Here is a 137,104-nt window from a genome sequence, read left to right on the forward strand (position 1 = left end):
CCTGACCTTTCCCCTAGTGACTCTGACTCCCCCCAAAGCCCTCAGTCACACCTAGACCTCATCTCAGTAGCCTTGCCCTTTGCAGAATCTCAGTTTCCCGTATTTTGATCTCTGCCTGTGACCAGTCTTCTCAGTCCATTCTCCTCCGAGGCTCACCTCCAAGGAGGAGCTGGCTTGTCACCTTGCCGCTGGTGCCCCTCCACCCCTCGGCCCCTCGGCCCCTCTCCTCCATACTCGGCTGGCAGAACCTTGATCGTTGTAGACTCTAAGGCTCCACCTACTACTTGTCTGCATTTGTGCAGCTGAATGGATGGAGAAAATTGGGCCACGGTTTTTAACTGGCCTCGCCTTAAATCCCGCTTACTCGCTTTGAGTGGACCCACAATGCTGCCCATTGACTTTGCCCTATGTCGCTGGTCACCGACTTTGGAGGTATGACCTAGCCTACCTTCTCCTCCAACCTCCACCTGCTTCTTCCCCATCCTCACTACCTGGCAGTGACCTTCTTCCTGCTTCCTGCCAACCTCCAACCACATCCGATCCCCTTACATTTTCACCTGCTCACCGGTGTCAGGCCAGCAGCCATGTTCCTGTCTACTGGGGTTCCACAATCAACACGCATATGGTCTCATTTTTCTCTTCCATCATTCAAGAAATTGGTCCTCTACCGATTCAGGGTCCCAGGAGAGAAATGTGTGCTGGTCCTGAAAGCAGAAATAGCCTGGCTTCCTCCTCCATCTCTTCCTGTTCCCCTTCCTCCATTTCCTCCTCCTCTGCTTCCTTCATCATTTTCTTCCACTTCACCTCTTCAGTCTCCCCAGAGAAATAGGTTCAAGGTCCATCAGGCCTCAGACTGAAAACTCAACTGGCACAGTGGCATGCGCCTGTGGGTCCAGTGGCTCGGGAGGCTGAGGCAGGAGGATCGTGAGTGCAAAGCCAGCCTCAGCAATTTAGCGAGACCCTGTCTCAAAATAAAATATAAAAAAGGGCTGGAGATGTGGCTCAATGGTTGAGTACTCCTGAGTTCCATCCCCAGTACCAATAAATAAGTAAATAATAAATGTATGATTTGGGTTTGGGGGTTCAGCTCAGTGGTAGCGGACTTCCCTAGCCTGTATGGGTTCTGTCCCCAGCACTACAATAAATTAACTAGTTAATTAAAGTATACAATTTGAGGCGTTTTGACATATACACCTGCTGCCACAATCCAGATGACCAGAAAATAATGAAGCTATCCATCACCCTAGAAGTTTCCTCTAGCTCCGTTGTATACCCTCTGTCCCTCACCCCTTGATAGACCCATACGTCCCCAGATGTCTGCTCAGCTGCTTTCTGTCCCCCAGGTTAGTTCCAGAATATTTTCCAGCATGAAGTTATACAGTATGTACTCCATGTCTGAGTTTCTTCATTCAACATAATCATTTTGAAATTCATAAGTGTGGAGGTCTATAAATAATCTGTTCCCTTTACTTCCAGGTACTGGTTCGTTACATGGATATACCACAATTTTTCAAGTCAACTGAATTTTCTGTTGTAGTTGTTTGCTTTTTTGTGTTTTAGTACCTGGGATTGAACCCCAGAGGTGCTTTACCACTGAGCCACACCCTGGCCCTTTTTATTTTTTTGAGACAGGGTCTTGCTAAGTTGCTGAGGGTCTTGCTAAGTTGCCCTGGGCTGGCCTTGAACTTGTGATCCTCCTGCCTCAACCTCCCAAATAGCTGAATGATCACGGGTGTGCACCCTGAAGTTTTAAATTTTGATGATGTCCAATTTATTTTTCTTTCGTTGCCTATTCTGATAATCTTAGCCAAGAAATTATGGTCAAAGTCAAAGTCGTGAAGCTTTCTCCCTGTGTTTTTCTGAACAAACATTTCTCCTACTCCCACACGATTCATTTAACCCTTGTGACACCAACCCGGCAACCGATACCAACTGGGCGTCCTATAATTGAACTCAATTCTGACACTATCTACCTCGAGAGAGCATCAGATCCCACTGGTTTAGGCTCAGTCCTACAAGACAGCGCCCGCTTTAGATGCCAATCGTGAGTCCCAGGTTGTCACTTGTACTTCTGACCAACCAGATGTGATGAATTTGCTAGGGTGGCTCACGGAACTGAGGGAAACAACTTACCAATTTTTTATACAGACAGTCCCCAAGTGAATGTGAACACTACCATTGAGATACAACCTCAACCTGATTTTTTGATCTTACAATGGTGCAAAAGCCATGTGCGTTCAGTAGAAACCATACTTTAAATCTTGAATTTTGGATTAGCCACGTGCAGTAAGATGCAACCAATGGCAGAGAGCCATAGTTCTGAGCTGGCCCCAGGACACCATTGATTATACCACTAAGCCACACCCCCAGCCCTTTTTTCTATTTTGAGATAGGGTCTTGCTAAGTTGCTCAGGCTGGCTTTGAACATGCAGATCCTCCTGTCTCAGCCTCCCAAGTAGCTGGCATGTGCCACTGTGCCCTGCTACCCTCAAGCTTTTTAGCTCTCAAAAATGATTGCAAGGCTGGACGTGGTAGCGCACATCTATAATCCCAGTGGCTTGGGAGGTTGAGGCAGGAGGATCACAGGTTTGAGGCCAGCCCAGCCTCAGCAATTTAACAAAGTCCTAAGCAACTCAGAGGATCCTGTCTCAAAATAAAATACAAAAAAGGGCGGGGACTTGGCAGTGGTTAAGCACACCTGGTTCAATCTCTGGTATCGTAAAAAAAAAAAAAAAAAAAAAATGATTGCAGGAGCTGTAAATGTCACTGAGCAATAAAGTGTTTTGCTTGCCTAACATGCATGAGACCCTGGGTTCAATGCTGGTGAAATATAAAAGAAAGTTGTGAAAGACTTTATCTCCTGGTGTATCTTTTTTAGTTGACATCTGAAATTACAGGATTTTAATCATTGTAAAATGTAAAATTCTAATTTTCTAAAAACTTTTTATGTGACATAATAATTATACATATATATAGGGTACAGTGTACTATTATAATATGTGTATATAATGTGCAATGATCTGATCAGATAATTGGCATATCTATGAGCTCAAACATTTGTCATTTCTTTGTGTTGGGAATATTGAAAATCCACTAGCTATTTTGAAATATGTAATTAATCGTTGTCAATCATAGTTTGCAGGTGTGCTACAGAACTTTAGAAGTGACTCCTCCTGTCCAGTTATCACCAGTCTCTCTCCATCTCTCCTCCCTCCATCAACTGTAAAACCTAAGTGACAGTGTGTTTCTTGGTCAGATGAACTGAGAGGGCTTTTCTTATTTTTCAGGTCAATTCCTGTGTCTGTGGATGAATGTCCTTGTTGCTAAAATGAAGACCGAGTTAAGCCTCAGTTGGACTCCTGTTTTTCTTTTGTATATGCTATTAATTTTCGATAACCATTATTACAAATGAGTACAGTCTTGGTGACTTAACACAGTAGATGTAGTGGGGTGCAGTGGTGCACACCTGTAATCCAGCAGCTAGGGAGGCTGAGGCAGGAGGATGGCAAGTTCAAAGCCAGCCTCAGCAACTTAGCCAGTCCCTAAGCAACTCAGTGAGACCCTGTTTCTAAATAAAATACAAAATAGGACTGGAGATGTGACTCAGTGGCTGCATGCCCCTGAGTTCAATCCCTGGTACCTCCCCGGCCCCAAAAAAGAAACAGTAGACGTAGGCTGAGCACGTTGGCCCATGCCTGTAATCCCAGCGGCTCTGGAGGCCGAGGCAGGAGAATTGTAAGTTCAAAACCAGCCTCTGCAACTTAGTGAGGCCTAAGCAACTCAGCAAGACCCTGTCTCTAAATAAAACATAAACAAGGGCTGGGGATGTGGCTCAGTGGGTTAAGTGCCCTGGTTTCAATTCCCGGATTAAAAAACAACAGTAGACATTTATTTGCGCATGGTTCAGGAGGCCAGAAGGCTGAAATCAGCACCTCTGAACCAGAAGTCTGGTGTCAGCAGGGCTGCATTCTCTCTGGAGGTGCTAGAGGTGCCTCTTTCAGCTTCTGGTGGCCACAGCATTCCCCGGCTTCTGGGATCATTCCAGACTTCAAAGCCAGCATCTTTGAACTGCTTTCTGCTCTGCCTTTACACCGCCCTTTCCTGTTTGTGTCAGATCTTCTTCTGCCTCCCTCTTACATGGTTGTGTTTGGAGACTACTAGACAGTCCGAGATGTCCCCCCATTTTAAGGTCCTTAACATCACCAGGCACAGTGGTGCATGACCAGCAGCTTGGGAGGCTAAGGCAGGAGGATCACACATTTGAGGCCAGCCTCAGCAACTCAGCAGGGTCCTAAGCAACTCAGTGAGACCTGCCTCTACATAAAATATAAAAAGAGCTGGGGTTGTGGCTCAGTGGTTGGGTCCCCTTGGGTTTAATCCCCAGTACCCACCCAAAAAAATCCTTAACAGCTACCAATATACTCCCCCCCACACACACACACACAAATAAGGTAACATTCATGGATTGCAGAGAATAGGACATGGATATCTTTTGGGAAACTATCAGCCTATTACAGAAATCTTGTTTGTTGATTCATTCATCAAGTACTTATTGAACATTTACTGTGTGCCAGGCACTGGTCTAGGCACTGAGGATACGGCTATAAATAAAAGTGAGCCCCAGCTCCTGGAGCTGACATTCTAAGCCTGTGCAATCCTAAAGGTAGCTACAAACCACGTGTAGGTATTGAGCACTGGAAAAGTAACTAGTCCAAGTTGAGATGTGCAGAAGTGTAAAATACACAGTGGAGTTCAAAGAGTGGCACATGCCCACAAAATGCATTTTGTTTGTTTATTTTTTTTAATTTGGTATCCAGAATTGAACCCAGGGGTGCTCAACCACTGAGCCATATCCCCAGCCCTTTTCTATATCTTATTAAGAGACAGATTTTGCTGAGTTGCTTAGGGCCCACTAAGTTGCTGAGGATGGCTTTGAATTCATGACCCTGCTGAGTCATGAATCCCAAGTTGCTGGGATTATAGGCGTATGCCACTTAGTCCAGCTCAAAGTGAGTTTTATATAGCTCAACAATTTAAAGAATATTGATTATATGTTGAATGATGATATTTGGGATATATTGTGTTAAATCAAATATTACTACAGTTAATATCATTGTTTTTAGTTTTATCTTTTCTTTTCTTTTGTTGCTGGGAATGGAGCCCAGGGTCTCATCCATGCCGAGAAAGCACTCTACCACTGAGCCACACCCCAGGTTTCTTTTTAATTTTTATTAATGTAGTTAATAGAAAATTTAGAATTACATTCATGGTTTACGTTGTATTTTTTCCATAGTGCTATTCTAAGGGGACAAAAGACTATGGACAACACAATAAGTATATTGCATTACATGGAATGCCTTTTTCTTTTAAATTGGGGAATTAACCCAGCAGCACTTAACCACCAAGCCACATCCCCAGCCCTTTTAAAAATATTTTCTTTAGAGACAGGGTCTGGCTAAGTAGCTGAGGCTGGCTTTGAGCTCACCATCCTCCTGCCTGCGCCTCCTGAGCCACTGGGATCTCAGTGGGTGCTACTGTGCTTGGCTTATATGGTATGTCTTGAGAGAAAAATGAAGATCAGGATAAAGGAAGGTTTTCCTTTTTCATCAATGCTATAACAAATCACCACAATCTCAGTGACTTAAACCAATTTATTGTTTTCCAGTTCTCTAGGTCAGAAATCCAGAATGGGCTTTCAGATCAAAAACTGAGTTCCTTCCGGAGGCCTCAGGGGACGTCCATGCCTTGTCTTCTTCACCTTCTAGTGGGTCTGCGTTGATGGCTCTTGGCCACATCACTGGTTTCTATCCGCATCATCTCTCCTCTGACCCACCCAAACCTTTTTTTTTTTTTTTTTTTTTTTGTGAACTGGGGCCTGGCAACATTGTCCAGGCTGGCCTTGAACTCCAAGCAGCTAGGACTAAAGGCTCATGCCATGACACCCTTGCCACCCGCCCTCTTCTAAGGATCCCTGGGACAGCACACAGCTCACCAGGATCCTGGATAACCTCCCCACCTCTGTCCTTGTTGTGACCATATCTGCAAAGTTCCTTTTAATGTGTCAGGTGGCACATTCACAGAGTTGTGGGTGAGGTTGGGACATCCTTGCCAGGTGTCATTATTTTTCCTACCATCGAGAGTCAGGTGGGAGTAGATACGGTTCTAGAGAGGGGTGTCAGGTAGAGCCTCACTGAGGTGACATGTGCATAAGGACCTGGAGGGGAGAGAAGGCACATTCCAGGAAGCAGAAGAGCCCTGTGAAGGCCCAGAGGTGGGATGTTCCCTTTTCCTGGGAACCATCCCTACGCCACCTGCTTCCCAGCTGCCTCTGCATCTTGCTTGGGGAGTGGTGGGGTTTGAGACCCCTAATCATCAGTGGCCCCTGGCACAGCTGCTACTGCCCACGGCTCCTCAAACGGCAGGTTGGCCTGTTGGGGGTGGGGGAGCCTGAGTCAGAGGAAAACAGGTCCCACTCCCTCCTCCACCTGCATCCCAGAGGGGCAGTCACCTGGGCTTCAGGTGGGTTCTGTCCATGCAGCGTGCGCCTGCGGTGCCACTGGCGAAGGGAGTCACGAGCCTCGGAGCTGAGCCCCTGGGGTGCGCGGCCTGCATCAGGTTGGTAGTGGGCGATGTGGTGCAGCGCCCCAAACCACGTGGTCAGGTAGTACCCGGCTGGGGGCGAGAAGGGGTGTTCAGCGCAGCTCTCTGGGCTTCCCTGGTCGCCTGCCCGCCTTTCCTTCTGCAGCATGAGGAGGATGCTTGGGCCTTGATATTCCGGAGAGGGGGACTCACCCTCTCCCCGGAGCTCCTCCGGATCCAAGAGCTCCATGAGAAACTCCACGTCCAGCTGTGTCTCTCCGATGTGCGGACTCCAGATCAGCTCCTCGGTCAAGGCTGGCAGGAAGGCGTCGGCTCCCAGGGGCTCTGGGGAAGCCAGAGGACAGGTTCTGAGGTGGCTGGGGGTGTGGAGACATCTGCCATCCGATTCCTAGGACAGCGAGACCTGGCTGCCTCCCCACTTTGTCCAGTATGCAAACGCCTCCGACCAGAATCTCAGGACCACCATCATCTTCTTCGACGTGCGCACAGGTGCATCCTACCTGGCTCCCCAGCTCAAGCCACTCGGCACCCAGGTCCACGCCCACCGCTCCTTTACCTTGGTTGTCGCCGCGGGCCAGGCCCGCGTAGACGTCACTGCACACCGCCAGCAGGAGCGCCACCTTGCGGCGCGGCGCGCACGCGGCGTGCAGGTGCTCCAGGCGCGCGTGGATGCGGCTCCGCAGGGCGGGGGCGGGGCTTTGCCCCTCAAGCCCCGCCCCCTGAGCGCCTGGAGGCCCGGCTCCCACCCGCAGGGCTATTTGTCGCCGCCTCAGTCGCCGCAGTTCCTGGGCGCGGAGCGTGCGGAGTCGCGTCCACAGGGCCGGCTTCAGGGGCTCCAGCACAGCCCGGCATACGGCCGCCTCCACTGCGGGACCTGCGGGTCGCGGGGCGAGTGAGGGCAGGGCCACCCAGTTGACCCGCTTGGCAGACCATTACCCCTCCCCAGCTTCTGGTCACCCACAGGGTAGACGCGGGTGTGCACACGCGCCTGGGACAGGAAGTACGGCTGTCAACGCACGTGCGTGCGGCGAACAAGTTCTTAGACGTAGGAAGGGGCTCGCGAGCGGAAAGGAAACAGGTGCGCAACGATCGGGAGAAAGAAGCTGGATGCGAGCACATAGTAGGGCCGAGTGTATGCACACCTGAGGCCATGGGGGTTCCCTTCCAGTCTTCCCCGTTACCAAGATCCTCGTCCTTCTGGGGGAACCTCGGGCCCCTGCTCCCAAAGACAGCTCTGACGTCGGGGTCCTTCGACAAGTAATCCTGGAGGTCAGTAAGGAGGTGCCGCACATCCTGCAGCAGCTCAGTGGCAGGGTCTCCAGGCCTGTGGGAACCCGTGCAATCCGAGGTGAGGCGTGCCCGGAGGACCCGGTACTGCCTGGCCACGTAGCTGCTCCGCGCCCTGGCCAGAGCTCGGACGTGCACGGTGAGCACATCCTCCGGCTCTTCCACTTGGTCATTGTAGGTGTCATTGTCTTCCTCCTCCTCCTCTTTCTCCTCCACCAGGCTGGCCAGAGCCGGTACAGGGTGGTGCTGTACCTCTGGACTGAGCGGGCCTTCCACCCAGGAGACCTGGTGCGGGACGGGGTTCCTGGGGGCTGGATGTGAGGAGCGGGTTGGGCCCCACAGAGCAACCAGAGCCGCTGGCTCCGCTCTCCCAGGGCTCCACCCCGCTAACCTGGAGCGAGCCTTGGGTCGGTCTCTGGCTCCACCGCTTGGGGGGTCTGCTCCATTCCCCAGCCTCCATGGGTCTCCAGGTAGAGCTGGTTCTCCACAGAGAGCACTCTCCCTGAGGGCTCACCTTGTACCCTGCCAACCTGCAGGGACTCTGGAGACCAGCACAAGTAAGATGTGCTTGGTGTCCTGGGGCCAGCCCTGGTCCCTTTAGAGCACCAGGACACCAAGTTCCCAGCCTTCCTCACTCCGCCAGGAACTGAAGGCCGCGGGCTCCCTCCTCCTTCATGGCTCTCCTCTAGCAGTCTAGGCTCCCATTCCCTCCTCCTAAAGGATCCCAAAAGCTAAGCCTCCAGCTCTCCCCCCCCCCCCATTATCCTCCCTCAAACCCAGCACTCTGGTCCCTCAAGTGGAATCCCTGTGGCGGAGGAGGCCAGCAAGCCCCCACCCTTCTTTACCTTTGTGTCTGCCTCCAGGCACAGGGGTGGGAGGGGGCAAGAGCAGTGTTTGGGGCAAAACGTCCCTGAGAGAAGAGAAGGGAACCACAATGTGCATCGTAGGGACAGTCCCCCGGGCCCCTTTGATGAGTGACCTATACCTGCTGGCTGATAAGAAGGCCAGGAGATGGGGCAGGTCTGGCATGCAGAGGTTGGAGGACTCCAGGGACACACCTGGGGGGAGGAAGCAAGTAGGGATGAGAAAAAAGAACAAAACTTGAGGGTGGCAGATTCCTCTCTCCTGGGACACTCTACCTCCATTCCTGCAATCCAGCCCGCCCCATACCTGCAGAACAGAGACATTTCCATCCCTTGGAGTCCCTATCTTTTCCTTGGTCTTGACTCTGGCATCCCGCTTATGCCACCAAATAGGATTCATTCATCAGACACATATTTATTGGAGCACCTAATTATTTCCAGGCTCTGGGGAAACCACTGTCAAGAAGGAGGCAAATTCCCTGGCCTCCTGGAGCCTGTAGTGTGTCTTGAGGGCTATGAATGAAGTGACTGGGGCCGTCTGAGCTCTGGTGGTCCACGAAGTTTGCATCTGCCTGGAGGCCCAAAGGATGGGAACTAAGTCAGCCACTCCAGGAAGAACAAAAGCAAGTAAAGGCCCTGCAAAGGGAACACTCAGCATGCTCAAGGGACAGGGCCTGGCTGGGACAGAGTGAAGGAGGGGCAGTAAACCAAGAGGTTTATGTCACACAGCATGTTACAGGCCAGGATGCGGAGCTTAAATTGGTATTGCAATATATTGCATGGTATTTGCAGGGTTCGAGGAAGGGGTGTACAACACGTGACTGATGTGTGAAAAGACCACCCGAGTTGCTGTGCTCAGTGTGGATTGCAGGAGGACCAGAGAGGAGGCTACTGCCATGATATGGGCAAGAGGTGACGGGCACTCAGACTTAGGTGGTGGAGGCCCACAGGATTGGGCAGATTAAGGAGACATTTTGGAAAGGAAGCTGACAGTTCTCGGTGATATATTTGCTATTGACTGGAAACCTAAAGGAGGTGCCTTACCTCCAGGCACCTTCTGGATCTGGTAGGTGTTGACTTCTCTTGGTGAAAGTCCTGTCTTCAATACCAGGACTTGGCTGGGGTCATGTCCTGTGACCAGGAAACTCTGCGGAGATGGAGGCGAAGGTCAACATGAGAAACCTGCATGCAGATGTAAACTGCCCCCTACTCTGAGTCCCATGTGGGTGAGATTGATTCCCCCAAGCCCAGGACGTGGATCATGACCTGACCTAGCCAATAGGGTGACTGCTCTCTGCCTACTTTTTGGTTCAGCAATGAGCATGTGACCAAGCTTAGCCAATGGACATCTTCCACAGGAATTTTGCTGGAACTCTTTGGAAAAAGCTTTCTCTCCTTTCTCTTTCTCTCTCTTTCGATGCTGGGGATAGAACCCAGGACCTTGCACATGTTAGGTAGGCAGCTACCACTGAAACACATCCCTAGCTCAAAAGCTCTCTTTTTGCACTGGGGTTGCTGAGTTGGTGGGATAGAGTCCTAACCTCGGGACAGCCATCTTTGCCTCCACAAAGACCATGTCCTCCTGAGGAGGAAACTGGTAGACCCTATAAGTTGTCCTCTCCAAATCCATTCAATATTCTGTGCAGAATTCCTCGTCCAATGCATTACTAAGCTGAGCAACAAGAGAGGGCTGATGATTTGGGTGGGCAGTCATTCTTCGCTCTGATTCTCTAACTCCCAGTTGAAATGATGATGATGATGATGATTTGCATGCTGGAGACTGAACCCAGGGCCTCGTGCATGCTAGGCAAGTGCCCGAAGTGCTCCACCTCTGAGCTACATTCCCGGTCCTCTAGGTGAGCTTCTATTTATTTATTTATTTTGGTACCAGGGATTGAACCCAGGGGTGCTTTACTACTGAGCCACATCCCCAGCCCTTTTTATTTTTTATTTTTGAGTCAGGGCCTCGCTAAGTTGCGGAGGCTGGCTTTGTACTTGCGATCTTCCTGCCTCAGCCTCCTGAGCTGCTGGGATTACAGGCATGTGCCACTATACCTGGCCAGGTGAGCTTTTAAAATATTGCCATCTGGACCTCAACCAGGTATTCTGCCTTTGCTTATTCTGGTCTAAAAAAGAAAAGATACAGCTGGGACCTCCTTTCTTCGTGCCTGGAATACACGTGGGCTGGCCCTGGGGCAGTCACTGGGAAACCACAGGGGAAGTCCTAAAGAATTGTAGAGCAGCTGGCCTTGATGTCACTGTGCTGCTGAACTAGAGCCGGCAGCTGCCTTTCTGGTGATGTTAGGAGGATGAATGTCTGTTTGTCGAAGCCACTATAGAATGAGCATTTGTTACATCCAGAGTTCCCCACAGTCGAAAGCCAAGCCAAGAAATAGGATAAACAGAAAATCTTAAGTTGTCTGAAACTCAGAATCCAGACCTTCCAGAAACTACTTTTACCTCTGTTTTTCCATCTCTTGAATCAACACAATTTTTTTGGTTTGCCCCGTTTGTACTGTGCTGGTCACTCGCAACCAACAGGGTCCTGGCTGGTTCCAGGTGTCGCGGGGAAGGTCCACAGCTTGAGTACTCACCCCTAGTGGCCACAGCTTCACAAGGGCCTCTGCCTCCTTGGCATCCAACTCTGGGACCTGCCACACACCCCATGTCCTCTTCAGACGAAGAAGTGGCTCTGGGGTGCTGAGGACCCCTAGAGGGGTCTTGCCTGCTCCATTTGCCTGTGGTGGGCCCGGCCTGTGATGTGCAGGGTCCAGGAGGTCAGGGGTCAGAAGTAGGCAGTTTGACATGGAGGTGAGGTCAAAGGTGCAGGGAGGGGCAGCCTAGGGACAAAGGGTCAGAGACAGGGCTCAGGGTCTCACGGGTGTAGGTGAAGGACAGAAGGGATTTATGGATTCAGGGGCAGGAGATGGAGACTTTGGCCCTGGCAGCCCTCACCTCTCCCCCTCGGTGGGAGCCGCAGAGGCCATGTTGTCTGGCTGGACCATCCTCTGGGTGTGGGAAGCCAGTCAGCCATGGTCTGGCCTCTGACAGGGAGGAAAATAAGACTCAAGGCTGCTCCCACAGGGTGATATTCAAAATATTCACAACCGGGATAGCAGGGGCTCTGACCAATCAGAATGGACCCCAGTGGCCCTGAGCTATGCCCTAGTTATTCTTTTTTTTTTTTTTAAATAACTTTTACTTGTTTACTTATTTATTTACTTATGTGGTGCTGAGGCCCATAGTGGGCCGGCATCTGTCCAAAGTGATACAACGTGTCCTCTTCTCCCTTCTCAGACTAGGAGGGGCCCTGCGATATTTTCTCTGATTATATTTTTTTTTCCTTTTGGTATCAGGGACTGAACCCAGGGACACTTAACCACTGAGTCACATCCCCAGCCTCTTTAAAAAAATATTTTTAGTTTTGATGGACCTTTAATTAATATATGGTGCTGAGAATCGAACCCAGTGCCTCACACATGCCAGGCAAGCGCTCTACCTCTGAGCCACAGCCCCAGGGCCCCCAGCCCTTTTTTGCATCTGATTTAGAGACAGGTCCTCCTGAGTTGCTGAGGCTGGCTTTGAACCTGTGATCCTCCTGCCTCAGTCTCCCAAGCCACTTGGATTATAGGTGTGCGCCACCGTGCCTGGCTGGACATTTTCTTGTAAAAATGTTCAAAGCTACAGAAAAGCTCAAGGAATTTTCTAGTGAACATCTGAATACCCGCTGCAGGGGATTGTACCATGAACATGTTACTCCTACTTGCTTTCTCACACATCTGCTTCTCTAGCCATCCATCCATGCATGCACGCATCCATCCGTCCATCCATCCATCCATGCATCCGACCCCAGCGTTTTCTTCCCTTCAGTCCTGGGCATTGAACCGAGGGGGTGCTCTATCACTGAGCTACATCCTGGGCCCCTTTAATTTTGAGACAGGGTCTCACTAAGTTGCTGAGGCTGGTCTCAAACTTGTGATCCTCCTGCCTCAGCCTCCCCAGAGGCTGGGATTACAAGCAGATGTCACTGCGCCCAGCTACACTCCAAAGGAGTTCTCACCAAGAAGGAGCACTTTTGAATATTTCCCTGTAGCAGTCCCAGGAACAGGAAACCTGGGTCTACCTCCGGCCTAGAATTAGGTGCAGTGCCCCGGGGGGGGGGGGGGAGTGATGAACAGGGCGAGGCCCCCACTGAAGATTTCCCTTCCCGTTTGAGGGGGTGTATGCTACAGATGATTAATAGCTAAGCAAATGAGTCATCCCACTGACGCGGAGCCCAGGGTTCGGAAGGGCAGGTGTGTAGTCCAGGGGACAGCAGAAAGGAGAGGGTAAGGCCAGGAGGCAGCGGTCCCCTGGGATCCCTGCGAGGGGGAGGAGGATGTGGGTGGCAGTGGCTAGGGTTGGCGGGGCAGCTGCCTGGTACAGAGGGAGGCAGCACGGTGTGCAGATGCCAGATGCTGGGTCCCTGGGGGCCCTACCTGTTTCCGACGGGATGCCTGGGGTAGCAGGAAGTGAAAGTGTCCTCTAGAGAGGAAGCTGGGCAGGCAGGGGGAAGAGGCGGGGCTGGGGGTATCCGAAATAAACCTTCCCCCCTCTTTCCGGGGGCTCAGGTCTTAGGGGAACGGGCTTTGAAGGAAGGGACTCTGGCAGGTTTTGAGCCCAGCGCTAAAAGCCGTGAGGTCCCGTCCATCCTTGGAGTCCCTTCCCGGCACCCCTCGCTGCTTCTCTTAAGAGCCTGGAGACATTCTTGTGTCCTTAGTGGCTCAGGGTCTCACCCCACCACCAGCTGCTCTGGGGACCCACAGAAAGGAACACAGACACGAGACAGCGAAGGTTAGTTGGTTTTGTTTTTGTTTTTAATTTGTCTCCAAATAAGCAACATCTTGTGCTCAGCCCCATGAGGGAAGTGGGTCCCAGGGAAGGGGGCCCAGCACCTACTTCGGAGTTGGAGGCGGAGGCCCAGGAGCCCCAGCAGGCTGGGAACCCACCCCCACACAGGTCCCTGAAGTGGTAGAGAGAATGAGGCCCTCAGCCCCCTCTGGTGACAGAAGTTTGGGGCACCCCTGGACTCCTGGGAGCAGTTAAAGATTAGGGGAGGCTGCTCCTTCCCCCCAGAGTGGTTAGAGATCGTGGGCTGTTAGAGCAGGCTGCGCAGGCCTTGGCCTGAAGGAGAGGTTAGAGATTTGTGGGGATAAGGTGGGGGTGGCTGGGACCCATTTTAGGAGGGAGTGGTTAGGAGACTGAGGGGGTATCCTGATCTCCCCAGAAAAGAGCTGTGAGTTAGAGGGGCCAGTGCTGGTTGGGGCTCTGCTGTCCCAGAGGATCTGGCCGTCCTGCCTGGGAGATGGGGCTGTCACTGGGACTTCTCCCGCTCTGCGGTCCTGGCCTCCTCCTTGGCAGGAGGTGGGGACTTCCTGGGGGAAGCTACGGTGTTGGGGTTGGGGCTCCCCGACCCAGACTGGGCGTCTATGCTGGCATGCTCCTTCCGAACAAGGTCCTCCAGCTCCTTCTGCAGGGAAGAGTTCACAGAAATCAGAGGTCACCGAATAGCAGAGGGTCAGAGCACCCACGGGTTGGGGTGGGGTCCAAGGACTGGGATCAGGGCAGGCTGGGGTCCCTCAGCCTCTCACCTTCCATCCAAGGAGGTCAGCAAGGGCCAGGCAGCCCTGGTCACAGTCACCCAGCCAGGCCACGTCCCTGTAGCGCGGGCAGGAGAGTCAGTTCTGGCCCAGGCCTCTGCGGGTCCTGGGTCCATGGCCTCTGCCCTCCCTCCCACCTTGGCAGTCGCTGGTGGGCTCGCAGCCCAGCTGGCCTCACCTGTAGGCCTTCTTGGAGTCGAAGTCCATGCCTCCGCCCAGGCCTGTGATCATTCCCAGGAACGGGTCCGTCTGCAGGGGAGGGGGAACTGAGGGCACCGGCGGGGCCGATGGCCGGGCTGTGAATCCAGCTCCCTGATTTTGGTCAAGGGCCTGGGCCTCTCTGGACCTTATCTGCATGATGGGGACAGCCCTGGCGCCCCGTGGGGCTGCAGCGCCACCCCCCACCACGCCACAGGCGCTGCATCTGAGGATTCAACTGCCTGGGCCGGAAAGGGATCTTTAAAACAGGGCGCCTCCACTAGGGTTTCCTTGTCAGGCTTCCCTACAGGGTACGCGATGGCAGCGACACCTGGGGAGGCTGGCACAGGACTCGGGGCGCAGCTTTGGTGCCGAGCCTTCGCCACTCTGCACCGGGACTCGAGCCTCCCTGGATTCTTGTACCCAGGGTGCTAGGGACACCTGTTCCCAGAATGCCATGTGCCCGGCAGCTGCGTCTCCCTCCGTCAGGCCCCAGCAGGGATCCCCCAAGAAAGCAGCTGTCCGGGAGCGAGGCCACCCCAGGAAGCAGCCAAGAGGAGGGCTGCCCTCCTGCACTTTCACTGTGGCCACTGGAGAGGCCCCGGGCTGGCCCTTGGGTCCCAGGACTCACCTGGCCCGTCTTCTCCTTGTTGATGAGCAGGCGCGGGGTAGAGAGGGGGGCCCTGGGGTGGAGAGCTGGGTGGTCAGGGCCGCCTGGCCCCTTCCCGCCATTCCCCACCCACCCGGCCCGACCTACTTGCTGATGAGGGATGCGAAGGGCTGCACCTGCAGGGAGGTGCCCATGACGATGAGGAGGTCCACCTTCAGGAAGTCCTGTGGTGGAGCAGCCGGTGAGGACCCGGGCCTGGCTCAGGCTAGGAGCACCCCCCCCCCCGCGGCCCACCCCAGCGTCGCTGGGGAAGGCACTTACCGACTGCATGCACGAGAAGAAGCGCGCTGGGAGGTTCTCGCCAAAAAAAATGATGTCTGAGGGGGAGACAGATGGACGGACACAGAGACAGGAGACAGTGACACAGGAGACAAAGATAGGCAGGGGTGGAGGCAGACCTGAGGCTGGGGCAGGAGTTGGGGAGTGGTGGGGACTGGCAGGGGACAGAACCCCCTCTTCCCAGGACGGCTGGGGGCACTGGCTAGGGAGCAGAGGTGGCCGGAGGTGGGGCAGGGGCACCGTGTTTGGAGCGGGCAGCAGGGGCTCACCAGGCTTCACCACGCTCTGACATTTCTCACACCGGGGAGTGGCCTCGGAGAAGAGCTTCTCTGGCAGGAGAGACGGGAGGAGAAGGACATGAGACCCTGGCAGGGCCCCCGCCCCTCCTCCACTGTCAACATACACACCCCAGTCGCTGGGGCCCCTCCTGGGATGGCTGCCCCGCTCAGAAAAGACCCCCCTTCTCAGAGAACTGTCCCCTCCTCCCCAGGCCTAGGGGCAGCTCTCAGTAACCCCGTCCACAGCTACTGAAGGAAAAATGGACACAGGAGCAGAACCCGTGCCTGACAGGTGCATGGGGCCCTCCGAGCCCCCGACCGGGAACAGGGGTGGCCTGCTTCCAGGGAGCCTCAGAGGGCAGCCCTACTTCCCCTGGGGTCACAGGGACCTGATGACTCCCAAGCCTGAGTCAGCAGCAGAGAGAGGGAAGGACATGCAAATGATCCAGGAGGGACAGAACCTCAGGGTCAGCTGCTTTCCATCCTTGGGCTCTGTGACAGACCCCAGCCCGTCCTTGTAACAATCACCCTTTTTGCTGACTATGTATTAGGGAACTGGAAAGCATCCCTGTCACTTGCGATCCATGCAATTGGAACGCGTTTGTCCAACTATTCACTCGTTCATTCAATAAAAACATTCAGAGACGGTCTTGACGGGCGTCACTGGGGACATTTCTGCACCGGCCACGTGCTCTGCTGTGGGTGGTGCGAGAGCTCCTGCCGTGAGACATAATGGGGCGCTGTGCATTGTGTGTCGCCAGCTGCAGGCCCGGGTGGTCGACTGGCATTTGGTCAGAAAGGTCACCCCCAGGGGTGCTAGTGCCAGCGCACAGCTGTCCTGACGTTCTGTGGACACCAGAGGCTCTGTTAAGTCAGCATAAAGAGTATCAGAAATGGCTCTCCATGGGCGAGATGGTGGCTTCTCTCGGCACAGTGATGTCAGACGTAGGCTTGCCCTGGCCTTCGAGCCGTGTGCACTGCTGGCTGTTACCCTGGAAGCTGTCCTTACGTGAACGGGGACGACAGCTCCAGCAAGCCTTGAGGCCTGTATTCCTTGCATCAGCCCCAGCCCCTCCCTTGACCAGGCCTGCAGCCAGCCTTGTGCGCCATGGGTTCTGCTCACACTGTCCGATATGGCAGTCGAAGAAAGCCACATGGGACCTGTGCAATTTAAATTGATAAAAATTTTAACAAAATTAAAAATTCAAAGCTGAGTGTGGTGGCACATGCCTGAAATCTCAGCAACCTGGGAGGCTGGGGCAGGAGGATCGTAAGTTTGAGGCTGGCCTGGATGGCTTCATGAGAGCCCTATCTCAAGATAAAAATGAAAGGGCTGGGGAGGCGGCCCAGTGGCAAAGCACCCGGGTTCAAACCCTACTACTCGCCCCTGCAAAAATTCAACTCCTCTGTTGACCTAGTCACATTTCCGGTGCTCAGCAGCCATGTGGCAAGTGGCCATCCTCGTAGTGCAGTTGTGGCAGTTTCTCTCCTCTCAGGACGTCCTGCGGGACAGTGCTGTGCTCAGGATGCAGCTGGATCTGCCTCCGTGGGCCTTTCGGTAAGACGGGGTCAGCATTTAAAAGGACACAGAGCTAGGGTCTGGGGACTGCACAGGAGAGGCCACGTGACCGTTTAGGGACTGTCTCCGTGTGACTGATCCTGCTCTGGAGCCGAGCACCACGGCCTGGTTGTGCAGCTGCCGCCACCTACCCCCGGGGGCTGGGAGCCCAGGAGCTGAGCAGGACGCGCAGCTGCCCGCTACGTGGAGACCCGTTCCTGGTGCCTGGCCTCCCGGCTCACCTTTCATCCAGCTCAGCGAGTACTCGCGCCTGCACAGGGGACTGATGCAGTGCGACGTGTAGAAGGTGCCATGGGCTTCCACCAGGTCCTCAGGCTCCAGCCCTGCCACTCGCTCCAGTGTGTCTATGTTCTGGGAAGAGAGATGGAGGGGATCCGGTCAGGAGGACGGGCTGGGGCTGGGGCTGAGGGGCAGAGCGCCGGCCTGGCCCAGGTGAGGCCTGGGTTCCCTCCTCAGCACCACACACAAGTAAAGACATAAAATAAAGGCACTGTGTCCATCTACAGCTAAAAATATATTTAAAAAAGAAAAAAAGAGGAGGGAGCTGAGGCCAGGAGAAGCAAGTGGGCCCAGAGGGAGGAGGGGGAGAAGCCAGTGGCAGGTGTGTCTGGAATGGGGCCACCAAAGGGTCAACAGTCAGGGTTACAAGCCAGGCGTGGGTCACTCAGGAGGCTGAGGCAGGAGGATCACAAGTTTGAGGCCAGCCTGGGCAACCTAATGAGACCACATCTCAAAAACAAAAAACAGACAAACAAAAAAAACATTCAAAACAGCCAGGGTTGCTTAAAGACTGGGGCCCAAACTCAAATGTCTACAAGGCCAGGCCCACGGCTACCACCAGCTCATGTGACATTTTTCTGCAGGCCACTTTGCTTCTGTTTTTCAGAAAAATAATTTTGTTAAGAGAGCCAGGCACTTACTACCACTTGCCAGAAGTTTGTTGAAATAAATGTGCGAATCTCTAATGTTTGTTGTGAATGGAGCCGGCTCGGATGTGGCATCCTTGGGCAGTACCCAACCTGCACAGCCACCCATGGCAGTCCTGGACATACACTGACATAAACAAATGATTCAGGAGGGCTGATTTGGTTTTAAACACAATGATTTTCTACTTAGCAGGCGTTACTGTCTGTTTCACAGATGACACATTAACCTATATTCTTTTTAAGACATTTTTTGTATGAAACTGGCCAGAATATCCTCTCAATTTTCTGGAAGTGCCCAGTCCCAATGGAGCAGCTCTTGTTCCCAATGACAACTGCTGCTGAGGCAGGTGGTGATGAAGACCCTTGGCAGATGTGACACAGAGGTGGCCTGTCACACGCAGCCTGCAGCTGAACTTACAAGGTCTCTGAGAGACTCTGCAAACAATGGGAAGGGTTTCCTCTCATGGGCAGATGGCCCTGGCTCCGATTGCCCTCTCAGCACCCTGCCAGTGATCAGCTTATCCCCAAAACACGCAGACAAGAGGCACTGTTCCCAGACCCCTCACATGTCCCCGCCCTGATAGAAATCCTGCTTTTGCCTTTGGTAGTCGACCCAGTCTGCTATTTCCATCCCTTGCAAGTGAGTACACTGTGTTCTTCCAAATAACTAAATGATGTGTCCAAGAACTACAGCAGCCCCCATTATCCATGGGGGATGTGTTCCCAGACCCCCCAAAATGACTGCAATTTTGGGTAGTGTCAAATCCTGTGTATACAGATGCTTTCAGCCTTATGATGGGGTTGTGTCCTGATAAGCTGTCACAAGGTGAAAACAGCCTAAGTGCAGAGGCACTGTGTACCCTGCGAGGTGTCACAGCTTAGTGCCCAAGGCACTGTAGAGTGTTAGTTGTCTCCTCTGTGAGCATGAGGCTGAAGAGGAGTGCGGCTTGCTGTGGCCACCCAGCATCACATCAATAGTCTCAGGAAAGATAAAAGTTCAAAATTCAGCCAATTGTGGTGGCACATGCCTATAATCCCAGTGACTCAGGAGGCTGAGGCTGGAGGATGACAGTTTGAGGCCAGCCTCAAAACTTAGCGAGGGCGTAAGCAACTTAGTGAGACTCTGTCTCCATATGAAAAATAAAAAGGGCTGGGGAAGTGGCTCAGCAGTTAAGTCCCTCTGGGTTCAATCCCTGGTACAAAACAAAACAAAACAAAACAAAACAAAACAAAATAAACAACAACAAAAAATAAGTTCAAAATCCAAAATATGGCCAGGCATGGTGGCGCATGCCTATAATCCCAGTGGCTCTGGAGGCTAAGACAGGAGGATCACAAGTTCAAAGCCAGCCTCAGCAAAAGCAAGGTGCCAAGCAACTCAGGGAGACCCTGTCTCTATATGAAATACAAAAAAGGGCTGCAAGGTGGCTCAGTGGCCAAGTACCCACCCAACTACTTCAAAATATGGTCTTTGCAGAATGCCCTTTTACCATGTAGAGTTGAAAAATCACAAGTTGAAGCATCTGAATCAGGAATTATCTGTACTGTTCTTTTCCTAACAACTGCAACCTGCAGAGTTGTAACCTGCAACTCTGCCATGCGGAACCAGAATTAGTATGTCCTGGCCTTCTACGCTTTATGTCCTTATGTCCTTGTGTCTCTCTGCATCACTACTCTTGCGTTTTGGGAACATAATTAAATAAGGGCTAGATGGACATCAGCCCTGGGGCACCATGACAGTCAATCTGATAATCAAGATGGCTACTAAGTGACAGACAGGTGGAGCATGTCTGGCCTGGAAATGCTGCAAGAAACGTAGATGAATATTTTGGGTGGGATGGAGCAGCACAGCCTAAGATCTCATTACGCTACTCAGCTGAAAACTTGTGGACTGTTTATTTCTGGAAATTTCCATTTCATATTTTGGGGCTGAAGTTGATGGCAGGGAACCTAAACCTGAACAGAAAGCGAAGCTGAAAGCAGGGAGGACGATGTACTTCGGAGTCCCTGTGCTACCTGTGGCCTCGCTTTCGACGGAGAGACAACAATAAAAGAGAGTAAGGCCACGTGTGCCGACAGGAGACGGTCTCTCCGCCATGCCACGCAGGACGGAGAACATAAGCCGGGCCTGCCGGAGGGGAAAAAGCCCAACCTCGTGCCCCTTGAGGACGGAACAGGTTTTGAGAGATGCGTTGCTAAGCAATTCCTCACTGTCACCACAGTGTGAACTAGGGCAGCTGGAATGTCACTAAGGCCCTATGACCTTTCGGGGAGCGCTGCTGGGGACTGAGCCCGGGCTTCACGCTCTACCCCTGAGCTACGACCCCAGCTCTTTTTCTTTTCTTTCTTTCCTTCCTCCTTCCTTCCTTTCTTTTTTAGGGTCTTGCTGTGTGGCCAGAGCTGATCTTGAACTCCTGGGTTCAAGGGATCCTAAGTTTCCACAATATCCAGGATCACAGGCATGCGCCATTGTACCCAGCCAGGCAATATAACTTTTTTTTAAGGTTACAAATTTATTGAGATAAAGTTTGTAAGCTTAAAATACGTATTTTGGGTGGACATGTTTTTGGTATGTACACACATGGATTATTATTTTTCTTTTTGGCAGTACTGGGATTGAACCCAGGGCCTCTTGCATGCTGGGCAGGCATGCCACCACTGAGCTATGTCCCCAGCCCGTGGGCATTTCTTCTTAAAACCACTATCGCAATCAAAATGCCAAAAATCTCACCAGAATTTAACCACACATTTAACATAAAATGAACTGAACTAAGAAATCAAATATTTTAGAGTTTTATATTCTACATAGAATAAGATAATGAGTATCTCCACCGCGAACATAAAGTGATGTTGGTAAGTTAATGTACCTACTGCCACCTTGAATCCAACTTTTCAAATCAGGCAATATAATCTTAAGGGGCCACTGTCCCACGTGTCCTCTACAGCTAGCCTACATACTGTCAGGCAGTGTGTTCCTGTGTATGAGCTTGTGTGCCCACATCTTTTGGCCTGGGCATGGAACAGCTCCACAGGAGACACAGAAAATAAGTCACAGCAGCGACCTCGAGGGAGGGGAGCAGGTCAGGGGAGGAATGTGGCACAGGAAGTGGTTTTCTCTTCAAGAAAATCAAGGCTCCTGACACTTGGTCTCAGCGTCCTGCAGGAAATAGGGCATAGTAGGGAGGGGCCTGCACAGACAGAGGGCAGTTTTTAGAGAGCTCAGGGGTCTCTTAACTCCACCTGAAAAGGTGTGTAAGATGCAGACAGGTCTGATTGGAGAAGCCTGAAGTCTGGACTTTCCTGTGACAGCTCCTGATTTTGAAGCCATGACTCATTTTTTGGTCTCAAAATTCTGTTACCCATCAAAACACTGTCCTGGCAGAGTGGCCCCGGCTCATGTGCTGTGCTGGTGCAAATGGAAAAAGATCTCAGTTCCTCTGGGTGGATGGGTGGTCCTCTGTTGAGGGGCAGCTCAGTCCCTGAGCCCGGGCAGGGGCCTTGCCCTGGCATGCAGCCAGCACCCTCGGTGGCAGAGTCTCATATGGAGCATCCTGCCTGTGAGCTGCCATTGCCACCTTGTTCTCCTGACGTATTTGAAGATACGCCTTCTCCTCAGTGATGCTCTCTTCCCGCCCCAGCACCGAACTAAGTTTAGGTCAAGGAGGGTGAAAGGGCAGGGGCTGGGGCTCTCCCCAACTGACCTTTGTATTGAAATCTGAAAATAGAGAGGAGTGCTTGCAGAAGAGGGAGACTCAGGCTGGGGATATGGCTCAAGTGTCTGCCGACATGACCCTACCCCACGGCACACTACCACACCTGCTGCAAACACGGTGTGCGTGCGTGCGTGTGTGGTGCTGGGGAATGAACCCGGGGACATCTACTACTGAACTACATCCCCAGCCCTTAAAAAAAAATTTTTTTTTTTTGAGACAGGGTCTTGCTAAATTGTCAAAGTTCACCTCAAACTTACAATCCTGTCTCAGCCTCCCAGGTAGCTAGGAGGACAGGCATGCGCCACCAGCTTGGTCTTTCAACGAAACTATTTAGACCATTTGTGCTTAATTACTGATATGATTATAGTTATCACATTGCTATTATACGTATTCTATATAGCTCATTTTTATTTCCTTTTTCCTCATTTTCTGCCTTTTTTTTGGAAGGGTAGTTTTTTGTTATTCCATTTTATTTCTTTTGCTGGCTTATTAGTTATTGTTCTGTTTTGTTATTTTAGCGGTTGCTTTAAGGTGGGGTTGGCAAATGGTGGCCTCCTGCCAGAATCCAGCCAGCCACCCCCTTTTGTCAGGTACTGAGCTGAGAATGGCCTTTATATTTTTTAATGGTTTTTAAAAATCAAGATAATAATAGTACATGACAAGTGAAAATTATAAGAAACTCAATTCCAGGCTCCATAAATGAAGCTGTGCTGGGATACAGTGAGGCTCGCTCATTCCCTTGTTGTCTGTGGCTGCTTTTACCCTATAACAGCAGAGTTAAAAGAAACCATCATATTTTGAGACAAGGTCTTGCTAAGATGGCCAAGCTGACCTTGAGCTTGTGATCCTTCCTACCTCAGCCTCCTGAGTAGCTAAGAAGCAGCTTTTAAAAAGCATGGGGGGGCTGGGGAGGTAGCTCAGTTGGTAGAGTGCTTGCCTTGCAAGCACAAGGTCCTGGGTTCCATCCCCAGCACCGTTTAAAAAAAAAAAAAAAAAGCATGAGACTGCTCTGCGGGTGTGGACACAGAAGGTTCTTCCAGACATGAGGCCAAATGAAGAAAAAACCAAATACAAGCGTAGTGTGAACACCATATATATGATTTATAAGGCCTCAAAGCTGTGGGCTGTGGAGATCACAGAGCCTTGAATGAAGGCGACAACTGTCTGGATGTGTGAATCGGCACTTGGGTCTTGAGCCAATAGCAGCATTGCATGTAGCTTCAAAAGTGCTGCATCATCACAATTTGGAAAGAGTGAAAGATGGTGTGTTCCAGAAAACTAGGTCAGTGACTCAAAAAGGGACTGAGATGACAGGAGAGGATGAGATGAACCATTTCATGAAGCATGAGAGTGGAACATTTTTTTCTGCCTTGATATATTTTATATAATGAACTATTTAAAATCCACACGTGGAGTTAGATCCATGCTTTACATATCTCAGGTAGGAAGCTGGGCACAGTGGCGGTACCTGTAGTCACAGCTACTAGGGAGGCTGAGGCAGGAGGATGGGTTAGCCTAGGAGTTGGAGTCCAGTCTGGGCAACACAGCAGGACCCCATGTCAAATAAATAAATAAACAAACTAATTAAATAATTGATTAAATTTTAAATCGCAGGGAGCGGGCAGATGCCGCGTACTTCACACTGACCCAAACGTACTTCTGTTGGTTTTCTGGTGAACAGAATGCATGGCTGGGCTGTCCCGCTGGGGCTGGGGTGTCTGCCTTCCACAGGGCCATCAGGGAAAACGCTGAGCAGCCCCTCGCTGCTTCTCTAGCTGGGAACTTTCTGCTCCAACCCAGGCTCCGCTGTCCACTGTCTCACACCTCTCGTGCCTGCAGCCAAAGCCTCGGCTACCGCCCTGCCTTTGCCCCCAGTCTCAGGAAGAGGCGGCAGGTGCTCAGCTCAGAACTCTGGGGTCCTCCTTGACCCTCTTCTTCCTCTCTCGGCACAGCCAATCCAGGAAGCAGGTTCTGGGGCTCCGCCTTCCCCACAGCTTCAAAACCTGTCCACTCTTGGCCTCCATGCACCCCGCCCCCTAGCACCTGGGATGGACTCGTTCTCTCTGGTGGGGCCTGGTCTCTGCAGCCCCTCTGCCTCCCCCAACCCTAGTCTGTCCCAGGTGCAGCCAGAGGCATGCCATTCCCTGCCCAAACCCCTCCTCTCAGGAAAGGCTGCAGCTCTCCCTGTGACCCGCGGAGCCTGTATGACCTGCCCTTGTCACCTCCCTGACTCTCTCCTCCACCTCTCCTCAGTGCTCACTCAGGTCTGGCTTCTTGGCATTCTTTGAACGTGCCAAACACAGCCCTGCCTGGGGACCTGACTGCTCCCCAGGACCCCAAGGCTCCTTCCTGGCCTCTTGCAGATTTTGCTTAAATGTCCCCTTCTCCTGGAGGCCTGTTCACAACAGCACTCCCACCACCAACCTCCTGATCCTTCTCCCTGCGTGACTGTGCTCCAGAGACCTGTCACCATCTGACGTACTAGATCTGCAACTTCTCCATCTTGACCTTGTGACCTCCCCGCCAACATGAAGGTATCAGTTCCAGAAGGGCAGACATTTCTGCTCAGTTTGCTGGGACTGGGTTGGCACTCAGTGAACATCCTTAGAAAGCCCGTGGCTTATGCTACGTGTGGTGGCACATGCCTATAATCCCAGTGACTAGGGAGGCTGAGGCAGGAGGATTGCAAGTTCCAGTCAGTCTCAACAACTTAGGCTCTGTCTCAAAATAAAAAAATAAAAAGGGCTGGGGACGTGGTAAAGCCAGTGGTAAAGCAACTTTGGGTTCAATCCCCAGCACCAAAAAAAAAAAAAAAAAAAAAAAGAGAGAGAGAAAGAAAAGAAAAAAAGAAAAAGAAAAAGAAAGCAAACACTTGGCTTTAAGTCAGTTCTTACTATCACCTCATACCCTGTGAGTAGAGCTGACTGAGCCAGGTCTGTCCTGGGCTTGGGCAACCCCTGAAGGAGGAAGTTGCCCCCTCTCCTGCGGCCACCACAGCCCACTACAACTCCATTTGAGAAATTTGGACGCAGCTTTTAAGCATTCGTCCTCCCCCTGGTGGCAATTTCTAAAACTGCAGGTGCCAAACAGTGCAGAAAGGATTTTTATTTTTATTTTTAAAGTATTTATGTATTTATTTTGTAGTACTGGGGATCAAACCCAGGACCTGGCATATGCTGAGCAAGTGTTCTCACACTGAGCTTTATATCTCCATCCCTCTTTAAAATAAAAAAAAATTTTTTTTGAGACAGGGTCTTGCTAAATTTTTGAGGCTGACCTTCCTCCTGCCTGAGCCTCCCAAGTTGTTGGGATTACAGACCAGCCCACCATGCCTGGCTACGACACCTACTTATATTCCAGTTTTATTTGGCGTTCTGAGGTCAGGTTTATCGCATGAGTGGATGCTGCCGTAGCACATCATGTAATTTCAAAACATATTGATAAAACAAAGATAGAGGCACGGACTTCTTTTACCATGTGAGACTCTACAAGTCCTGCTGAGTAAACTAGAAGCAGCAATGTGAGCTGTCCTTGCCTGAGTTCCCTGGGCACAGCCAGTGCCATAGTTATAATCATGCAAATGAACACAAAGTTCTGTGTCCCTTCCTTAAGATAAAATGTCCACCTGGAAACTGTCACAGTGATTTTGTAGCTCCAATCACTTTGGTGTCATCTGCTAGAAAGCTCTCAAAACAAATAGAAAATCTGGGCCATTGTGGTGTCCATATAAAAGCCTCGGACGGGCCCTTTGGCGACTGAGAGGAGTTCACTGCCGCCTGTCCACACACCGAGTGGGTGAAGCATTCTGGAGCCTGGTTACTGCAAGGGAAACTGAGGCTGAGAGGAAGCGACTCACGTAGGTCACATCTGGCGAGTGTCCCCAAGCCCTGAGCACACCACTCCTGCCCACCTTCCCACCTACCTGTGTATAGCAGCGCAGGAGCAGCCCCTTCTCCTTCAGCAGGCGGATGAAGTAGTGACAGACGGTCGGCTGGAGGGGAGTAGGGACAGCTGCAATGTCCGCAGCCACTGCCCCACGCGGGAAACCGTCCAGCACTCGGCCTGCCCTGGAACGGTGGCCTCACGAGGGAGCCCAGCGCCAGCCCATTTCACAGAGGAGGAAATGGACATCAGGTGGTGGGTGGGTGGCAGACACCGCGGGTGGGGGCAGAGGCTGCCCGGAATCCCTGTGCTTGAGGACTATGGAGTATTTGGCCGCAAGGCCTGGAGAGGGCTTCTCCAGGTCTGCTCCCCCCGCCTCCCTACGGGAAAAAATCTCACCTTGAACTGCCCAGGATAGAGTTCCTTGGCAAGGGCAAAGAAAGGTTCCGGGTGCTTCTGTGGGAGAGACAGGTGGAGCGCCAGATGCCCCAGGTGAGGTGAGGCTGGAGCCAGGCAACCTTCCCCTCCCTCCCTCGGGACAGAGGTATACCTTGAAGTAGCCAATCTCAAAGATGGCCTCAGGGTAGGGAAGATGGTATTTCTCCAGGTTGGCGTAGAGGCCAGTAGATGGAGAGCGGAAGTCGGGGATGCCGGCGGCTGGCAGAGAGGGGCAGGGAGCGATATATCAGGGGTACCGGTCCCTGCATACCACCCCCAGGAAGGTCTCAGAGGGCCCTGCCAAGCCCCCAGGAGGTGCTCTGCCATTTCTGGGGCGCCTGCTGGGGGGAGGGGACACTTACCAGTGGAGATTCCGGCTCCCACCAAACAGATCACCCTGCGACCTGGAGGAGAGGTGAACGTCATTTGACAAGCTTTGCTCAGCCTTTACAATAACATCACCCATTCTGGCCCTGACACTGCATCCCCCAGGTCAGGAAGGTGTTTCAGATGCATGATGGTCGTCCCAACCATCTCCAGGGGAATGGTGTTACACCACCATGTTAGAATCAAGGAAGCCAAGGCTCAGATTGGGGAATACAGTTGCCCAGAAGAGTCAGCAAGGGGCCAAAGAATGCACAGTTTGAAATGATACCAATTTAGGAAGAATCCAGAAGGAGTCTCTTGAGTAAAAGTTTAAAAATATACTAGGCCTGGGGAGAAGGCTGTGGGTGTGGTGGATGGGGGGCATTCCCTGGAAAGAGATGCAGGACCATAGGAGTCTCCCGGCCTGGGGGCGTAGCTCAGTGGCAGAGCACTTGTCTAGCATGCTTGAGGCCCTGGGTTCTATCCCCAGCAAGGCAAAACCATTATCACCACCTCTGGGCAACAGCTGGATGATCTTGTACTTCTCACGTATTATGTGAACTCTTTCATATCCTTTCCCCGTAGGCAAACACACGTCAGTCACTTCAAAGGTGGTCAGTTTCAGGGGAAGACCAGGATCTGCCACTCTCAGCCCACACCCACCAGGTAGAGGGTGGAGACAGGCTTTAAGTCATGGCTGGCCTGTCCCCTGGTGGCTGTGGGCTCTGACACTGTTTCTATTACCACCCCAGGATTCAGCTTTCTCCTCTGTAAAATCAGCATAATTACAGTACTGATCTCCAGGCTGCCGAGAGAATGAATTAATTCACGTAAAGCTTAGATCAGTGCCCGGCACCAAGCAATCACTGCATGTGTGTGACTCACATTCTTTGAGCCAATTGTACTGAAATTCTCGAGACCCACAATTTGGATACTTGTAAGCATTTTGCTCCACAATTTTTTTTTTTTAAAACCAGTTCTCATAAAAGAAGACGGGAAAGATGTGGCTGACTCTGTTCACAAGCACACAGCTGAGCAGAAACAGCGCGTGGCTGTCTCAGCTGCGGGCTGGCAGGCAGCCCTGCCACATGGAACTCAGGCATCTGCCTATTCGTTGACTGACAGACGCAAGTGTGAAGTCCCAGGAATTGGGTGCCCTGGGGTGTCCAATCCAAGGGAAGAAGAAAAGGGTAAATAGAGGTCAAGGCCTGCGACAGCCTGGGCCCTGGGCTTCGTCTCTGAGGTGCCATCAGATCAGGCCTGCCTCCAACCAGTGGGCGCTGAGACAGGGAAAGCTTGTGTTCTGGATTCAGGAGACCTGGGGTCAAATCCTGATGCTACCACTTGCCAGCCATTTGATCTTGCACCAGGTCACAGTCTTTCAGGGCCTCCTTTGTCCAGCTCACTTCTACAGTAATGACCTCACAGGTCTAATGTGAAGATCCAATGGGAGGCCCTTAAAGGTGTAATAATTATTATCAATCATTATTAATTGGCATCAGTCTCATAGGCACCTCTCTCTCAGGAGAGGCAGGCTCAGGGCAGCAGGACTGGCTGCTGGAGGGGGGAGACAGCAGCAGCTGGGGACAGCTGGGGACAGGGAAACTGGAGAAGACTTTCTCAACAAAAGGCTGTTCAGGACCCTCAAAGGATCCATTGTTCCCCTTGAGGACTGCAGAGAGTCTGATTTCTCAGACTTCGGTGACTTAACTCACTGCAAGAAAGATAAATTTCACGGTGACCCAGCCAGTAGGCACACCCCGAACAAGCTTCTTGTAATGACAGCCACAGCGAGCATTTCCACACTCCTGCTAGGTTCCAGGCCTCTGAGCAAGTCTTCAGTTTGTTCCACGCAATCCCAACCCTATGAAGTATAGTTATCACCTCATTCTAGGAAACAGGACTGGCCAATCAGAGCACTGTAATTCATTCAGCCATAGGGGTGTGACCCAGCTCTGGTCAATCGGAGACGCAGAGCTTGGTTCAGGTAGACATGTGACCCATCTTGGGTCATTGGGAGTCAATCTCTGGTGGTTTGCCTCAACCACTGGAAAAACGCATGTTCTTTGAGTAGTAGTAGCTGCTAGGCTGGTGGAATTTGCACCTGGAGCTGCCAAGAGTGATCTTATACCCCAACCAGAGAAAAACAGCACCAGAGAGTTGCGGACAAGGAAGCACCGGGATCTAGTCATACTTAAAGCTGGATTTTAGGGTCAACAGGTTTTTTTATTTTGTTTTGTTTTTGCTTATGAGTTGGGTTTCTTTTCTTTATATATATTTTTAGTTGCCGAGGGACCCTTATTTTATTTAATATTTATATGTGGTGCTGAGAATCGAACCCAGTGCCTCGCACAGGCTAGGCAAGTTACAAATAAAAGGTGTGAAGTCACTTGAGGTCAGCAATGGGGGAAGTGGCCCAGGCAGGGGACTTACAGCGCTCGCTCTGCATGTAGCGGGCCACCCCTTCCAGGGTTAGCTCATCCAGCAGGCGCTCCTTTTGGGAGCCCAGGCCCAGGGTCTGGGAGAAGAAGTTCCGCAGGAAGTCCACTGACCAAAAAGAAGAAAGACAGCAGCTGGTGGGCATTCAGCCAAGGCCTGTAGATGTCCTCAGGGCCCCTGAACAGTCCTGGGATCCCCAGTCCTCTCCGCCACTGAAGGCACGGGGCCTGGCCCAGCCAGTGGCCTCTGAGACCCTGCTCTGGTGCTGGCTCCACACGCATTGCTGCATACGCTGAAATGTCACTCCTGGTGGAGCTGCAGGGGTATTCCCAGACCCTGGTCCTGAAATTCCACACCCCAGACCCCCTCCCCGCCCTCCAGGAAGACACTTACTTTCTGCTTCTCCGCCAGCAGCTCCTCCTTCAGGGTCTGAGTCTGAGTCCTGGAAGGGTGGGGTGGGGTGCCAAGCCCAGAAGTGGGGTTAGGGAGGCAGGGGTGGGCGTGGCAGCGACACTGGGCTTGGAGGGAAGGTTCTGCCTGGGAAGGGCCCTGAGGAAGTGAGGAGGGGTAGAGGGCCAGTGCTGGGCCACCAGAGAGGCTCGGGGTTGGGCTGCTGCGGGGCAGGGGCCCTGGGCCTGCTGCTCGGTGGGCATGACCTCGTGGAGGTGGCTTTGCTTTTCTGGTCTCAGTGCTCCACAGTGGCATGGAGCCCGGGGGCTGTGGTGAGGATGGGAGGGGTTAGCACAGTGAGGCTTGCAGGTGCCCCAGAAGCGGAAGTGCTAGCTGCTGCTGTGTCGCAGGCCTGGCATCCACAGCCTGTGTCCCTGTCCTGCAGAGTTTGGGCCTGCTGCTCCTTCCCAGAAGCCTGGTGGCCCTGCTCACTGAAGTCACTCCCATGAGCAGTGCCAGCAGAAGGTCTTGGGGCTCGCCCCCAAGGCCCCCTGCATGGACCCCTCTAACTGCAGCTCTCGGGGACTCTGTCCTGGGTCCTCTTGGCTTTCCCTCCCTTCCCTGGGCGACTGTCACATCTATTCCAGTGGCCTCAGCTTAGTCACTGATGATGCCACCTCACTATCCCCAGACCTAGGGTTCCTGAGGCTTCATCCTAGGTGACCCCTAAGTCCCTCACTCTGTGTTCCAAACTGGCCTCAGCATCTCCCCCAAACCTGCTCTTCCTCCCAGGTCCCCTCTGGGTGTGTTCTCACTGTCCTTTAGTCTACCCCCCACCTTCCTCTCTTACCTTCCTGCCACAGTCCACTCAGCTTCCTGAGAGTCTCTCTACTGACCCCTCTGTCCACCTCAGGGCTCTGTCCGGTCCAGCCTGTCTTCTCTCCCAGGGTCCTGCCTGGGCCTCCTCCTAGGCTCCAGGCCTTAGTCTCTACCTCCAGCTACCCTGTGACCCTGCAGGTGATGGCCTGTCTGGGTCAGCCCATTCCTCTGCTTCAAAGGATTGCTTGGCTTTTCCAGGCTCATCATTCAAACAAACATCCACAGTCTTCCATGATGTCAGATCCAAAAGGGCCGGACTTGGTCTGTTCACCACTGAATGCCTAGTGCTGACAGTAGGTCCTCCAGAACCATCCACCACTGGACGCGGGCCTACTCTGGGCTGCACCCTGCAATGGATCTCACACATCCACAGCTCAGTCTTTACTTAAAGGCCCTCAGATAATATCTCTTCCCTCATAACTCACTATTCATGTTTCAAGCTTTTTTGAATAAGAACCTCCCTTCAAAACATATTTAAAAACAATGACAACTTTTTTTTTTTTTCCCCAGTGCTGGAGATGGAACCTGGGGTCTTGCTGGGCAAGTTCCCTACTGCCCAGCTACAGCCCCAGCCCTTTCATTGCTTTTTAAGATTTCACAAGCTTTGCAAAAACTCTGACCATTACAAAAGGCATAACTTGGGCAGTTGCCTTTTGATTTCCCTGTCCCACCCCTCTTGATACAATCGCTACTAACAGCTCAATGGTAATTGCTCCAGATGTTTTCTCTGCATATATAAACTATTTTTGCAGAAATAGGTCATATCATAGTACAATGCTGCATCTAGCATTTTTCACATCCACCTCATTCTTTCAAGCAGCTACATAGTATCACACAGTACAGATGAACCATAGTTCATTTTACACGTCTGCTGACAGCCATTTGGGCTGTTTCCAGGTTTGCCCTATTGAAGACAATGCTGCGATTGACGTCCTCACATATCTGTTGGACTGAGGATCCCTTCTTACCACGAGACCTTTTTCTCTGGCAGTGGTTGTGCTGTGGGAGCCAGGAGAGTAGATGCCAAGTGTCACACCCTCAGCTCGGCTCTGCGGTGCATTTGTGGGGTACTGAAATCCCAGTTTCTGCACTGCCTACATGTGAAGGGTGATCTCGGGGTCTGGCTGGGCTGACGTTCTTTCAGGCTGCAACAGTGAGGCTCTGTTGGGGGGACACAGGGAACTTTCCCAGCAGGAGGGCCTGAGGGGCTGGCGGGTGCCTTCGAGCCTCTGTGAGGAGGCCAGTCTGCCTCTCCTGCAGCATCTAGAGGGCAGTGTGCCCGCTGCCATGAGTTTATGGGTTTCAAATCCTTTCCAGTTTTTCTACCCAAGGGACAGAAGAGTAGCTACCTAACAGTTCTGCCTCAAGTTCCTCATCTGGAAAAAGGCCCACCATAGGGATGCTGGGAAGATTAAATGAGATGATATGGGCTGCAGATGTAGCTCAGTGATAGAGCACTTGCCCAACATATGTGAGGCCCTGGGTTCGAGCCTCAGCACCACATAAATAAATAAAATAAAGGTATTATATTCATTGTCAAAAATTTTTTAAAAATTTAAAAATGAGACGATGCATGTAAAGCACTAATCAGAGTGCCCAGCTGGAGTAAGCAGGCAATAAATGCTACCCATGGCCATTATTAGCTGACCACCCCCAGCTACCCAACTACTGACCAAACACATCACACTCTTTCCTGCTCCCAGGTCTTCCTATTAGCTGTTCCCTCTGTGTGGAACACTGCTTCCCATGCTAGGCATGGTGTCACATGCCTGTAATCCCAGTGGCTCAGGAGGCTGAGGCAGGAGAATTGTGAGTTCAAAGTCAGCCTCAGCAACTCAGCGAGACCCTGCCTCTAAATAAAATATAAAAAAGGGCTGGGGATGTGGTTCAATGGCTAGCACCCCTGGGTTCAATCCTCAGTACCAAAAAAAAAAAAAAATTCTAAGTCACTCTTCACTTGTTACATTGTGACTATATTTTGCTCTGATTCCTAGACCAGCCTTGTGGGTTCCTCCAGAAAAGGCAGAAAAGGGCCTGTCTGGCATCTTCTGTGACCTCCCAAGTTTTTCTGGGCCTCCAAAGTGTCTTGAGCTACACTTTCATAATCACCCTTGTAGGGTCACTTTCTTGTCACTTATCCATGAGATCTGTGAATTCAGGAACAAAGTTGAAAGTGTGTCTACTAGGTACTAATGAAGTTCAGAAAAGACTGGGGTGCAGCAAATAGAGGAAAGCTTGGGAGGGAAGTCCTAGGGTTGAGGCTGCCCAGTTTTCTGACAGTCCCCAGAAGCCTCCAGTCCCCAGGAGGCTGTACCCGTTGGGGAGAGGGATTGGGATAATGAGCTGAGGGCCCTGGGGTCACTGTCTCCCCTCTGCCACCTCCCCTGGGTGTGGGATGTGGGAGCAAGTCCATCTCTCTTCTTCCCTCCACCCTTTCCCCCATCTCACCTGAGCCTCCTGCACCTTCCCTGCCTGGTTCTCCAGAGGGTCAGAGGCTGGGGAGGAGGGGGAGCAGATGTGGTTACAGTGGGGGGCCTGGTTAAGGGGGCAGGAAAGGGTTCAAGGCGGCAGTGGCAGGGACAAGAAGACCCACCAACCTAGTTATGCTGGAGTCAGGGGTAGTGGTAAAAATGGGGTGGAAGGAGGGAGGGGATGGGGCAAAAAGACCTTAGATTGTAGAGGGCTGGTTAGAGAGGGGCCAGAAGGCTGGGGAGGGGAAGATTTGGGAGGGAAATTAGGGAGCACAGGGTTGAAGGAAGACTTAGAAGGAGTTAGGAAGGACACGGTAGTGTGAGCGTGTGTGCAGGGAGAGTTAGTTTCAAGGCAGAGAAAAGTTTGGCAAGGAAGGGGGAAAATCAGAAGGAATATCTCGGCTGGGAAACGGGTTTGGGAGAGGAGGTGCAGTGGCGGTGGTAGGTTTAGGAGAGGCACAGGAACTAGAGGGAAGAGATAGGAGGGAACACCAGGGTACCCTAGCATCCTACAGTTGCCCCTGTCTCCAGGTACCCTTAGCAACCGGGACCGCGGCAACATAATGTCCTTAGTAACGAGGGTCCTCATCAACCAAGGGGCGAGAAACACGCGACCATTAGTAACTTGACAAACGGACGTACTAAGCGGACCCTTAAAACTTCGTGACCCAGCAGCCCTCCAACCTAGTAACGAGGACCACCTAGCAACGGCCATCGGAATCCCACTCCCCTCAGGCAGCCCCTATCTCCCGTCCAACCGCGCCTACCCTCGGGCCCCGGGGCCTGCAGCCCTTAGCCAGGCCCCGGCGCGGCCCGACCCTCCCACCGGGGCCCCCGACTCACGGTCCGGCTCGGCCATGGGCGCGGGGCGGGGGCCTTCGGGGCTGTCACCGACTGCTCTGTCCCGTGACGGCACCGGAAATAGGAGGGGCAGTGATACGGAAGAGAACTACAACTCCCAGGAGGCATCGCGACAGCACGCCGGCTTTCGCGCGCGCGCACTGCTCTTAGAAGCGGCAGAGGCGTGAGAACCGGACTACGAGTCCCAGAGGGCCTGGCGTGGGCAGCCATGTTGGTAAAGGGCGTCCGGAAAATGTGTGGTCAGCTAGAGAGCGGTAGTCCATTTGACTACTCTGATTGGTCACAGTGCGGTAAGGGGGCAGGGCGTGATTGATTTTCCCAACTCTGATTGGGTGAACGAGGGGGCTTGGTGGGGAATTCCCCACAGGGCGGAAGCACCGGAGCTCCCGGCAGAGGCCAACGACAGACCGGCGGCCGCGGGGCCCTTGAGGTGGCAGGGGCCATGGCCGGGGTTGCGTGCTTGGGGAAGGTTGCGGACACGGATGAATGGTGCGATAGCGGCCTGGGCTCTCTGGGTCCCGACGCCGCGGCTCCCGGAGGACCAGGGCTAGGCGCGGAGCTGGGCCCGGGGCTGTCGTGGGCGCCCCTCGTCTTTGGCTACGTCACTGAGGATGGGGACACGTGAGTGAACCTTAGTCTGCCAAACCGAGCCCTAGGATCCGATATCTGATTTCCAGTTAGTCTTTGATCCCTGTGGGTTGCTAACCTCTTACTCCTAAGTCTGACTTCAGTGCTGGACTTCCTGACCCTAATCCCCGAGTCCTAACTTGTGACAAAACCAGTCTCCTACTTTCATCCTGTCCCAATAATTTCAGACCTTCCTTTCTTGAACTCTGTTCCTACCTCCTGGAACCCACATCCTACCTCCTCATCCCAAAACCCGATCTGAGTTGACCCCAGTCCTGACACCTTAGTTAGAACTCTAGCTCGGGCTCCTTCTGACCTCTAACCTCCAAATGTGATCTTTGATCCTTAGCTCCTGATTTGTTTTTAGACGTTGATTTCCAAAATATTTGTCCCCAACTCTTTGATCCTGTCTTCCAAGTCTTAAATTCAGAGAGATAATTAAGTTTCATGAAAAAAGAGATTCATCTGTTAACCTCACATTTCCCCCACACTACCACTCCAGACCTATTTTAGGTACTAGCAATAAAGTAGTGAGGAAGACACAAAAATCTTTGTCCTTGTGGATTATATTTTTTAGTAGGGCTATCTAGACAGATTGGTAGAAAGACAGGAAGAAAGAGAGGCAGAAAAAGGAAAGGAAGAGTCAGTTGAAAGGCAGTATGTGCTTTGGAGAAAAGGTAGAAAAATGAGGCCAGTTTTTAAACTGGGAGAACATTCTAGGTAGAAGGAAGAGTGGTTGAGTCCTACATAAGGGACTGTACCTGGGTTTTTTGTTGTGTTTACTGTAGCATCCCCAGTGACTCAAAGAGTGTCTGATGGATAAGAGGCACTCAATAAACAGCGATCTCCAAGAACCAGCTTTGGTTTCATTAATTTTCTCTATTGTTTTTTCAGTTTCTATTTTATTGGTCCCTGTAATAACTTTTAAAATTTCCTTCCTTCTGAGTGCTGGGTTTAAATTTATAGTTTTCTTTCTTTTTTCTTTTCCATACTGGGAATTGAACCCAGGAATACTCCACCATTGAGCTATATCCCCGGCTCTTTAAATTTTTTTTTTTTTTTTTTTTTTTTTTCAAATTTTGAGACAGGGTCTTGCTAAGTTGCCAAGGTTGGCCTCAAACTTGCAACCCTGTCTCAGCTTCCCCGGTGGCTGGGATTACAGGCATGTGCCCCAGCCTGGCTCCAATCTCTGCTTTTTAACTGGACTGTTTAGACCATTTATGCTTAATTTAGTTATGGATATGAATATATTTATCATCTCGCTACTATGTATTTCTATGTATTTCCTCTTTATTCCCTTTTTCTTAAATTTATGACTTTTTTGGAAGTGTAGGTTTTGTTATTCCATTTTATTTCTTTTGCTGGCTTATTAGCTACAACTTTGTTTTGTTACTTTAGCGGTTGCTTGAAGGTGGGGCTGACAAAATCCAGCCAGTCACCTGCTTTTGTATGGTTATGTTGTGAGCTAAGAATGGCCTTTAATTTTAATTAAATTAAAGTTTAATTTTTTAAAATCAGGATAATAATAGTACATAACAAGTGAAAAGCATAAGAAATTCAAATTTCAGGCTCCATAAATAAAGCTGTGCTGGAATACAGTGAGGCTTGTTCATTTCCATATTGTCTGTGGTTGCTTTTACCCTATAACAGCAGAGTAAAGAGAGACTGTATGAGGGCAGGGGCTGTATCTCAGAGGTAGGGCACTTGCCTAGCATACTTGAAGCCGGGGGTTCAATCCCTGGTGCCAGGGGAGAAAAACAAACAAACAAAAAACCCAAGAGACTGTATGCTCCCCAAAGCCTAAAATAGTATCTGACTCCTTATAGGAAAGATTTTGTTGACTCTTGCTATAGGATTTATAAGGTACCAAGGTCTGCCTCAGCTGTACTGTGCTGTCTCACTTGGAATGAAAGAACCTTAGAGTGAGACCCCAGGGCCAATCCCTAACACCTTCAAAAAAGAAAATTCCATCCTGGTCTTTATGCCATTCTTGTCATACAACTTACGTATAAACCCCATCGATATTACTTTTTTTAAACTATCTTTAAAGAGATATTTACATATTAATACATATTAATATTTACATATTAAAAAAACTTACCATGTTACTATGTTTAGGGTTACTTTATTCCTTTGCGTAGATCGATGATTTCTATTTGATATAATTTTTCTTTTGCTTGAAGATTTCCTTGAACTTTTCTTGTAGCGTGGGTGTGCTGGTGGTGAATGCCTTTGTGTATATCTCAAAACATCTTTGTCTTTTTTTTTTTTTCCTCCCCAGTGCTGGGTTTGAACCTAGGGCCCTGCACATGCTAATCCAGTACTTTCTCACTGAGCTACCCGCTGGCCCTTGGCACTTGTCTGCTTCTGAGACATTTTTGCTGGATAATAAGTTCCAGGTTGACTGTCTTCCTGTACTTTTGAGGCAGGTCTCCATGGTGTCTTCTCGTGCATTTCCTATGTGAAATCTTCTGTCATCTTTATTTTTATGCCTCTGTACTTATGGTACCTTTTTTCTCTGGCTGTTTTGGAAGACCTTTATCACTGGTTTTGAATAATTTGCTTGTGATGATGAGCCTTATTTTCTTCATGTTCTTGGGGTTCATGTGCTTGTTGGACCTGTGAGTTTATGGTTTTTATCAAATTTGGAAAATTTCCAGCTATAATTTCTTAAAATGTTTTTTCTGCCTCCCCCTTATTTTAGGAACCTAAATTACACATGTATACGATTTCTTGAAGTTGTCCCAGTTGTCTCTCTCTCTGTTTAATTCTGGATTGTTTTTAATCCTTATGTCTTCAAGTTCATTAATCTTTACTTCTGTTATCTGTTGTTAACCCCATCAGTGTATTTTTCACTTCTGATGCTGTAGTTTTTATTTCCAGGGGTTCACTTTGAATTATTATCTGCATTTCTACTTAATTTTTGAACATATGGAATACAGGTTTAGTTATTTTAATGTTCTTTGCTAATTCTAACACATATGCCATTTCTGGGTTGATCGCTGATTCTCACAATGGGTCATGTTTTCCAGTCTCTTCACATGCCTGATAATTTTTGGTTAGAATCCAGACCTTGTGATTTTTGGGCTGGATAATTGGAAATTCCTGCAAATATTCCTGAGTATTGTTCTGGGGCACAGTTAAATTACTGGAAGCAGTGTGATCCTTTTGCGTTTCGCTTTTCTGATGTGTTAGGTGGGTGTGGAGCGGTTCTGCATCTAAAACTTGCTGTCCCCACTATGAGGAAAGACCATCCTGCGTAGTCTACCCAGTGCCCTGTTAATTATGAGTTTTTCGGTCTGGCTGGCAGGAATGGGCACAGTAAATGATAGGTACTTTTCTCTCATCCTTTGGATTGAGACATCTGCATCCCAGACATCTGACAACTGTTTCCAGCACTATTTCTGGTCCCCATGCCTAGCACACAGTGGGTACACCACATTTGCTGAGTGAAGGAATGCAAGACCACTTGACCTCTGCCCTGTCTTTGTCTCCAGGGCATTGCACTTGGCGGTGATACATCAGCATGAACCCTTCTTGGATTTTCTCCTAGACTTCTCGGAGGGCACCGAGTACCTGGACCTGCAGAATGACCTAGGCCAAGTGAGCCACCAGGGACTGTGCAGGGCCCGGGGTCTGGGCTTCTCGGTGCGATCTTAACTTCTGCCCTGTGCTCCCGCAGACAGCCCTGCACCTGGCAGCCATCCTCGGGGAAGCGTCCACGGTGGAGAAGTTGTATGCAGCGGGCGCCGGATTGCTGGTGGCAGAGCGTGCTGGCCACACGGCACTGCATCTAGCCTGCCGCATGCGGGCACACGGCTGTGCTCGGGCACTGCTCCAGCCCCGCCCCCAGCGCCCCCGGGAAGCCCCCGACACCTACCTCGCACCGAGCCCTGACCACACCCCAGTTACCTTGTGCTCTGAAACCGACTCGGAAAAGGAAGAGGAAGAGAGCGAGGAAGACTGGAGGCTGCAGCTGGAGGCTGAGAACTACGAGGGTGCGTGTCCCTGGGCGGGAGGAAGCCATCTCCCAGGCAGGGGAGGGTACCGGCCTTGGGCTCAGCTTTCCCGGCTCCGGCCCCAGCCCCTTGGGTCATCATCCCTGGGCTTCAGGTACCGTAGCATTGCAACCAAGGACCTCCATTCAGGCCCCAGATTACTGAGAATTGGGCATATAGGACCCAGGCCCTCCATCTGATGGCCTGGGACCAGTTGGGACCCAACTGACCGCCCACAGATCCAGAGCTTCCAGGATCCAATAGTTGGGCCCAGGCTCCTCACTTGCAAGGTGCAAGCCATCCGGAATCCCCGTTCCCACCTGCAAACCTCAGGCGACAGCCCAGCCAGGACTCGGGGGTTCAAAGCCCAGTCTGTGCAGTCACAGCATCCCAGTTCCCAGCGTGGAAGCCCACCTCAGCTGGGCCTCATGGGAAAGGATTTATCTACCTAGGTTCCTGGTGTCTGAGTGTCTCAGCTCCTCCACCTCTAAGCCCAGCTACCTGGGACCAGGCTGTCCAGGTGTCTTAAGACCCACCGTTCAGAGCCCACACCCAACCCCAGGTCATAGGCCCTCCAACTACTCAGGTCCTTTGTGAAATAAGACCAAAGGCTCAGGTGTCCAGGCCTAGGGCTCACAGCTGCAGGTCCCAGGCTCCTTGCCCATAGGCCCAGGGACCCTGCAGCCCAGGTGCTGGCACCTGTCCCCATGCCGGGACTGCCCGGAATTCAGGATCCACTCGACGTGCCTGGGAGGGACTTCGGGAGCCGACCTCAAGCCCGACCATTCTCAGACCGTCAGGAACACGGCCCTGGGGACCTGGGCCCCTCACCCATTGTCTTACACCAGTCCTCTGTTCCAGGCCACACCCCGCTCCATGTGGCTATCATCCACAAAGACTCAGAGATGGTTCGGCTACTGCAGGACGCCGGAGCTGACCTCAACAAACCGGTGAGCCACCGCACAGGGCAAGTGTGGGGAAGGCCTGTCCCTCCTTGGGCCTGCTGACCTCTGCCACACCCCACAGGAACCCACGTGTGGCCGGAGCCCGCTGCACTTGGCAGTGGAAGCACAAGCGGCTGACGTGCTGGAGAGCCTCCTGAGGGCGGGCGCCGACCCTGCCGCCCGCATGTATGGGGGCCGCACCCCCCTGGGCAGTGCCCTCCTCCGGCCCAACCCTGTCCTCGCCCGCCTCCTCCGCACACATGGAGCCCCCGAGCCTGAGGATGAGGAGGACAAGCCTGGCCCCTGCAGCAGCAGTAGTGACAGCGACAGTGACAGCAGGGATGAGGGCGTGAGTCAGGAGGGACCCCAGGCAGCGGAGATGGGGAAGGAGACAGGCAGTGCAGAGACCGGCCTTGGGCTGCTGTTAGGGAATGGGGCAGCAGCATGAGCGCAGTGGGCAGCGGCAGGAGCCTGGGCAGCTGCAGTGGCTGGGTAGGCAGCTGCGAAGAGCCATCTCGGTCATAGTGATGTGTGAACATGGACCGTCGGTGGCCGTGTGGGGAGTGGTCGTGGAGAGCGGGAGTTGGACTTACTGTAGGCAGGTGACCTTGGGCAGCAGAGCTGGGGACACTGGCAGAGGTGGGGAGAGGCCCTGGGCAGCAGTGAGAAGGTGAGCTGGAGACCAGGCAGCAGACACAGCCTCGGGCAGGGGACAGCAGTGAATCATGGGGTTGAAGAGTCTGGGTAAGGGCAGGGGCGGGTGGTGGAGAGAGACCTGGGGCTGAACTACTGGAGCAGCTGCAAGGCCACAGCCGCGGCACAGCGGGAGACAGGCCTGGGAGGCGTGACCTCGAAAACCCTGCTTTGCCAGCCAGGGCAGGGACAGGGGAGTGAGGAACGGGGCAGGGGAGTCAAGCCTCGAGCCCAGACCCAGTTCTTAGAGTAGCGTGACTCGGGCAGTGGGCAAGGTGGCAACTGCCTGAGCCCCTCTGCCACCCTCTGCCCCCAGGATGAATACGACGACATCGTGGTCCACAGCAGCCAGAGCCCAAACCGGCCACCTCCCACTCCAGCGTCCAAACCTCTTCCTGACGACCCCGACCCCATCTGATTTTTTGTGTTAATATGATTTCCCACTTAATAAAACAGTTCCGACAACCAGGGCGCAGACTGCTGTTCAGTCCGTTCCGGCCCCGGCTCTCCAGTGTGCTGTGCCACATGCCAGGCCACAGTGGCTTTCTCTGTGCTTTATTCACTCAGGTATGCGGTGGGTGACAGGCTGGGGGGCTGTTTCCTGAGTTGAGACAGCCCAGACCTCCAAGCTCCCCTCAGGCTTGGTTCCAGAGCACACCCGTCCCCCCATCCAGGTTGAGGGGTGGAGTGGGGTGCCAGGTGGAGTGGGGGGTTTGGGGTCAACGGTCCCAGGCCCCAGGGTACACTGGGGGAGGGCTGGGGTGGGATCAGCCCTCCCTCCTGGCCGCCTCCCCCAGCATGGCGCTGGCCTTCTGCAGCTCCGCCTGCACATGCTCCAGCCGCTGCAGGTCGTGCTCCTGTGGGGTCAGATGTGGGCAGTCAGCGCCCCTTCACAGGCGGGCCACCTCAGCGGGAGCCTGTGAATGGAGGCCTGTGTCTTCTCACATGACCGGCCACTGTGGCCATCCCAACTGTCAAGGGTCCATCTTGGTCGCCACAACCCCAGGAGAGTTGTTGGCCAGCATGACCAGCAGTGAGCTCCGCACTGACTGTCACAACAGGAGCAGCCACTGGACTAGCAAAGGTGCCTGGTTTGGGTGACCCATTAGTGGTATGATGGCTGCTTGGGTTACTACCCTAAGTACGTGACTCTGCGTGACACAGCCATGGTGGCCAACTCCAGCCTAGGCACAGCAGCCGCTTTCATGGCGGCCAGCTTGCTCATTATGGGCTAGCAATGATGGTCGACCGAGAAGCTTCTGGCAATAATGGTGGCCTTCCTGGCACTGTAGTTTCAGATGGAAGCCACCATGGCCAAGTGGAGGCTTTGCCTGGGTGTCATCTCAGTCACTGACTCATTTGTAGTGGATCTGGCCCTGCAGCCCAGCCCTGGGAGCTGTTGTGGAGACCGCTCCCCCTCCTGTGCTCACCTCCCTCTCGGAAGCCTCTTCCTCCTCCTCCTGCTTGGCCTCAGGGCCTGGCTGCTGCTGCTGGTGAGGGTGGTGCACAGGGTCCCTGTGCCTCTCTCCTCCGCCCCTGTCGGTCCCGTGTCGCAGGCTGTGGCGCCCACCCAGCATCTTAAAGCCTTTCTCCTCTGCCTCGAACTGGGCTGTCTCCTCGTCACTGGCCTTCTCTGTCACTTGCTTCTGGGGGCCCCCTGCCCCCTCTAGATGGTGCTTCCACAGGCTCTCGCGGTTCATGGGGCCCCTCTTCTCTTCCTCCTCCTCCTCCTCTTCCTCCTGGCGAAGCCGGCTGTGCAGCTGCTCGTGGATGGCCTGCTCTTGCACCTCAGACGTGTGGGTCCTCTCCGCCGCCGCCTCTCCATCCTCACCCCTCACCTCCTGGCTGGTCCTCATCTTTGCAGCCTCCCGTTTCTTGAAGTCCCCGTCCAGCCAGGCTTTCTCCTCCGTTGACAGGCAGCTGGAGGGCTCTGTCTCGCACATCTCTGGCAGAAAGAAACAGGATGCTCTGTGCCTCAAAACGGAAACAATTGGGTCCTGAGTGAGGTCCCACGGGCGGACTGCCCAGGACAGGAGAGGGGCCAGGTGCGGGCGCTGCTCCCTGGCCGTCCCATCCTCTGCAGGAAGCCCTCAGGGCAGAGCTGGGGGGAGGGGGCTCTGCCGGATGGGAGCGCTGGACAGTGCCACATTACGCCAGCCGAAGGACTCTGGGGATGAGAAGGGGACACCCCTTCCTCCAAGCTGTGCCAGGAGGGAGGGCGGGTGGAGGACCTGGCAGACTCCTGGTGGGGTGAGTGGGGCTCCGGGAGGAGCTCGGCCTCCTTACCTCTGTGGAGAAGAGCTGTGCAGGGTCCTCCCTGGACCTGGCCCAGGGTCAGCACCTCTGTGACTGCCTCTGCCAGACAGCGAGTTAGCTGGGGACAGGGGTGGAAGTGTCATGGGGGAGGCGGAGGGCAGGGGAGACGGGGAGGAGAGTGGAGGGACAGAGGGGCACATGGGGTCACAGAGGAGGTGGGGCAGGGAGGGGGTCCACCCTTCTCACCTCCTCCTTGGAGGGTCTCGGTGCCCGGGGAGCAGCCATGGCTGTGGAGAAGGAATGGTGGCCTAGGTATGGGTCCTGGCTCCCTGGGCCACCTGCTCCCCTCCCCAGCCCACCAGCCAGGTGCGCAGACCCCACTGCGTGCGGCCCACAAAGCTAGTCGGAACCCATGGGCACCGCCTGGGCCTGGCTTCCCCAGCTGGCAGCCAAGGGCCTGGGTTCCTGGTACTCACCAGCCCCCAGCAGCAGAGCCAGCGGCAGCAGGAGCATGGTGGAGGCGGGGGGCGAGGCCAGGCCAGGCTGGGCGACGGTTCCAGGTCCCTGGTGTAGGGCCAGGTGCCAGAGCCTTATAACCAGTGCAGGGGAGGCAGCACACCGCCCTGCCCCGCCCCAGCCTGCAGCCTGGGGACAGCTGCGGGGCGCCCACCTACCAGACCCTCAATTATTCATGGGGACCCACGCCCCACATGCACCCCGAGGCTTCAGGCCCTGGAGCCACAGCAGTGAACAGTCTGGCCGGCGCTGCGGCCTCGGGCTGGTGCTGGACAAGGGGGAGCCAGCGATGCACACTATGCACCTTGGACGGAGCACAGGTGTGGAGGCCATGACGACATCCCCCACTCCGAGATGGGGCCATGGAGGGCTCTGGGTAGGGGAGGATGTGCCCTACTTGGGTGTTCACAGGGAGCAAACAAGTGGCTTCTGTGACGATCCAAGTAGGGAACAACAGTTGGAAGGATTGGCAGAAGCCAGGGAGGAGAGGGCAGTGGACCTTCCCGAAGGTGAAGCTGCCAAGGTCACTGATGACCTGGATGGGGACATGGAAGAAGAATCTTCGAGGATGACCTGAAGGGTTGATGCGGAGACGGGGCACCATGGCCGAAGGGTGCAGCGAGGAGCCGAGCGAGCTGGGCAGTGGGACTGAGGCTCAGCCCAGGCTCCTGAGCCTGTGAGGCTGCGACAGAGGGTGGACTAGGGCTCGAGGCGGCCACAGATGCCTGCCCTAGGGAAACAGGGACAAGCTCGGCCTCCTCACGGCTCCTCCGGGAGTTGCCAGGGCACCCTGTGTGTGCCCCAGGGTTGCTGGACACTTGCGGCCAAGGCCCTTGCAGCTCCAGACCCTCTGATGACTGGGACCCCTCAGCAGTTGCCCAGAACCTCCGGAGGGCCAGCCAGAGGCATGGCCCTTGCTCACAGATGCACGGAGGCCTTTGTTCTGACCATTTATTGGGGGCTTTCTGCCCAGCAGTGAGGGAGGAAGGGGGGAGGGCAGGAAGTCTGCTTCTCCCATCCCCAGACGTCCTGCTTCCTGCTGCAGGCTGGGACCCCCAGCGGAGCAGGTCACCTCAGGGAGGCAGGGAGGAGGAGGGTCCACCCTGGAGCCCAGGTGTGGGGCTGACATTCGTAACTCAGGTGTCACAAGGATTCAGGAAAACAGGTCCCAGGGGTCCAGGCCTCTGGAGCTCCAGGAAGCAGTGACAACCCTGCTGGCGATGGGGATGTCCTTAGCTGGAAGCCGGCTGGCCAGGGAGCCTGGGCTTCCGGGGCTGATTGGGACCAATGTACTGGAGAGGCACGTGGCTGGGAGCTGTGATCCGATTGGTGCCGAGGTAGGGCTGGAGGGCAGGGGGCACAAGGACCGAGCCATCCTGGGGACAGAGGAGGCCTCAGGACACTGGCCTGCCACTGCCCAGGCCCCCACCCTCTGCCCTCACTGGCTGGGGGGACCCTTGCCCCACACCTCCTGCTGGTTGCTCTCCAGGAGGGCGATGAGGAGGCGGGGGACAGCACAGGCCGTGGCGTTCACCTGGGGGAGAGATGTGTCAGGACCCGAGCCCACCTGGGCCTGGTCCCTAGGAGGGCAGCGGGGCTGCTGGGCAGCGGGCAGCTCAGGGTGGGTGGTCTCACCGTGTGGGCGAATTGCAGCTCCCCAGCCTCTGTCCGGAACATGATGTGGAGGCGCCGGCTCTGGAAGTCCGTGCAGTTGGAAGCGCTGGTGACCTGGGTGGGAGAGGGACTGAGAAGGTGGCCATGGGGCAGGCCCGTGCTTCCACGTCCCTGCCCTGTGGGCTCACCTCTCCAAAGCGGCCTCGGCCAGGCATCCAGGCCTCGATGTCGAACTTGCGGTAGGCGGGAAGGCCCAGCTCCTGGGTGGGCATGTCTAGGACCCTGTGGACACGGGCAAGGGCATGAGGAAAGCTGGCGGCCGAGAGGTGAAGGAAGGAGGGAAGGCTCGGAGGGCTGACAGACAGCGTGAAATGCAAGAGGAGGAAGTGCCAAGGGGGAGACAGCACAGGGAGGTGGGCCAAGAAGGGCCTGCTGGAGGGACAGGCACGAGCCAGCATCCTCCCCTCTGGAAGAGCACCCTAGCTCTTCACAGTGATCAATGGAAAAATTCTGCCTTTCTCAGCTTTAAGGACATGGGGACAGCGATGCCTGGGTCCTCCCTTCCCGCCCTGCTTTCCACTGGATGGGAAAGAGGCACCCTGGGCCTGCAGGAGAGGCAGGGCCCTGGAGAGGGGAGCAGTCTGGCTGCGTCTGCTCCTGTGGAGGACTGCGATGACTGACAGAAGACAGACAGACAGACACCCTGGACAGTCCTGTAAGCCTCATAAGAGAAAAAGGAGGCAAAGGGTGCTGCAGATGGGGGAGCAGCCGCCAGGCCCATGTCCTCCTCGGCCCTGCCCTTTGCCACCCACTGGGACCTGGCCACTCTCCGCACCGGAAGTGCAAGCCCAGCTCCGTCAAGATCTCCACCTGAAGGGACAGGAAGTCCTCCAGCAGCTGTGAGCTCTGCTCCAGCCCTGGGCCTGTCACTCCAAACATCTCCACCTGGACAGGGCAGGGCACAGAGTCAGGAGGCCATGGGTGGTCAGGTGCCACCCTTGCCAGCCAGTCCCAGCCACACCGACCTTGGTGAAGTGGTGCACTCGATAGAGCCCCCACGGCTCCTTCCCCGTGTCCGTCTCGGCCCGGTAGCAGGTGCTGGGACAAACCATCCTGGTGGGAACAAGTGAGGTCAGATCAGGGAGGGCAGAACACACGTCACAGGTTGGGTAGGGTCTAAAGGAACTGAGTGTCACCTGACTGGCAGGTCCCTGACAGCCACTGCGTGGTCCATGAAGTAACCTGGGAGGAGAAGGGGGTGGGACAGGGTCAGCTGAGGCTGCCAACCCCGCAGGAAGCCTTTGTGAGATTCAGAAAAGGCATTCCTTCTGGTTCGAGCATGTGGCTGGCCTGTCACTGTCCTGCTGAGCAGTAAACCACCTACACAAGTACACGCTGGCCCTTGTCCTGGCGGGTGGGCCACCCGTCTCTTGTTGTCCCGACAGTCCCTGCCACTCCTCCCCCACCATCCCGGCAGGTGCTCACCTGCCAGCCCCACCTCAGCTGTGCCAGCCAGGCTGAGGTCTTCAAAGCGGGAGGGGTCGATGTTATAGATCTGGGACGGGGTGGCATTTGGCGTCATCCCACAGCCTTCCTGGGGGGAGGCCGTGGGGTCAGGTACCCTTGGTCTCTCCTATTTTGAAGTCACAGCCCCAGCCCATCCCAGAACCTCCCAGTATGGCCTGACCCCTGGACCCAGCCCGGGTGCTCTCCCCAGGGAGGCCCCTGGTCCTCTGGCCTGGGCCCCGTCAGGGCCTGCGCCCAGGGTCACTCACAAACACAGCTCCTCGGAGAAGGTCTGGCACTGTCATGGGGGTGAAGCCCTGTGGGGGTGGGAATCACGTCAAGACCCCCTGCGGACCCAGGTCAGTCCTGAAGGAGGGACACTGCACAGTGCGCGTCTGATCCCTTGTCACCCCAAAGCCCAACCCAGTGCAGAGGGACTGAGAAAGGCCTGAGCAGGGCCCCGGCGGGGGTGTCCCCGTCACTGGGCTCTCTCTGCTGCAGGTGCCCCTTCAACTCTGCTTCCTGCCCTTGGGCCACCCCACGGATTGCAGCTGGAGGGGTCCTGCAAAAGCACGGGTCTGACCACGACCTCCCCTGCTTAGAGCCTCCCATGGCCCCCAGGGCCCGCGGGAGATGCCGGTCCCTCACCAGCGCCAACGACACCCCGTCTCCAGTGTGGGGACGGCAGCGCTCGCCTCGTAAGGCTATTGTGAGAATTCAACATGTCAAAATACGTGGAAGCTCCGAGAACCATGACCAGAGCCAGGGCGCTCACTCCCGCCCCTCAGCCGCCCCTCCTGGAGGCCCCCGTGCTGGCCGTACCCGGCGGACCAACTTGTTGAGGGTGAAGTTAACCAGGCCGTGCTGCAGAAGGGCCCCAGCACCACGGAGGTAATAGGAGCGGTGGCCGGACACGTGGGATAGGCGCCTGGGGGACAGACAGACAAGGGGGTGCACGCGGGCCAGGGCTGGGCGGGGAAGGAGACTCAGTGCCTGGGGTAGAAGCCCAGCTGCCAGGCGGGGCTGGCATCAAACATTCATGCTGGGCAGGGCCCTGGCATTGCCGCACGCCGGCAGAGCCCGGGGGCAGGTGCGGCTGCCAGCTGTGAGGCGGGATGGCAGGGTGGGGACAGGGCCTCACTTCTGACGGATGATGTCGAGCTTCTCGCCAATTTCCAGGTGGCCCCGGGGTTGGAAGGAGAAAGCTGGATGTGGGTGAAGAGCAGTGAGGTAAGAGGGGACGGAGGGAGGGGGGAGGGAGGACGGTCAGAGGTCAGGAAGGACTGTGCAGAGGGGGACCAGCCGGAGGAGGCAGACCGGGAACCTCGGAGAAGTGGGAAGCGCTGGGAAGGCGGAGGCAGAAAAGCCGAGGAGGGGCGCAGAAGGAGAAGGGGAGTGAGGCACGCAGAGGCAGGGAGCAGGGACGCCCCAGCCGGGGCCAGCCCAGCGGGGAGGACAGGGAGGGAGCTGACTACTGCCAGGGACACGAGGCTCTGACCCCGGGCCCCAGGCCCAGGCGGCTCCCTGGCCTGGGGTGTGGCCCACCTGGCTTTTCTCCAACGACACGGAGCACGCGGGCCTGGCTCTCGTCCCCGATGGGCTGTAGGGAGACACATGTGGGGAAGGTGGACGAGGCGGGCGGGGTCCTCCTGCCACCCCCGCAGCACTCACGGTGTCAGGGTGGGTCTGGTTGGGCAGCCTCAGCGCCTGCAGGTAGAACTGCTCCTGAAGCTGCGTCTCCCTGGGGTGCAGGAGCGTGAGCTGCTTCCGGATTTCCCGGCCGCGGGCCCGCAGACCCTGATACCGAGGGTCCTGGAGGCAGGACAAGGGTCAGCCCGGGAGAGTGGAGGAGCTCCGGCCAGCTGGACCTCCGCCCTCGCTGGCAGAACCTCTGCGGTGGCATTCGTCGCCTCTTCTTGTCCAGCATCCTGACCTTCCTTCTTCTTCCTTCCCTTCACCACATGGCAGGTTCGCAGGGCCAAGGCTCACACCTGGATGCTGGAATCTTCTAGTGCTTTGGCCACAGTGACTGGCTCAGTAACAGACACATGACCTGAGCTGAATTCATGAGATGGAGCCCCAGACTCTGGCTGGAGCTATCAGGAGAGTGGGCCTGATCCCACCTTCCCCTTCCACAAGGAAAACGCTGGGCTGAGGACAGGAAAGCAGTCCAAATGTGGAGCCAGCGTCTGGATCCAGCCACACCTGAAGCCAGTCTTCTTAGTTTCATGAATCAATAGAGTCAGGTTCCCCCCCACCCCCAAATGTGCTTGAGTTGTGCTTTCTGTCATTTACAATGGCAGAATGGTTACCAATATGGTACCCTCCCTGCCCACCCCTGACCAGGCCAAGAGGTGAACTCCCTGGAGTACCTGCTGCATTTGGCTGTGGTCCTGGTTCACCTGGTGGAAAGAGGTGGAAGGAAGGGGCAATTAGGGTGATAAACTCGCAGGGTGTTGCCTGCTATCAGTGCTCGGCAGGGACTTTCCACCAGCTTCCCTGCTGGTGGAGCCACAGAGAGGCAAGGCAACAGTAACCACACCTGCAGCTGTTTTTATTTATTTATTTTTGTGTGTTTTTAATTTGGTTTGATTTTTTTTTAATTTTTTGGCGTTAATTTTCTCAGGGCCGCTCTATCACTGAGCCGCAGGCCCAGCCCCTTTTTATTTTTTTAGCTTGAGACAGTCTTGCTAGTTGTCCAGGCTGGCCTTAAACTTGAGATCCTCCTGCCTCGGTTTCCTGAGGGGGATCGCAAATGTGCGTGAGTGCACCCAGCAGCAGCTCTTTGACGAACTGTCCCCTCAGGCCAGGCTGTGGGAGAGTTCTCAGGTGACCTTCATGACCCACTCTGAGGTCAGCCTCAATGTGGTCCCCACTTGGAGATGAGAGAACCCAGGTTCAGGGAAGGAAAAGTGAGCCTGTGGACCTGGCCTTGGATGTTCTGAACCCTCCATGGTCCAGAGCCGCCGAGGGCATTGGGCAGGTCTAAATGCCATGCCGGGGGGTCTACCAGTGCTGTGCCCTTAGGCCGACCGCTTCCCCTCTGGGCCTCCATCGCCCCACCTGTGAAGTTGGATGGTGGCCGGACCCCCTGGCAGGGAGCTGGGCGCTTCTCTTTGATCCCTGCAGATGGGTGGTTGTATGCTGGCCGTCTGCCTCCATGCACACAGCCCGCGGCCCGGCACCCAGCGGAGAGCTAATCATGGGCGGCTAATCATGGGCAGCGGGGCCTCTGAGATGAGGTGTGAAGAGCCTGGGCCGGAGGCTGTCCTGAGGCCCTCGGTGGCAGACACTCTGGTTTTCTGATCCAGGGTCCTGTTTTCTCCTTCCCCACAGAACCTCTGGTCCACCCTCCCAGGCAGTGGACGGGTCCAGCTTGAGGCTGGCTCACGACAGCGCTAAGCCGGCGGCTTAGCTGATGACTGGGGTGGGGTGGGTGCCTGGGCCCACGAGAGGTGAGAGGACTCTGCTTAGGGAATGGGCTCCGTGCTCTTGGAAAAGGCGCCGAGCCAGAGAAGCCTGTTTCCCGCCTCTGGAGGAGTCAGGCCAGGTGGCAGCCACTGTGGATCGGTGACAGAGAAACTGAGGGCAGAGCAAGGCGCAGACTTGGGCGGGGATGCTGGGCAGAGTGGTGGATTTATCCCCTGGGATGCCGGGGCCCTGGCCACTGTCACGTGAAGCTCTCGGAGCACACAGTTTGCACACCTTGCTAGGCGCCCTCACTGCTGCTCCCCCTGCTCAGGACCCCTGCTCACCAGCAGCGCCCGCACGGCCTCCGTCACAGCCTCCTTCTCTGCCTCCAGGCTCTGGATCTGCTCCCGCAGCTGCCTCAGCTCCTGCCAGGCCGCGATCTGGGGTTGGACACAGGAGGGAAAAGGTGAAGCCCTGACTTCTCACTGCACCTCACCCCACGGGCCACCAGGACCTGTGGTGTCCCAGGGCGGAGTCCCCCACTGTCCCCCGCAGCCTTTCTCCTCACCCCTGCTCAGAAGCACCCTTCCCTAATGTTTTGGTGGCACGTGGCCCTGAACTAAGACACAGGTCCCATCCTCCTTGGCAGCTGCTTTCATCCTCGTAACCAAGACAACCGCTGATGGACAAGCATGGAAGTGCCTGTGACTCTGGAGTCGCCTCGCTGAAGATAAGACCCCATTCTGGACTTTTGCTCACTCCCCGTGGTCTGGATGATGGACCCTGAAAAAGGTTTCCCTACAGAAACCCTCTCCAAGCTCAGGGCCGGGAGCCCTAGCAGCTCTATGGACTGAGTGTCTGTGGCCAGGCTCCAAGTTGTATGTGTGGTTTTTTTGTTTTTTGGGGTTTTTTTTTGGTACTGGGGATTGAACCCGGGGTGTTTTACCACTGAGCTACATGCCCAGCTCTTTTTAAAAATTTTGAGATAAGTCTCACTAAGCTGCCCAGGTTGGCCTCAAACTTGAGTCCTCCAGCCTCAGCCTCCTGAGTTGCTGGGATCACAAGCATGCACCAGGGCACCTAGCCCCCAAATGCATATGCTAAAATCCTAACCCTCCATGTGAAGGCACTAGGAGGCGGAGCTTTGGGAAGGTCACAGTTCATAAGGGTGCTGCCCTGATGAATGCAGTTAGTGCCCTTGTGAAAGAGATCGCAGTCGCTCCCTTCGCCTCCCACCACGAGGATGAGGACGCAGAAGATGGCGCCTACGAACCACACACCAAATCTGCTACTGCCTTGATCATGGGCTTCCCGGTCTCCAAAACTGAGAAACAAATTTGTTGTTTATAAGCTGCCTGGTCTATTCTGTTACAGCATCCCAGACGATGATAATGAATTGTAAATTGACATTTAGGATTCTAAACACTCTAAAAAATTAGAGTAAAATATGCATGGCATAAAATTTGACATTTTAACAATTTAGAAGTGTCTGGTTCCGTGACACTAAGTACACTGTTGGGGCACCATGGCCATCATCCAGCTCTAAATGGTTTCATTTTCCCCAACTGAAACCCTGTACCCTCTGAACAGAGATTCCCCATCACCAGCCCTCACTCAGGCCCCTGCAACCACCATCCTACTTTCTGTCTCTAAGAAGAATTCCAGGAACCTCACAGAAGTGGGAAAATGCAACATTTGCCCTTTTGTTCCGGCTTATTTCACTTAGCACAATGTCCTCAAGGCTCGCCTAGGCTGTGGCGCGTATGGGAAGCTCCTTTTCAGGGGTGAATGAAACTCCTTTGTCCATACACATCACATTTTGTTTCTCGACTCATTCACTGAGTGACACCTGAGTCATTTCTGCCTTGCTGCTCTCGTCAACAATGCTGCTCTGAACAGGAGCATACGAATGCGTGTTTGGGCTTTCAGTTCTTTTGGATATTTACCCGGAAGTGGAACTGCTGGATCATGTAGTAATTCTGTTTCACTTTTTGAAAACTGGGACACTACTCTCCACGGCAGCTGCACTGTCTGACATTTCTGGCTGCGATGTGTAAGGATTCCGATTCGTTATAACACAGTTCTTGACAAGGTTTGTTATTTTTCTGCCCCTTCTTTTTGGTGATGGGGAAATGCTCTACGAAAGCGACGCCCCCAGCCCCGAGTTTGTTTTCATAATAGCCAACACCATGGGCGTCTGTCTTATCCACTGTCTGCTGTTACAACGAAATGCCGGAGGCTAGGTCACTTATAATGGAAAGCACATCATGGTTACAGAGGCTGAAAGGCCAAATCAGATGCCGGCATCTGTGGAGGGCTTTGAGCTGTGTCATAACTTGGCAGAAAAGCGAAGGGCAAGTGGGTGTGAGACAAAACAGGAGTGGTGGCCTTGCTTTATAAGAAACCACTCTCAAGACAGCTGACCCCCTCAGAGAAAGGTACTGATCCCTCTGAACTAATCACCTCTGAAAGGCCCCCCACCTCTCGATGCTGTTACACGGGGGATCGATTTTTCACCATGAGTTTTGGAGGAAACAAACCACATCCAGATCATAGTAGAGTCTCATCAAGCACTTTAAAAACAAAAGAGAATTTAAAAAAAAAAAAAATGCTTCACACATGCTAAGAGCAGAATATTTTGGTTTCAATTGTGGGTGTGTGTACTGGGTTGGGATGCGAAATATATTTCTTACTCTTGGCCACAAAGACTGGAAAACCCTACTAAAGGCTGTGACATTCTAAATTACCTACGTGTCCACCCCACGGAATGCTCCACCCAACACCTTGGCTCTCGTGATCGCTGGTCCCTCTGCCTGGAACACACCTCTTCCCTCATCCTCTGGATCTCACTCAATCCACCAATCTTAACCTACTGCCACCCACCTCCCCAGCCCGCTCCGGATTGCTCTCCTTTGCTTCCACAGCACTTATCACAGATTATAATTCTGTACTTATAACTGTATGTGAAGTACTTGTTTTACTATACTGAACTCGGATCATCTTACTCTTGGGAGAGAATAATGAGGCAAAGACTTGAATCTAGAGTCAAGACAACACAGGTTTAGGGCTGAGGCTGTAGCTCAATGGTAGAGCTCTTGCCCAGCATGTGTGAGGCACTGGGTTAGAATCTCAGCAACACAAAATAAAATAAAGGTACTGTGTTCACCTACAACTAAAAAAATACTAAAAAAAACAAACAAGAAGACAACACAGGTTCAAATTCCTTCCCACTGCTACCACCTACCAGCATTATGATCTTGGGCAACTCAACTTCTCTGAGCCTTATTTTCCCTCTGATAAAATCAGGGAAATAACAGCACTTAGTTCACAGGGTTGCTGCAAAAATAAAGTGACCCTAAAGTGTAAAAAGCATTTAGAATAGGTTGGTAGGGAGTCCAAGAGCGGCTGGGAAGACGTGCGGATCCTATTATATCAAGCACACCACCAGAGATATGGTGACCCTGGTTCTACTTCCCCAGCATTAATGTTATGCATGTGCTTGCGATACTATATGTATTTACCTATAAGTGGTGCTGAGGATCAACCCCAGTGCCACACACATGCCACATGCTAGGCTAGGCAAGTATTCTACCTCTGAGCCACAACCCCAGCCCAGCATTTTATTACTATTCGCCACCTATTCTCAACACCTGGAATACTAAAACACAATAGATGCTGCTTCTTCTTTTTTTTTTTTTTTTTTTTTTTTTTTTTTTTTGGTTGCTGGGGATCGAACCCAGGGCCTTGTGCTTACAAGGCAAGCACTCTACCGGCTGAGCTATCTCGCCAGCCCCCACAATAAATGTTTCTTAAAATACATGCTCAATAGAACCATTCACCATTCTTTTTTTTCTTGGAACTAGGGATTGAACCCAGGGGCATTCAACCACTGAGTCACATTATCGGCCCTTTTAATATTTTTATTTTGAGGCAGGGTCTCACTGAGTTGCTTAGGGCCTCGCTAAATTGCTGAGGTTGGCTTTTAACTTGCGATCCTCCTGCCTCAGACTCCAGAGCCGCTGGGATTACAGGCCTGAGCCACTGTGCCCAGCAAACCATTCATCCTTAAACTATTCACTTCTCTCTCCAAAAAGCAAGAGCTTCACCCCTCATTCCCATCTGATTTATACCCCACTCATTTTTCTTTGCAGCCTTAGGGTAAGCCCGGCAAGAGGCTGGAGTACAGAGGGTACTGGTAAGTTCCTGGAGCATGGTAGGTACCCAGTGCACATTATGAAATGGACGCAAGATGGCACAGAAGGCATCTTTGGCATATAGCATGCTCTCGGCATACAGTAGGGACAAGTGCCACATAAGTGAGTGCCAAGTACAATATACTGGCTAAACCTGAAAAGGAACTAAAAATTCCTTAGCTGCCCCCCGCCGCACATCGCCATCGAAAGCGCATCTTGCCAGCCTAGTCAGCCGGGCGCAAGCGCACTCACGATCGCAGGCAGGTCAGCCGGCCGCAGCTCCCCCTTGCGGAGGTCCAGGGCGCGCGCGGCCTCTTCTGGGCATGCGCACAGAGGCTCCATGTCCAGCTGAGGGAGCGCGCTGTAGCCCTCGCGCGCGTGCTCGTACAGGAGGTTCCGGTTTCGTTTCTCCGTAGCGAAACTCCTCCTTGGGGTCTGGCTGGAGATGCAATCTCCCTGGGACCGGAGTCCTCGACGAGTCAACAAAGGCCACAAGCGCCGAGCCATGGACGCAGCCATCTTGGAATGGGAACAAAGAGTCACGCACCCTTTGTCCCGCCCACTCTGCGTTCAGACCAATTAAAATGCAGTTCTACTGCTCTGGATGAGCCAATGAGGCTCTGGAAGAGGTTGCCTTTTCGGTGCCTTAAACACTGTTCAATGGGGAACGTGGACCGAGATTGACTCTTTTGTTGTCCAATCGTCGTCTGTGCCCCACCCCCTCGGGGACGAACCAGCCAATCACTGCCTCGGTAGCACTCGGAAAGGGTTTGAGGCAGGAGTCAGCGTGTACGCGGACGGTGCAGGGGTCGGTGAGGTCCGTGCGCTCCTCCCGGCCCGCTCCCTCTCGCGTTTCCTGTTCCCTTTTGCATGTGGACGAGGGCATTTGGGTCCCGGGGAGCCTGATCAGAGCGAAGCTAAATTTGTGAAAGGACTCTGGCAATGTGGTTAGACCTTTAGAGGAAGTTCCGTAGATTTAACAGGCTCTGAGAGCGGGACTGGGAGAATTTGAACCCTTTTGCGACTACGGACACTTTATCCTCCTTTCTGAATCTCAGTCCCAAACACAGGGACGCACCAGGCGACAGGATGTCCTGGTCTCGTCTTCTCCTTGGCCTCAACATGTCCCTAAGTCGTGGTAAGTTGGGGACTTGTGCTGTAGGGACTGAGTTCTCTTTGAGACTTGTGTGCCTCTCTCAGAGCCCGGATGGAATCAGTGGGTCTAAATCAGTACGCATCTGCTATGTTTTTGGCCGCGCTCTAGCTGCAAAAGCAAGAGGTGGTGGTAAGCAGATGCATTGATTGTTACTTTGACTTACAGTCATGCCCCGCATAACGACATTGAGGACCGAATACGCAGTGGGGATCCCATTAGACTATATTGCCCAGAGATGTCCTAACCTTTTTAGTTTGTGTAAAAACAACGTGTGATCGCACAACGCAGTTGGCCAATTTACTGCTATACGTCTGTAATCCCTGCGATTAAACTGATCCAACTGGTGTTTATCAGTCTAGTAGGTGCTGGGTACTAAAGGAACTTCTCAGACGTCCTGCCCGGTATGAGGCATTTCATTCACCTGTTTACTGTGCCAGCCTTTCTTAAGCCCTTCTGTTTGCCATTCCCCAAGGATCACAAAGGTGGGTAAGACAGGCCTGCTCCCTGCATTGGGAAGCAGAGCTATCTGGAAATACATTGTTTCGGGGTAGTTTCACACACACCATTGAGGAGGGAGACATAGTCATAGTGCCTGGGATGCAGATGAGGAAACTGAGGCACTGACCAGCCAAGTCTTGCTCAAGGACTCATCACTAGTCAGAGCCATAGGAAAGATTCTTTCCTTTTGAGGATTCTGCTGTTGCTCTTGACAGAAGGAGACATGGGAGTGGGCAAGAGAGCAAGGGCCTGCCCTGGGGTGCTGATGGGACATCTGTGCTAGTGACAGAGAGAAGGAGAAGGAGGTAGATAGATGTATGACACTACAACCTTGGCCCAAGAATTTGCCCAGGACCCAGTGCTCCCTGTTGGCTCCCGTTGTCTGTATTATTGGGGCCAAGACACAGTAGGTGCTCAGTAAATCTTTGTTTCTGAGAAGCCAGTTGTCTTTGAATCTTCTTGCACCCTACATCTAGTCTATGAGTAAATCCTATTGGTCTTCATTGGAAATATATCTCCCTCCCTTACCCCCACTACCACCTGTCTTTCCTTAGACTGCACCACAGCCACAATAGTCTCCTCTCTGTTGGTGTTTTGGGGATCCTGCTGGAGCAGCATGAGAATGGGGCCAGTGGGCAGAGAAGTAATGGGCAGGTTGTACCTCGTGGGCCATCCTTCCCCCCTGGAGATGGAACCACTGTGGGAATCAGAACAGGGGAGGGCTGTGACCCAACTTGTGTGCAGGCTTCCCTTGCTGCCTGTTTAGGAGCAGCCTGCAGATGCAGAGAGACTTGGGGAGAGGAGGAGGGTCGATGAGCCCAGGCTGAAGACAGGGCTGGACCACACTAAGATGGGCACAGGGAGGAGGGAGGGAGCTGGCGGGTTCTGGCCTGAGGTGAAGGCCGAACAGCCAGGATGTGCTTCCAGGTTGGGTGGAAGTTTGAGAGGGGGCATGGCACCTCCAGGAATACCCAAGGGCTGCTGCAGCGACGGCCTGCGTGTGTGTATCCGCAGCCCAGCGTGAGTGCTCATGTGTCTAAACAGCAGGCAGATGAACACCTTCTTTGAAGAATACTATGAGTTAATTTATGTAAAGTGCTTCAAACAGTCTGACAGGAGGTGGTTGCTCAATAAACGGCTGTTGTTACTATGGTCCACAATACCCCAGATGTAAACAAATGCATCCTGGTAAAGTGCTTGGATGGATGCCTAGAATGTGGCACTGAGTTGCTGTGCTGTCATCTGTGTGCTGGGACAATGACTCCTTTCCACCCTCCCCATTGTGTCTTTCCAGGCCTAGCCCTGGCACCCCAGCCCTGGGCCACCCGCTCCATGGCTACACTGAACCAGATGCACCGCCTGGGGCCTCCAAAGCGGCCACCTCCACGTCTGGGCCCCACTGAGGGCAGGCCACAGCTGAAAGGCGTGGTTCTGCGCACCTTCATCCGCAAGCCCAAGAAGCCCAACTCGGCCAACCGCAAGTGCTGCCGCGTCCGGCTCAGCACAGGTCGCGAGGCGGTCTGCTTTATCCCTGGCGAGGGCCACAACCTGCAGGAGCACCACGTTGTCCTCGTGCAGGGTGGCCGCACCCAAGACCTGCCGGGAGTCAAGCTCAAGGTTGTACGGGGCAAGTACGACTGTGGCCACGTGCAGAAGAAGTGACCAGTGGGCGGAAAGAGGCCTGGATGCCCTGCAGAGCCGGAAACCTTGTGGGCCTCCAGCAGGTCCTTGAAGGTCAGCTCCTCCTGTTCTCGAGGCAGCCAGTCCTGGTTGAAAGCCCACTCTGCCTCTCCCCTAGGACCACCGCAACTCATAAGGGTCCCTGGGTGCTGGGGAAAAGGCATCTGTGGGCACTCTTGGCTTCTGTCTAGTGTTGGCCTGAAGGGCCTCTTCTGCCATCACCTGGAAGCACACAGGTCCCCATGGTTGTGGTGTAACACCCCCCACTTGTGCAGCGTTTGCCCTCTGGTGTGGCTGGGGCAGCTGCCATCCTCTCTGGGCCTCCGTTTGCTCTTCCAAAAAATAATTCCATTTGCAGTGTCTCCTCTGTTTTGTTTGGTGAAGATTAAACTACGTGTTCTATGTGTGCAGCGCATGCTTGTAGCGCTGCTGTTTTAAGCTTTGAAGTCAAATAGGCAGCATGGAAACCCTTCCTGCAGGTCGAGGGGCGGGGCACAGACAGCCCCACCCTCGAGGGTGGGCATCCTGGCAATGGCAGCCACTCTAGTGTGATGTTGAAGGGGTGTGAGGGGGTTCAGCAGCCCCTCACAGTTCACAGAGCATCTTGCTGTGTCTGCAGACGGGATGCTGCCTGGTGCATGAGTTGCTGATAAAAACCAATTACATCTTTAAAAAAGAAAGAAAGAAAGGATTAAACAGGGTATGCTGCTTCAGGCCTGAACACCTGACTTGATGTTGGCAGACACACACCTGGGTTCAAACTGGGGCGGTCCCCACTCTGGGTCTGTTTCCAAATGGCACTGATGGTAAGACGCTGACCTCATGGTCCAGTGCTTGGCCATATTTGATTTGAAGATGTGGGAGTGGTGTTTTCATTACTGGGCTTGAAGCCCGGCTCTGGTCCAAGGCCTGCCTCCCTTGCACACTGGTAGTAATAGGTTATTTAAATGCTGAGCCTAGACTAAATGACATTGATAAGGACACCTGCCCAAGAGCTGTTGGGAGGACCACTGAGGACAGGCCTGGGAGCCACCCAGTGCAGAGCCCTCTGGGTTCTGCAAGCTCACCTCTGCCTACACTGCACGAGCCACGCAGCCTCCTGACATTCTCGTGATTCTAAACCTGACACTATGGGTCCTTTATGATCAGAGCTGGATACAGACAAGCATACTGATTGTAAGCAAAAACCACTGATTACCTCTTATTTAGCACCAATTTTATTGAGCTAGTTGGTTGGCCATTCCCAGCTATTCAAAAAGGAAAGGAAAGAGCTCCGCCTCCTGGCACACTTTGCTCCAGAACTCTCTATACCAGAGGGTGTGGGTACAAGGGGCGGGCTAGGGCAGTGTGATCCCGTGGAGGTGAAGGCAGGGGACCTGGCCTCCACAGTTCTGATGAGAGTCAGTGCCAGCTTAGCCCCCAGCGGAGGTGCTGCTGAGCATCAGGGTAGACATTGCTCAGAGGTGGCCGGTTAGGCAGCCCCACAGCTGAATCCCAGAGACTCCCCAAAACAACAAAAGGGTTTTCTTTGAGGTCTCTGTTGGTCTCAAGGACAGATGCTGAATGACTTCTGCTCCCTGCCAGCAGCCAGCGTACCCCAACAACGTGCAGACAAGAGTCACCAGGAATGGTGACTTGTCAGGCTGCCTTCCTTCACCGTCACAAGCCCTGGTGTGGCCTTTGTTTCTTGCCTCGGTTTACCCACTGACATCACGCAGGAGGAAACAATTTATAGACACGAATGAACTAAATGTCCCAGTTACCTTTAGGACACCCCCCCCGGGGAGCCGAGGAAGCTCTGACGAGCTCGCTTGGATCCCTGGTCTGTCACACAGCATGAGGACCGCCATGCTGAAGCAGCAGCAAGTGGGTTCATGGGAGGTGTGCCCGGAACAAGCCGCATGGGACCCCCACTGTCTCTGAGTGTCCTCCAGCTCTGGGTTGGGAAGCCACTTGATTTTGATAACATCCAGCAGGTGGCAGTGCAGCCTGGACTACTGGATCAGGACGGCCGGATCCTGATCCTCACGCTGGAGTGGGTCACAAGGGCACCGTAGTGTCCCACCCAGGAACGCATGTCTCTCCCGTACTGCTCAAATGACACGTAGCGGATGCCCTTGCCAAAGTTGGTGAAGACGTGGGAGACCTGCGGGGAAGGAGAGGGTGGGGTCCTGTGCTGGCCGCCTCCTCGCCTCAGCAGATGCTCCCGAATACCCAGTAGGCGCCGCTGGGCCCTGCTCTAGGTGCTGGGGTGCAGCAGTGAGGTCACCAGCAAAAAGACCCTGTGAAGCTGACCTGGTAGGATGCAGCCACAGAAGAAAGGCAAGGTGAGGAACACGGGGCACTAGGGCAAGTGGGTGGGACATGCATGAGCAAAGGGAGCAAGCCAAGGTCTCGAGGTGACTTTGAGCAGAGATCTCGAGGAGAGAAGGGAGCCATGTAGGGCTTCAGAGGAAGAGTGTTCTGGGCAGAGTGAACAGCCAGTGCAAAGGCTCTGAGTCGGGAGAAGCAGGGGATGGACTCAGGAAGGTCATGTGCAGGTCACGTGGGGCCTTGTGGGGCCATGGAAGGACTTTGGCTTCTTTTTTTCTTCCCCCTTCCCCGTACTGGTGATTGAACCCAGGTATTCTACATGAACTTGTGATCCTCCTGCCTCAACTTCCCAAGTTGCTGGGATCATAAGCATGTGCCACCCTACCTGGCTTTTTTCCTTCCATTTTTCAATTGGGACAAAATTCATGTAACATAAATGTCACCATTTCAAAGTATTTTTTAGTATATTCACATTGTTCTGCAACCATCGCCACCATGTCGTTCTGGAACACTTCCATCACCCTAGGGAAAAACCCCGTACCCTGTAGGCCTTTGGTTCCCTCCTCCCACCCCTGCTCCTGAGCACGCTGGTCCACTCTCCATGGCCTTGCCTGTTCTGGATATTTCACGTACATGGGGTCACACGGTGCTCTCTTTTTGTATCTTGCCTCTCCCTCAACATCTTCAAAGCTGATCCATGTCCTGGCATGGATCTGAGCTGCGTTTCCTTTTAGTGGCTTCATAATAGGACTTGGCTTTTCCTCTGAGATGTCACCAAGGGAGGGGAACAAGCAGGTAAGTGCTGCCATGTGACTCATTTATTTTTAAGGCTATGAACTTTTTTTAAACTTCATTTTATTATTTATTTAGTTACATGTGGTGGTGAGGAGCGAACCCAGTGCCTCTCACATGCTAGGCAAGGGTTCTGCCACTGAGCCACAGCCCCAGCCCCCATGTGACTTATTTTATCTGGATATTTGAGGGGAGAAAGCAAGAGTGGAAACCTAAAGAGGCCACCTAAAAGGTTACTTGGCTATCTGAAGTGTGACGATAGGATGGGGATCCAGCAGGGACTGGACTGGACCCTCCTTACTTTAGTGTGACTTCAGGTCAGTGAGCATGCCCCACCCCTGTGCCTCAGTTTCCTCAACTCTAGAATGGACACAGGGCAAAGACTTTGGTTTACCTTAACAGTACCCTGCACACAGTAGGTGCTCAATGTCTGTTGAAGGCTGTTGTACTAATAAATCTGTAACCATTCTGGATCAAGGCCTAGGGTGTGGTGTAACAAGGGCTCAGAAACTGCCGGCTATTACTACAGGTGTCCCGCGCTGAGAGCCAAGTCAGAACGGAAACCCAGCGGGGTGACAGGTTGGGCAAGTGGGTCTTGGAGGGGGCCGAGGGTGAGCGGAAGGCGGTCTGGACCCACCTGTCGGCAGCTCCTCTCAGTCCACTGAAGGACCGGGTTGGGTGACGCTGAGAACTTGACCACTTCGTTTTCATACACGTCCAGGAGGCGGACCCGAAGCCGGTAGATGCAGCCGCAGTTTTCTCGGGCGCCCCACCTGCCAAGAGGCAGTGAGCCTCAATGTCCCCGCCACCCAGCCAGCTCCTTCTGGGCTGGGAGGAGGGAGGCCGAGGGCTGGTTTTCTCTGCACCCGGATGAGGGTCCTGCACGACTACACTGCATTGGGACACCTCTAGGGGTGGAGCCTGGTCCTGGGATGGAGCCAGAGTCTGCAGGAGGAGCCTGGGTGCTGCTGGAGTGTGCGCTCCCGGGGGCTAGGCTAGGGGGCGTGGCTACGATGCTCTGGGCGGGAGCCACAACCTAGGGGAGGAGCCTGAAGATCTGGAGAAAGAACTGGAGCCCCAGGAAGGACAGAATGCTTGATGGGGGAACCTGCATGCTCTGGAAGGAGGGTCTTCATGGTAAGCTCACTGTTGGCTCTGCACCCCAAATGTGCCTCCTCTGAACTTCAGTTCCTAGGGCATAGTGGGCCTTCAGAAGCCTTGTGCCTTTAGGGTCAACGTGGAGCTGGGGGTGATGGGGACATCAAACCAGTCGGTGGACCCATGTGGACAACCTAGAGGTCTTCTGGGAAGAGGGTGGGGAGGCAGGCATAGCCGGTGCCCTGGGCTCACCAAGGGTCCGCCCCTCCCTGGCTCTGCAACTGTGACAGCCTTGGAAGTGTCACTGGGAGTCTCCTCTGGGACTCATGGAGAGTGCACAATACCAGCCTGACCTCACGGGGCTGACGGAGGCCTGAACTGAGCTCTTGCTGCAGCGCCACCGCCACACCGCTGTGGCTCTGGGCAGACTGCCACCTCACTCACCAGTCAGCCACGCAGATCTCAATCTGGGCGCTGTCCAGCAGCTCCTGCCAAACGCCCTCCATCACCAGGTCCACAAGCTGCCTCTTGAAGCACCATCTGGGAGGGGAAATGCAGGAGACGGAGCACAGGGTTCTGGCCATCAAGCCACGCCTGGAAATCACCTCCTCCAGGAAGCTTCCTCTGATCACCATGCCTAAAGTAGCCACCCATGGTTTGCTTCCCAGGACAGGAAGATGTCTGATAGGCTGTGTGTCACTGTGCCCAGTATCTCCTTGTTTCTCAGATTCCCTCCCCTTTTCCACCCTGTTCTGGGCTCCAGGAGGCTGACCTATATGCCAGCCTGCCCTGAATGTTTGTGGGGACTGGGGCATGAGTCAAATCGGAGGCCACACAGTAGACATAAAAGCAGGGAGTTCTTGGGCCTCCTAAGATGTGGGGGCCCATTGGGCATGGTGGTGGGTGCCTGTAGTCTTAGCTACTCAGGAGGCTGAGGCAGGAGGATCTCTTGGGCCCACTTTGAGACCAACTTGGAGTTTGAGACAAGACCCTGTCTCACTTAAAAAGAAAAAGAAAAAAGGGTGTGTGGGGAGCCCCAGCAGGGGATGGAAGGGAGGGAACAGAATAAAATTCAGGTATTAATCCTACGGGTCCATCCTATGGGACAGCGGTGCCTCTGAAAGGAAGGACACAGCCCCACAGCAGCCTCAATAGCCCAACCCTGGGGGTCCTGCAGGATCCCTTGTGGTCTGTCCAAATCTTTGCAAACAGTTCCCTCCCCTAATTTGAATGTAACATGATAATAGAAATAGTGTAACCCTCTTTGAGACTATAACAGAAACATTGATCTATGGAGCAGAAGAGTGCCAGGGACACACTTAGGTATATATGGGGACTTCATAGATGACACAGATAGTGACACCATTCTATGGGGGCATGGATGGATCCTTTAGTAGACAGTGCTGGGAAAACTGGCTCAGTAGATGGTGTGTGGGGGGAGTGGGTCCTGACAGAACAGCACATTGAAAGGTAGATTAAAGATCTAAATGTAAAGAGCCACAGGGTTAATAGAAGAGAGTATAGGAGGCATATAAAAGACCATTGTCAAGATCCAGGGTGGGAAAGAATTTTTTTAAAACAAAATTTCAAGAATACATTTTTTTTTTTTTTTTCAGTTCTGAGTATTAAACCCAGGGCCTCATGAATGCTAGGGAAGCATTGTCTCTAAGCTATACACCCTGCCCAAGAATACAGAGAAATTCGATCACACAGAAACAATAGATTTCTGTCAACAAGGAACACCATGGACACAATTAGTAGAGATGACAGAGTGGGAGAAGATTTCTGCCATTCCCAGGATGGACAAGGGACATCTAGACTACAAGGAATTATTTTTTGTGGGTGGGGGTACTGAGGATTGAACCCAGGGCTACTTAACCACTAAGCCACATCCCCAGCCCTTTTTTATTTTTTATTTCGAGACAGAGCCTCCCTAAGTTGCTGAGGCTGACTTTGAACTTGCAATCCTCCTGCCTTAGCCTCCCAGGCTGCTGGGATTACAGTGTGCACCACTGCAACTGACAAGACTACAAGGAATTCTTGCACGTTACAAGAAAAAGACTTCAGTCCTAGTGGAAAACATGAACAGGCAATTTACAAAAGAATGAATTTTAAAAGCTAGCAAGCACACGAAGAAATGCTTATTAGTAAACATAACAGTGCAAAATAAGACAGCAAGGAAATAACACTTCACCCATAATATAGTGGCAGTGACTAAAAAGCTAGGTAATGCCACATGAGGTTTACCTACAGGAAGAGGGATGAGCAGAATGAGTATGGGGGGGATGAGGATAAGAGAAAATCAACTAATAAATCAAGCGGTTTTGATGTCTTCATAGTGTTTATCATAATCAGAAGCTCTGGAGCTAGATTCCCTGGGTCCAAATTCTGACTCCATCACTAGATACTAGTTCTCTCTTAGCTTCAGTGTCCTATTATAAAGGGTCCCAAGGATAGTACCCGTGTCATAGGGTTGTTGCCAGAATTGAGAGTTCTATGTAAAGCACACAGCATAGAATAACCCCTCTAAAATGCTTGTGGTGTTATGTTACTATTTGTTTAATGTCTCCCCCAACTCTACATTTAAAATGAAAAAGAAAACGGGCATCTTGCCAGTGTTTCTGATTTTTCCCTTGTATCTCTGGCATATAAAACTGCCTGAACCTGAGTACCTGACAGGCCTTCAATAAACGTTTGTTGACTGGATGAAAGAGGAAATAGACTGAAGGTAGGGACAAGGATGGTGAATCGGGTCCTTTTCCCTCTTTGGGCCTTTGCCCCTTTAAACAGGGGCCACTCACTCGAAAGAAGTCACGAAGCAGGTCTGGGAAGGAGCCCCGGGCACCACTGTCAGGTTCTTTTCCACGGCCCAGCCATTTCCTCCATGCTCTACCTCCCAGCCTCTGAAGCCCTCTGTGAGAATACAACAGAGTTGAATTAATGGCTGTCTCAGGCCACCTCGCCCAGCAGAGTCCCCGCCACCCCAAGCTTGCCCCGTCCACCATCCCCCACCCCCAAACCCTCCTACTCCGAACGCGTCTCTCAACATCCAGTATTTCTCTTCCCACAACCGCGCCACACAGCCCCACAACCACTCAGCTTCTCCTGAGCCCCACTTGGCCCTCCTTCCCCGTCCCCGCCTCTGTTTCGCCTCCTCTCTCCCGTGAAACTATTGGCACCGCCCGCTACTCCGAGCCCCGCCCATGCTCCGGGTTCCCCGCCCCTGCAAGGTGGCCTAAGCCTTCCGCGCAAGCTCCGCCCTCCCCAGCGTTCAATTGGCTTCAGCCCAGCACGCCCCTGGCTCCACTTTCTAAGCCACGCCCACCACTTTTACCTTTCCAGCTTCACATTTCAGCCCCGCCCCCTGGGTCCTCCAGCCGCCTAGCCTATTGGTCATCTCTCAGGCCCCGCCCACCCCTCAGTCTCGCGGAGTCTCACGCCCTACAGGTCTCTTCAGTCTCCTCGGCCTGCCCCCTTCCCCCAGCCCTGCCCCCGGCACGCACGCTCTCCGCAGGAGTTGAAGATGAGGTTGCGGCCGAGGGGCGCCCGCAGGCAGTAGCGCGCCAGGGCGCAGAGCGGGAGCTCTTCTTCGTCGTCGTTACTTGGTGGGCAGCGCTGGGCCAAGGCGTAGAATGCACGACCCTCGGTGCTGCGGTCGCGGGCCAGCTGCAGCAGCCACACAGTGGGCCCGTCCACAACATCGCGCCAGGCGCGGCACACCGGGCGGCAGCGGGTCACTAACGCTAGCGGCGGCACGTGGCTCAGCACCTGCACGAGCAGCTCCGGGGGCAGCGCGTCCAGGGCCACCGGCGGATCTACGGGCAGCCGCCGCCGAGACGGCCGGGCGCCCATCTCCCGCCGCCGGCGTCCTGCAGGTCGAGAGGGGACAGCGAGTCAGCGCCAAGGTCATTGGGTCCATGGGCGACCCACGGGCTGCCACGGCCGCGGAAGCTACAAGGCTACAGACTCGGTTTCAGCCTCCTGACTCTGAACAATGATAGAGAAAGAGAAATCCTCACTTCGCCCTCCTTCCCTCCCTGGTCTTACTCTGACTCCATTGGGACTGCTAACCAATAGCTCCCATCCCGCACGCACTTGTGTCAGGCTTAGCACTTTATGTGACCATAAGCACATCGAAGATACAGATACAGATACACACTGGGAGAAGCCATTTCCACTCCATTCCCCAGCCTGTTTCAACTCCTTGGGCCTCTGGAATTCAGGACCTGTCTTCAGCAAACTATTTCCTCAAAGGAGGAATGGTCTCTGAACATTTTTGTCATCTTGCTCTAAATGGAACCCGGCTCCCCTTTTATGCTCCTTCCAAGCGAGTGGGAGTTGCTTTCAGACCATTCTCCTTCCAACCTCCCCAAGTTCCCAGCTGCACACCTCAGGTCACCAGAGTACACTGCACACTGCCTATGGGTGCACCTTCCGCTGACCCCGGTCTGCGCTCCTCTCCTTTCCACAATCCGTGTCCATTGTCCATCAGGCTGTTCCCTTGGTGGTTTCCATATTCAGGTAGATGATCATTTAGCCTCTCTGTTCCCTGATCTTTTCTCCTCCTTGTCCCCCTCCAACCCTCACTCTCATGGCGGCACCTCTGTAGCCACGCGTTCCCTGCTCCCACCGCCTCACCCATCCGCTCCTCTTTTCCTGCCGCCGGGGCCTCAGAGGCCTATCCTCCCAACCCTCAGTGATTTCCATCCTTCTCCCTCCGCCATTTTCACTGCCCTTCGCCCCTCACGTCCTCCTCTCTTCCTTATGCAGCTTCACTTCCACTGTTAATCACCAGGAGCACCCTTCCTGTCGGTCCTTGTCCCTTCGGCTTCCTCCCACGCACAATGCTGCCTAAGACGAACCTTGTGTCCCTTAGGCTTGTGCCCACACCGCTTGAGGTGCCTGAAGAACAACACAAACCCCACTACCCTGTCACCCTTCAAGTTTGCCAGCTTGACCCTCAAGCAGGCCCCATAATGCTGCCTGGGAATCAGATCACATCCTCATCTGCTCTCTCAGTCTCTTCTTCTGGTCCTTGGGGTGGGATCCAGGGCCTCTGGCACACTAGGCAAGCGCTCTCCCATTGAGCGCCCCCTCCTGCCCTCTTCTTTGTTGAAGGACAGCTGCACACCTCTGCCCTCTCCCCTGGGCTTCGTATTTACAGAGAAAATCCAAGCTATGAAAGGAATTTCCATAGGCCCCACCCCACACCCACACCTACCTGTGCAGGTGTCCACACCTGATTTCCCACTGAGGCTGCCCCTGCCACCGCTCCTGTTCCTACCCCTGCCTCCACCTGGGGTGACCACCCCACGCTGCACCTTTGGTTTCCCCGCTGCTCCGCATTCTTCCTGTCAGTGCAGGTGGCCTCGGACCCCTCCCAGCTGAGAAGGAACCCTCCCGAGCCCTGTCTCCCCTCCCTCGAGCTACAGCCCCATCTCTTTCTACCAGTGCTTCACGCACACTAGCCAAGTGCTCTACTTCTGCCTGCATCCCAGGCCCAGCCCCGTTTCCCTATTTCTGTCTGTAGCAAAGCTTCTTTCAACTTAGAGACCCTGTGTCACCAAAGTAAAAAAAAAAAAAAAAAAAAAAATCAGGTGGGCACAGCAGCTGAGGCGAGGATTGCATGTTCAAAGCCAGCCTCCGCCATCTGGCAAGGCCCGCTGGGGATGCGGCTCAGGGGTAGAGAGCTCTGGGTTCAACCCCCAGGACCAAAAAATAAAGAAGACAGGATCCAGCATGGAGCGCCTGCCTAGCAGGTGCAAGGCCCGGGTTCCGTCTTCACTGCGAACAGACAAGCCCTGCTCAGAACAGTGGTCTTTACTCACTACTCCGTCTTCTGCCCTCTTTCCCTCACAACCCTTTTCCAGTCAGGCCTTGCCCCCGGCCCTGTGCTGAGAAGTTGAGGCAAGTTGATGGAGGATGCAAGGCCCCGGTTACCGTCCACTGCTCGCCTCGCTCAACCTGCCAGCAGCCTCCGCTGATCATTCACTGCTTCTGGGACGCCCTCCCCTCTGGACTCCGGTCTTCTCGGGGTGGCTTCCTGCCCATCTCCTTGGCTGGTTCCTCCTCCTTTCTCTCATCTCAGAGTCGGAGACGGGGCTTCGAACCTCTTCTCTGTCAACACTCGCCGTCGCTCTCCCCCTGCTCCCTGCTTCTTTGCTCTGTCCTCTCTTCCTCACAAGTGTCCAAGTCACCTGAGTCAAGTATTGCCCAGCGCTGCTCAGAACTCTCCTGTGGCATCATCTCACTCGAGGTAAAAGCTCGGTCCTCCCCATGTCTACAAGGCCCCATGTGATCTGCTTCCATCCTTTCTCTATTCTCATCTCCCTCTCATTCACTCTGCCTCAGGGCCTTTGCACTGCCTGTTCCTTCCACCTGGATTCAGACAAATTTCTTCGCTTACTTCCAAATATGCTTTAGGTCTTTTCTCAAATGTCAACTTTTCCACAGGGCCTTCCCTGATGACCTTATTTACAGTTTCAGGGCCTCACCACCACCACCACCTTCTTCCCTTCCCTTTTCCTCCCTTAAAACTTCTAAAGTGTCTGTCACTGTCTAACAGAACACACAAATAACTATATGCAATTAACTTATTAATCCTCTTTGATATCTGTCTTTCCAACCACATTGTAATCATCATAAGGGCAAGGATTGTTTCTTTTGTACATTGTACATCGCAGTGCCTGATATTTAATAAGTATTCAATAAAGAGAATGTTAAATGGATAAATGAAACATCACATGGAAAACCCGGTCAAGTCGGATGCTGTGGCACATGCCTATAATCCCAGCAGCTCGGGAGGCTGGGGCAGGAGGATCGCTAGTTCAAAGCCAGTCTCAGCAAAAGCGAGGCCCTAAGCAACTCAGTGAGACCCTGTCTCTAAATAAAATACAAAATAGAGCTGGGGGTGTGACTCAGTGGTCCAGTGCCTCTGAGTTCAATCTCCGGTACCAAAAACAAAAACAAAAAACAAACAAACAAACAAAAAAACAGAGCAAGTCAGGGCTGAGCGTGCAGCCCAGTGGTTGAGCCCTTGCCTGGTTACACGTCAGGCCCTGGGTTCTGTCCCCATGGCGGCCAACTAATGAACAAAACAAAACCCCACAAAAAACAAACAAAACCATTTCACGGATGAGGGAACTGATGTCACACATGTGTAACAAGGTGGAACACATTTATTTAACAAGAACTCAGGGACTCGCTGAAGGCCAAGTCAGAGACTCACTTCACTTCATTGTGTGAAGCAGACCCGCCTAGTAAGGAAAGTACAGGGCTGGCCCGCCCGTCCTGCCTGGGTCCAAGTCCCAGGCATGCTTCCCGCTGGTTACAGGAGCAGGGGCCAGTCACTTCATCTCTTTTCACCTGTTTCCTCTTCTGAAAATGGGACGTTGTAAGTGCCGACTATAGCGGGGCCCGGGGGCACCCGCCTGTAATCCCAGCAGCTCCAGAGGCTGAGGCAGGAGGATCGCAGGTTCGAAGCCAGGCTCAGCAACTTAGCAAGACTGTAAGCAACCTAGTGAGTCCCCGTCTCAAAGTAAAAAATAGAAGGGCTGGGAATGTGGCTCAGTGGCCGAGTGCCCTTGAACTCAATCCCTGGTCAAAAAAAAAAAAAAAAGAAAGAAAGAAAGAAAAGTGCCTACTTCCTAGGGCAATCGTGAGGATGAAGCAAATCAATATTTATAAAGCTCTTATGGAAAGCCCTTGGGGGCTCATGAGTAAGGGCCATATTAATTTAATATTAAGCACCAAATTATGTCAGTTGCTAATACTATTATTAACGCTTCACAAAAAAGCAACAAGCAACTATTTAGCTGTGATGTTTTTATGCGGTGCATTTATTGGCCCTTATTAAGCCATCGTACTATGCATCTCATTGGATCTGATCATCTTGTTTAACAGGCGAAACCTCCTTTGAGGTCACCCTGGGTTAAGAGGCTTCAATGAGCTAATGCTTGTCATATGTATACATAGCAAGTGCTCACTTCCTGTCAGTTGTTACTATTTTTAAGCAGATTAATTAAGGTTTTGTTTGAAAAAAAAGAAGAAAGAGGACTGGAGGACTGGGGATGTAGCTCAACTGTAGATCGCCTGTCTAGTATGTGCAAGGCCCTGGGTTCAATCCCCAGCACTGCAAAAAGGGAAAGAAGAAAAAAAGATTCTATCAGGCAGGGGGTCCATGAAATATAACAAAAATCCTGATTTGTCTCTTTTATTTTTATTTTGAGACAGGGTTTCGGTAAATTGCTGAGGCTGGCCTCAAACTTGTGATACTCCTGCCTCAGCCTCCTGAGGAATTATAGGCATGTGCCATCAGGCCCGCCTCTGATGCTGTCTTTATTCCCACTACAGAACTGAAGTCATGGAGACGGACTGCAGAGATTAGTTTGTGCTGTTCTCAGGAAGTTATTAGTTGCATTAATTAACGTGACTCCTAAGCCAGCTCACTAGTTTGCCTGGCAGGGATGTGAGACCCACCAGAATTTAGTTCCCTAGGTCTGCTCTTCTTAGGAGCATGCTGGGCTTTGATATTCAAGGGACTTCTGGGGCTGGGTGGGGGTCTCTCTCACCCAGTGAGGGCAGCCAGACATCATCAAGGAGCAAGGAACTTCAAAACATATACCTCTTGTTAGATGCGCGATGCACGCCTGTAAGCCCAGCAGCTTGGGAGGCTGAGGCAGGAGGATCGCAAGTTCAAAGCCAGCCTCGGCAACTTAGCAAGGCCCTAAGCAACTCAGTGAGACCCTGTCTCCAAATAAAAAATTAAAAAGAGCCAGGGATGGAGCTCAGTGGATAAGCACCCCTGGGTTCAATCCTTGGTACCAAAAAAAGAAAGAAAGACAAAAAGAAAAGAAATATACATCTTGAGCTCTCGGCCACACCATACAAATCACACAAGGAGCTTGCTGAGGACACATCAGGTACCTCATGCCCACCGTGTCTCAGGGCTCAATGCCAATCACTGGATGGATCAGCGTGGGTCCAATGAGGCTGGTGCTTCCCGCTGCTCTACTTGCCCCAAATAACCACAAAGGACTTTCCCTAGCTGACGTGTTCCTCCTCAAGTTTATAACTTCTCATTAAGTTGCAGGGTCTTTGTGACCACCTCAGCTTCCAGAGCAATTTGGAAGTGACATTGCTCAGGGATTTCCAAGACAGTGTCCTCAAAGAGGCCTCTGCCTGATCCAGGCTTCTTTGGAGCCCTGAGCCCAGCAATGTGCTGCTAAGCGGTTAACAACTGGCTCTTAGGAGCCGGGTGGAAAGAGCTTGATGTATAACCTCTGCGGCTTTCCATGGGGTAAATCATACCCACCAGGGCAGATTACAAACTGCCCATGTGAAATCCCGGAGCTGTGGGGTTGGAATTAGCTGGAAAGAGATATGCACAATTAATGAGCTAGAACAGGCCGCCTGAGTCCCTGCAGAAGCCTGGGTGCCCTGAAATCCTCACGCAGATAGACGCGTGAACGCCCCCAGCTGTTCCAATCTCTCCATCCCAGGTGCAGAAATGAGGAAGCCCCTGTGGACCACTTAGCTGAGCTCAGTCAGTCCCCAGAACCATAAAAGGTAATGATAAAATAATGGGCTTTGGTTTGTTTGCTTGTTTACTGGTACTGGGAATTGAACTCAGGGGCGCTTTGCCACTGAGCCACATCCCCAGACCTTTTTATGTTTTACTTTGAGACAGGGTCGCACTAAGTTGCATAGGGCCTTGCTAAGTTGCTGAGGCTGGCCTCAAACTTGTGATCCTCCTGCCACAGCCTCCCAAATTGCTGGGATTACAGGCATGCACCACCACTCGGCCTTGATTGTTGTTTTAAGTCACTATTTTCAGCAGGCTGTTATGCAGATATAGTAAAAGGGAACAATGCTTGGGGACCTGCCTTGCGTGGGATGAGGACCCCTGCGATCACCCCCAATAAGAAACAGTGGCTATCCGGACTTAGACCTATCTGATGCTACCCATGCCAACCTGTGTGATTTTGGGAAAAAATATTTATTTCCTTTGAGCCTTGTAAATATGTCAGGAATAGCATGATTTTTTAAAATGTTGGTTTACGTACTGACAACTGAATTTTGTTGGTGTAATATCTTTATTGCATTTTATTTAAAAATCTAGAACTGGATCTTTTGTATCTTGAGAATGTGGTCAATGACTCAGTGGCTCATTTCATGATAAACTGTCCACCTTCTCTCTTCATGGGTTCTATAACCTTGGCTTCAGTGACCACTAATGGAACATATTTGGAAAAAAAAAGAAGACATATTTTTCTCTGTCATTAGTCGCTAAACAATACAACAAGTATTTACATAGCATTTGTACTGCATTAGGAATTATACGTAATCCAGAGATGATTTAAGGTGTACAGGAGGGTGTACATAAGTTATACACCATTTTATTTATTTTTTGGTGGTGCTGGAGATGAAACCTTGGCTTCAAGCCTGCTAGGCAAGTGCTCTACTCCCAGCGACATCTCCAGCTCTGCTCTTTTGCATAAGGACTTGAGCATTCCAGGATTTGGGTATTCTTGGGTGGGTTGCGGGGGACCAATCCCCTGGGGCTCTCCAGAGCTGGCTATCTGAACCACAGCAGATTTCAGGGCATTACAATGTCGAGCTGAGGGGTCTACTTATTTAGAAAGCATTTTTTTTTTTTTTTTCTATTTCTGGATCTGAGGGCTGACTATGTGTTCAAGATTCACTAGGATTCACTAGGAGGCTGGGTGTGGTGGTGCACACCTGCACACAACTCCCAGCAGCTCGGGAGGCTGAGGCAGGAGGATCGAAAGTTCGAGGTCAGCATGTGAAACTTAGCTAGACCCTGCCTCAAAATTTAAAATAAAGAGCTGGGGATGCAGATCAGTGGTAAAGGGTTCCCAGGTTTGATCCTGTCACAGGCTCTTCACTTTGTGCCTGCCTGCCCACCTTGACCCTCCCTCCCTTTTCTTTGTTTTTCCTTTCTCTCTCTTTCTACTAGGGACTGAACCCAGGGGTGCTCTACCAGTTACATCCCCAGCCTCTTTTGAATTTTTTTAGTTTGTGCATTTTCTATAAGAGATTTGCTATAACTGATAACAACAATAAAAAGAGAGGGTAGTCCATGGAAAGAAACAAAAAGAAGTCCAAAAGCATCTCTCGAAGTTAGCAAATAGGAGCCAGTCGAGATGGTGCAGGCCTGTAATCCCAGAGATTCGGGAGGCTGAGGCAGGAGGATCTCGAATTCAAAGCCAGCCTCAGCAACTTATCGAGGCCCTAAGCAACTCAGGGAGACCCTGTCTCTAAATAAAATAGGAAAAAGGGCTGGGGATGTGGCTCAGTGTTAAGTGCCCCTGGGTTCAATTCCTGGTACAGGGAAAAAAGAGCAAACGATGAGACTATTTTACAATGAAGGAATTCATATAAATAGTTTTGAGTCAGAATATAAATATCTAGTTCGGGGGCTGCGGCTGTGGCTCAGTGGTGGAGCGCTTGCCTAGCACATATGAGGCACTGAGTTCCATCCTTAGCACCACATAAAATTAAATAAACAAAAAATCCATTGACAACTAAAAAATATTTTTTAAAAAATCTACTTAGTAATTCTTTAACTTGTGCAGTTTATTGAAACAAGAGACCTTTTAATAATGACTAAGAAATTTTGCACAAAAATACCTGCTATTCACTGATGGTATTGATGTGCTTGTTTTGGTTTGTTTTAATATATTTTTTGCTTGACAATTTTAAGAGTAACCATCATTCTATTTATTTTTATTTTTATTTTTATTTTTTTTATGGTTCTGGGGATTGTCTGGCTCCTTTAAGTAATCCAGGCTAAGGGGCCTCAGGATGTGTCACACAGTGGCTGGGGCCGGGTCAGCGAGGGCTTCTTGTCTCATGGCCTGGGGTGGGGAGACAAGAAGAGCTGGGGTTTGTTCCCGGACATTTCTGTTTCCTGTGGTCTAGCAGGAGTCTGCACTTTCAAAAAAGATGAATAATGTAATTTCATTTGCAAGGCTGATTGTACTGGACAGGTTCCACCAACAAAGAATTCTCCTCCCCAGATACCAAGAGCATCCCCAGTCCTCTGCCTTCATCATGGACAGTCTTGTTTTTACTTTGTGAGTTTTATTTTTATTACTCGAACCAGCTAGCAACATATGAGAATAACTTATGTACAACCTTTATAAGATTATACATATTTTTGCTTGATTTGATATTATACAATTTTGTCCTTAACTGTCATTGCATTTTGCTTTATGAATTTGGAAGACTGAACAATCTGTCAACATGGACAATGATATTTCAGCAGTGGACCAAAAAGTGGGTCTTATCACTGCTTCCTCTTCATAGAAGTATTTATTCCTGTGTAAAATTTTTTTCAAATTTTCTGTATGTTTGAAATTTTTCTTAATCATGGCAGGAGGATCCACAGGGCAATGACTGAGCACCTCTAAAGTCTTTTAGAACCCTCCTATCCAGGGAAGGGAGCAGCTGAGGGTCTCCAGTATCCCAGGTCGCTGCTCCATCAGAATTGTGATGGTCACCAGTTCCCACTATGGAACCATCTGGATCTGGGTTCAAATCCTGCCTCTGCCTCTGTCTGGAGATGCCATTCCTTACATCCGCTGCTCACTCAGGAGCCTCAGTTTTCTTGTCTGTAACCTGGGGACAACTCTTGTTTCTACCTCAAAGGGCTTACAGGAGCATTGAAGGACAAATATCCCCAAGCCATGCCTAAGAGTCAAGGAGGAAGACGTGGTCATAACATAGCCTAGGGGGCTGGGAATATGGCTCAGTTGGTAGAGAGCTTGCCTTGCAAGCACAAGGCCCTGGGTTCGATCCCCAGCACCGCAAAACAAAACAAAGAAAAGCAACAAGAAGTCCTAATAGGCTTGAGGTCTTCAAGATGAAGATCTGGTCTTCTGAAAGAACGAACCCAGAGTGAGGCGCCCTCTGTAGATCACCTTGGGAAGGGGAAGAGAGGAGGCGGGTCCCTGGGTACATCAGGGGGCCATCAGGTCAACAACCCCCCCACCAGGCGGAGAGATCCGCACCATAGCCGCGAAGGCGGGGTATCTCGGCGGGGGGACTGGGGTGTATACACACGCACGTGTACATCTTTTCATTTTTTCTTTGCACATGGATCCTAAACTTCCCAGAACGGGCACCACTAAAACAAACGAGCTTTATGGGTGTACAGTTCACTTCCCCTAAAGCGCACACAGGTCGGCGCCGTTTGATTTTAACAGTGCACCACTGTATAACCTCCTCCACGCGTCACTCCAGCAGGTCGCCGGGTCCCGGTGAACCCTCAACTGCCATTCCAAGGCAACGACTAATCTGCTTTCTGCCGCTGGAAGTGGGATGTTTTCTTTTCTGTAATTCCATGCCAACAGAATGATCGAGGATGCCACTTATCAATTTACTGCCTCGTTGTCCCAAGGCGTGAAACTGGAGGGCGCCCTAGGAATCTTTTTCCTTGGGCGGCTGACGCAATGCTACGTCTTGTCGGTAGAGGGCGCCGGAGAGGCGCTGCCGGAGGCCGGGGATGGGCTTCCCTGGCCAGGCTGCTCCTGCTGCGGCTTCGCAGCACGTGGCTCCTGCTCCGTGGCTCCTGCTGCGCATGGCAGACAGCAGCACTCACCTCAGCTGGGAACTGCTTTCCCTGGCCTTCCAGAGGATGGACTTCTGGCAAATTCCATCACAGGGACTCCTTCGCCCTTCGATGGCGATAGCCAAGCCTACTCCAAAAAGGTCAAGCTCTCAACCTGGGGCTGTCCTTTCTCAGCCTCTCTACCCTTTCTTACACTTGCGTGGGGTGGCTGCTCTTTTTATCTATTTTTTTTTTTTTTTCCTTTTCTTTCTTTAATTTTCCTCCCTGAGACTTGGTCTTGCTATGTTGCCCAGGCTGGCCTCAACTCATGGACTCAAGTGATCCTCCTGCCTCAGCCTCCCTAGTAGCAGGAGCTACAGGTGCACCCAGCATTGTATCTGCTATTTTTATATTCATCAGTTTTCTGCTTGTTTCTTAGCAGCCAATCCCTTGCACTCTGATTCCCTGTTATAGTTAATAATTCTGTATCTTAAACATTCCTCTGTGGTTTCCATCTCCTGATTAGACCCTGACTGAGACATAGAGTATGTGCTTCCTGGCATCTAGCTTCCTTCCCCCAGCATACCGTGTGTGTGATTCATCTACTTTATTGGGTGTGTTAATCAGTAGATCATTCCTTTTTTTCTTGCTGAGTAGTATTCCATTGAAAAGATAACCTATAATCTGTCCACTCATCTGGGTTGTTTCCAGTTTGGGGTTATTATGAATAAAACTGCTATGATCATTCATGTACACGTGTGGGGGGACATAGATTTACATTTCTTTTGAGTAAATACCTAGCAGTAGAATTCTTGAGTCATGGGGTGTTTTAACTTTTTTTTTTTTTTTTTTCTCTTGGTCCTGGTGATTAAACCCAGGATGCTTTACCACTGAGCTACCTCCCAGCCCTCTTTATTTATTTTCTATTTGGAGACAGGGGATGGCTAAGTTGCTGAGGCTGGCCTCAATCTTGCAATCCTCCTGCCTCAGCCTTCCAAATTGCTGGGATTACAGGCAGGGGCCACCCACCATGCCTGGCAACAGTGTTTCTAACCAGCAACAGATGGTTACACTAAAATCATCAGCAAGACACGGTGAAGATTCTTTGCTCTTTAGAATGATTTTCCCTTTGAAGAGCCTGCATGGCTTCCCCTTGGAGAAGGCAAACATGCCTTCAAGATGGTCACAGCCTCTGTGAACCTGTGGGCCTGTTTTTTTTAAGGCACCCACTGTGGGTGCCTGATGATCAGAGGAAATCCCTGATCCCACCACCTGGGTTCACCCCATGACAATGACAGTCCAGATGGACCTGGTTCTGGGCCAGATTCTCTCCACATGTTATCTGAGGGACCCCAATGCCTGCTAGAGAGCGGGCGCCATGAGGCGGGCTGGGTGGGAGAAACCGGGGACAAAAGCTTTGACTAGACATTTAATTGGAAAAGATACCTGAAGGCCTAATAAGCACATGGAAGTTGCTCACGCAATTGGGCATTAGGAAAAGACAAATTCAAATCACACGCATACAATGTCTGTTATTTAAACTGACAATGCTGACAAGTTTGCAGAGGACCTGGAGAAACTAGAGTTCCCATACGCTGCTGGTGGGAATGTAAACCCATACAGGCACTTTGGAAGACAGTTAAGCAGCTGCTTTAAAAATTAAATAAAAAAAAAAAAAAAAAAAAAAAAAAAAAAAAAAAAAAGGGTAGGGGCTGGGATTGTGGTGCAGTGGTAGAGCACTTGCCTAGCATGTGTGAGGCACTGGGTTCAATTCTCAGCACCACATACAATATAAATAAAGATATCTTCTCCACCTACAACTAAAAATATTAAAAAAAAAAAAAAACCACTAAGCATAGACTTACCATGAGACCCAACTCTTCTGGGTAGATTTTCTACCCAAGAGAAATGAAAACAGACATCCACACAAAGATTCATAAGCAAATACAAATGTTCAAGCAGTATTGAACATTCAGAAACAATTCAAAGGGGCTGGGGAGATAGCTCAGTCGGTAGAGTGCTTGTCTTGTAAGCACAAGGCCCTGGGTTTGATCCCCAGCACCTCCCCCCCCCAAAAAAAAAAAAAAAAAAAGAAACAATTCAAATGTCCATTCCCTGGTGAAATAGACAAAAGTGGTATGTCCATTCAATGGAGTAGTACTCAGCAATAAAAAGGAGCAAATGGGCTACAATACGAACTCCAAACCAGTGCGCTAAATGAAAGAAAGCAGACATTCAGTACAAGAAGACTCCCTGTTATATTTACTTAAATGAAATGTTCAGAAAAAGGCACACCTGTAGATACAGATACTACCTTTTTAGTTTGGGGCCAGGGTAAGAACACAGTGACTACAAATAGGCAAAGCTTTTGGAGGTGATGGAAACGCTTTTAAACTGTGAGGATGGCAGCAGCAGCTGCAAAGTCACTAAAAGCCACTGAATTTTCCATTTAAAAGGGCTGACTTTATGGTATGTGAGTTTGCAAATTTCACCTCTTCATAAGGCTGTAAAGAAAACCATTCTGCTAACTTCCTAGGCTATCCCTCTTGTCCCAGGGTCATTAGGGTACTCATTCCAAGTCAGGAAGGTGGCTTCTGGGGAGAGAGAGGCTTCCTAACCAGAAGGAGTTAAGAGGGACACATCTGGGGCTGGGGAGGTAGCTCAGTCGGTAGAGTGCGTGCCTTGTAAGCACAAGGCCCTGGGTTTGATCCCCAGCACCCCCCCCCCCCAAAAAAAGAGGGATACATCTGAGTTGGCAGTGACTCTGTCCACCTGGATTCTAGTCACTCAGGTAGTTGCTTCACAATCATTTGTTAAATTGCGCATGTAAGATTTACGCACTTTTCTGTACGGATGTTATATGCTGCAATTAAGAAAAATAACACTACCAAGGAACACCCTGATAACATAAGCCAGAGAAGGAAATGTCGAATCGCGTCTTAGTGGAAATGATCATTGTTCATATTCGTTGAGGCTTTCTCTGCGCTGGGAAGACTGGAAAACTCTTTACGTGCATCATCTCACTCCTGGGAAATTTCTGGGCAAGAGGGTATCATGGGGCCGGCAAGGGACATGGGTTTTGGGAATTGCTGATGACAGGTGGAGGAGGGAGTCCTGGGAGAGGCTGCAACAGTGTCCAGAGCCCTTTGGAATGTCGCTCTGAGGCTTGCGAGGCAAGCTCTCTACCAACTGAGCTATATCCCCAGCCCTTGAGGCTTGCTTTTTAAAAGGGGCAAGTTTCCCTTTTTCTCTTCTCCCTCTCCCCCTCCCTAGCCTGGAGATAGGGAACAAGATTACCCTGAGCTCTCTGTGCTCCACAGGAAGGAGGTGTCTGCCAGAGGACCTAGGAAGTGAGTATCTCCCAAATTAACAAGTGAATGTTAAATATACCATCAGGGCACCCTGGGACCCCCTGTCTGGGCACACCTGGAATGTAGCCTTTGAAGAGCTCCTTTAAAGGCCCTGTTTCTCCTGATGGGCAGAATCACAGTCTTTGGGACAGGAGTCCCTGTGCTTCTCCTTTGCTACCAGAGCAATAACCTTCTTTTTCCTTTTTCTCAAAACCATGTCCTCTGTTGGCGTGGATGTGGGGGGAAAAGGCACACTCATACATTGCTGGTGGAGTGGCAAATTGGTGCAGCCACTCTGGAAAGCAGTATGGAGATTCCTCAGAAAGCTTGGAATGGACCCTGGTGGGGGTCCATTTGACCCAGCTATCCCACTCCTCAGTTTATACCCCAAAGACTTAAAATCAGCATACTACAGTGATGCAGCCACATCAATGTTCATAGCAGCTCAATTCACAATAGCTAGATTGTGGAACCAACCTAGATGCCCTTCAATTGATGAATGGATGAAGAAACCGTGGTATGTATACACAATGGAATATTACTCAGCCATAAAGAAGAATAAAATTATGGCATTTGCTGGTAAATGAATGAAGTTGGAAAATATCATGCTAAGTGAAATAGGCCAAGCCCAAAAAACCAAAGGCCGAATGTTTTCTCTGATAAGTGCATGACAATATATAACAAGGAGGGGTGTCGGGGGAAAGAGGAGAATGAAGGAACTTTGGATGGTGTAGAGGAAAAAGAGGTGGGAGGGGGTGGGGATGGAAAAAAGTAGAATGAGACAGTATTACACTATGTATATGTATGATTACATGAATGTTGTGAGTCTACATTGTGTACAACCATAGAAATGAAAAGTTGTACCCATTTGTGTACAAGGAATCAAAATGTGTCTGTAAAAATCTTTAAAAATTTAATTTAAAAAAGTGTCTTCCTTACAATAAAAATGAATTTAAAAAAATACTTTTTAAAAAAAGGTGACCTCCTTATTGAATTGACATTGGGGACAAGGACGGAGCTTTCAGCAACAATGTGACATGGCAACCGTTCCACCCTTGGTCAACCTTGTGTGGCTTTTATATGTAGATATTTATTATTTATTCACACATGTTCTGGGGAGAGGGCAGTCGTCGAGTTTGAACCCCCGGATGCTCCACCACTAGCTACATCCCTAGTCCCATTTATCTATTTATTTTTATTTCTTCTGAGACGGAATCTTGCTAAACTGCCCAGGATGGCCTTGAACTTGTAGTCCTCTGCCTGGGCTTCCAAGGGGAGCTGGGATCACAGGCAGCTTTCCCCTGGCTTTCCCTTCCTTGAGGGTGAGATTTGTCCTCTGTTGGATAGGAAATCTCCCCGACCCCCAAGTCCAAAAGCTCTGAAAACCGAAAGTCATTCCCAGACCCACTGGGTGGCAGGAGCTGACCTGAAGTGACATGAGGTTCTGTGTCTTCCTGAGGACAAACATGCGCTTCACTGAAGAAACACAATGGTGCCCTCATCCAACAGGGTGCGGGGCGTGGTCGGGTTCCAAGACCCCGGCGGATGCTTGAAACCAGGCCTGGTACCCAAACCTACCTAGACTGTTTTTCCTACGCACACACCTATGGTAATTTATTGATCAGGCACAGCAAGAGATTAGCAATAGCAAAGATTAAATAGAACAATTTTAACAATACCGAGTCTTAAGAGTTATTCAAATACAGCCTCTCTCTCTCCCCTTCCCTCTCTCTCTCCCCTTCCTTCCCTCTCTCTCTCTCCAGTACTGGGGGTCAAGCCCCAGGGCCCTCTAGCACTGAGGTACAGCCCCAGCCTTTACATTTTATCTGGAGACAGGGTCTGGCTAGGTTGCTCAGCTGGCCTCCGACTCGCTATCTTCCTGCCTCAACCTCCCAAGTCACTGGGCTTACAGTCGTGCGCCACGTAGGCTCTGTCCAGTTTCCACGCGGGGTTGCTCTCAGCCTTCTGCTCGGCTGAGATGACAAGTGCTCTCCTGGTGAGAGAACGCCAGGCTGCTACATAAAAGGCTCACTTGACTAGGGAGCTGTGGCTTCGCCACAGGCCAGCTGACAATCTAAGGCAGCTCCCAAGTAACCAAGGAGGGGGTCGTGCATTCAGCTGGGATATGATGGACTTAGGACTCCAAGAGATTTCACCATGCTACTCAGACCAGCATGCCATTGAAAACTTATGAATTGCTTATTTCTGGAATTTTCCATTTCATAGTTTCTGACGGCCGTTGACGTAGGATAACCGTAACCATGGAAAGCAAAATTGAGGATAAGGAGGACTATGATATTAACGTGTTCAGTTACACTGTGTCCCCGGTCTGATGAGGGCTTCATATGTGGCCTTAATATTCAGAAAGTCGAGGTTCCCAAACGCACTGGCCCCCAACAGTTTTGCATAAGAGGCGATGGACTTCTGGTAACTCCCACCCCTCATGGTTGCGGGGAAATCAAATGAGATCAAGGCCTGGCCCTCGACCAATCTCAGCTGCCAGTTAGAAGCGTGTTACTATGATTAGCAGCTCTGACCCCGGCGGGGGACTCCATATGTCACAACCATGCATCCCTGAACCCGGCGGTGGAATGTGGGAGGGGAGCCACCCTAGCCAACAACCAGACCAGATGCAGCAGGAGCAAAAGCTGCAACCCCGGCCCCCTTTAAAGCCACTCCATGAGTTTTAAAAAGGAAAAAAAAAAAAAAAAAAAAAAAACGACAAAAAAAATGACCAGTTCAAAAATCTATCCCAAGAAAGAAAGAGTGGAAGGACCCAACAATTATGATATTAGCAATATTCACAGGCAAACAGAGTATGGTAGTTAAGAAAAGTCCTTCACTAAATGATAAAGGCTCCAGCCAGGCGCCGTGGCGCACACCTGTGATCCCAGAGGCTGGGGAGGCTGAGACAGGAGGATCGCAAGTTCAAAGCCAGCCTCAGCAACAGTGAGGCGCTAAGCAACTCAGTGAGACCCTGTCTCTAAATAAAATACAAAATAGGGCTGGGGATGTGGCTCAGTGGTCGAGTGGCCCTGAGTTCAATCCCTGGTACCCACTCCCAAAATAATAATAAAGGCTCCTGTTAGCTGAGCATCTAGTTGGCTCTGAGCTTGTGGGAAGTGCTTTACAAAACCTCACAGAAAACTCACAAACAACCCCATGAGTTGAACACAATTTTCTGCATGGGGAAATTGAGGTCTGGAGGAGAGAAGCTATGGGCTCAAGGCCACCTGGCAAGTCAGAGGCAGAGCCAAAAGGCAAAATCACAACAAATTAGAGATTTGTTAGTTAGAGATTGAATTCGTTTTTGTTTACAAGTCATAAATCAGAATAGTCTTGTGTGTGTGTGTGTGTGTTCTTGGGGATTTAAACCCCAGGGCACTCTACCACTGAACTACATCCACAGCCCTTTTTATTTTTAATTTCAAAACAGTCTTGCTAGGTTGCTGAAGCTGGCCTCGAACTTGCCATCCTCCTGCCTCAGCCTCCAGAGTTGCTGGGATTACAAACCACTGTGCCTGGCTCAGGCAAAATTCATTCTATAATATAGAATGTGAGGTCCTACCAGGCCATGGCAGAACAGTGGGTTTTGTAAGGTGGGGTTGAGAGAGTGGAACAACAGGGAGGAAAAAAAAAAGTGGATTGGCTAAAATCAGGTTCCTTTGGGTGCCTTTCCGGTGCGGCTAAGGCATAGGGAATTTCCTATCACACTGACTCAGGTAGATAGGAATATCTGTTTTCTTAAGAAAAATGGTCAGTTTGGGGATCCATCTTCTTCTTTAAAGTTTCTGTTTGATACGTGGCATTTGGCATGAGCAACTCCATTTTGGTTTGGTCTGGTCTGGTCTGGTCAGTTGGGCCTAACAGGAGCTCAGGACTCCATGGTTTTTTTTTGTTGTTGTTGTTGTTTTTTGCGGTGCAGGGGATTGAACCCAGGGCCTTGTGCTTCCGAGGCAGGCACTCTACCAACTGAGCTATCTCCCCAGCCCCGACTCCATCGTTTTGAGTCCCTGTGTGTAGGACTCCAGATTGTGCCACTGTGTGAATCTCCTCTGCCTCTTTCTTAATTTCTAAATCATTTTGCTTTAGTTTCCCCAATTTTTTACTTTAACATTTTTATCATGTAGAAAACTTGGAAGAAGTGTAAAGAGAACATCTATAGACCCTACATTCATTTTGCCATCTCTCTCTCTATTTGCACTACCAGTTTGCCCAGGCTGGCCCTAAACTTGTGATCCTCCCGCTTCAGCCTCCAGAGTTGCTGGGTTTACAGAATCATGTCACTGTGCCCAGCTCTGGTCTTCTTAATTGAAACCACTGGCATTTCCTTTTTTTTTTTTGATAACAGGGATTGAACTCAGGGGCACTCAGCCACTGAGCCACATCCCCAGTTCTTTTTTATATTTTACTTAGAGACAGGGTCCCACTGAGCTGCTCAAGGTCTCAATAATTGCTGAGGCTGCCTTTGAACTTGAGATCCTCCTGCCTCAGCCTCCAGAGTCTCTGGGATCACAGGCATGTGCCACCCCTTCCAGCCCATTTCCTTTTTTCTTTTCTTTCCTTAAAAAAAAAAAAAAAAATTCTGTAGTTATAGACGGACAGCATGCCTTTATTTTATTTGTTTATGTGGTGCCAAGGATTGAATCCAGTGCCTCACGCGTGCTAGGCAAGCGCTCTACCACTGAGCAACAGCCCCAGCCCTCCTTTTTTCTTAAAGAAATTATATTATTTTTATCACAAAAAATAATCGGTGCATTAATTTTTTTTTTTTTTTTGCGGTGCATTCATTTTCTATTTGATTTGGGGGCCGTATATACAACTTGATTGGATAAAAAGTCTTATAATTTACATATATACTTAGAAATTTATATATATATTTAAATTTATCTTTTAAACCAGGTTCCTTAGGCAGGTCTTACAAAAAGAGGGTGTCATCAGATACTGAGTATATTTACTGGAATAAGGAATACAGGTTTATTTTTTAATTTAATTATTTATTATGGTGCTGGGGTGGAGCCTGGGGCCTCCCATGTGCTGGGCACGTGATCCACCACTGAGCCACACCCCTGACCTGGAAATACGAGTTTCAAAAATTATTTTATGTCAGGAAAGCAGCCAATAGAGTAATTAAGAAGAATGTTATGATTATATAGAAAAGACAGAAACTGTGCACAAATGGTATGCCTTTATGCCATGTACAGAGAAACATGTATCCCATATGTTTACAATAAAAAAAAAGGAAAAAAAAAAAAAGAAAGAAAGAAACTGTGGAGCTGATGAAAGTCGTCTCTTATTTTAAGCAAGGGATCAATGGACACATTGTTTACAAATTCAAAAATGAAGAAATTGTCCAGAAATTTGCTTTAAGATTTGGAAGCATTTACCCAGGGAATAGACAGCAGAAAAAGTTAAAAATTATGCACGATCCATTACGAGTTAATTTATCCATTTTTGAAAAGTAAATTAATCACCCCAAAATATATATACATACAAATAAATATGCAATTAGTTGCCTAGCAGGAGAGCAGCTAAGGTCTGAAGGATTGTTGTCCATTCATGCGAGGTCCGTCGGTCCTGCTTGTCTTTTATCCTCGAGTATTCCCAGGACATTTAAACCATTGCTAGTTATTTAAAACCCCATTCATAATATTTCACTCTTTCAAACTATGACGCAAACAGATGCCGTCTGAAGTTAAAGGAACAAGCTATAGAACGTTCATTTAAAAAAAAAAAAAAGATTCCTGAACTTTGCAAAAGTAACTTAGGAGAACAAAGTTGGAATCGAGGGGCGTGGCCACAGCTACACACCAGGGGTCCCAGTTGCTAAATCGAGAAAAGGCCCTTTCCGACCCCGAAGGCACAGACTTTGCTACGGGACTGCGGCCAGGAAAGAAAAGCCAGCCGCAGGCTCGCGGGGCCGCAGAGAGCACGTGCTGCCCGGCGGTTCGAACGGGTTTACGGGCGACCTGGGCCGGGCGGGAGGGGACCCGCCGCGAGAGCAAAGCGCTTTCGGTGCCATTCGGGGCTTTCGAACGTGAGTTGGCAAAACTCTCGAGTTTAAAAGGGGCTTGAATCGTGGGAGGGCCTGGGAAGGGGCGCCGGGACGCCGGGGACCCCCGCCCCTGCCGCGAGTGGGGACGGGCGCTCGGATCCCACCTGGGTCCCTACCTGTGCGGCGCTCACCTGGCGGCCCGCCCGCAGGAGGCTGGGGCTCAGATCGTCTTCCCCGCCCCGCTCCGGGGGACAGTCGGGGGGCGCCCCGGGATCGGCCTGGCCCAGGGAGCCCCGGGACCGGCTCTGCGCAGTCGGTCCTCACCCCGGGGCTGGCGGCTGCAGTCCGGTGCCGGGGACCGGCGGCCGAGCGCGGTGGCCGGCGGGCGGGAGGCGGCCCTGCCCGGGCGGCTGCGCCGGGAGCCGGGAGGGCGGCGCTGGGAGCCGGGAGGGCGGGAGCGAGGGCCCCGCCGAGGACGCCCGCCCGCGCTGCAGATCCCGAGAGCCCTCGCCGTCCCCACGTGGGTACCTGCGACCCGAGACCCTGGCCTCCTGGCTGGCAGCGCCGGCACCTCCTCTCGGAGAGTTCCGCGCCCCCAGGCCCCCGCCGTGGGGCTGCTCCCGGCTCCCCACCTCCCCTCAGTCCTGCTCAGTGGCCTCCGCCATTCAAAGCATGGATCAGATCATGCACCCGTCCGCAGCTAGTGAACGGCTTAGCTGTGACTCTGACCCTGGGCCTGATTTGCAGCTCTTGGATACAAGGCCCGACCCACAGGGATGTCCCCCTCTTTACATTGTGTCCCAGGGCTAGATGCTCAGAAGCCCTTTCCTGTTCTTAAATCGAATCCTTGGACTACACATATTTCTTGCAGCAATGACTAGTCGGTGCTCTTCTACTTAAGGGAGCCACTCCCTCCGCCCCGCAGCAAGATCAGCAATGGTATCCTCACTGGCGGAGGATGGACATCTATCTGTGTTTTGGGAGGGATGTGTGTCAAATTTGTTTGTGTCATTCACCACCAACTCCTGTGGCTCTACACCTGGAGTTAGTATTGTTAGAGACTTGTTAGGAATGTCAGAGACTTGTCATTTAATCCAAGAATCGTTTTTGATGGCTTAGGTAGGTTAGAATTAATTTGATTGCCAGCAGTAAAACCCGCCAGAGCCGAGCACCGTGGCTCATGCCTGTAATCCTAGTGGTTGGGGAGGCCGAGGACGGAGGATCGCGATTTCACCAGCCTCAGCAGCTTAGCAAGGCCCTAAGCAATTCACGGAGGCCCTGTCTCTAAATAAAATACAAAAAAGGGCTGGGGATGTGATTCAGTGGTAACGGGCTCCTGGGTTAATCCCTGGTACAAAAAAAAAAAAAAAAAGAGAAACAAAACAGAACAACCCACTTGTGCTAGTTTATACCGGAGGAGGGATGTATTACAGCACGGAGTAAAGCAGTGTCCCCACAAACGGAGGGAGGGTACTCCACCATCTGGGGAGTAATGTTAGTTCCGGCAGGTCTCATGACCTGATGAATTTGGGGGCCTAATTTATGAATAAACTTCAGGTTTGTAGGTAAGAGATTGTAACCTTGCTGCAGGGGTGATTTAAAAAAAATTGATGCTATTATTAAGCACCTGCTGTGAACCACAGACTACATAGTTTTATAGTCACTAAACAATTTATTTCTACAGATAATACCTGTTTATTACTGATCAATTAGAAACAACACAGGGGAGTCCTCAGTCCAGTAATTGGATCATCGATGGATGCTAAAGCCATAGGTAAAGTGTTGTTAGGAAACAGTCCAAAATTCACACCCAACGGGTGACTTCATTACAAAGGTTTGTGTGTGTGTGGGGGGGTGCCTATACAGTGGAGTGGGGAGACGGAAGTGGGGAGAAGTAGGCAAGACAGCCTCTTAGCCAAGTGATCATATGGTATCCCCAACAGTGGGGACATCCTGGTTTCAAATGCATCTGGACACATCACAGAATTACCTATACAGGCAATTTTTTCTCCTCCTGTGATGCTGGGATGGAACCCAGTGCCTTTAAAAAACAAACAAAAAACACCAGGGATTAAACCCAGGGGTGCTTAACCACCGAGCCACATCCCAGTCCTTTTTATTTTTTGTTTTGAGACAGGGTCTCATTAAGTTGCTTAGGGCCTCGCTAAGTTGCCAAGGCTGTCTTTGAACTTGCGATCCTCCTGCCTCAGCCTCCTGAGCTGCTGGGATCATGGGCCAGCCCACCCGGCTCCCAGTGCCTCCTGCATCCTAGGCAAGCACTCCGCCATCGAGCTACATCCCTTTTGCAGAAAAGGTGTTGACAAAGGGAAGATGAGGTGGAGATACACAGAGAGAAGACGGCCACGTGACTGCAGTGACGCACCTACAAACCAACAAATGCCAAGGACTGCCAGCAAACACCAGAAATGGGAGAGTCAAGGGAGGATTCTTCCCAGAGCTGTGGAAGAGACAACGGCCCTGATGAGCCCTTCATCTCTCATTTCTACCAGCTGGAACTGCGAGACAAGGAATTTCTTTTCTTTTTTCTTTTTTTTTTCTTTTTTTTTTGAGAAGGGAAAAGAAAAAGCGTTGGACCTAAATTTAACAATGAGGAAAAAGTCAGGTAGTGAGAATGGGAGATGTCCCCAAGATAACTGGCCAGGACTCTTCAAAAGAGTTAACATATGAAAAAAACAAAAAAGAGACCAGAGTCATAACAATCAAATATGGTTGATGCCCCTTGATTGGATCCTGAAGGAGCCTCGACTCAGGCTTCTTCCTGCGCAGTGCAGATTTTCTGTTCCCATCCTGGCTCGTCCCTTGGTATTCAGAGGAACACAGCTGGCGTCTGTGTGTGAGGGAGGTGCACTTCCTGTTCTTCATAGTGGAGGTTTTGCACCAGGTCTCTATCCCACGTTGGAGTATGAATGGGTGCTTTGAGCCCGGTGTGGGGCTTGCTGCTGCTGAGCTGGTCACTCCCTGTGGGTCAGTGAGTCTTGGAACCCCACTTCTGGCTTCTCCTCCTTTCCAGCCACAAGTACAGGGCTAGGGCTGGCTGCCCGGTTTTTTTGGGTTTTTTCCATTTCAGATGCCAGCATCTACCCTAGTTACCATCTCAGACTGTCAGACAGTTGAGTCTCTTTAGGAAGCCTCTGGTTTTTCTGAATGTTGGGTGGCCTGGGCCCTGGGGAAGAGGGGAGGGAGGTGGCAGGAAGCAGAGACTGACTATCATTTGTGCCATCTTGTCTCCATTGTCGCATTCTTGCCTATTTCCCACAACCTGGGTCATCCTGGGCTCCCTATTCCCTACGTTGGAAATAATGAGGAGCGAGCTGGGAGCGGTAGTGCACACCTGTAATTCCAGCAGCTTGGGAGGCTGAGGTAGGAGGATCTCGAGTTCAAGGCCAGCCTCCTGCAACTTAGCGAGGCCCTGAGGAACTCAGTGAGACCCTGTCTCTGAGTAAAATAGAAAAAGGGCCGGGGATGTGGCTCAGTGGTTAAGAGCCCCTAGGTTCAATCCCTGGTTCCAAAAATTAATAATTGTAAGATCAGACTGGGATAATTTGATCAGACGATGGTAACCAGAGAACAGACAGGACAAATGTGAATCAAAATGAAATTTTGTTGCAGAACGGTCCTCCAGGACGTTCGCTGGTCCACCAGGGTGCTGGTCGGGAGAAGTCACACGAGGCCCCTACCGGGCTCGGTTTTTCCAACCCCGGGGTGGGGGAGGGGGAAGCTTAAGGACCCTGGGTCCTCCTGGGATTGGCTGGGGTCGTTTGTCCGCGCCTGATTGGTTGCTCCTCGTGCATGGGCGGGTTGCATTGTTTCTCTGCGCATGCGCAGGCTGCTTGATACCCTGCCCGCATCCAGTCGCCGTGAACCGCCCTAACAATAACAATAATAACAACAACAACAAGGAGAAGCCCCGAGAAATCATACACGTGCTCGGAAGAGGATCAGTAAGGCACTGCACTTCTGCAAAAGGGCGCGCTCCCAGCGAGCAAGGCACCTGGGCAGGTGGTCCACCTGCGTTGATCTCAGAACTAACGCAGCACTGCCCTGCACTCTGATTGGAGGAGTTCCGGGTTTCCTTCTATTGATTGGCTCACTTTAGAATTAGGGCGAGCAAAAGGAAAGGGCTCCAGTTGGCTCCAACTAAGGCTTTACTATGGGTATCTTGAAAGTGGACCACTAGACTTCCTATTTCTCACACCAAGCCGTGTCCTGAATGTGGTCCTCTTCCTCACTCCGAATCACGTCGTTATGACGCCACCTGATTTGTCTACCAGAAATGTGTTGGTGTCTCTCACTCATGGATGGTCTCTGTGGTACCCTGAATAACACCCATCGAAAATATCCATATCCTGAGCCCTAGGATTTGCAGATGTGTCACCTTACATGGCAAAAGGGACTTGGAAGATATGGTCAAGTTAAGGATCTTTTTTTTTTTTTTTTTTTTTTTTTTTTTTCCCCCCGTACTGGGGATTGAACCTAGGGCCTTGTGCTTGCCAGGCAAACACTCTACCAACTAAGTTAATCTAAGTTGATCTTGAGATCAAGATATCATCTTGGATTTTCTGTGTCCTGAATGAAATCAGAATGCTTTTTCTAAGAGAGACCCAGGAGGAGTCAGGCAGAGGGGGTGGAAGCAGTGGTGGAAGCAGTTTGGAGGGATGGAAGTGCTTTGAAGGAGAAGGCCACAAGCCAAGGAATGCAGGTGGCCAGTAGAAACTGAAAAAGGAAGCAGCAGTGGTGACTCTCTACTGTAGTCCTGGCTACTTGGAGGTAGAGGCAGGAAGATCGCTTGAGTCCAGAGTTTGAGACCAGCCTAGCCAACAGAGTGAGACCCTGTCTCTTAAAAGAAAAGAAAAGAAACACACACACACACACAACAAACAAACGAAAAAACCCTGAAAAAGACAAGAACATGGAATCTTTCCTTAGAGGTTCCAGAAGGAACCAGCCCTACTGACAACTTTTTTTTTTTTTTTTTTTTGGGGGTGGGGGGGGGGAGATTACTGGCATGCTTTACCTCTGAGCTATATCCCCATCCTTTTCTATTTTTTTATTTTGAGACAGGGTCTTGCTAAGTTGCCCAGGCTGGCCTCAAACTTGTGATCCTCCTGCCTCAGCCTCCTGAGTCATGGGAATACAGGCATGCACTACCACCCCTGGCAGCCCTACTGACACCTTGACATTAGACCAGGGGAGACTATTTCCCACTTCCGCTCTCCAAGACTGCAAAAGAACAAATTTTGTTGTTTCAAGATACTGAATTTGTGATAATGTGTTATAAAAATGACATACTTTGTTACAGATTATGTGATTTGTTACGACAGCAACGGAAAACAAATACAATTTCCTTTGTAATCTCCTTGCGTGGTCCTTTGATTTTCCCTTCCCCTTCGCTTTACACAGGTGAGAGAGCACTACCCGACTGTCTTGGGCCATTTGTGCTGCTATCACAAAATAGCTGGGACTGGGTCATCAGTAATGAATAGCTTGGGTCTCCTTTGAAGACCTAGGCCGGGAAGAAAGGCAGCAGGATGTTTTTTGTTTAGCTGGCCTGCTGAGTCACCAGGGGCCTGTGGGTTGCCAGAGGGCTGCTGGCTAAGAGAGAGAATTTGAAAAGACATGAAAAGAATTTGATGGGAGGGGTGGGGGTGGAGGAAAAAATAACGGAATGAATCAAACATCATTACCCTATGTAAATGTATGATTATGCAAACGGTATGCTGTTACTCCATGTACAAACAGAAACAACAGGTATCCCATTTGTTTACAATAAAAATAAAAAAAAAATTTGAAAAGGATCTAGCTTTTGTAAACAATACCTCCCCAGGGGAGGAAACACAAGCAGTGTTTACGGACTGGTGGTGTGTGTACTAGTGGTGGTTTGCTGCTCCGGTTTAGATGGGTTTAGATGTGGGGTGTCTCCCCCAAAATCTGTATGAAAGAATTTGGGCCCCAAGTGGCACGGTTGGGAGGTGCTATGTGAAGGGTTGTGGGAGATACTAGTCCTACGAGACAGTTCCCCAAGAAAAACGGAAGGGGTGGGAGGGGAGGGACACTGTGGCCCCGGGGGAGGGAGGGGAGATTAACCAAATAATAAACCTCTCCAAGTACATCCTTTCCCATAACAATGGGCCCTGAGGGGAAAAGCAAACTTTCATACCTTCCCGGGTTCACCCCCAGCATCTCCACCAAAAGCAAACCTTCACCCCTCCCCAACCCCAGTGCATTGAAGGAAGGAGGCAAATACTGCACCCTTGCCCACGGCAGATACGTCCTGGAAGGAGAAAAGCAAATGGCGAAGCTCTGGGTAACAATGGGTCCCAGAGGAGGAAGATAAGCAGTGAACACCGAGTTGTGAGCTTTGCCCAGTGACAGTGAGTTCCGGACTTTTTACACTGCCTTCCTGAGTTGAAATTTTAACCTGTTCAACTAGGTCCCTGACTGTCCAAACTGCAAGTCCACAATCTCCAGTGGAAGTGATACCGCCGTTTACTGGTGATGAGTTCTGCTCCTTCTAATGTTGAAGATTGAACACTAGAGAAGCACGCCAAGGCAAGCAGATTAAGCAGGTTTTATTTAAAGGTAATAATACAGACTTCTCCCGGCAGGAAGAAGGGGGCCATGGCTGATGTTCTAAAGTCCCCAGAAGCGAGCGCACCCTACATCTTTTATAGGTGAAATTCTCTTTTGTTCTCCAATTCTCTCCCCCCTTATCTCTCCTTCCTGCCTACGTGACTAGGCCTGGTTTTGCATTAAGTGAGAAACCATGGGCAGGGGGAGGGCCAAGGTGATTCAGGCAGGTAAGGGCCCAGGGGGCATTAATTAGCAGCTCCTTGTTTGCAGTCCTTGATGAAGGCAGGTAAATTTGGTAATCAATGGGCTCCGGAGAGCCTTGACATTCCATTCTCCCAGGGGCAGTCTCCAACTTCCAGAGGCAGATGACTTCATGGCTTCATTTCCTCGAATTGACCCGATTCCCTATTTCTACACTAACTACCTGTCCTTAATTCTGGCTTCAGAAGTAGAAAACCCAGCCTCCTTCTGCAACCCAGAAAATGGGTCCTCCGGAGCCTGATCGATGGACCTTGAAGGGTTATGGAAAATGATATTGTAAGGAATTTCCACGGAAACCACGCCGGACACGGGAAATCACATAAGGGAGTTTATTAAGCAAACAGAGTGTCTCCCTGCAGGGTAAGAGAGAAAATGTGAGGAAAAGAAAGGGAACGAGATAGGGCGTATGCTAGAGAGTGGAAAGCCAGGAGGATAGAGAAAAGTGAGGGCAGACAGAAGAATGGGAAAAGATGGTGGGAAGCTACAGTAAACAGTTGAATTCTGTGGGCTAACAGGGGGCCAATAACGGAGAAGGATACTCGCAAGCTGACTGACGAACCAATAGCTAGCTAGGATGTTCACAGATTGACAAGTGGTTGGGAGGCGGGGAAAATGGCTGCAATGGAAAGGGCGGGGAGAGCAGCTTTGTACATTACAGATATCCCTGCAACATTGTCCCCAAAGAAAAATGGAGTAGCTCTGGAGGAGGGAGGGGAAACTAGCCAGGAACAATGGGCCCTGGGGGAAAGAGGCAGACACTGAATGCTGGGTCCTAAACCTTGACCTTCCCCCATGGCTAAGTAGTCCTGAACAGAAGCACAGCAAATACCAGTGGGCAAGAACTGAGTACTCATCCCTCGGATCTGGACTCTTATCTCCCCAGACAACACTGTTCAACCTTTTTACAACTACCTTCCTAAATTAAAGTTTTAACCTGTACAACTAGCCCCTGACCATCAAAACTGCACATCCACAGCTCCCAGTGATCGCAGCATTCTGCCCTATAAAACCAAAGTTCCCTCTGTAACTGGCGGCCATTTTCCCACCCTGAAAGTGAACCTGAAAGAATGGACATTTTTTAAGCTGTCTGTTTTATCTCAACTCCCTAAGGTCTCCCTCCCAGTAATGGGAACAAAGCCCTTAAAGCTGTTCCAGGAAACAGCCCCAGAGAGTAAAAGAGTAAATTGAGCCAGATAGTGCTCAGACAGTAAGATTACCAGAAACTATTGACCAGAATCTACGCCCTGTTGTAAAACATTGTGAAACATGTTGTATGTTATCAGCCAACTCAGACCCCCTTTGGAATTTCCCAGCGGCTTTGTTCCCCTTTTTTCCTTTTTTTTTTTTTTTTTTTCCCTTTTTTTCCCTTTCATGTGCGACCCCTCCCGATGTGTGGTCTCTACCTTTATAAAACTACAAGATTTTTTGCTCGGGACTCGACTCCTCGACTCCTGCGTGAGTCACGAGTTGGGTCCCAGCGCACTGGAATAAACACCTCTTGCGGTTTGCATCAAGTGACGCCTCCTGTGGTTGATTGGGGTTGCCATCGATCTATGGGACAGAGTTGGGGTTTCCTTTTTGGGGGCCTTACAAACCCCAACGGCGCCTGAGTCCACAAAGGAATAAAGGCTTCCCTGAATCCATTGAGATCTGCTTCCCATCCTTTTGCACTTACAGACCTCACTGCAGATTAAAGCAAAGCTTGCTGATCCCGGGTTTGTTCCAGTCTCCTGCCTCCGTCATTTGTGGGCTATGAGCTTACACGGTGGACCAATAAGAGGCGAGGCCTAGTGAGACTCCTGTCCCTATGTTGTTGGGGACATGCCTTCAAAGGGGATTGTGGGACCCTCACCCTTCCTTTCTCTCTCTGCTTTCTGGCTCCACATGTGAACATTTGCTCGGACACGTGCTCTGGTCAAGACGCACCACCCTCACCAAAGATCCACACCAATGGGCCACCTGATCTTGAACTTGAACCTCCAGACTGGCCAGCCAAAACAAACTTCTTAAGTAGTCCGTGCCAGGTATTTCATTTCAGGGATGCGAAGTTTACTAATACAGTTGCCTTATGATTTCTGGAAGAGAGAATATACTTTTAACAATTGTACTATGTTTTGGGGCAAAATGCCAAAAATGTACTGTACATACCAGATCTGTAGGAACTTGGTTATCATTGATCAGAAAAGGATTGATTTAAGAACAAAACAGAGGGTGTTTGGAAAAACTGAGATATAGCTGCTGTAACATGGATTCAACTTAAAAGTTTGTTTCTCTTTCTCCACTTCTGTCCAGGCTGATAAAATGGCATTAGTTCAAGAAGTGATTCAGGGACCTGGGTTCCTTCTAGATCCCTGATCTACACATTACATATTGCTAGTCCAGGAAAAGATCAAAATTCAAAATTTAAGGTACACTTTCTAGTGACGGAATATTGCTTTCACACCATGGTGAAGTTAAAAATCATTGAGAGCTGGGGACTCTCTGAATCTGTTAGCTACTGCTACGTAACAAATTACCCTTCCCCCAAATTAGTGGCTTGAAACAAGAGTTTTTATCTGACATCTTCTGTGACACTTCTGACTTAGGGTCTCTCTCAAAGACACAAGTAGGGCCTTGCCTGGGATCGCAAGCCATTTCAAAGCAACTGAGAAGATTCTTTTCCAAGCTCACTGGCATGCTTGTTGGCAGACATTAGGTCCTGGCTGGCTGTTGGCCAGATGTTAGTTCCTTAGCATGTGGGCCTCTCCATTGGGCAACTTGCTATGTGGCTCTCCTCAGAATAAGAGTCAGCAAGAGAGGGCCAGTAAGACAGAAACCACAACAGCTGACAAAGTAGAGAGGGTTATGAATGTTCCCAACACAAAAATGGTGTATATATATATACATATAAATATATATATATATAATTTTTTATTATATATATATATATATATAATTTTTTTAAGCAGGTACCAGTGATTAAACTTGAAGCATTATGGAAAATAATATTCCTAAAAGACAGTTCCCCAGGAAAAACGGAGGGACAGTGTGGCTGGTGGGGGGGGGGGGCATTAGCCAAACATTAAACCTCTCCCAGCGTACCCTTTCCTAGTAACAATGGGCCCTAAACTTAGACCTTTCCCCCCATTGCAATTAGCCCTAAATGGAGACACAGCACATACTGAAACTCTGGGAAACAGTGGATCCCAGAATAAGAACGACGAGTTTCAACCTTTATACCATCACCCAGACGGTCAATACTGCACGTACCCGGCTTCCAAAGATTCCATCACTGTGCCCTATAAAACCAAAATTCCCTCTGTAACTGAGGGCTATTTCCCTACCTGGAAAATGGGCCCCAACGTGTCCGAGTCCGTGAAGGAATAAAGGCTTCTCTGAATCCCTGGAGATCTGCTTCCTGTCCTTTTGCGCTTACAGAATTCAGGGGCCCTCCATCACCAAGCCCACCCCCAGTCGTTTTTTAAATATTTTCTTTAGAGACAGGGTCTCGCTGAGTTGCTTAGGCCTCACTAAGTTGCTGAGGCTGGCCTTGAACTTGTGATCCTCCTGCCTCAGCTTCCTGAGCTGCTGGGATGACAGGTGTGTGCCACCATGCCTGGCAAAATGGTATGTAATTAAGGTGACAGATGTGTGGATGACTCTGATCTGATCCTTATGCATTATATACATGTACTGCAAAGTCAGACTACATACATACAGATGTGTGTGTGTGTGTGTGTGTGTGTTTGAAGACAGAGGTCACTGTCCTTCTGAGGTCACATTTCATCATTTTCCTGTCTTCCCTTTTGCTACAAGTGAGTCACTAGGGTACAGCTCACATGGGAGAGCCGGGGATTCCACAGCGGTGTGGATACCAGGAAGTGGGGGTCTTTGGGCACCTTCCCAGATAGAAGCTGCCTCCTGCAACTATGGACAGACAGGGAGGCAGAGTGGGGGACAGTCACGGTGCCTAGCACTGCTCTGTTTCTCTAAGGGGAAAGTCAGTTAAACTTATGCAGGTGACAGGGATGCTTCTAGACCCCAACAGCGACCACATGAGCTTCCTGGTGCCGTGGAGGGAGATGTCTGTGCAAAGAAAGGCCTAATGCCTTCATATTTGAAGTTCATTTCCAAGGTATGAAAGCTACCAATTAAAACATTGTCTTCCTTATGCTTCCAAGTTCTATTTACAAGGATTAATTCTATTTATAAACCTGGGAAATTTTAACAGCCACTTTCAGGAGCTGTTTGAGTAATGTTCAACCAACTCAAGCTTCAACAACCCCACATCCCACTTAGAATCTTAGTTAATTAAATTCCCTTAAATATTCTGCTTTGGCAAATTGAAACTGTTCGATTTTCTTCCGAAGCTCAACAGAAGTTTCTAAGAAGCAAAACCTACTCGAGCGCTTAATGCTTCTAATAAACTAAACATATCAAGATCTTTTAAACAGTCTTGTCCCCTTTACTAATTTTGACTAAAACCCTCTTTTATTCTATTCATATTTCAGTGAGAATAAATCTTGTCTAAAATAATGAATTACTCAATTAACATTGGAAGATGTACATTTATAGGACACATTTGTCACCATTTCTAATGCTGGATTTTCTTTTTTATTTAATTTTTTTTTTTTTTTTTTTTTTTTTTTTTTTTTTTTTTTTTTAGTTGTAGATGGATGGACACAATACCTTTGTTTTATTTATTTATTTTTCTGTGGTGCTTAGGATTCAACCCAGTGCCTCACGTGCTAGGCAAGCGCTCTACCACTGAGCCATGATCCTAGTCCTGGATTTTCTTAACATTACAAATACTTTTAATACCAACTACCCCAGATGTTTCTTAAATATCTTACACAAAAGTGTGGATTCTGTGGGTTTGCTTCATTTCACCCCTCTGTTCAAAGTTAAGCTTTCCTGGTTTACCATGAAAAGATGCTCTTAGAAAAACAATTTTATTATAGTGAAGTAAGGTTTTTGTTTGTTTGCTTTTGGTACCAGGGATCAAAAGCAGGGGCCCTCAATCACTGAGCCACATCCCCAGCCCCTTTTATTTTTTATTTTGACTCAGGGCCTTACTGGATTGCTTAGGGCTTCTCTGAATAGCTGAGGCTGGCTTTGAACTCGAAATCCTCCTGCCTTAGCCTCCAGAGATGCTGAGATTACAGGCGTGCACCACCATGCCTGGCTAGGTAAGGCTAATTCTTGGTCAGAGATTTGGAGCTGGAGGGGGAACTTTGATTCCTAATTATGAAAGAAACTACTGATGGAGTCCTTTCTTGGTGGTTACCCTGACCAAAAGACTTCATGGGCTACAAGGGTTTGGGCTTCTGGCTTGCCTCCCAGGTTCTGGGGTGTCACCACCTCAGTTTTCCAACCACTACTTTCTCCTGAATCCTTATGCTTTCTATCAGAAGAATCAGATAAAGCCACAACCCCCGGGGATAAGATTTTTATTGGAACTTCTTGATGGAGCCGAAGGGAGACTCAGCATGGACCTCTGGATAAGGGAGCTAACTTTCATTCCTGGGTAAGGAGCAGAGGGGTGGCCTACAATCAAGGAATTTTCATTGGCTTTGTGCACATTTTCTAAGGTGGTTTTCTTTGTGCAAACACTTTAACCTTGAGGGAGGGGCCGTCAGTCTGGGGTCAAAGGTTATATCTCTCCCTGAATAATCACATTTATCTTGTGATAAGGCTGAGTCGCTGCACCTGTTTAAAGAACACATGGTGGGAGGGGGAGGAAGCACAGATCCTGCAATTTAAGGAGTCAAGAATTTTGGGAAGGGGTGGGGGGAAGGGAAAAAAATAACAGAATGAATCAAACAACATTACCCTATGTAAATTTATGATTACACAAATGGTATGCCTTTACGCCATGTACAAACAGAGAAACAACATGTATCCCATTTGTTTACAATAAAAAAAGAATCATATATATGTACCTTGTAGTATAAATATGTATTAAAAGATTGTAGATGGTCCAGATGGTAGTGAAATAAACCAGGATATATAATTAAAAGAAAAAAAAAAAGAATTTTGGGAATTTGCTGTATTGGTGACAGCGCGACAGCGTTTTTTTGTTTTTTGGGGTTTTTTTTGTTTTGTTTTGTTTTTTGGTACTGGGGACTGAACCCAGAGGCGCTTTACCACCAAGCCACATCCCCAGCCCTTTGTATTTTTCATTTTCAGACAGGGTCTCACTAAGTTGCTGAAGGCCTCACTAAGATGCTCAGGCTGGCCTCGAATTTGCAATCCTCCTGCTTCAGCCTCCTAAGTCTCTGAGATTACAATGGGCTACTGGGCCTGGAATCAACAGTTTTATTCTTCATGTTCTTTCTTCTTGGAGAATCATGGTGGGGGGATCCTGGCTTTAATGATGTCCCTGGTTTCTGAACTGATACAACAGTTTGGGAGTGAGTGAGTGAGTAAGTGGGTAGGGAAAGGCACATTCCATGCTTTTAATAGCTACCAGCCATTCCAGAGTTCAGGAATCTGCCCTTTTTGGGGGGCAGGGGGACTGCTGACTGTCTCGTACCAGTGACATCAGAGGAGTTCTGGATTGCCGTGGGCTGGTCCAACTACCGCCCAACTCTCCTCTGCATTCTTTGCACATTCAGTCTCAGAGTCGGGTCTGGCCACAACCTCTGGGGACAGTTAGATGACATCCAGTGTGCGGATGGTATAGCTCAAAATCCCTCTGCCTCGATTTGCTCCTGGCCAAGTTCAAGTCCAGGACTGTGACCCAGAGATGAGCAGGCACATCTCTGAGGACCCCTCAGGGACAGCAAAGATTATCCGCGGGGGAGCTCGGCGGTCCCGCGTCAGCAGAGTGGAGGAGCGCAAGCAGTCTGAACCCCTGGCCTGGCGTGGTTAGCTCCGACCCAGGGCCTGGGGCACGCCCTGTACCACTGGCCTCCACCCCCAGCCCTGGCTCGACTTCTTAAAAACCTCAGGGGCCCCACGGGCTGGAGGAACGGAGGCCAGGGGCCCATGTTGGGGGAGATCAGATGTCAGGCCCCAGGACTTCAAAGCCAGCCCTGCCAGTCCATCAGCCCTGGATGAGCACCTGCGAGGGCCGCACCTACTACATGCAGAGCCGTGGGGGCGGGGGCTCTGCCCTTCCGGAGGTAGATGAGCCGTCAACCCAGGGGGTAGTGACCCTGCCTGAGCTGGTGCTGGCGGCAAAAGTGGGACACACTCTGCATAAATTCTGAAGGAAAAGCGGCAGAGTTTCCTGTCGAACTGGATTTGCTTTGACAAGGGCGGGAGGGACAGGAGGGGAACCACGCATCAGCCAGGGTCTCCATTCTGGCTGACCCTTGGTTTCTCCTAGAGGAGAGGGGACGAGGTAAGGGCTGGTTCAGAGAGGCGCAGAGTCACGTTTTCCTGGCCACCTGCTCTGAACTTCAAGGCCAATGTTTTTAAAAATTTGTAATCATCAGATTACGACAGAATTTTTGCAACAGGATTCACTCCTCACTAGATGCAGGGTATTCTGATGTTTTCTACCATATTTCATTTTAAAAATCGGCCGGGTGTGGTGGTGCCCACCTGTACCGCAGTGACCACAGAGGCTGAGGCAGGTGGATCCATGTTCAGAGCCAATCTGAGCAATTTAGCAAGATCTGTGTCTTGTATAAAAAAGTACAAGAAGGGGTGGGGATGTAGCTCAGTGGTAGAGCTCCCCTGGGTTCAATCCCTAGTACCATAAATAAATAAATAAATATTAAAAAAATAAAAAAGGAGCAAGGGAAGTTGCAGAAACAAGGGGTCCCTGAGGGATTGTGGCTCAGAGATGGGCACACTGCTGTGACAGTCCGTAAGGAAGTGGTCCAGGCCGGAGAGGACTGAGGACCAGGCGGGCTTCTGCTCACACGCCACGTGAACGGCAGGCCTGGCTGGGGCCAGTTACATTTTAGCAGGTTCAACCGTGAAAAGAAAGAGCGGAGAGAGGTCACCAGGGCTGATTGGTTTCTGCCATGAAATCATGGCACGTACAGCGCTGAGCTTGCACAAGTGTCTAACGTGTAATCCAACCCTACCAGGAAGTTGTATGACCGGGAGTGCCTTTGGTTGCAAGTAACGGAACTCTGGCAAACAGTGGGTACCACGAACAAAACAGTACTTATTGTTTTTGTTTTATGGCATTGGACATGGGACCCAGAGTCTTTATCTTTGGCAGGGGGATTAACGCCCCCCACCCGCTTTACCCTTGAGCTATATTCCCAGTCATTTTTTTTTAAATTCTGAGAGAGGGTCTTGCTAAGTTGCTGAGGCTGGCCTCCAACTTGCAATTCTGCCTCTGCCTCCCAGGTCTCTAGAGTATAGGCACGTGCCACCATGCCCAGCCAGAACCCAGATTCTTGAGCATGTTAGAAAAGTGCTGCACTACTGAGCCACACTGTCTCCGTCCCACAAGGGTACTTAGGTATTTAACAAACACTTTGGGACAAACTACTTCAGGGTTGGTCCAGTAGTTCAATTGTATCTTCGAAGAGCAAGGTTATTCTTCTTCCTTTTTGCCATTAGCATGTTGGCTTTTATCCTTGAAGATGACAGGCTCAGTTGCAGAACTTTATACCCAAAGGCAGGAAGACATGGGAAGTGATGGCCACCCATAAGAACTCTTCTGATGCCTCCTTGACCAGAGCTGGGTCACATGGGCTACCTTTAACTGCAAAGGAGGTTGCAAGAGCAAGTATTCAGCAAAGGGGTATAAGTTCAGGTATTAGTCAGCTTTCTGTGACTATAACAAATACCTGATGTAATCACTTATAAAGAAAAAAGGTTTTTTGGCTCAGAGTTTTAGATCGGGTGACCTCATTGTGTAAGGCGCCCAAAAAGGAAACCCCAACTCTGTCCCATGGATGGACGGCAACCCCAATCAACCGCAGGAGGCGTCACTTGATGCAAATCGCAAGAGGTGTTTATTCCAGCGCGCTGGGACCCAACTCCAGGAGTCGAGTCCCTAGCAGAAAATCTTGTAGGTTTATAAAGGCAGAAACCACACATCGGGAGGGGTCACACATGAAAGGGGGAAAAGGGGGAACAAAGCTGCCAGGAAATTTGAAAGGGGGTCTGGGTTTGCTGACAACATGTTTCACAATGTTTTACAACAGGCTGTAGATTCTGGTCAATAGTTTCTGGTAATCCTACTGTTTGAGCACTATCTGGCTATCAGGCTCAATTTACTCTTTTACTCTCTGTTTGGGAACAGAGAACAGCTTTAAGGGCTTTGTTCCCATTACTGGGAGAGAAACCTTAGGGAGTTGAGATAAAACAGACAGCTTAAAAAAATGTCCATTCTTTCAATTGTTTGGGTCTATGGTGAGGCAGCATGTCATGGTCAAATGCATGGTGGAACAAAATTGCTCACCTCATGGCCAGGAAGCAAAGGAGGAGGAGGCCCAGGGGCCTGGGGTTTCATAATCCCACAATTTGAGGGCACACCCACAATAACCTAAAGACCTCCCTTTTGGTTTCACTTTTAAAGTTTCCACTGCCTCCTGATAGCACCACTCTGGGGACTAAAGCTGCAACATGTGGGCCTTTAGGGGTCATTGAAGATCCAAACTATAGCAGAGACTGGGCATACACTAAAAAAAATAAAATAAAAAAATGGGATTCTGTTAGCCAGGAAGAGGGAACAGGATCATCCACAGTGGACTAGAGGGACTCCACAGTGTTTCATAATGCCATGGTGCGACAGTGACCATCATTACTGACACAGGCTGGAGCTCTTGAGTAGGGTCCAGAAGTCCCCTTAGGGGGCCCTTTGACGGTGGGATGTCAAGGAGACATTGAGGAGGGAACAAAGGAAAGGCGGACTCTTGGCCATGGACAGCACACACCCGCGTGGAGGACCTTCATAGTTCAGCCACCTGTTTGGCTCCGTTCCAGGTCCCCCATGAAGTCAATCAAGAGCCCAGCCTCTTCCCAGGTTGCTCTGCAGCCCCTAGGGACATTCGTAAAGCAGAACATCGCCCGGTATGTGTGAGGGAACAGACTCCCGAAGGGAACTATTTCAAGATTCCTGATTGGAGTTGGACGGGCTTCTTGGCGCTTGGCATGCACCTTGGCTCTACAGCCTATTATGTGCATACTATTAATTACATACAGTAATTATAATTACCATAATCAACCAGTCATCCCTCTGAGCCAGACTCGGTTCTAAGCCTATCACACATATCCCCGCAGCCTTCACAAGATGCAGATTATGGAGACTCTGCTATCATTATGTTGGAGTGACTGCCTTTAGAAAATGGTTTGCCAGCAGGGTGCCATGGTGCACTCCTGTCATCCCAGTGACTCGGGAGGCTGAGGCAGAAGGACCGCAAGTTCAAAGCCAGTCTCAGCAACTTGTGGACGTCCTGAGCAACTTAGTGAGACCTGTCTCAAAATAAAATATAAAAAGGACTGGGGATGTGACTCAGTGGCTAAGCACTCCTGGGTTCAATCCTCAGTACCAAAAAAAAAAAAAAAAAGTTTGCCTAAGATAGTGGGTATCAACAGGGGGTGATTTTGGCCCCACCTGAGAGACATTGGCAGCATCTGGAGAGCTTTTTAGTTGTCACAACTGGGTGGAAGGGGTGCCAGAACATCTAGTGAGAAGCGGATAGGAATGCTGTTAAATATTTTACCATCCCCAGGACAATCCCTCACAGCCTGGGGTTATCCAGCCTCAAATGTCAATAGGACCAAGATTGAGAAACCCTGCCCTGGAGAGGGTCATGCCCATGGGACAGAGGCATGTAGGGAACAGTCAGAGGAGCAGGATGAGTCATGGTGCCAAAGTGACAGACAGAGCATGTGTGGGTCAAGGGTAGGACAATCGCACACGTCATGGACGTTAGCAAACAACGGCTACCTTCACCGGAATGGGTGGATCTCGGGGCAGTGTTGAATGAAAGAAGCTTCCATTGAGATCACGTGCAAAAGCAGGCAAAGCCATCTAAGATGCGCAGACACGCAGACATACGTGTGTGCATGCATGTATATACCCACACATGCACACACACACACACACACGGCTTCACATTCCATGGATGGCTTTGGCGCTTTTGAACTTGGTATTAATGAGTGCACAAAACCTGTAGGATAAAACACTAGAAAGAGAGTGGGGGGAGGGGGAGAAAGAGAGCTAGGGGGGCGGGGAGAGGGAGCTTTTACAGAACTCAGGATACTGGTGATCTCTGAGTGCCTTCTGAGGCACTAGTAGTTCACAGCTTAGTTGGTAGACATGCAAGTATATGTTTTATTATTGTTTAAAAACAAGAAACCATGAACACACACACACACACACACACACACACACACAGAGCTTCTTTCTTCTGTCAGGTTTCTTCTTTCTTCTGTCAGGTTTCTTCTGGCAGGTGGTCCTGGGGGACTCGGGGGTGACACTTGTACAGAAGGGGGTGCAGTGGGACCTGGGGAGGTGAACTGTGGTGCAGGCATGACCCGGTCTCAGCCAGTCCTGCAGAGGACCTGGGACTGGGGACGGCCCTTCTGAGTCATCCCCAGTTGGAGAATGAGGTCAGACTTTTGTACGCTTCTCTGAACAGACTAGGGTGTGGCTGGCTCTGGGGATGTGACCTGAGCTTGAGCCACATGGTTCTTTTTGGCTGCAGGGATGGTCCCCAGGCAGGTTCAACCAGCAGCTACCGATACTCCAGCAGCTGGTGAAAGAGCGCCTCGGTCCTGAGGGGGTCCGTGTGGCATAGCACACACCAAGCTTCTGCACCCATGACATATTTGACAATAAAAATTTAAAAAGAAGATCTAATGTAATATTCCATAGTAACAAGTTAAAGGAGAAAAAAATTGATGGAATTTGATATTCTCTTATAGTAAATAGTGATGGCCAACTAGGAGTAAGAGAGTCTTTGATCAGATAAAAGGAACCTATCAAAACTCTATATCAAATAACCAACTTAATTAGAAAAATTTCCCATGGTACACGCCTGTAAGCCTTGAAATTCCAGAGGCCGAGGCAGGAAGACTGCAAATTCGAGGTAGTCTCAGCAACTTAGCCAAGGCCTAAGCAACTTAGTGGGACCCTGTCTCAAAAGAACACATAAAAAGGGCTGGTGAGAGGGGCTGAGGAGACAGCTCAGTTGGTAAAGTGCTTGCCTTGTAAGCACAAGGCCCTGGGTTCCATCCCCAGGTTCGCAAACAAACAAACAAAAAAAAGGGCTGGTGTGTGGCTTAGTGGTAAAGCACTCCTGGGTTCAGTCTCTAGTACTTGGAATAAAGGAAGGAAGGAAGAGAGGGAGGGAGGAAAGAAAGAGAGAGAGAGAGGAAGGAAGAAAGAGGAGAACTAGTCCCCTTAAAGAATTATCACATAGGGGCTGGGAATATAGCTCAGTCCGTAGAGTGCTTGCCTCGTAAGTACTAAGTACTTAGTACCTTAAGTACTAAGGCCCCTGGGTTCAATCCCCAGCACACACAAAAAAAGAAATTAATACAAAATTTCAGCAAGTCAGCTGGATATAAGATCAACATATGAAAAAAATTCAATAGCACTTCTATAATAGCAGCACAATTGGAAAATATAATTTTTTTAAAAAAAAGATTCCTTTCTCTTATGAAACAAAAAAGTAAGCTGCTTAGCCCAAATGCCAAGAAAAGATTTCCCCCATCTTTTTGGAGTAAACTATGAAAACTTATCAAAGGATAATGAAGACGACCTGATTAAGGAGACACTGTTCTGTGATAAAGTATTAAAGTGAATGAGTTAAACTTGACGTGAAGGGACCAAATGTTGTATGATCCCACGAGGAATTCACCAGGTCCCTAGAATAGGCAAATGCATGGAGACGGAAAGCAGCAGGGGTCCCCAGGGCAGGGCAGGTGGCATGGGGACGTCCATATTATTTAGTGGGTATGGAGTTTCTGTTGGGATAATAGAAAAGTTCCGGAAGTGGATGCTGGGGGTAGTTGCACCATATTGTCAGTGTGCCAAAGGCCCCTTCTGCATTGTACACTTAAAATGGTTAAAATTTTACATCATATGTCTATTTTATCATGTTAAGAAAGCGGCTCAGGAGGCTGAGACAGAAGAATCTGGAGGTCAAGCCAGCCTCAGCAACTTAGTGAGTCCCTAAGCAACTCAGTGAGACCCTGTCTCTAAATAAAACATAAAAAAGGGCTGGGGATGTTCCGGTGGTTAAGCACCCCTGAGTTGAATCCCTGGTACCAAAACAAAACAAAACAAAACAAAAACATAATAAAAGGAAGGAGGAAAAGAGGGAGAAAGAAAGAATGAATTTGATATCTGTAATTCAATACAGATAAAGATAGAAAGTGTAACATTGAATGAAAAAACAAATTGGCCAATATACATGAAATGTGACATTTTTTTACACTTGGATTCGGGTTGTCCATGGGGAACAGAAACCACAACTTAAACAAGATCACATGATTGCTCTGTCTTCACCAGCTTCTCCTCTCTCTACTGTTCCTTGGATGCAGCTCTTCTCCTCAGGGTCCAGAATGGAGATCCAGCCATTATACACGCATGCCAAGAGACCCAAGATAAAAAGTGGGCCATCTCCCCCACAAAGACACAGTGGCTTTCCCTCAAATTCCATTAGCCAGAACGTACTCAAATGCAAGGGAAGCTGGGAAATGTAGTTTTCATTCCAGAGCCATGTCTAGCCATTATGGTTTCTATCACTCTACTGACAGGTGAGAAGGGATGTCAGAGGACACCAGGTGTTAATCCCACACCATTTGTGACAGAAACGGCTACCTTCATCACCTTCTTCATCTGTTTTCTTTTTCTTCCTCTTACTAATAAAAGCCATCAATATTTAGCAGGCCACCCAGTAAGAGACTACATTTCCCAGTCTCTTTTGCAGCTAAATGCAGGCCACTGGATGTGACTAAGTGACTAAGTCCAGGCCACTGGATGTGTAGATATTGTGTGTGACTTCTAGTTCATCTCCTTTAAAAACAAAACCAGTTTCCCACACTTCCCCTTCTCCCTCTCCCCACTGGATTGGAAACAATAATGATTTCAGTAGTTCCTTTAGACCTAGAGATGGAAGGTGGTAGAAGATCCATCAAGGATCAATACCACCTACCTGCCCACACTGCCCACCAACCTGCATAGCATTAAATGAGAGATGTATTCCTTTGTTGCTGAAGGTACTGTGTTTTAGACTATTTGTTACAGCAGCTTTGCCGACAACCTAATGAATACAGAAACTGATACCAGAAGCGGGATGTTCATTCCAAAACACCAAAAGTAAACAAATCAAAAATTCTAAAGCATGTGACATTTTCTTAGTGATCATACTTGAGAAGGCAAACACCAGTTACTGAGGATGATAAACTGGTGACTTGTTATGTCAAGAAAGACAGTCTGGGGTGGAGGGTGTGGCTCAGTGGTGGCGCGCTTGCCCAGCATGTGTGAGGCCTCGGGTTCAATCCTCAGCGCCACACACACACATAAAATGCAGAAATGTCTTCTTCCATAATTAAGGTATCAGACCTTTGGTCACCTGAGCTTACAGATCTCTAGAGAACTGGATAGGAAAACTCATTTTGGGGGGTACATTCTGTTTGTACTGTTCGTTTCTTCAGAGAAACAGAACCCACGGGTTGCTTGACATCATGACATTCTGAGAGCAGTATCCTTGGGTGATTTTGTTGTGTGAACATCAGAGAGAATTCGTGCAAACTCAGACACCTGTGATGTTACTAGGCAACAGGACTCTTTGGGACCACCATGGTGTATGTGGTCCCTTGTTGACAGGAACATCGTCGTGGAACACATGACCACACATTTGCCTGTGTTGATTTATTTACTATAGGAATTGGCTTATATGCTGGTGGAGGCGGAGAAGTCTCATGTAAGCTGGAGAACCAGGAAAGCCGGGGTGTGATCCCTCTGAGTCCACAGGCCTGTCGTTCCGTCATTCAGACCCTTCTTGGGGGTTCCCAGGCCACCGCTCCATGACACAAGGCTGGACGGCTTTGTTGCAAACATCATATTAAAGACCCTGGCCGGGCACCCAGGTGATGGTTCAGATGACTTCAGAATCTCAGTTGAGGGAGAGTCGCATGGGCTGCTTAAGAATCAGACAGATGAAGAAGGAAGCTCTACGTATTTAGAACAGTAAAAGAAATTTGGGGTATAGCTAGGTTCACATGAAACTCAATGGGGAAGTGTGCAGAAAAGAGTCAACACACAAGCTTGGGGCTTCTTTTCTTTTTTGGGGATCTCCCTATATCCAGGCTGACTTCTGGGCTCAGATAAGCCTCCCACCTCAGCCTCTGAAGTAACTGAGACCTGTGCCTGGCTGAGGCTTCAATTTTCATTCATTCTTTGGCCCTAGAGATTGAACCCAGGATGCTTAACCACTGAACCACATCCTCAGCCCTTTTTACATTTTCTTTTTCTTTTCTTTTTTTTTTTTTTTTTTGCAGTGCTGGGGATTGAACCCAGGGCCTTGTGCTTGCAAGGCAAGCACTCTACCAACTGAGCCATATCCCCAGCCCTTACATTTTATTTTGAGACAGGGTTCGGCTTAGGGATTCACTAAGTGACTGAGGCTGGCCTCGAACATGTAATCCTCCTACCTCAGCCTCCCACGCCACTGGGATTTCAAGTGTGTGCCACTGCATGCTGAAATGAGGCTTCAAGTTTTAGAAGGACCTGCTGGCAAGGTTGACCCTTGGCTGGCATCCAAGAGCTGGGATTTTGGAAATGTTCCCACTCCCTGACTGATAAGGTGGTTTATTGTGACTAGACTGTGCAAACAATGTGGTGTAGGCTGATTATTTTGTGCGGGAAGAGTGCAGATGCCCAGAAGGAAGATGCATAAACCACATTGTTCGTGTAAGCATGGCAGAGTGAAACACCCTTATCAGTCCCCGAATCCAGGATTGCAGATGCCAGTCAAGGGCCCACTTTGCAGATGGGTGTCTCTAAAGATGGAAAAGCATTCGGTGACCCCTTGTGGCATTTCACAGCTGAGGTTCTGCCGTCCTAAATGTGTAATGGTCTCAGTGGCGAAGTGCTGTTCTTGGGCATATGCCTGTTTTCCATTTAGCATGGCCCATGCTGAGGCCGGGGACACAGCAGATAGAACTGGGTTGTGGTCGGAGTCAGGCCAAGCAATTAGGATCTGTGAATGCAGAATGAGAAAAGCCAGTGGATTTTCTTCAGCAGCAGCAAAGCCAAGAAGGCTGCGGGCCAGAAGGCTGTGTTCCAAGTCCAAGTGATGTGCATGACTTCCCTCACCCTTTTCTCTCTTATCAGTCTATTACTAAATGAAAGAAGCCAATCCGAAAAGATTATGCACTGTGTGATTCCAACTATATGACATTCTGGAAAAGACGAAACTATAGAGACAGTAAAAAGATCAGTGACTGCCAGGGTTTGAGGGAAGGGGGATGAAAGTGTGGGCAGAGAGCATTTGTAGGGTGGTAAAAATATTCTGCATGACAGTATAATGGTGGAGATACATATATATATATATGTGTGTGTTTATATATATTTATTTTTTTTTATTTTTTGGTACCAGAGATTGAACCCAGAGCACTTAACCACTGAGCCACATCTTCAGCCCTTTTTATTTTTTATTTTGAGACAGAGTCTCACTAGATCACTTACAGCCTCACTCAGTAGCTGTGTCTGGCCTTGAACCTTTGCTCCTCCTGCCTCAGCCTCCCGAGCCACTGGGATTACAGGTGTGTGCCACCATCCCTGGCCTTTATACATTTGTGAAGGACCATGGCACGTACGACACCAAGAGTGAACCCTAATGCACCCTATGGACTTTGGTGATAAGGGGCCAACGTAGGTTCATTGATGACACCAAACATACCACCCCGATGGGACGTGTTGGTGGGAGGGAGGCTATGATTTGGAACTCTGTACCTTCCACCCAATTTTCTTGTGAACCTAAAACTGCTCTAAATAATAAAGTTTATTTAAAAAAAAAAAACAAAAACAAAAAAAGGCAAAATATATTTTCCCGGTAGGACAAAAAAAAAAAAAAAAAAAAAGAATGTTCACCAGCCTGGAAAATTACCATCCTCTAAGGGTCGGGCATTTGATTTGTAACAAGGGCTCATTAGCCAACTACAAATTGCTTTTCAAAACTCTCAAAGTGAATTCCCATCTGGAGATTAGGTCTCTTCACGTCGTCTCCCTCCCCCCAAAGGCTCCAATAGGCCAAAACTGTGGTGAAAACCATCACTTATGGAAACTGGTACTTGTTCTCAAGACTAGTACAATATTCAGTTACTCAAAACCCAGTCCTCTCATGGTGGCAAAAAGCAAGGCAGTGGTTACACACACAGATTACTTTTGCAGCTCTCTCTGATCAGGTGGTCTCTGATGTATATTAGAAGCTTCATCTTTTTTTTTTTGAATGTGCATGAGGCGGTATCAGGGATTGACCTGGAGCCTCACGTGCTAGGCACCCACCTTACCACTGAGCTACATCCTGGCCGGAGACAGCTTTTCAATACTTCCCTCTTCCCGGCTCCAGTTTCAAGTTTACTCAAATCTCTAGCAGTAAACTTTTTTTTTTTTTTGGTGTGGGGGGGCACTGGGGACTGAACCCAGGGGCACTTAACCACTAAGCTACATCCCCAGCCCTTTATATTTTTTTATTCTGAGACAAGTTCTTGCTAGATTGCTTAGGGCCTTGCTAAGTTGCTGAGGCTGGCCTCAAACTTGCCATCCTCCTGCCTCCAGAGTCCTGGGATTATGGGATTATAGGCACTCAGCCAGCAGGAAACTCTTGCCCAGGGATTTCAGCTGGGATGGAAGTGGGTTCAGTAGCCTGTAGGTTGAGGAAAGTCCTGAAATTCTCGTGTGCTTTGTCTATTTTGTTTGTCTTCTTTCCATCTGAGTCATCTAAAGCAATGACGGAGGCTTGGAAATGGTTTTAACCATTTTCCTCACTTGGAGGAAAATGCGATGCCAACTTTTAATGTTTAGTTCATCCAAAACTCACTGGAGGCATTTGGCCCCCTTCCCTCCCTCCTGGGGAAGAGAACAACTATAAACTCCCAAGTCACTTTTGGGAGCATCCGGGCCTTTCTCCTCCCTCCTGGGGGAAGAGAGGGGAAAGGCCAAACCATTGCTCTGCTGTGTTTTGTTTTGTTTTGTTTTTCTTAGTGAGCTCTGACCCACATCAGCCAGGACTGCTTGGGTCATGTCTCCAGAAGTTAGATTTCATAGGTTTTATCTACCTCCTGTCACAGACAGAAGCTCATCTGCTGTTTCACACCATTGTGAAAGGTGCTAATGCCAAAATGGAGTCACTTAAGTACAAATCTAACCAAACGGAGTTGGGGAGGCCATGAAAAAGAAGCCCCCATGTCTTCACGCCTGGGACAGGACTTGCCACAGAACATGCCCGTCATCACAAGAACCTCCCCAAGACGACGATATTCCTGATAGGAATATTCCTGGGTGAAGAGCATTCACCCAGGGAAGACTGTCAGCACAGATGCTAACTTCCCTGCAACCTTTGGACTTTGTTAACTTTGGTTTTGAAATGACTTACACAAACTTCTTCTCTTGGTCTTTAAAATATTCTCCTTCTCCCCAAGTGCCTGGCTACACCTACAGCCCACCAGAGCTGAGCTGGGTATACTGAACTGCAATTCTCTCCTACTCTCCAAAGAACTCATTCATTCTGGAGAACTTGTTTCTTGAAGTTTCTTTCTAGGTGGATGCACAGGTAGCTTCTTAGCCATTGGAGCAATGGCTTGTGTCATACCCTGTTTTCTTTTTCCTTAATTAATACCATAGGCATATTTTTAGTCAGTCAGGTTCATAAGACAAGGGCAGAACCTGGAGGAATCCACACACACATGCTTCCGTCCTCTGTCTCCCATGAAGGTCATGCAATGAACATGTAGCAAGTGTGTGACTTTCAGGGAAGGTCACTGGAGACTCAGCAAGCAACTCACTTGGGACTGGTCACAAAGGCCCCTGTGCTTAACAGAGAAAATCAGGGGGAAATTTCCACGTTGAACCAGATACTAGCCAAGGGTCAACCTTGCAGGCAGTCCTCTCTAAGGACAGTGACCTTGGGTGCTGTATGAATCCTTTTCTGCACAGGTGGTTAGTGAATTGATGTGAGGTTACTGATTTTGATGGTTGTGTTATACTTTTGTAGGAGGATGCCCTTATTTGTAGAAAACACACAGTGAAGAGGCTGGGGTTGTGGCTGAGTGGTAGAGTGTTTGCCTAGCACGTGTGAGGCACCGGGTTCGATTCTTGCTCCACGTAAAAATAAATAAAGGTAGCGTGTTCATCTACGACATATATATGTTTATATGTATTTATATATATATATATATATATATATATATATATATATATATAATACACAGTGAAGAATTTCGTAGTGAGAGTGATAAGGCATCAAGTTGGAAATGTACTCCTAAATATTTCAGTGGACAAAAATTCTTTAGGGATGGGTGAGTGGCTCAGTGGTAGAGTTCTTTACTAGTGTGCAAGAGGCTCTGGGTCCATGCCCAGCCCTGAAGAAGAAAAAAAAAGATCTTCATACCATACACCTCTTTAAAAAAAATTTTTTTTATACTTCTTTAATATATAATGTATATGTAAAAAATAATATAATACCTGAGACTCAATGGGGTATGGATGGAGAAAGGAGGATTGGTTATAAATTGACAATTACTAAGATGGGGTAAAAGATCCATGGAGGTTATACTACTCTTCTACTTTGTTTAATATTTGGAATTCTCCATAACAACAAAATAAAATAACAGAAAGCTCTGTTAGCAAAGATGTCTTCTAAATGTGGTTACTTCCGGGAGGGGAGGGAAATGGCATGGTGGATACTTTAGATCTATCTGTAACATTGTATTTACAAACACACACACACACACACACACACACACACCACGTAGAACTTTAGAAATATAAACAAAATCAGTAACACAAAAATCTCACTGCCATATACATTCACATAGTATAACATGCATCTGTATGTATACATTCCTGCTATAGTACAAATGTGTGTGTCCCCACCAAATTTGCAGCCTGGAAATTAATACCCAGTGTGATACTAAGAGGTGGGGACTTGGGGAAATGATTGAGTCCTGAGATCTCCACCTTCACCAATGAGATTAGTGCCTTTATGAAAGGGTCGAGTCATTCCTGGCTCCTTCCACCAAGTGAGGATGCAAGGACAGGCGCCATCTTGAAAACCGTGAGCCCTCAGTAGACACAGACCTGAGGGCACCTTGATCTTGTACTTCTCAGTCTGCAGAACCTTGAGCACATTTCCGTTGTCTACAAATTACCCTGCCTCATGTAGTTTGTTAGAGGAGCCCAAATGAACTAAGACAATGCCAAAATGAATTTATGCTACAAACCACTATTTTTCAGGCAATGGCTTCCATCTTTCCATTCCTGTAAATGTTAATCTCACAGTCTTCATTTTCAAACTACCCAGCTGACCCACAAATGTCCTCCAGGGCCGAATGGTGTATACTCTGGGACCACACACCACCTGTGGCTAGGACCTTCCGGTCTGCTTTAAGCGGGCAGAACTCCCCACATCTGGGTTGGCTTTTTAGTGGACTGTGCCCTGCTGCTTTCTCCCCTCTGACCCGAATTTGCAATGGATAGACGTATTTTTTTTTTTTTTTTTACTTTATAATGGCATAAAGTACTATGCGTTAGTAGAAAGTACACTACTTTTGAATTTTATTTTATTTCCCTGGACTAGCTATGGGAGATCCAACCCTCTCTCATCATGCTGGGCAGTGGACTGCAGCTCCCTGCCAGCCCACAATCAGGACAGAAAACAACCGACAATGCCTGACAGCCTACAGTGCCGTTGCTAAGCCACGACGCTCAGTAGACTAAGTACAGTCAGTGCACATGTGACTTAGGATATCAGTTTACAATGGGTAGCCCCATTCGGGGTTTCTTTTTTTAGTACTGGGGATGAAACCCAGGACCTCCCACATACTAGGCGAGCACTCTACCATCGAGCGGCACCCGGCCTGTCACACATTTTGAAGAGCATTTGTGTTGTAAGGTGTGACCAGATATCTCAGCGGTTCAAGACCAGGCGGATGGGGTACGATACATCAAAGGCCACCACACAGTGCCTTCACTCAGGTGACCGGGCCCAGGACGCATTTATCCACCAGCACCAGGTCAGCAGTGACCCTGGAATGGCCCAATCATGCCATTGTATGATTCCATGTCACCCTCATGACTAATACATCACGAATATGGTGTCACTTCGACACTATACCCATCTGGTTCCCGCCCACCATCTGCCTAATGCATGCACACTGATTGGCAGTTTTTGTCTGCATCAAATGTATTCTTAGATCTTGGGAAATACTAGTCCAATCTTCCATCCCTTCCATCTCAACTGTTGCTTTCTTGGTGAGCTTTCTCTCCTCCACTTGTTACTCTGAACCAAGTCATAACGTAGGCAGTAACACTATATTTCTACTGCAAAGATCTGAAGCAGTTTTGGCAAAATAATAAATTTATTATATATGATCAGCAGATACATTCTAGGTACATTATATAGTATGGCTGATAGATTATTCTTTTGCTGCTTGGAAAAAAATGACAAAATGAAAAATAAAATCATTTTAAATATCACATAATTACAGAGGTCCTTGTGGATCAGGGCTGGGCTTGAGGTACTTCCTCATTCCCCGGAGCAGTCAGTGTGGGCAGATTTATCTCCAGATCCTTTTTTAACCTGGGTGACCTTCACCTTCAAGGCCTGGGCCCAGAAGGTAAAGTCCCCGGAGGGTAAGTTCACCACCCAAGGCAGCTGGAAGTTTGCTAGTCAGGATGAGAGTCAAAGTTGAGAGCAGAGTACAGGACTTCCCTGAAAGGACCTGGCAGGTCCCAGAAGCAGAAAGGAGAGAAGATAAGAGACCCAAAGAGGGAACGGGGCAGAGGTGGCTGTGCTGAACCCGAGGGTCGCGGTGGGGAGGAGAGGGGGGTGGGAAGCCCTCTCAGGACCTGCATTCTCCCAGGCCGGAGCTCTCCTGTGCGTCTCCACTATGTAGTGCAGTGCCCGCCCAAAGCAGCAACCATAGGTAGACCTGATGGAAGACCATTCTTCCAGTGGTTTCCAGAACCTGAATACAGAGCTCAACAGTACCCTTGACTGGATCCTGAAATTCCCAGTGTGTGCCAAGGAGGTAGAAGTACTTGGTTAATGAGGGGTTCCAGCCAAACATCCTGGTGACTGGATAGCATGGTCAGGCCCTCTGGCAAGAAAGGCAGCTCTTGACTGGGACTGACAGACCCGTACAATCACACTGGAGTTGGTCACACGGGCTCCATAGTGGCCAGCCCAGAACTGTGTGTCCTGCCCCCAGTGTTCAAAAGACACAAAACGGACGCCCATCTTGATGTTGGAGAACACATGGGTGACCTGCAGGTAGAGGAAGGGGTTGGTACTATTATGTGATGGCCTTCCCCTCGGAAGCTGAGAGCTAAGGCTGGAAGGGGACAGGGGATGCTTCTGGAAGATGGTACTTTTCCAAAGATGGCAGCAGTAGCATCTAGTATTCCACATGTTCTTCTAGAATCTCGTCATTCCCTCAATTAATTGGGGGAGTCTAATTCCCTACTCCTGGAATTTGGGTGGGTTTGCTTATAACCAAGAATTTGGTAGAAGTGATGCTGAATAGATTTTGCCAAGTGACTTTCCCAGGCTAAGTCGGACTTACTTTCTCTCGTGCCTTCACCCCTGAGCCACTGTGGCTGCCCTGAGGCCACCAGACTGTGAAGAAGCGCAAAGAAGCCGAAGCCCAGAGACCTCTGGAGAAGCTCTGGGGCTCAATGAAGAAAGAGCTGCTTGGCCAGTTACCAGCTGCCACCCCCACACCCCTGCCACTCTGCCCTTCAGCTCAGGCCTCCTCCGAAGGCCACTGTCCGAACCTGAGGGCCTGGAGCCTGCACTGCCTGGCTGAGTCTCTCTCTGGTACTGACACAGAAGACGTGAGAGGCCGCAAGATGACTGCCGTGGATTTCTAAGTCACTAAGTTCTGGGGCAATTTGTTACACAGCACTTGGTGACCAGCATGGGCCGGACTCACCTGAAGGCAGATATTATTGTTCCACTGCTCGATGGGGTCAGGCACAGCAGAGAATTTGTCTAGGACAGTCTGGTCAGCATCTAGAAGCTGGACAAGGAGTCGATACATACAGCCACTGTCATGTCGGGCTCCCCACCTGTGGGAGGAGAGCGGCTTGAAGGCTGGACTTGCCACTCCATCTCGCTGAGTGTCTACCTGCAACCTGAAGGCCTTCCCCATGGACACAAATCCAGCTCGTCGGATGATCTTCTGGGAGTGATCTCTGGACCCCTGGAATGCCGTGTCTGACAGAGGTGTCTGTTTGATGGGGACTTGAGTCTACCAGTGTGATTTAGGGCAAGGGTTGGTCATGCCTATATAGCTATAGGTCACTCCAGGTGGGAGCTGGTCACTCCAGAAGACCAACAATGAGACTTAGGTTGGTAGCTTTGAGTCAATGTCAGTTGACCTGAAGGCTGAGATTAACCACACAGTCAGGTGGTGAATCGATAATGCCTATCAGATGAAGTCCCAATAAAAACTGTAACCGAAGCTCAGGTGAGCCTCCCTGGTTGGAGGAGTCCATGAGTCTTGTCGTACATTAATGCTAACAGGGTGACAAGTACTAACTCCAGGGGAAAAGATCAAGGGAGACTCTGTGTTTCCTTTTTTGGTACCAGGGATTGAACCCAGGGGTACTTAACCACTGAGCCACATCCTCGGCCCTTTTTATTTTTAATTTTTTTAGGCACACAGTCTTGTTGAGTTTAGTTGCTGAGGCTGGCTTTGAGCTCATGATCCTCCTGCCTCAGCCTCCCGAGCTGCTGGGATCACAGGTGTGTGCCACCATGCCCAGCCCTATGTGCTTCTTTTGACTGATTTTAATCTGTATCTTTCCTTGCAATAAACCATAATTGTATAATAGTTTTCTGTGGGTCCTTTAAGTGAATTAGTGAATGTAGAGTGGTTTTGGGAGTCCCCTAAACATGAAGCTGGTGTTAGAAGTGAGGGTGATCTTGGGGACTCTGCCTTCTAATTCTTGGCTTTAAACTCTCACAGACATTGATGCCTGGCACTCACCCTCAAAAACTTGATTTTAAGGGATATGCAGGAGTTTGTAAAGCCCCCTGTGTGATGTTCAGAAAAATTTGGGACTCATCCATTCTTTTAAATTTTTTTTCCTGTAGTACTGGGGGTGGGGGTGCTCTACCACTGAGATACACCCTTAGCCCTATTTTGAGATTGGATCTTGCTAAGTTGCTGAAGCTGGTTTCAAACTTGAGATCCTCCTGCCTCAGCCTCCTGAGTCCCCAGGATTACAGGTGAGTATCCTGCTTCATTCTTACAGCCAAATGGTATACCTGATTATAACAGACATGTTTCACAGTTTGATAAATAGTAATTAAATGAAAAATAAAATTTATTTATTGCCTAGATAGGCTTGGGGGCGGTTATGTTGCCTTGATTATAAGTGAAATTGCTGAGACCCAAAATTCCAAATGGTTGCTTGGCCTGGATCCCCATTAGTCTTTACATTTGGGGACCACAAATGACAGTGACAGGCTTTTTTCCCCTGTAAAGTTGGAGAAGGGGAACTGAGGAAGAGAGAGGGAAAAAAAGAACCATGATCCTTCTACCAGACATGTTCTACAGCAGATTAATTTCAGAATAGGCAACATAGAGCTGTAGACAATCTGGGATTCGGCATCCTTAAAATCCTGAGTCATGTCCCCCTTGGGGAATCTTCATATACCTCTGATTCAACAAGACTGAGCTGGGCCCAGGCCCAGTATTGAATCCAATCTGAAGTTTTCCAATCCAGACCCCTTTGGAGAAGAGCAAAGGGGTCCAGGGTAAGATTGTGTCTCTTCACCTCCCTGACCTTCAGTTTCTTTATCTATAAGGGGTTCTTAGGAGGCCCAAATTAAGTTACCCATGCAAAGGTCAAGCCACATGCAGCCAGTGCTTAGCCCGGGGCTGTTTCTATCATCATACTCACCAGTCAGAGACACAAATCTCAATCCTGCCACTGTCCAGCAGTTCTGGCCACAGACCTTCTTCCTCCAGGTCCAAGACCTGCTTCTTGCGGCACCAACTAGGAATGTGAGGGAAGGGGTTAATGAGAATCGGCAAATGTTTCTCACAGACAGACCCGACCTAGGAGAGTAGGGATTTTCACCTGAAGGAAGTCACGAAACAGGTCTGGGAAGGGGCCCCAGGCACGGTTGTCTTGTTTTCCTCCACCACCCAGCCATCTCCACCATGCTGCACCATCCACTTCCGGAGGCCTTCTGTTAAATAAAAGGCTTGTAATCCCAGCTACTGGAGGCTGACACAGGAGGATTGCAAGTTTGAGACCAGCCCGGGCCAATTTAGCGAGACCCTGTCTCCAAATAAAAAAATTAAAAGGGCTGGGGATGTAGTTCCGTGGTAGACAATTCCCCAGTACCGGAAAACAAACAAAAAAGCCCCTGAAACCCTTAAGTCCTGTCCAAGATCCACTCGCCCACCAGGGGGCTCCGAGCACTGGCCGGTCCCCAGACCGCCCCTTCCCACCAGCTCCCTGGAGGCCCCGCCCCGCCCCGCCCCCAGGCTCAGTGCGGTCCCCGCCCCTTCCCACCAGCTCCCTGGAGGTCCTGCCCACAGCCCAGTGCGGACCCGCCCCTCCAGCTCCTTGCCGGCTTCCCACCCTGGCCGCAGGGGTTGCAGATGAGGTTGCGTCCTAACGGTCTGCGCTCGCAGAAGCGGCCCAGCGGACAAGGCCTGGCGTCGCTAGCGGGGGGTAGGCAGTTGCGGACGAACGACAGCAGGGCGCGTCCGGCGGCGCCGTGGTCCCGGGCCAAGATCAGCAGCCACAGGGCCTGGCCGTCCACCAGGGCGCGCCAGCCCCGGCACACCCGGCGGCAGCGGCTGAGAAGCGTGCGTGGGGGCACGTGGCTCAGCACCACCAGGAGCAGCTCCGGTGGCAGTTGGCTCAGGTCCAGCACCTCCTCGGGCTCCAGCTTTGGCCCGGGGACCCGGGCGACCCGGCCCCTGGAGGCGGAGGCGCCCATGGTCCCCCCGCCAGAGCCGGCTGCGGGCGAGGAAGGGTCAGGGCGTCAGGGACCGGCAGCCTCCGCGGCGCGCCACCTCCGCCGGCCCCGCCCCTGCCGGGCGCGCGCACCGGAGTCCGCACAGCCCGCCACCCACCCTTCGCACCCCAGGCGTCCCCAGGTCCCACCTTCACTCCTCCTCGCCAGCCTCCCGCCCCGGTCCCCGTCACGCTCACAGGTCCCCGTCACGCTCACAGCTCCCCGCCAGCCAGCCCGCCTCGGTGGCCCAACTGTCCTCCAGTCCTACCCCGCACCTTGCCGGTGTCCCTCGCGTGGGCCGCGCCGTGCAGCTCTCCGCCTGCCTCCATCCTTTAACTCGCCGGCCCCTCCCCTCTTACTAGCCCGCACCCTCTTACCCGCGCGCCTCTGCCCGCGGCTCCGCTCTTGCGATGCAGTCCCCTCCTCCCGGTGCCTTCCTCTCCAAGCCCACCGCTTTCCCGCTGGCCGCGGGCGGCGGAGGAATGACTCAACCCCCAGGACGCCGCAGATGAGGCCGGGGAACCAGGCGGCCGGGATCCGGGATCTGTCCCTCGCGATCCGCTCCAGTCAGCGCCTTGGACTGTCCCTAATGCTGCAGAAGGCGCCTGGCGCTGAGCAGCCGCGGTTATTTCGGTCCAGCGTCCGGGCAGGATCCCTCTTCCGTTAACTCGTTTAAACTTTCCCATCACTTTTAAGGCGGGTCATGGTTATCTTTTTTTCCACAGGAAAAAACAGACTTCAACCGCCCAAAATAAGTGTTCTAACCAATAACACCAGACAATCTTTAGTTTCACTGTCGGCCAGCGAAGCAATCCTAAGAAGTAGGGACTGCTTGGTTTCCACTTTACAGAAGAGAAAGCAGGCCCACAAAAGTCAAGTGACTTGCCCGTGGCTACGCGACCAGTAGTGACAGAATTGGAATTTGAACCCCTCTGTCTAACTCCAGAATCCCTGATTTTAACCCATGTATCAGCTCTGCTCAATGAGTTTTTTAAATTTAATTTTTATTGTTTCTTTTTAGTCATACATAACATTAGGATTCATTTTATGTAATTAAGAAAAACACAGAATATGATGTATTCAAGTTCAATTCCCAGAATTTCCCTTAACACCTTTCCCCCTCCTCCCTTTCCCTTCCCTCTTGATCTTCCTGTTACTTACTTTTAGAATTTTTGCAGAATTTTTTTTTTTTTTTTTTTTCAACCAGGGGTTGAACCCAGGGGCACTCAAACCGAGGAGCCACATCACATCCCCAGCCATTTTTTGTATTCATTCAGAGACAGGGTCTCACTGAGTTGCTTAGGGTCTCACTAAGTTGTGGCTTTGAGCTCAGGATCCTCCTGCCTCAGCTTCTGGAGCTGCTGGGAATAGGCCTGCGCCATCCCACCTGGATACCTTTAGAATTTTTGATTCCTCTCTTTTTCCCTTATCAGGTCCCTTCTCCCTCCCCTTCATTCCCCTTCATTTAGCCTCGGGGTGTTTCTTCTCTTTTTGTGGGAATCTCCCCTGCCCCTTGTCTTTCTCCTTTTTTTGGACTAGCTTCCACATATCAGAGTAAACATTTGACCTTTGGCTTTCTAAGTCTGGCTTATTTCACTTAGCATGATAGTCTCCTCAATAAAGTTAATATGAGCCACATATATCATTTTAAAACTCAACAAACAAAACTGGAAAGGAATTCTGGCCCACAGGGAACTTTCCTTGTACAGGGTTAGACATGGTGAACAAAGATATAAAAAGCAAATTATATAGTGCTGGGGAAATTAAAAAAAAAAAAAAAGACATCTGGTCAACTCCCCCCAAAATACTCTCCACAAATGTGGAAAACAATGAAAAGGCTTTATTAGTGAATAATCATCAAACCAGACTAGAATGTGCATTGGCCATGGTGACCAGAACTCATAATGGGTAAATCATGTTCTATGCTAGAAAGTGATTAATGCTCTGGAAAAAGTAGCAGGGAAGGGGAATAGGGCGAAAGCAGGCTGGAGGGCGGAGAGGAGAGGGAGACCCCAGTGAGGCAGGCAGGGACCAGCATGGGGACAGAAGGCAGATGCCCTCAACTCATGACCATCACCCATGAAAGGGATGGCATGTGTTCTTCCCTTCTCGCCCCCAGTCTCAGCACCAAGTGCTACACAAATCTATGACTTAACATCTCCAGCAATGAACTAGAATGAGATTGTCGTGGATAGCCACAAAAGGACAGAACGCAACACATTCCTGAGCCCTGAACCTCTTACTCGTTAAATGTTAGGTAAGTGCGTTCCTCACCCCCACCACGGGCTCCCACAGCCGCTGAACAGCCCAGTCTTATCACGAGGCCAGGGTGGGTGTTTGTGCAGGGTGGCAGCACCCACAGCAATTCCGGGGGTAAACTAAGCACCCATTCCCCAAGCTCAGGGGGTTTGCACAAGAAGAAAACCATCTTTTAAAATTCTGCCCTTGGGCTGGTGAAAAATTACAGTCTCAAAATAGCTGGGAATGTGGCTCAGTGGTGGAGACCCCTGGCTTCAATCCCTAGTACAAAAAAAAAAAAAAAAATCATGTAAGATCACCGGAAGGGAGTTTGAGGAGGTCTTTGCAGGCTGAAGGAGAGCTTCCAGGCTCTTGACACAACACAGAAAAGATTTAACGACCTATCAGTTTTTACCAGAGAGGAAGAGCTGACTAGGAAGGGAAAGGCGAGTCTCCTGCTCTCAGGGTAGAATCCGGGCTCTCTGGAAATGAGACAGCTATCAGGGCTTAGGGTCAGGGGTTCTATTAGGGGACGTAATTAGGTGGAATGTGTATGATCCCAAGTGGCTGCCCACTTCCCTTGGGATTGGGATATGTTGAGCAAGAACGAGTTTCCCTGTTAGGGCTCTGGCCTGGTGGGTAGCTTTCAGCTCACATCAGTGTCTCCAGCATCCCTGGCTGATGGGGTGATTGGCAGAGGATCCTGTTCATGGTCCAATCCAACGATGGCTCCTAGCATCACAGGGTTAAAGGTCTCTTCTATCCCTCAGCTCCTTTGTTCCACTCACAAGTGGTCCACAGCTGCCAGTTCCACCTTCCAATGTGGACATTTCTCTACACATTCCTAACATCTACCTCAGTGGGACAGAAGGGCAGAGGCTGAAAAGTCATTCTCCTCTCTCATTCCCCGATTCTCCTCCCCAGAGATGGCCTCTTTCAAGTTTGGAACGATCTCCCAGACTATACCCTGAAAACGAAAACACACGCGAATGGACTCAAGAAAGTTCTAGCACCTGGAATACGATGATTAGGAAATAATGATTCCTGGGGCAGGTGGGGGGGGGAGGCAGAGCACTCCAGGGGTCATTTGGGAAAGTCATGGAGGATTTTGGTGTCAGGGTAAATGGAGGGTCCCACCCACAGAGTCGTCCTCCAGTTCCTGGCACCCCAGGCTGGAAGCCACTCTGGAGTTCCAACCGACTGGATTCGGGCTCCTGCCCCCATAAGGAACGAACAAACCCAGTAAAAAGGAAACATGAACTGACTTGCAGCTGGGTCAACGCGGTGGCTCACCTACCTCTCCCAGCCCTGCAGAAGCAGTTGCAATTGATAGGAACAAAAGCCAGGAAACATACATATGTCGATGTAGTCAGGCTGTGCTGGCTAGATATGGTTTAATTTTGGTTTCACTGGCACTGGTCAGGTCCGAGTGGGGCAGGTTTTCAGGTTCTATTCTCAGCCTGAGAAAGCTGGAATGGAGAAATACTGGTTATTGGGAAACGGAGGACTCTGAGCCTTTTCATTTCAAAAGGACTCTGTCACACTCTATTATTCCGTTCCCTGCGTTCCCATGTAGGAGGTATCAAGAGAAAAAAATCAGAACAAATTGTAGTTTAAAGATCTTTATTGGCTTTTATAAGCAATTCTAGAATCTGATAACACCTCATTCTAGAAAATAGAATGGGTGTTCCAATTAGCCAGGCGGAGGAGGTTGGTTTATAGGGAGAGGAAGTCCAGAAATTCAGAAACCGTAAAGCAGATTGGTTGTTTCAAAGTAACTTTTCTTGTAAAGAAAAGGGAATTCCCAGCTAAAAGGGACCTGTTCCGGAATTTGGCTATTCTCTCTCACTTTCCTGATGACTGGGAAGGTCACATACACAACTCAGTTTCAGCTTGATGACCTGGAACTTCTGCATGAAGTTGGTGGTTGTTCTATTGAGCTCAGTTCAACCCATGGTCTCCTATACGTTTTATTTAACAGAGGAAAGCTGTTCACCTGCGCTTAGAACGCAATAATGTCAAGTGTTAAGAGATGCTGAATTTTTAAAAAATGCAACTACCAGGTTCACTGAGTGAAGATTGTCCTTGACTTCTCTAGGGACTTTATCAGTTTTTTTTTCTGCTATGGTTTGGGCATGGTATAAGTGTGTTCCCCCCAGGATTTATGCTGATAAGAGAAAAATTATGACAGGTCGTAAATTTAATTATAAAGGACCAGAGGCTTGAAGAGAGGAGAAACAGGGGAGGTTAATTAGTTAAAAATCTATGGGCTTGTAAGAGAATCCCACGAAAACCACGCCAGCCAGGAGAAATCACATAAGGGAGTTTATTAAGCAAACAGAGTGTCTCCCTGTAGGTAAGAGAGGAAAAGAAAGGGAACGAGAAAGGGTGCGCGCTAGAGAGAGTGGAAAGCGAGGAGGAGAGAGAAAGCAAGTCGGGGGAGAGAAAAGCAAGAGAGAAAGATGGCGGGGTAGCTACCCTGAGGCAGTTGAATTCTGCCTGGCTAACAGGGGACCAATATCGGAGAAGGATACTTGCAAGCTGACTGATGAACCAATAGCTAGCTAGGATGTTCCCCGACTGACAAGTGGTTGGGAGGCAGGGAAATGGCTGCAACAGAAAGGGAGGGAAGAGCAGCTTTGTACATTACAGGGCTGAACAGAGCAACATGCACATTCTAGAATTCATGTTAAAAACTTAACTCCTCTGACTGGGGTTGTAGCTCAGTGGTGGAGCGCTTGCCTAGGCTGTGTGAGGAACTGGGTTCGAATCTCAGCACCACATACAAATAAATAAAATAGAAATCCATTGACAACTGAAAAAAAAAAAAAAAAAAAGAAACAAAACAAACAACTCATTGGCTAGGTGTGGTGGTACACACCTGTAATCCCAGCTACAGGGGAGGCTCAGGCAGGAGGATCTCAAGTTTGAGGCCAGCCTAGGCAATTTAGTAATTTAGCAATTTAGCAAGACCTACCTCAAACTAAAAAATAAAATAGGCTGGAGATGTTGTTCCCTGGTAGGCACCCCTGGATTTAATTCTTTATGCTGCAAAAAACCAACCTCCCTGAAGGGTTATGGAAAATAATATTCCTGTAAACTCCCCAAGAAAAATGGAGGGATGGTGTGGCTCGGGAGGAGGGAGGGGAAATTGGCCAAACATTAAACCTCTCCCAGTGCATTCTTTCCTGATAACAACGGGCCCTAAAGGAAAGCGGTGGATTCGGAATGCTGGGCCCTAAACCTTGACCTTCCTCCATGACAAATTAGTCCTAAATAACAATGGGCAAGATTTGAGTATTTAACCCTCGGGGTCTGGTTTTAACCTGTACAACTAGCCCCTGAGGGTCAAGACTGCCTGTGCAGGGTTTCCAATGATGACATCATCCTCATGTACCCTATGAAACCAGAATCCCCTCTGTAATTGACGGCCATTTTCACATGCCCAGGAAATGGGCCCTGCGGGCCTGATCTATTGACCTTGCTGCAGAAAGCTCGCTGATCTGAGGTTTGCTTGCCGGCTCCTGCCTGTCACTTGTGGGCCGTGTGCTTACACTCCCCATAAAACAACAATACTTAATGCCTCCTATCACCATTCCCTTAATTCATCCTATTACAACCCCAAATAATGCAGAAACAATTGCTTCTTCTGGACTTCCCTCCTATCCCAAGGCTTTTCCCACTTTGTATAATCCAGTCCTTCTCGTCGGTAGACCTATAGTCAATGTAGGGTCAATATAAACAATTTAAAATTCCTTCCCCAAATTTTCATTTAAATACTCTGTTTTTTAGATCCGGTGGATCCTACTCCGGGGGCTGCAGAAACTTGTCCTCGTCAGACCTTTCTTTCTGGCTAGCATCTGTAGAGGCTCAATAAAGTTTTTTTTTTTTTTTTTGTACCAGGAATTGAACCCAGGGACGCTTTACCACTGAGCCACATCCCCAGCCCTTTTTATTTTTTTATTTTGAGACAGGGTCTCACTAAGTTGCTTAGGGTCTTACTAAATTCCTGAGGTTATCCTCAAACTTGTGATCCTCCTGTCTCAGCCTCCCAAGCCACTGGGATCACAGGTGCGCAACACTGTGTCTGGCTCAATAAGCCTTTTAATTTCAGAACTCTATCTCTCTCAAGAGTATTGCTTTAACAATGTGTTGAAATTTAGTCCCCATTGCGAGGTATTAAGAAGGTGGAATCTGACTCTGTTTAGAGGCGGGGCCTTTGGGAGGTGATTAGGATTAGATAAGGTTATCAGGGTGGAGCCCCTGTGATTAAACTGCTGGCTTTTTAAAAAGAAAGAGAAACCAGAGGACACACACAGACACACACACATGCTTCCTGTTTCTTGCCTTGTGATTTCCTTTGCCAACTCGAGAAGCAGCCGGCAAGAAGGCCATTACCAGATGTAGGCCTCAGCACTTGGACCTCCAGAACTATAAACCAAAGTAAACTTCTTTTCCTTATAAAAGTCTCCGGCTCCAGGTATTTCATTATGGTAACAGAAAACCGACTAACATCTTCCGGTTCAGAAAAACCGAAAAACACCTCACGTAGGTGAGCCCAGCTGTGGGTTTTACAGAGTTGTTGCTTTAGGGACTCCACATAGAAGGGCAAACATTCTGGGACTTATTAAAACGCAGGTTCAGAGTGTTCAGGTCTGCATTTGGAACACATTCCCAGGAGGTGCCTGAGGCATAACCATATCAAAACAAGTATCTCTTCCATGTTGATCTACATACCTATTCTTTGAAGTACAAATTTCCTCTCTTTTTATTTTGCCCTCAGCTACAGTTAGGTCATTTTATTAGCATTTTAAGAATTAGCCATGAAAATAGATTGTTATCCAAGTACTTCATTTCAAGGCAGGAGAGGCGATGTGAGGAATTATTGGCTGGGAATCAAGGTCATTGGCTCTGACAGGTGGATCAACAAGGATGGTGTGGGGGGTGCAGGTGGAGGATCTCTGCTGGAGGCATGGGTGGGAAGCTGGAGGGAAAATCCGGCCTGTCTGGTTTGCAGAAATAGGAAGCTCCTGGACTCTGGGGTTGGGAAGTGGGCCATACGGGTGGCTTCGGGAAGCTCCGTCACCAAGCTTCCCAGCCCGGCTCTTCTCCTCAGAGCCTGCTACTGGCAGTGCTCGTGTCGTGTATTGTGTGTGTTTATTTCAGGAATAGAAGCACAACTAGGAATAGACCCTTTCTGTGTCACGAGGATGGGAAGCAACAGGTAAGCAGTAGTGGTTCAGCCTTTTCTGCTCTCAGAAGGCAGGGAAGGGATTTGGAAAGAGGCCAATCCAGAGAGACAGGGCACTCCCGAGATGAAGAGGGCAGCTCCTGAGCCCCGTCCTGGATGCTCCGTTGGCCACTTGGGACACCCCAGCAGTTCTGTAAGCTGTCGGAAGGTGGCTTCCTTAGGGAGGAGGCTCCCTGTTACCTTTGCCTCCTTGACCCACCAGAGCGCTTCAAAGCCTGCTCCGTGTGATTCCCATCCTGAGGGCCACTTTTATTATTTGTTTTTTTACTTATTTATTTTTGTCGTGGTGCTGGGGGTGGAACCCAGGGCCTCACGGGCTAGGCCAGCCCTCTCCCTCTGAGCCCCAGCCCTGGGCCAGTGCTTTAATCTTTAAAGCTTCTTATTTTGTTATGCTTAACCCTGAAAATGGCTCTGATCAAATTCCTCTTAAGGTCTTGATTGTTGCTCGGTGGGGCTTCAGTAGGAGGAAGCCTCTCTTTAGGGCAAAACGGTCTGTGGCTGGCCGGTCGCATTGGCACAGTTTGTAATCCCAGTGGCTCTGAGGGTGAGGCAGGAGGATCATGAGTTCAAAGCCAGCCTCAGCAACTTAGTGAGGCCCTGTACAGCTCACTGAGACCCTGTCTCTAAATGAAATACAAAAAGGGCTGGGGGTGTGGCTCAGGGGTTGAGTGCCCCAGAGTTCAATCCCTGGTACAAAAAGAAAAAGGACAAAACACAAATTTAGCTTCAGGATCTAATTGGCTTTTTGCAATTCTAGAATTGGGCAACAGCTCACTCTATAGAGTGAGTAACCAATGAGCTGAGCCCAAGCAGTTGGCTTTATAGGCAGAAAAGAGTTGAGCAAAGCAGAACCAATAACAAAAGGGAGATAGTGGGTTCAGGTTTCTAAGCTACTTGCCTTGTCAGGTGAGAGCAGAGACTCCCTCAACAGGACCAGCGAAACTGGCCTGTTTGGGAATTTGGCTATTATCCCTCTCTACTTGTTTTTTGGAAGATTAGATAAACAACTTAGTTTCGGTTCATGTTTTCAGTGTGAGTGACTCCATTTTGGTCTGATCCACTGGGCCTGATGTGGGAGCTCAGTCCAGACCAACAGCCGCCTATAAATTTTATTTGACAGTTCCCATAAACGCATGAAAGGAAGCCCAGCCTCTTTAATCATCAGAAGAATGCACATTGAAAGAAACTATTCCGCATGCACTGGAATGTCTAAAAAACCAACCAACAAACAAACTCTTATTGTTGGTGAGAATGTGGGAACAATAGGCACCCTTTGAAATGCTTTGTGGAAGCTGGATTACAGTCCCGCTGCCTTCCAAAATTGCTAGGCAGCACCTACTGAATGCACGCCTCTGCCATGGCCTTGGGGACATTCCTGGGTATATATGCTCCCAAGAAGTGCGTGCCGTGTGCACATGAAGCCAGACAGAGAATGTTCGCTGCAGTTTTATTTATCATAGGCTCAAATTGGAAACCAACCAATGTCTGCCCACAGCGGATGGATAAATCAATACTGTGCAGCCACGAGAAGGTACCAGCTACAGCTAAATATGAAACAGATGAACTTTGGAAGCAGTCTAGGAAATCAGCCAGACACAAAAGAGCAAGCACGATGTGATTTTTTTTTTTTTGGGGGGGTGGGTATCAGGGACTGAACCCAGGGAGACTCAACCACTGAGCCACATCCCCAGCCCTTTTTATTTTTTATTCAGAGACAGAGCCTCACAGAGTTGCTTAGGCCTCGCTAAATTCCCGAGGCTGCTTTCGAACTCGCGATCCTCCTGCTTCAGCCTCCCCCAGTTGCTGGGATGACAGGCGTGAGCCACCGTGCCCCATGTGTGATGTGATTTCCTTCAATAGAGTTCAGGAGAGGAGGAGTGTTGCTAGGGGTTGGTTTGGTAGTTAATCTGAAGACACAGCCTCATTAATAGCTATAGACAGGCTGGGTTTGTGCTTTTCTATATGTATATTGTGTGAGAAATAGAAAATCTGTGGTCCATTTCTAAACTATTTAGCCTTCAATGTAAACTTGGGGGGCTGGGGTTGTGGCTCGGTGGTGGAGCGCTTGCCTAGCATGTGTGAGGCACTGGGTTCGATTCTCAGCACCGCATTAAAAAAATAAATAAATAAAGGTTCATTGACAACTTAAAAAAAAAGTAAACTTGGGATTTAAGAAAGGTGTGTGGTGGGGGTTGGATAGAACAAAGGGAAAGTCACACAGTAGCACCATAGCCTGTGGGCATGGCAGACCCAAAGTCCACGCAGCTGGATGAACAGGAGCTGGGGAAGGGGTCAGCCTGACCTACCGAGGTAGAAACCTCTGTTAGGGAATAGCAACTTGGGTAAAAAAGTAAGAACCTGGCAGGGGCTGGGGCTCAGTGGCAGAGCACTCGCCTGGCACGTGAGAGGCACTGGGGTCCATCCTCAACACCACAGAAAAATAAATTAGAAATTAAAGATATCGTGTCCATTTGCAAGTAAAAAAATATTTAAAGAAAAGAAGAGCTGTGTATGTGTCAGAGTACACTCACCCAACAAGCCTCTCCCACCAGGACAACAAAGGGAGGGGTGGACAACTAAAGGTATATTTCTTTAAATAACCCAACAGGAGACAGTAAAACCTGGGTGAACTTCCTGAAGTCTTTGCCACCCATAGTACTCAGCCAATGAGGTCCTAGGGCGGGACCTTGCACACCAGGGGATAAGATGTTGATTATAACTATTCTGGAGGTCCCTGACCACTGGGCACCCAATCTTGCAAGACTCACTGTTTTCACTGTATCCCCTGTCTCCCAGCCCATTCCTTGGGTGTGAGTAAGTGTGTTTCTTACATGTTTCTTACATGTTGTACTTCAATAAAAGGTTAGAGCTCGGTGCGTTGGCACTTGCCTGAAATCCCAGTGACTTGGAGGCTGAGGCAAGAGGATTGCAAGTTAGAGGCCAGCCTCAGCAACTTAGCAAGACCCTGTTTCAAAATAAAAAGTAAAATGGACCTGGAAATGTAGCTCTGTGATACAGTGCCCCTGGGCTCAATCCCCAGTACCAAAAATAAAATAAAATAAGATAAAAAATTAAAACAAAGCAAAGGGATAAAATCCGAATCCAAGAATGGCTCTAAGCTGATAATGACCGAATTTGGGCCATGGGGCATGTGGTTTATTATACTATTCTCCCTACTTTTGGTGCCTGCAGAAGTTTGTTGAGGTTCAGAAAATGGTCCCCCAAAGTATGGCATTTTGACAGTGTCACAGTTTTGAGCTGCAACGTCCCTCAAAGGCCCATGTGCTAAAAAGGCTTGGCACTATTGGGAGGTGATGCCCGACACAGGAACTTCTGACCCAGCATTCCTGGAAATGAAACTGAGTCAGGAATATAAACACACAGGCAAAGCTTTAATCTGTTTTTTTTTTTTAAATTCTAATTATTGGAGGAAGGAGGCACTGTATAGAGGGAGAAGAGGGGTGGGAGGGGTGGGGGGGAAGAAAAAAATAACAGAATGAATCAAACATCATTACCCTATGTAAATGTATGATTACGCAAATGGTATGCGTTACTCCATGTACAAACAGAGAAACAACATGTATCCCATTTGTTTACAATAAAAATAAATTTAAAAAAATTCTAATTAGTGGGCTGGGGAGATAGCTCAGTTGGTAGCGTGCTCCTCTCACAAGCACAAGGCCCTGGGTTCAATCCCCATTACTGCAAAAAAAAAAAAAAATTCTAATTAGTTCTACATGACAGCAGAATGCATTTCGACTCATCCCATCAGGAATGGAGCACAACTTTTCATTCTCTGGTTGTACGTGATGAGTGTAATATAAAGCTGCTCCCCTGCCCTTTACGGTGCAGCCATTTCCCGGCCTCCCAACTACTGTCAAACATCCTAGCTAGCTATTGGTTCATCAGTCAGCTTGCAAGTATCCTTCTCCGTTATTGGCCCCCTATTAGCCCAGCGGGATTCAACTGCGTAAGGCTAGCTTCCCCGCCATCTTTTCTCTTGCTTTCTCTCTCCTGCTTACTCGCTTTCTCTCTCCTCTTCGCTTTTCCACTCTCTGTAGCGCGCCCTTTCTTTTCCTCTCTTACCCTGCAGGGAGACACTCTGTTTGCTTAATAAACTCCCTTATGTGATTTCCCGTGTCCTGCGTGGTTTCCGTGGGATTCCTTACAATGAGTCACACCATTCATGTAATCATGCATGCACACAGGGTGATGTTGTCCATCTCTGTCCACCGTCTTTCCTTCCCCCTCCCCTTCCCTCCCCTTACTCCCCTCTGCCCAATGCAGAGTTCCTCCATTCCTCCCTTGCCCTTGCCACCCACCTCCCATTACAGATCAGCAGCCACAGATCAGAGAAAACATTTGGGCTTTGGTTTTTTGGGATTGGCTTATCTCACTTAGCATGATATTCTCCAAACTTCATCCATTTACCTGCAAATGCCATAATTTTATTCTCTTTTAGGGCTGAGTAATATTCCATTGTGTGTATATACCACATTTTCTTTATCCATTCATCTATTGAAGGGCATCTAGGTTGGTTCCACAATCTGGCTATCGTGAATTGAGCTGCTGTAAACATTCATGTGGCTGTGTCACTGTAGTATGCTGATTTTAAGTCCTTTGGGTATAAACCGAGGAGTGGGATAACTGGGTCAAATGGTGGGTCCATTCCAAGCTTTCTGAGGAATCTTCATACTGCTTTCCAGAGTGGGTGCACCAATTTGCAACTCCACCAGCAATGTATGAGTGTGCCTTTTCCTCCCATCCTCACCAACACTAATCGCAGAGGAGCCTTTCATGGGTGTCGGGGTGGGCGAGGGTCAGGCTGATCATTATCTTAGTTCTGGTTTTGCCAGGTGGCTCTGGAGAAGTCCTTAACACTCTGAGGGGCCAATCTCCACTTGTTTTGCAGGATGTTTGTCTCTCAGACCTGTGATCCTGGAAGAGGAGCAATTCGTTTCTGGTGAGGTGATTGCTTCTACTTGGGGGGGGGGGGCGATCTCACGATGTAACGCTCTTCTGCCTGGGGGGCTCCGTTGTTCTGGAAGGTGCAGGGCACTGACTGAGGACCTCCAGGCGCCACTCCAGCGGGTCTGGAACAGGACATTGTACAAGCTGGCAGTTGGACTTTTCTGCAAATCCTGAAAATGCCTCCTTTACTCTTATCTCCGTGCCTTAGTCTTCGGATAACGCTTCCTAAATGACTGACATGCCCATGCACAGAGCTGAGCCCAAGTTGAAGGTAAGACAGGAGACAGCGCCCACGAAGCAGAGGCGCCAGGCTTCATCGGGCTCTTACCTACCTGTCGGGCACTAGCAGGCCCACATGAAGAGTATGTCCCCTGTCCCTCTGGAGGTCCCTAACACTCTTAGAAACTCTAAGAGGTGGTGTTAGCAGAGGGGCAACCCCAGAAAGCAGGATACAGACTGTCGCCCCACTTGGTAGCCCGAGTCCCATAAATCAAGTCATTTTCTAATAAAACTCCTTAAAGTTGTTTTTCAGAATGTTCCACAAGCTACCCTGAGGAGTCTGTGTCAATGTCCAAGAGAACTTCATTTCATTGTAACACCGAAATCTCCACCCAGGGAAGGGCTGAAGTCTCCTTCCCTAACGCGGGAAGGGTGAAGGCCGCGCTGTGGACTGCGCCTGCGCGGGCTCGGCCTCGCTGCCGGCGATGAGGCCCCGCCCCCGCGGGCGATGAGGCCCCGCCCCGCCCCCGCTGAGTCCGCCTCGCATCCTCAGCGCCTGCCCTCGCCCAGCTTCGGGGGGTTACAGTTTCAGAAGTGATTTCCCTTGGTCTCCTTATTTACTGCACATGAATTTCACTCTGTGCGACAGCTGTTCTCGGTGTTTGGTTCTTGATTCCCACCAGATCCACTGAGCCTGGTGACAGTGGACCCAGTGGGAGGCCTTGAAGAGGACCGCGGGACCGGCCTCTTCCTTCTCTTTCTTTCCGTTTCCCCGCCAGGAGGTGAGCAGCGTGCTCGCCCTGCTCTCCAGCACGTCGCTGCCTCGCCACAGGCCCCAAAGCAATGAAGTCCTTGGATCATGGGTGGAAGGAAACCGCCAACACTGGGAGTCATTTTTTCCTCTTTATAAGTTGATTATCTCGAATATTAGTTAATAAGGAAAGACTGACTTGGACGTGTGAGTGCTTTGAACAAAAAGCAAAAGTGGTTTTCCCCTCCCCACCGAGCCGGACCTCAATTCTGGCTCCTGTGCCTTTGCCAAAACACAGAGGATCTTTTTTTTTTCTTTTCTTTTCTTTCCCCTCAAGTTCCCTTATCTGACTAAAGGAAATCCCTCCAGCAGGAATGCAGTCGACTTGAGCCCCATCCAGGCAATCTCATGCAATGGGAAGATTAACTCCAAGCGGAAGAAACTGAAAGTCAAACACCCAGAACCCAGGAGAACTTTGTCCCAGGCTATTGTCTGTTCTTTGGGTCCATTCGTGTCTCCTAAAAATCATTAACTAAACTCGCCTATGGCGCCATCCCTCGCTCTCTATGGACCAGTGCGTGTAACCATCTGTGGCTTTAGGATCTTGGGTACCACGTTCCTTGTTGCTCCCGGTGCAGGATGAAAGTGCGTGTCTTTTCTCCTGTTCACCCATCCTGAGTTTGTTTTCGTGGCCTTGATCACCTAAACTGCAGAGGGAAGGAGGGTAGGTCCCCTCACCCCTACACGTTTAAAAATTTAAAGTGGGATCCAGCAATCCCACTTCTTGGTATCCCCCACCACACACAACAAAATGAGAACAGGGTCTTGAAATACCTACACATTCCTCTTTATAGCAACGTTATTTACAGCACTGGAAGCAACCCAAGTGTCTATCAACAGCTGAATAAGGAAAATGTAACGTGTAAATACAATAGACTATTATGCAGCCTTAAAAGGAAGGAAATTTGAACGGCCATGCATGGGCCAATCTCCAGGACATTATTCTGTATGAGCCAGACTCCGTATGAATCCACTTGTGAGGAATTTAGATGACTCAAATTGATAGGGACAGAAACTAGAATAGGGAGTTATCAGGGCTCGGGGGAGGGAGCAGAGGGGAGTTATTGATTAATGGGTATTGAGTTTCAGTTCTACCAGTAGGGAGGATTTCTAGAAATTGGTTGCACAAGGATGCCAATACACTTAACAGCACCTGGAAGTAGTAAAAATGGTAAATTTTATCTAGTAGGGATTTTACCACGATTAAAACTCTGCTCTTAATTTCAAAAGATTAATAATAACATTTATACAGGCAGTGACAGCTTCAAGGTAGCTCAGCATAAATCCAATAAAAGATGTGCAATGCTTTATGAAATAATTTAGAAAACTTTACTGAAGGGGCACTGAAGAAGAGTTCAGTGAGCTAAATGGACCGAGAGCTGTACCGGGGCGACCTGCTGACCCTGTGGTACCGGAACATGAGGTTGAGGCAACACGGACAGGTCCAAAAAGCACATCCTCAGTGCCAACGCGAAGCTGCAGGTTGTGAGCACCCTGCCTTGTATATAGAACTTGCCTAGGAGCACACACAGCAGCGCTGTTATAACTGTGGGCCAGGTACCCCCAAAGAGAACACTGCCTAAAATGTGTATCCTTCCCACGGATTTCAGGACAGTGGTTATGCCTTGGTGGGGGTGGGGGACATTGGAGGGATGGTGCTATGCTTTGGATCTAAAATGTTCCCCAAAGGTGTTCACGGCTTGGTCAAGGATGGCATTATCGGGAAGTGGTGGGACCTTTGAGAGGGGCGACTTAATAGGAGATCTTTAGGTCACTGGGGACATGCCCTTGAATGACATTGTGGAACCCTGACCAGGTCCTCTTTCTCTTTTTGCATCCCGCCCATGAGATGAGTAGTTCTGTTACACTAAACTGTGATATTACACTCAACTGTGATTATGACAGGCCCAAAGCAGCAGGGCCACCTGACCACAGACTGAAACCTCCAAGACTGTGAGACAAAATCAACCTTTTCTCTGTGTAAGTTAGTTATCTTGGGTATTTCAGTATAGTGACAGAAAGCTGACTAAAACAGAGTGTTTGGTTATATCTAGAGAACTTCATTTGTTTTAGGAAAAGAAGACAGAAACAAAAAAGTTAAAATATTGATCATATTAAATCTGGATGTTAGATCCATAGGTATCTCTTGTATATTATTTTTGGTCATTTTCTATAACTTGTACTTGAAGAGAAGAAACATTATTTTTCCCTAACCTTCATATGTTTGAGGTTGGGATAAAACTCTGGTAACAAAAGGCAGATTAACAAGGGAAAAACAAACAAGTTTATTAATATAGTCAATGTACATTTTGCAGGAGAAACTTCAGTTCATTATGATTATGGTTATGATTATGATTATTGTTACTGGGCATTGAACCCTGGGGGTTTTACCAGTAAGCCATATCCCCAGTCCTTTTTTCTTTTTCTTTTTCTTTTTGAGAAAGGATCTTACAAAATTGCCAAGGTTGGCCTTGAACTTGCCATCCTCTTGCCTCCCAAGTTGCTGGAATTATGAATTACAGGCTAAAACCTCAGTACAAAAGTAATTCAAAGCGGTGACTTATAGTCCCACCTTAAATAGTATTTAAAGTAATAGTATTTTAAGGAGCAATACATCAATCTTAAGCACAGCAATGGCTCAAATGGGCAATTTCAGGCTCCAGAGACAGGAATACTGTGGGGAGAAGTAAATTCTGTTCCCAGATCTGAGCTGATAAGCACGTGACAAATGACATCTCTGCCTTTAGGTGGGTGAGGGGAGGGGAGACCTTTGTCTTTGTGAATTGCTGTCCAGTTTTGGGCACACAGAGGAAAGGCAGAGGACTCTCGTGTTTTAACTATCGTCACATAATCCTCAAGATTTGAGGGAGAAATATTTTGGTTTCTGCTGTGGTTTGGATCTTAAGTGTCTCCCAGGAACCCACTTGTTGGCAGCTTATCCCTGGCAAGGCACAACTGGGAGGTGGGGGGATCTCTGGGAGGTGGGGGGATCTCTACGAGGTGGGGCCTAGTAGGTGGGTTGGAGCAGGCCTGACCCCTAGTCCCCAGCTCACCTGGGGAATACCCTCAAGTGGAAAGCCGGCCTCTTGCTCTGGATCTCCTTCATCGTTTCCCAGCCACGAGGTGAACAGTTAGACTCCGCCACACGCTTCTATCAAAAGCAATGGGGCCAGCCCCTCAGGGTCTAAAACCTCTCAAACCGTGAGCCACAAAAACCCTCTTCTCTTATAAGTTGATTATTCTCAGCTAATCTGTTATGGTGACAGACAGCTGACTAACACACTTTCCTTCATACTTAAAAATAGACAACACTAAAAATAACCTCAGGAGTGCTCACTGGGAAGAGCAGCAGCTCAGAGGTGCTCAGAATGTTTCATCTGTTCTGAGTGCTGTTAGGTTCCTGGTGCTGGGAGGGTGCTATCAACTAACCTCTTAAAGGTAACACACATGCACCTGGAATGTCGTGACCCCTGCCCTGCAGGGATTCAGTGTGGGCCGTGTGACTTGGAAACTTAGGGGTTTGCCAAGTGGGCAGGGAAACATGGCGCCTACTGCGGGCAGGTGTGTCCAGGTCACAGGGGAGGTGCGTCCTCAGGGCTGAGCAGGACTGACCCCTGAAGCAAGGGCGGATGGGGCAGAGGGGAATAGGCATGTGGTGTCGTTAGTTCTGTTCACTGAACGTTTCCAGCTTCCTGTCTGTCTGAATTCTTGCTGCTCATTGACCTGAACCTCCTGAACATGCCTATGACATAAATATCACTAACTCCATTTTACAGATAAGGAAACTAAGACATAGAAAAGTCCAGGAAATTATCCAGGGTTCCACTCTGGCTTCTGAATCTCCATTGCAACAATTCCTCAAGGCCCAGGGGCAGGAATGATCTGCCCCAGAACATTCTGAATTGGAATATTGATTTTAGACTGAAAGCCCTTGGGAAACTGAGTTACAGAAAGGACTCTCTGAGCGATCCTTTCCTACATTCAGCAAGTCGTAAAAATTCCTGTGACAAAGCTGCCTCCCCGGACCAGTGCTAGAGGGTGACCCTTATCACCAGTGCCTGAGACGCGATGCTGCCCTGGGCGTGTGTAGTGACCCCTCCCCCACTAGCCTTGCACCCTCTGCGGGTCACCCAGCGACCCCGCTGGAATGTACCATCCCTAGCCCAGACTCTGCTGTCTTTGTCATTTCCTCACAAAATTTATCATTCTTTGCCCAGAAAAGTACAAAAGTTTTACCTTTGTCCATTTCTTGGAGTTTCCACTCTCCTGTGGGTCCCCGTGTAAAATGTGTGTGTTTTTCTCCTGTTAATCCGTCTTGTGTCAATTTGCCTCCTGGCCCCAGCCAAAAACCCCACTTAAAAACTAAAATGGGCAGAGGTGGCTGTTAATGGCCTCTGCCACCCTCCATATCGCTCTGTGCTAAGGCCATGCTGTCTGGTGGGGAAGGAGCAGGGTCTCAGGGCACCTGCCCCCACCTAAGCCCAAGGAGCCACCTGTGACCAGATGACCCCCAAGCAGTAAGGAAGAGCCTGCTCGGGACCCAGCCCTTGTGAATCCAGGCCTAACTCTAGGCCTGCCAATGGGCGAGCTGCGGCCTTCTCCAAACCTCAGTTTCTCATCTGTAAAATGGGATGGTAGCAATACCCAAATTAAGGGAGAGGTGAGAGGTTTGAGGGAAGGATGCACAGAAGATGTTCAGGAAAGTGCCTGGGCGAGAGAGGCCAGAGGGGCCCAGGGAAGCTCAGCAGTCCTCTGAGGTCACCTAGGCAGTCCTCGATCGCTGTGTCTGGACAGAGACAGAATTCCCACCAGCGACTGGCTTCCCCAGGCCACCAGAACCACGTCACGAAGAGAGCAGTTCTTTCCCCTGAGGCAGCGGAGGCAGTGTGGGGACAGGAGCCCTGGGTCCTGAGGCCCAGCGCCCAGAGGGCCCCTGCGAGCTGGGCAAGTCACTTGTCTTCCACCAGAAGCTCAGTTTCTTCCTGATTTCCACGCAGACCATCCCCTTTGTTCCCGAGCGGGGGATGGCTTCCTGACAAAGCTCCTGTCATCCCGTGACAGCCCCACACGGCACCTAAAGGGAACCATGACCTGTAAGGAAGTGACACGTCGACTCACATATTCCACAAGCATATATTGAGCACCAAATATTTGCCAGGCCCTGGGTGAAGCACTGGGGTCACAGCAGTGGAAGAGACAGGCAAAGCGTGTACCTTCCTGGAGCAGATGTTCTGCAGGATGAAACACCATAAATAAGTAAAAATGTAAGTAAATCAAATATAGAAGGGTGGTAAATAGTAGGAGATGCGGCAAACAAACCATTGGTGGGTGAAAATATGGAGGAGGGGTTGTAGTTTCAGGCAGGGCAGTCAGGGAAGGTTGCACTGAGAAGCTGACTTGCAGCTGAGATCTGGAAGGGATAAGGGATCAAACCATATTGCTATCTGGGGAAGAGGTAAGTGCAAAGGCCCTGTGGCAGGAGCAAGGAGCAACCCCTGTGGCTGGAGCAATGGAGAGTAGTAGGAAACATACTCAGAGAGGTGAGGAGGGAGTGGGGGCATCGTGGGCCATAGGGGGGACTTTTTCTTTTCCTAGGCGGAAGCTATGGGAGGATTCTGAGTAGAGGAGGAACTTGATCTGATTCGGGTGTTGATACTGAAGCAGACCAGGTACCCCCACCCAAAAGAAAGGGGGAGGGGGAGCGGAGAGGGGAAGAGGGAGAGACTCCACTGCCCAATACAAATATATACCCCGAGCCACGCCCCCAATGCCCACCTCCTCCAGCCACACCCACCTGCCTTCAGCTGCCACTCATTAATCCCATCAGTGGTTAATTCACTGGTTGGGCAAAGGCCCTCACAACCCAGTCACTTCTCTAAACCTTCTGGCCTTCTCTCACACGTGAGCTTTTGGGGACACCTCACATCCAATACATAACACGTGGGAACCTCGATTTGTGGCCAGCCTGATGCTAATCAGGTAGAGGGCGGCAGAACTGGGTTGGACTGGAGGCGTCCGCGGGGTCTGCGGGGGTCTGCGGGAGAACTGCCTCGTGCTGGGAAATCCCCCGTTGAGAGCAGTCTCCGACCCCCATGGTGAGGGCGTGGAAGGAGGACCTGATGTGCCCCGTTCCCAGAGTCCCGCCAGCTACAAGGGAGGCAGCGAGGACATCAAAAGGCTGCAGCTCTGTTCAGATGGGAGAGAAGGGTGGGCTGGCCCAGGCGGGGGCTGGGACCCCAATTTGGATGGATTTGTAGGGCAAGCCCAGCGGATGTGCCGAAGGACACACACGTGGGGTGCGGGGCCCTGCTGATGGTGTTTGGAGAGCAGAAGATAATATTTTATGAAGCCGTGTCTATAGAAACAACGTGGCGGAGACCTCATTACAGGATTTATGGACCCGGGTGAGGCTGGTGACCCATCACTGAAGATTTAGAGTCACCGATAGAGACGAGGGACTTGGGTGTCTACTTATGAACCCACGCCACAAAATTCTCTGGAGGGACCAAGCGCCGCTCTTCATGTCCTTTATTGTCAAATATGTCATTTCTGGCTGATTTAATGTCCCTCGGCAGGCGGGAGGGATGGCCACGCTTAGGCTTCATGCTCTTCTCGCCTCTGCTCATCTCTGAAGCCATTTATTTAACGTTGGTGACCTGGATGCTCAGGAAGCT

The 137,104-nt window shown here is 50.3% G+C and overlaps 8 protein-coding genes across 19 annotated transcripts; 2 read left to right on the forward strand and 6 right to left on the reverse strand.

The window, feature by feature from the left end:
• Positions 1-5,443: 5,443 nt before the first annotated feature.
• Positions 5,444-13,296, reverse strand: RINL (Ras and Rab interactor like). Of its 6 annotated transcripts, XM_079119354.1 has the most exons (12): positions 13,229-13,252; positions 11,706-11,794; positions 11,345-11,504; positions 9,795-9,897; positions 8,873-8,945; positions 8,733-8,797; positions 8,279-8,428; positions 7,782-8,198; positions 7,157-7,474; positions 6,793-6,924; positions 6,509-6,672; positions 5,449-6,428 (listed from the first exon to the last, which is right to left on the reverse strand). In XM_079119354.1, the coding sequence occupies exons 2-12, from the start codon at positions 11,753-11,755 to the stop codon at positions 6,366-6,368; spliced, it is 1,695 nt and encodes a 564-aa protein (XP_078975480.1). In that variant the 5' UTR covers positions 11,756-11,794; positions 13,229-13,252; the 3' UTR covers positions 5,449-6,365. The 6 variants fall into 6 exon arrangements, with proteins under 6 accessions (XP_078975481.1, XP_078975478.1, XP_078975479.1 ...); XM_079119355.1 differs by lacking the exon at positions 11,706-11,794 and having other exon boundaries at positions 5,444-6,428; positions 6,509-6,606; positions 11,345-11,590; positions 13,229-13,296; XM_079119352.1 differs by lacking the exon at positions 11,706-11,794 and having other exon boundaries at positions 5,448-6,428; positions 11,345-11,590; positions 13,229-13,296.
• A 288-nt stretch (positions 13,297-13,584) lies between these two features.
• On the reverse strand, positions 13,585-33,870 carry SIRT2 (sirtuin 2). Of its 2 annotated transcripts, XM_079119365.1 has the most exons (16): positions 33,741-33,825; positions 32,875-32,921; positions 29,551-29,599; positions 29,152-29,265; positions 26,715-26,756; positions 26,465-26,571; positions 26,314-26,370; positions 25,955-26,023; positions 17,615-17,744; positions 15,806-15,865; positions 15,519-15,574; positions 15,345-15,421; positions 15,219-15,270; positions 14,568-14,638; positions 14,381-14,447; positions 13,585-14,259 (listed from the first exon to the last, which is right to left on the reverse strand). In XM_079119365.1, the coding sequence occupies exons 1-16, from the start codon at positions 33,754-33,756 to the stop codon at positions 14,104-14,106; spliced, it is 1,170 nt and encodes a 389-aa protein (XP_078975491.1). In that variant the 5' UTR covers positions 33,757-33,825; the 3' UTR covers positions 13,585-14,103. The 2 variants fall into 2 exon arrangements, with proteins under 2 accessions (XP_078975491.1, XP_078975490.1); XM_079119364.1 differs by lacking the exon at positions 32,875-32,921 and having other exon boundaries at positions 33,741-33,870.
• Positions 33,871-34,113: 243 nt separating this feature from the next.
• Positions 34,114-40,490, forward strand: NFKBIB (NFKB inhibitor beta). The gene is made up of 6 exons (XM_079119369.1): positions 34,114-34,379; positions 37,883-37,988; positions 38,068-38,383; positions 39,245-39,333; positions 39,410-39,676; positions 40,337-40,490. The coding sequence occupies exons 1-6, from the start codon at positions 34,201-34,203 to the stop codon at positions 40,436-40,438; spliced, it is 1,059 nt and encodes a 352-aa protein (XP_078975495.1). The 5' UTR covers positions 34,114-34,200; the 3' UTR covers positions 40,439-40,490.
• Positions 40,491-40,560: 70 nt separating this feature from the next.
• On the reverse strand, positions 40,561-43,492 carry CCER2 (coiled-coil glutamate rich protein 2). Its single transcript, XM_079119366.1, has 6 exons — positions 43,097-43,492; positions 42,753-42,840; positions 42,523-42,563; positions 42,307-42,394; positions 41,451-41,965; positions 40,561-40,877 (listed from the first exon to the last, which is right to left on the reverse strand). Exons 1-6 carry the CDS (start codon positions 43,394-43,396, stop codon positions 40,788-40,790), a joined length of 1,122 nt encoding a protein of 373 aa, XP_078975492.1. The 5' UTR covers positions 43,397-43,492; the 3' UTR covers positions 40,561-40,787.
• A 237-nt stretch (positions 43,493-43,729) lies between these two features.
• SARS2 (seryl-tRNA synthetase 2, mitochondrial) lies at positions 43,730-54,085 on the reverse strand. Of its 5 annotated transcripts, none has more exons than XM_079119362.1 (16): positions 53,769-54,085; positions 49,668-49,763; positions 48,285-48,314; positions 47,584-47,724; positions 47,458-47,512; positions 47,054-47,117; positions 46,735-46,840; positions 46,182-46,229; positions 45,892-46,000; positions 45,603-45,648; positions 45,432-45,519; positions 45,277-45,351; positions 44,595-44,688; positions 44,428-44,520; positions 44,261-44,326; positions 43,730-44,003 (listed from the first exon to the last, which is right to left on the reverse strand). In XM_079119362.1, the coding sequence occupies exons 1-16, from the start codon at positions 54,033-54,035 to the stop codon at positions 43,936-43,938; spliced, it is 1,446 nt and encodes a 481-aa protein (XP_078975488.1). In that variant the 5' UTR covers positions 54,036-54,085; the 3' UTR covers positions 43,730-43,935. The 5 variants fall into 5 exon arrangements, with proteins under 5 accessions (XP_078975488.1, XP_078975484.1, XP_078975486.1 ...); XM_079119358.1 differs by having other exon boundaries at positions 43,730-44,168; positions 53,769-54,083; XM_079119360.1 differs by having other exon boundaries at positions 45,242-45,351; positions 53,769-54,083.
• A 223-nt stretch (positions 54,086-54,308) lies between these two features.
• On the forward strand, positions 54,309-57,260 carry MRPS12 (mitochondrial ribosomal protein S12). Its single transcript, XM_079119382.1, has 2 exons — positions 54,309-54,654; positions 56,465-57,260. The coding sequence occupies exons 1-2, from the start codon at positions 54,606-54,608 to the stop codon at positions 56,830-56,832; spliced, it is 417 nt and encodes a 138-aa protein (XP_078975508.1). The 5' UTR covers positions 54,309-54,605; the 3' UTR covers positions 56,833-57,260.
• A 789-nt stretch (positions 57,261-58,049) lies between these two features.
• FBXO17 (F-box protein 17) lies at positions 58,050-84,400 on the reverse strand. Of its 2 annotated transcripts, none has more exons than XM_079119373.1 (6): positions 84,163-84,400; positions 64,557-64,922; positions 63,855-63,966; positions 61,498-61,593; positions 60,593-60,728; positions 58,050-58,996 (listed from the first exon to the last, which is right to left on the reverse strand). In XM_079119373.1, exons 2-6 carry the CDS (start codon positions 64,903-64,905, stop codon positions 58,853-58,855), a joined length of 837 nt encoding a protein of 278 aa, XP_078975499.1. In that variant the 5' UTR covers positions 64,906-64,922; positions 84,163-84,400; the 3' UTR covers positions 58,050-58,852. The 2 variants fall into 2 exon arrangements, with proteins under 2 accessions (XP_078975499.1, XP_078975500.1); XM_079119374.1 differs by having other exon boundaries at positions 84,148-84,400.
• Positions 84,401-112,292: 27,892 nt separating this feature from the next.
• On the reverse strand, positions 112,293-117,771 carry FBXO27 (F-box protein 27). The gene is made up of 6 exons (XM_079119372.1): positions 117,318-117,771; positions 116,559-116,942; positions 116,049-116,160; positions 115,869-115,964; positions 113,891-114,026; positions 112,293-113,223 (listed from the first exon to the last, which is right to left on the reverse strand). Exons 2-6 carry the CDS (start codon positions 116,920-116,922, stop codon positions 113,002-113,004), a joined length of 930 nt encoding a protein of 309 aa, XP_078975498.1. The 5' UTR covers positions 116,923-116,942; positions 117,318-117,771; the 3' UTR covers positions 112,293-113,001.
• Between the last annotated feature and the right edge of the window lie 19,333 nt (positions 117,772-137,104).

This window comes from Sciurus vulgaris, assembly GCF_902686455.1.
Source record: "Sciurus vulgaris genome assembly, chromosome: 17".
Classification (NCBI taxonomy): Eukaryota; Metazoa; Chordata; class Mammalia; order Rodentia; family Sciuridae; genus Sciurus; species Sciurus vulgaris.

What these genes read in the sequence shown, in the direction of transcription:
- FBXO17 (XM_079119373.1), bottom strand. Translation starts at nt 64,905, where the DNA reads ATGGGCGCCCGGCCGTCTCGGCGGCGGCTGCCCGTAGATCCGCCGGTG. An exon ending in CTTCAACTCCTGCGGAGAGC is followed by an intron (nt 63,967 to 64,556) that starts GTGCGTGCCGGG and finishes GTATTCTCACAG; the next exon opens with AGGGCTTCAGAGGCTGGGAG. An exon ending in CTGAGAGGAGCTGCCGACAG is followed by an intron (nt 58,997 to 60,592) that starts GTGGGTCCAGAC and finishes CCTTCCCCGCAG; the next exon opens with GTCTCCCACGTCTTCACCAA.
- FBXO27 (XM_079119372.1), bottom strand. Translation starts at nt 116,922, where the DNA reads ATGGGCGCCTCCGCCTCCAGGGGCCGGGTCGCCCGGGTCCCCGGGCCA. An exon ending in GAGATTTGTGTCTCTGACTG is followed by an intron (nt 114,027 to 115,868) that starts GTGAGTATGATG and finishes CTCCTCCCACAG; the next exon opens with GTGGGGAGCCCGACATGACA. An exon ending in ACAATAATATCTGCCTTCAG is followed by an intron (nt 113,224 to 113,890) that starts GTGAGTCCGGCC and finishes CTCTACCTGCAG; the next exon opens with GTCACCCATGTGTTCTCCAA.
- RINL (XM_079119352.1), bottom strand. Translation starts at nt 11,557, where the DNA reads ATGTCAAACTGCCTACTTCTGACCCCTGACCTCCTGGACCCTGCACAT. An exon ending in TGAAGCTGTGGCCACTAGGG is followed by an intron (nt 9,898 to 11,344) that starts GTGAGTACTCAA and finishes CCATCTCCGCAG; the next exon opens with AGTTTCCTGGTCACAGGACA. An exon ending in GATCCAGAAGGTGCCTGGAG is followed by an intron (nt 8,946 to 9,794) that starts GTAAGGCACCTC and finishes TCCTCCCCCCAG; the next exon opens with GTGTGTCCCTGGAGTCCTCC.
- SIRT2 (XM_079119364.1), bottom strand. Translation starts at nt 33,866, where the DNA reads ATGCCTCCTGGGAGTTGTAGTTCTCTTCCGTATCACTGCCCCTCCTAT. An exon ending in TTGAGATTGGCTACTTCAAG is followed by an intron (nt 26,371 to 26,464) that starts GTATACCTCTGT and finishes TCTCTCCCACAG; the next exon opens with AAGCACCCGGAACCTTTCTT. An exon ending in TTCGCATCCCTCATCAGCAA is followed by an intron (nt 15,271 to 15,344) that starts GTAGGTCGGGCC and finishes TCTCCACCCCAG; the next exon opens with GGCCCCCCTCTCTACCCCGC.
- SARS2 (XM_079119358.1), bottom strand. Translation starts at nt 54,035, where the DNA reads ATGGCTGCGTCCATGGCTCGGCGCTTGTGGCCTTTGTTGACTCGTCGA. An exon ending in TCAACAAGTTGGTCCGCCGG is followed by an intron (nt 46,230 to 46,734) that starts GTACGGCCAGCA and finishes CCACCCCCACAG; the next exon opens with GGCTTCACCCCCATGACAGT. An exon ending in AGGACTTCCTGTCCCTTCAG is followed by an intron (nt 44,689 to 45,276) that starts GTGGAGATCTTG and finishes CCGTGTCCACAG; the next exon opens with GGTCCTAGACATGCCCACCC.
- CCER2 (XM_079119366.1), bottom strand. Translation starts at nt 43,396, where the DNA reads ATGGTGCCCCGTCTCCGCATCAACCCTTCAGGTCATCCTCGAAGATTC. An exon ending in ACACCTGTGCTCCGTCCAAG is followed by an intron (nt 42,841 to 43,096) that starts GTGCATAGTGTG and finishes GCCCTACACCAG; the next exon opens with GGACCTGGAACCGTCGCCCA. An exon ending in CACAGCTCTTCTCCACAGAG is followed by an intron (nt 41,966 to 42,306) that starts GTAAGGAGGCCG and finishes TCTTTCTGCCAG; the next exon opens with AGATGTGCGAGACAGAGCCC.
- MRPS12 (XM_079119382.1), top strand. Translation starts at nt 54,606, where the DNA reads ATGTCCTGGTCTCGTCTTCTCCTTGGCCTCAACATGTCCCTAAGTCGT. An exon ending in CAACATGTCCCTAAGTCGTG is followed by an intron (nt 54,655 to 56,464) that starts GTAAGTTGGGGA and finishes GTGTCTTTCCAG; the next exon opens with GCCTAGCCCTGGCACCCCAG.
- NFKBIB (XM_079119369.1), top strand. Translation starts at nt 34,201, where the DNA reads ATGGCCGGGGTTGCGTGCTTGGGGAAGGTTGCGGACACGGATGAATGG. An exon ending in TGCAGAATGACCTAGGCCAA is followed by an intron (nt 37,989 to 38,067) that starts GTGAGCCACCAG and finishes GTGCTCCCGCAG; the next exon opens with ACAGCCCTGCACCTGGCAGC. An exon ending in GAGCTGACCTCAACAAACCG is followed by an intron (nt 39,334 to 39,409) that starts GTGAGCCACCGC and finishes CACACCCCACAG; the next exon opens with GAACCCACGTGTGGCCGGAG.